Genomic DNA, 144,179 nt, shown 5'->3' with positions numbered 1-144,179 from the left:
GAAATGAGCTTTTCTGTGTAACACACACACACAGCGATGTTCGTCCTATAACTATGCAGTGTAATGAATGATATGACGAGCCGCAAAATGGCTGCCGAATATAGAGTGGTCCCTACATACGATGGTAATCCGTTCCAAATGGACCATCGTTTGTTGAAACCATCGTATGTTGAGGGATCCGTGCAATGGAAAGAATAGGAAGTTATACTCACCTGTCCCCGCCTCTCCGGACCGTCACTGCTCATCACCGCTGCCCTGGATGTTGCCCTCCATTGCTGTCGCCACGTCCCCGTGGTGTCCCCAACGCTCCGGACATCTCTTCTTTCCTGGAATCCTGGCTCACTGTCGCCGCCATCACGTCACTACGCACACCGCTCCTATTGGATGACGGGACGGCATGCGCGGCGACGGAATGACGACAAAGGAGAGCGCCGGCGATGCAGGGGATCCCAAACAGGATGCTCCGGAGCCCTGAGGACAGGTAAGAGACCATCTCTGGAGCACATGGGGCATCGTAAACGGCTATCCGGTGGCAGCTGAAGCAGTCTGTGCTGCCGAATAGCCATTTATGCGATGGCCCCGACATACAAAAGGATCGTATGTTGATGCGGCCTTCAACATGCGATGGCCATCGCATGTTGAAATTATCGTATATTGGGGCCATCGTAGGTTGGGGGGTCACTGTATAGGGCTGTGACATCACAGGGGTGACTGGCTGCTGATAGGCTGCATCCTGCATGTGATTCAGGGTCATCCCACTTACTTCCCTTCCTGCCTTGCCTTCCCGCCTTCCCAGCGTTCCTTGCCCCATGTACTGACATGTGGATCCGCCATTTTAGATGTCCCGGAGCCTGGACCGCAGTAAATGGAGTTTAGTGAAGCGATTTGCGCAATAGAATCACAGTGATATTCGCATTCCTTGCAAATCGAATATTACATGAAATTCGTAACAAATTTGGGTTGTCAGCTTCGATTCGCTCATCTTTACAAGTGACAACCACAGTGATACCATGTCACATAACCACAAGGGAGAACTAGTGCGTTGACAGGTGTATATTGATATCATGTTATAAAACCATAATGGTGCAATAAAACACAAGCTAATCATTTCATAAAATTACATTATGGGGAAATGTATCAAAACCTGTGCAAAGGAAAAGTGTTGCATTTGCCCATAGTAACTAGGGATGAGCGTCAGGGGCCATATTCGAATCTGCGATATTTTGCAAATGTATGGACGAATATTCATCCTATGTTCGGAAAATTCGCATATTCGCTATGTTCGTTCTCTTTTTTTTACATGCAAAAATTCGTAATGAAATTCGCATAGTGTGCATGGGCGATTATATCTTTCACCTAAAAGAAGGCAGGGATCAGTGCCCTCTGGCTGGAAGTGCCGACATTATCAAATATTTGTATATTCGTAAAAAACAAACCAAAAAAAAAACGAATATTCATCATTACGTTTATATATATCACTATATTCTAAATATTCGCTAAATCGCAAAGTGACGATATTCACGGTAAAAATTTGTATTTTGAATATTGGCGCTCAACACATAGTAACCAATCAGATTCATTCTTCAATTTTTTTTAAAAGGCCTCTGAAAAATTTAAGAATGAACTTGATTGGTTGCTATAGGCAATTGGTCTGCTTTTCCTCTGCACAGGCTTTGAGAAATCTCCCCCTATGTGTATTTTAAACATGAATTTTCTTCATTGAGATAAACAGCAAAAGTAGAAAAAAGCAACAAAAACAGCAAAACACTGTTCAAACATGATTGGTGTTTTATATAGTAATTTTATAGTATATTGGAGGAACCTCTGCATGAAATTTACTATGATCACGGTTACACCAAAGAGTTTGTACTACATGTAACTGTTATGGAAGGTCATCCTGTTCAGCATTTTTTCTTTTTTCTTGGTTTAATGATCTACTAGTGAAATTAGGCTTACTTAAAGGAGTACTCTAGTGCAGAGTATTCCTGCTCCGTCCTGCCCGGGCTGCAAAATAAATGAAAATGAACCATCACTCACCTCCCTGGGTTCCCGCGGAGCGCCACTACAGCTGATCGGTCCTCCGGTGCATCTCCTTCATACTTCCGGGTGTAACGAAGCGTCACATGGCGCTCAGCCTATCGCCGGCCACTGCAATGTTCAGCCTCGGCCGGCGATAGGCTGAGCGCCATGTGACGCTTCGTTACACGCGGAAGTATGAAGGAGATGCACCGGAGGACCGATCAGCTGTAGTGGCGCTCCGCGGGAACCCAGGGAGGTGAGTGATGGTTCATTTTCATTTATTTTGCAGCCCGGGCAGGACAGAGCAGGAGTACTCTGCACTAGAGTACTCCTTTAATGTAACTTATGTCCATCTATAATGGATTACTCTGTGTCAATAAACTTGTCTATGGGGGAGATTTATCAAAGGGGATAGGGCATAGGGGAAGATTTATCAAAACCTGTGCAAAAGAAAAAAAAAATTGTCCAGTTGCCCGAGGCAGCCAATCAGATCGCTTCTTTTATTTTTCAGAGAACTTTTTTAAACATTAAAGACACAAGCTGATCGGTTGATATGGGCAACTGGACCTCCTTTCCTCTGCACAGGTTTTGATAAATCTTCCCCATAGATGGAGATTTATCAAAACCTGTTCAGCGGAAAAGCATTATAGCTTAGCCCATGTATATAGAAATTAATTACAGTATATAGGAATTCATCACAGGTATGAACAAATATAATTGGTTTATTCAGCTGTAATAACATGGATGAGATGATAAATTCCAGTAAAATGTCCTATTAGATTTGCCAGATAGACACCTGGAAAGCAGAATACTGTCTGCCTTTTTTCTTTGTTCTGTCAGACTGTATTATCTATACTAAAGAAACAAACTTGAGGCAAAAGTTAAAGCTGTTAGTTTGTTTACATGCTGCAGATTTGATGCTGATCTACTGCAGATAAGTTGCAGAAATTGTGCAGTGTTACCACACCAAAATAATTAAATATATTAAAAATCAGTTGCAGATCTAATGCAGATCAGTTGGAGAAAATCTCCAGCAGATCCGTGCTGTGGTCAACTATTTATGTGTATTGATTAGGATGTGTTCACATGGTGTGAATTTGCTGCATATCTTCTGAAAATGAGTTGCTGAAAATCTGCAGCAGATTATCAGTGTGTGAACGTACACTTAGGGCTCACACGGGCGGATGCGAATCCTCAGATTGTCCACAGGTTTTGTGTGGTATTACAACTTGGCTCTATTCACTTCAATGTAACAGAGATGTAATATCACACAAAAGCTAAAGACAGAGGTGGAGCTGTTTTTGGAAGAACATTGCTCTGTTTTTCTGTATAACTCCCTTAGTCTAAGTTTGGACTTTTTTTTTTTTTTTTGCAAAAACACAAACAAAAATTAATCTGGAGTTGAGTTATTCATCACATCTGTGATGTGAAGACAACTTAACATCACAGAAGGCAGGGGACCGAAGAAGTGTGGCCGCCCGCCTGCTTCAATAGCTTATATAGGAGGATCGCAGCGAGTGTCAGGAGTGACACCCACTGTGATCTGACCTTAACTGCAGGTACTACTGCTCCCAACATGGAGCACACTCTGCTCCATGCTGAGAGCTGTAGTACCTGCATTAATAGACAGATCGCAGCGAGTGTAACTTCTGACACCTGTTGCGATCTGTCTATTAATGCAGGTACTACAGCTCCCATCATGGAGCAGAGTGTGCTCCAGTAGTACCTGCAGTTAAGGTCAGATCACAGCGGGTGTCACTCCTGACACCCGCTGCGATCGTCCTTCATGTTTCTGAGATGCGGAGCGGCTTTCTCCTGCTCTCTGCATCTCTGCACTATACGGCCGGCCAGTGATGTGAATAGTAACATGAATTTCTATTCACATCACTGCCCAGCCCAGAGTACAGAGCAGCGATGCGAGCGTTGTAGAAAGCCGCTCCGTATCTCTGCAATATAAAGGACGATCGCATCAGGTGTCACCCGGAGTGACATCCAGGGTGATCTGTCTATAAGTACAGGTACTACTACTCCCAGCATGGGACAGTCTGTTGCATACTGGGAGTAGAAGTACTACCTAAAAAATGTAAAATGTATGTGTTTAACTTTATTAAACAAGTAATTAAAATACATTACTAATAAAAAGTTTCACAAAGTTTCATTTTTAGGTCCCTGCCCACTTACATAAATTGGTCCCTGTTTAAAAAGTAATAAAAATGTAATTATAAAAAATGAAAAATGTCATTAAATACAATTTTTTCCATCCTATTGCATCTTTTTATATATTTTTTTTGTTACCCAACAAAATACTTAAAAAAAAACCAAAGGGGCCAAAAATGCAATTTCCACACAAAGCCAAAAACGCCAGTAAAAAAATGCAAGAAAAAAATGCCAAACGCATTTTTCTTACTTTTTTTGGGCCAGAAAAAATAAAAACAAGTGAAAACTTAGCCTTAATGTTTTGCCAAGATGTACAATATGTAAAATATGTTCTCAGGTACTATATGCATTGCAGACTTTATGCTGCAAATGTTCTGCTGTTTTAATTTTTTTTAATATTTGTACTAGCTGAATACCCGACGTTGCCCAGTTTTTCCTTCCTAATCCTTATTGGGGAGGAAAATCAACAAAGGAAGCTTTTGACTTCATATCCCGTCCTCATAAATTGTTGTCACATCCCAACCCCATATCCCGTCCTCCTATCCCAACCACCTATCCTGTCCTCCTATCCCGTCCTCCTATCCCGTCCCCCTATCCCGTCCCCCTATCCCGACCTCCTATCCCGTCCTCCTATCCCGTCACCCTATCCCGTCCCCCTATCCCGACCTCCTATCCCGACCTCCTATCCCGACCTCCTATCCGTCCTCCTATCCCATCCTCCTATCCTGACCTCCTATCCCGACCTCCTATCCCATCCTCCTATCCCATCCTCCTAACCCATCCTCCTTTCTCATCCTCATATCCCGACCTCCTATCCCGTCCTCCTATCTTGTCCTCCTATCCCGACCTCCTATCCCGTCCTCCTATCATGTCCTCATATCCCGTCCCCCTATCTCGACCTCCTATCTCGACCTCCTGTCCCAACCCCCTATCCCGACCATCCCGACCTCCTATCTCGACCTCCTATCCTGACCATCCCGTCCTTCTATCTCGATCTCCTATCTTGACCTCCTATCCTGTCCTCATATCCCGACCTGTAATATGTGTACCAGGTATGTGAGAACATACATTTCCCATTGATTTGCATGGGACATTAAACAAAAACCCAGACCCTCACAAATGGGGGTAGTTAAGGGTTAAATTAACTATCCTATATTTTAAGTGGACATATAAGTAACATGTGACCAAGCATTCTCGAAATATCTCCAGCCGTTTGGAAGTTATGCAGTAACATGTATTTCGCATAGACTTGTATGGGTCTTTAAACAAAAACCCTGTCCCTGGCAAATGGGGGTGAGTAAGGGTTAAATCACCTATCCTATGTTTGTTGTTGACATATAAGTAACATGTGTGCCAAGTTTCATGTTAATATCTTTAGCCATTTGGAAGTTTTTGTGGAACACACACACATACATACACACACACACACACTCACACACGTTGAGTTTTATATATATATAGATTGATTTATATTGATTAACACTGCATTAAATCTGAAGCGCATACAGTACATGTAAACATTCCCTTACACAGCATAAAGTACATTACATGTGATCATACCCTTACACAGCATAAAATCTGCAGCATAAAATAAGCAGCATATACAGTTCATGCAAATTTCCTTAAAGTGGATATTTTTAAATTGCATTACAGATGTCCTAGGTATTGGAAAAAAAACACACTTGAGGTACCTAAAAAACTATTCTTGCAGAGTATAATATATGTGCAAAGATGTGTCAATTTCTAGGATATAAAAACAAAGTATATTCAGGAAGTTAGGGTAGTTAGAATAAAGCTTACATTTTTGTACCTTACAACTTTATAAAACAACAAAAAAAAAAAAAGAATCCACTGTGAATTAGTTTTTTCCCTCATTCCGAACGCCCCTCCTTGAACATTAAAAGTAACACCAATGAGTTATAGGTACGCATGGTACCACTGAAAATGTTCTTAAAAAACACAAATTATGTTAGAACATCAATTCTACTTACCTGACAGTTATGTATACTGTATTGTAATACTATTGTAATACTCAAAAGAAATTATTATACTTACACTCAGTCAGCAGGGCTGCCATCAGAAACTTTGGGGCACCTTACACACCTTGTAGCCTGACCCCCCCCCTTCCCTCACTGTTGCACACGCTGGATTTTATCTTAGCATCGGGCTTAGAAACATAAAATAATATCACCACTCCATATTAATTCTGCAGTGACTAAATAATACTACCATACTGTAAGGAAATAAAGGCCACTATACACAGACCAGTATCACTAATAACACCACAATACAAGGGACATATCATTCTGACACACCAAGACCACTACCATTACCACTGACTAACACTGCTATGTTATTATTGAATAAAAACCACTATACAAAAGATCAATAACCCCTATATAGAGGTAGATTTGAGCTGTACATAGGTGCTGCAGACCATATAAGTCATTATAGTTACATACTCACGGGGGCATCTTCTCTGATCAGAGTTGTTCACTTTTCCTTTTCTTCTACATCTGTCCTGGGTCATCATGAAGATTTCCCCCGATCACAACTCATCTTCATCGAATCTGCCAGACAAACATTTTAGGATTCTCGCTACAGCAAAGTCCTCACCTCTATACAAACCCCTATATGTATTACACTAACCCCATATAGTAGTCCCTTCTGTGCCCCTGTATAGTATTAGGCCCCAAGTATAGTATTAGTCAGGGGCCCAGGCACCCAGGGAGCTCGGGGCCCTAGGGCTGCACCATTCTGGGACCGGTGCTGCATAACCGGACCCTTCACCTGCGACCGCGACCGCAGCTTTTAGCACTGAGTGCACCTTTAAGACGCACACAGCGCTGGGAGCCGGCAGCTCCGTCCTGTCACTCCAGCCCGGGCTTCCTGTGCAGCAGCGGCTCTGCGGAGGCTGTCAGGGGGAACGAGGCAGAGGTGAGAGTGTTTTTTTTTTTTTTGTTAAAGGCATTATTAAATGGGGGCCATGTGAGGGGACATTACTTATATGTGGGCAAAGTGAGGAGAGCATTACTTATATAGGGGCAATGTGAGGGGGGCATTACTTATATGTGGGCAAAGTGAGGGGAGCATTACTTATATGTGGGCAATGTGAGGGGGGCATTACTTATATGGGGGCAATGTGAGGGGGCATTACTTACATGGGGCAAAGTGAGGGGGGCATTACTAATATGGGGGCAATGTGAGGGGGCATTACTTATATGTGGGCAAAGTGAGGGGGGCATTACTTATATGGTTTAAAGTGAGGGGGCATTACTTATATGGGGGCAATGTGAAAGGGCATTACTATATATGGGGGCAATGTGAGGAGGCATTACTATATATGGGGGCAATGTAAGGAGGCATTACTATATATGGGGGCAATGTGAGGGGGCATTACTTATATGGGGCAAAGTGAGGGGGGCATAACTTATAAGTAATGTACCCTCACATGGCCCCCATATTAGTAATGCCCCCCTCACTTTCCCCCCATATAAGTAATGCCCCCTCACATGGCTCCCATACATAATAATGCCCCCTCACATGGCCCCCATATTTAGTAATGCACCCATATAAGTAATGCCCCTCTCACATGGCCCCCATGTATGGGGGCATTGCGAGGGGGCATTATTATGTATGGGGGTCATGTGAGGGGGCATTATTATGTATGGGGGCCATGTGAGGATGCATTATTATGTATGGGGGCCATGTGAGGGGGCATTAATATGTATGGGGGTCATGTGAGGAGGCATTACTATATATGGGGTCATGTGAGGGGCATTACTATATATGGGGGTCATGTGAGGGGGTATTACTATATATGGGGCAATGTAAGGGGGCATTACTTATATGGGGCAATGTGAGAGGGCATGATTATATATGGGGGCCATGTGAGGGGGCATTATTATGTGTGGGGCCATGTGAGTGGACATTATAATCTATGGAGGTAATGTAAGGAGGCATTATTATATATGGGGTCAATGTGAGGGGGCATTATTATTTATGGGGATGTGTACAGGGACATTATTATATGTGGGGACAATGTGAGGGGTCATTACTATATATGCGTGCAATGTACACGGGCATATATTGTATGGGGCAATTTACAGGGGCATTAAATTATATGGGGGCAATGTGAGGGGGCATTATAATGTATCAGAGCAATGTAAGGGGGCATTTTAATGTACAGGGGCGTTATAATGTATGAGGACAATCTTGGGGCCTAATACTCTACAGGGCACAGAAGGGACTACTATATGGGGAAGTGTAATACATATAGGGGGTTTGTATAGAGGTGAGGACTTTGCTGTAGCGAGAATCCTAAAATGTTTGTCCGGCAGATTTGATGAAGACGAGTTGTGATCAGGAGAAATCTTCATGAGGACCCAGGACAGATGGAGAAGAAAGAGAAAAGTGAGCGACTCTGATCAAAGAAGACGCCCCCATGAGTATGTAACTATAATAACTTATATGGTCTGCAGCACCTGTGTACAGCTCAAATCTACCTCTATATAGGGGTTATTGATCTTTTGTATAGTGGTTTTTATTCAATAATAACATAGCAGTGTTAGTCAGTGGTAATGGTAGTGGTCTTGGTGTGTCAGAATTATATGTCCCTTGTATTGTGGTGTTATTAGTGATACTGGTCTGTGTATAGGGGCCTTTATTTCCTTACAGTATGGTAGTATTATTTAGTCACTGCAGAATTAATATGGAGTGGGGATATTATTTTATGTTACAAATGATACTAAGATAAAATCTAGTGTGTGCCACAGTGAGGGGAGGGGGGGGGTCCCAGACTACAAGCTGTGTTAGGGAACCCAACATTTCTGATGGCAGCCCTGCTGACAGCCTCCGCAGAGCCACTGGCGCACAGGAAGCCCGGGCTGGAGTGACAGGACGGAGCCGACGGCTCCTTCCTGTTATGTCAGCTGCCATAGCCGAGCGCACGCTCAGCGCTGTGTGCGTCTTAAAGGCGCACCCAGTGTTAAAAGCTGCTGTCGCTCTGGGATTCGGGACAGGTGTCCTGGATCCGCGGGTGCAGCGCCCCCCTTCACTGCTGGCCCAGTCGCAGGGGGCACAATGAGGCCCGCAGGTGAAGGGTCCGGTTATGCACATGCAGGGACCATGCCAGCACCGGTCCCAGCATGTTGCAGCCCTAGGGCCCCCCTGGGTGCCCAGGCCCCTGACTGGGGTACTGGCTGTACCCCACCTTATGGCAGCCCTGCATTCAGTATATAAATGTCATTTAGTAAGCTTACATCAGTAATAAAGTTATTCTGCATTTTCCAAGTCATAAAATATTACGACTGTATCTTATAATGGGCTAATGTTAGATTAAAATCAGCACAGGGAGTTTTACATCAGCACATCACATCAAGAAAAAAAAATACAATGGAAACATATTACATTGTACCAGTTAACAGCTACAGTTTCTGCTGTATCAGGACTTTAAATGTGCCGTAGGCTTCTCTTTGTATTAAGCACTACATGTTGTCAGCAGATATTAAATGAACAGCTCATTACCAGTCCGGAGACTCTAATTTCAGTGTATAAGCAACTATACAAAAAAAATTATTTTTCACTGTTAACCCTTATCTTATGCTCAAATGAGCATATGTTCAACACATTCAACATTTAATCTTTCAGCAATCTTCAAAATAATAGTTATTTTGTGGGTTAAAGGGGTACTCCGTGGCAAAAATTTTTTTTTTAGGTCTTTATAAGTCAACTGCTGCCAGAAAGTTAAACAGATTTGTAAATTACTGAAAAATAATTGAATAGTAAGCGCTGTATTATACACACAAGTTACAAACTGACCTGTAAATAGTATGGCTGCTGATAAAAATCGGTGGTTGCGGTGTAAGTGTAATGATCCCACAGCAATGCTGTTACAGCGCGATCGTGGTGTATTGCAGTGAAGGAGGTGCTGCTCTGCAGATAAGTGGAGGTGTCGCTCTGCAGATACGTGGGCTCCCTAAAGTGGTGTTCCAGAGGTTCCAAGTGGTTCTTACTGAATTGACTCCCGGATGTAGCGGGTTACTTCTTTTAATGTTGTTTCCCAGAGTGTTACTTCATGAAGGGTCCGGTCTCTAGGAAGGAGCGTGGATTGCAGTGGGAGCGTACCCCGGCCGGTGGCACCTCTACCAACTTGCACGCACGCTACAGTCAGGTTAAGGTTCCGACTGAGTGTGTTGTGAGTGATGTCACTATGGTATCCTCAGCAGTCCACAAGGCTATCGACGTACGTTTCGGAAGTCTCGGCTTCCTTCGTCTGGTTCTGTTTGTAGTTCCAATCCCTTCGATCTTCAGCTGCAACATCACTTATTGCCATGACAACACCCGGTCAATCAGAAGGCATTGACTACTAGCCAATGGTATATTACCTTGATGTCCTCCTGAGATAAAGATATTATTATTTCTAACATTCTAGAATAGCTCCATACCTGCATTTATTATTCTGTTCTCTTCCTCTCCTGACCACTGATCTGAAGAAGGGGGCGCTGTCCCCCAAAATGCGTTATCCTGTTTGATACCATTTCTTCTCCAATAAATTGGTCCAGCTTTGGTTGAAACCTCCTCCTCTGGCTTGATCATTTCCATCGACACTGGACATCAGCAGCGCAGTCTCCAAAGGTTTTTTTTTTGCTTCTATCTTCCACGTCTCCTGACCTTTGGTTTGTTCTTCACCTGCCCCCTTGCTTAGTGTGTATGTTCTGTAATTTTCTCACCAGTATTGTCTTGACCTGCTTGATCTTGATTTTACATCTGTATGTGCATTCCCTGTGTGCTGTGATGTTGTTAGCCCTTTTGTGCCCTGGCTTTTTTTTCCTGACTTTTGTACTGTTTGTGTAATTGTTTCACCATTTCTATGCCTTGCACTTATGCTGGATGTGGTGAAGAAAAATGACCTTAAGGTAGGCGCTCAGGAGTCCGCAGAATTTCAGAGCCAAGTCATGGAAGTGAGTTAAATTCAGGCTTTATTAGTTCATAGCATCAATAACGCGTTTCGGGGTCAGCATACCCCTTCTTCAGATTGACAGATTTATACAGTGCATTGACACATGGGGCTTTTTATACACACATAGATTAAAAAACAAGATGGTGGCAGAGTCAGGGGTCACAGTGGCAACATGCATAAATAAAGAGTTTAATGCAAAAAAAAGAGTGATGTATTGATATTGAATACATTTGGGGTACCAAAACAGACATATAGGTTGGCAAACCAAAAAAACTATTCATTTATTGTATGTATCTTGAGGAGGGTTGTTTCTTTATTATCCGGTTCAGGGATGAGGGAGAGGCTTGATGCGCATTTACAAACGCGCTCGCCGTGCGCTCCACGACATGTAAATAGAAGCCGCGTGTCCCCGTTCTGTTTATAAACAGAGCGGAGAAGAACGGCGTGTAGGTTACCAGGGACGCGTAGCTAGGGAGCGGGTCCCTGGCTGTGTAGAAGTGAGTCTGCAGCTCTGCTCGCAAACAGAGTGGAGACAGCAGTGTGCTGCAGACTCGCTTCTACACAGCCAGGGACCCGCTCCCTAGCGAATCGTCCCTGGTGACCTACACGCCGTTCTTCTCCGCTCTGTTTATAAACAGAGCGGGGACACGCGGCTTCTATTTACACGGCGAGCACGTTTGTAAATGCGCATCAAGCCTCTCCCTCATCCCTGAACCGGATAATAAAGAAACAACCCTCCTCAAGATACATACAATAAATGAATAGTTTTTTTGGTTTGCCAACCTATATGTCTGTTTTGGTACCCCAAATGTATTCAATATCAATTCATCACTCTTTTTTTGCATTAAACTCTTTATTTATACATGTTGCCACTGTGACCCCTGACCCTGCCACCATCTTGTTTTTTAATCTATGTGTGTATAAAAAGCCCCATGTGTCAATGCACTGTATAAATCTGTCAATCTGAAGAAGAGGTATGCTGACTCCGAAACGCGTTATTGATGCTATGAACTAATAAAGCCTGAATTTAACTCACTTCCATGACTTGGCTGTGAAATTCTGCGGACTCCTGAGCGCCTACCTTAAGGTCAGTTTTCCTCACCACATCCAGTTCACCAACAGGATTTCCCTTCGGATCCATCCTGAGACCTGTGGGCTTGCACAGAATCCTTCTTTTACCTCTGTTAGAGATTACATGCATATATGATATACGCTCCAGGTGAGCGGCCATCTATTAGACCCCCTTTTACCCCACATTTTGTGGCGACCTCACCATCTCCTAGGGTAATGCACTAGGCGCCTTTTTGGGCCTTTCCCCTTTTTTTCTCTTTTCTACTTGCACTTATGCTGTCAGGGACTGACCAGGGGACAGGGAGAGTGAGCCCTAAACTGACCCTAAAACCTCTCTCCCTGCCTACTTGCCCATCCACCCTAAACGGTGGATCAACAACTGGGTGCCAGTCCCTCCCTGAACTAAAGTGCAGTGGCCTTAAAAATAGATACAAATAAATAGTAGGTCACAAGCCAGAAACATAACAGGAGCATAGAACTCTAAAGTATTAAGTTCAGAGGACACAGATCAGTGAGCAGCACAGGGACACTATAGACCAATGGTAAAAAACAGAGGAAAACACTAGCTAAGTAATCATATACTCTATGATCAGTGCATGTACAAAAACTCCAAAGATCTGAATAAAGAACAAATAAAAATTTAGAGTTCAAACACCTGACAGGAAAATGGATGAATCTAAACAGACTCCAGGAACAGACAGGAATATAGCATAATCCCCCAGAACCTCCAGTAGACACAAAGTTCTCATGGACCGGTAACAGAGATCTATCGCTAAACAGGAATAATTGCAATCCCTCAGAAAACCTCCAGTAGACACGGAGTCCCCATGGATAGGTAACAGGGATGCCTAGTTACAACTCAGAAAACAGATACAACAGGATATAATTATAGAACACTGTTCCCACTGAACACAAGACAGGAATAATCACAATCCCTCAGAACACCCCAGTAGGCATAGGAATATCAATACCCTCTGAGTCCCCATGGACAAGTAACAGGGATTACTACAACAAAAAACGTGGTCTCAAATGGCTGGAAGTGCTCAACCCCAAATGCGGTTGTGCATTTATACTGGGGGAGCAGATCCTGCCCTTGTAGTCCGTTGCTAGGGGCGATCCCCAGCATAAAAATGCATACAATGGAGGATGCCTGCAGCGGACTACAAGTGCCACAATAGAATCCTTCACCAATATAGACGGTGTGGATGTGTAACAATTAGAACAATACAATACAGGAATTTAGGTGCACTACTTTGGTAGATGTATACAGTGACATTGGCTATCCCTCAACACTGATGTTAAAATTGAGACATTCACCAGAATATCCTTATATAAAGGACATACCAGAGCCCACACACCAATGCTAAGATTTTTCTCAAATGGCACGGGACCTAGCGCTAAGTCTACCTGTGCGTGATAAGCAAAACAGGGGCCAGTGTGCAATTACGGCAGCATTATGTCGACTCACAGAGTCCTCCCAGGTACCCTCCAGCGTGGCCAAGCACACATACAATGGGAGGAGGGAGGCAAACTGCAAGCCCCACCTAAGTTGGCTAATATAGGTGCATGGCCTCACAGGTGCTACCTTAATGCTGCCTGGAAAATTTTCAAGGCGCATTACATATGGAGTTTACACACCTCCAAGTACGAAATTCAAACAACAACAAAAAAAAAAAAACAACAAAAAAATCTCTGTGAGTCGACATAATGCTGCCGTAATTGCCCACTGGCCCCTGTTTTGCTTATCACGCACAGGTAGGTTTAGCGCTAGGTCCCGTGCGATTTGAGAAACCTTGTCATTGGTGTGCAGGCTCTGGTATGTCCTTTCTATAAGGATATACTGGCGAATGTCTCAATTTTAACATCAGTGTTGAGGGATAGCCAATGTCACTGTATACATCTACCACAGTAGTGCACCTAAATTCCTGTATTGAACAGGGATAACTAGTTACAGAAACACAGAAACAGGTACAAGAGAAAACACAGTGTGAACAGATACATAGCAGAAAGGACATACAAATCCTAAAACCGACTATACAAACACAGATTTAAATATACTTAAAGCATGCTATCTAACCATGGGTAAAAGCCCAGACAATATCAAAGATAAATGCAAGGTGCATGCTAAAACAGAGATAGTAGATTAACCCCTTAAGGACCCAGCCATTTTACACCTCAGGACCCGGCCATTTTTTGCACATCTGACCACTTTCACTTTAAACATTAATAACTCTGGAATGCTTTTAGTTATCATTCTGATTCCGAGATTGTTTTTTCGTGACATATTCTACTTTAACATAGTGATAAAATTTTGTGGTATCTTGCATCCTTTCTTGGTGAAAAATCCCAAAATTTGATGAAAAATTTGAAAATTTTGCATTTTTCTAACTTTGAAGCTCTCTGCTTGTAAGGAAAATGGATATTCCAAATAATTTTTTTTATTCACATATAAAATATGTCTACTTTATGATTGCATCATAAAATTTACGTGTTTTTACTTTTGGAAGACACCAGAGGGCTTCAAAGTTCAGCAGCAATTTTTCAATTTTTCACAAAATTTCCAAACTCACAATTTTTCATGGACCAGTTCAGGTTTGAAGTGGATTTGAAGGGTCTTTATATTAGAAATACCCCACAAATGACCCCATTATAAAAACTGCACCCCCCAAAGTATTCAAAATGACATTCAGTCCGCGTTTTAACCCTTTAGGTGTTTCACAGGAATAACAGCAAAGTGAAGTAGAAAATTCACAATCTCCATTTTTTACACTCGCATGTTCTTGTAGACCCAATTTTTGAATTTTACAAGGGGAAAAAGGAGAAAATGTATACTTATATTTGTAGCCCAATTTCTCTCGAGTAAGCACATACCTCATATGTCTATGTAAAGTGTTCGGCGGGCCCAGTAGAGGGCTCAGAAGCGAAGGAGCGACAAGGGGATTTTGGAGAGTACGTTTTTTTTAAATGGTTTTTGGGGGGCATGTTGCATTTAGGAAGCCCCTATGGTGCCAGAACAGCAAAAATCTCCCACATGGCATACCATTTTGGAAACTAGACCCCTTGAGGTACGTAACAAGGAATAAAGTGAGCCTTAATACCCCACAGGGGTTTCACGACTTTTGCATATGTAAAAAAATAAAAATAAAATTTCACTAAAATGTGTGTTTCCCCCCCAAATTTCACATTTTTGCAAGGGTTAATAGCAGAAAATACCCCCCAAACATTTAACTCCATCTCTTCTGAGTATGGAGGTACCCCATAAGTTGACCTGAGGTGTACTATGGGTGAACTACAATGCTCAGAAGAGAAGGAGTCATATTTGGCTTTTTGAGAGCAAATTTTGCTCGGGGGCATGTCGCATTTAGGAAGCCCCTATGGTGCCAGGACAGCAAAAAAAAAAAACACATGGCATACCATTTTGGAAACTAGACCCCTTGTGGAACGTAACAAGAAATAAAGTGAGCCTTAATACCCCACATGGGTTTCACGACTTTTGCATACGTAAAAAAAAAAAAAAAAAATCACTAAAAGGTGTGTTTCCCACCCAAATTTCACATTTTTGCAAGGGTTAATAGCAGAAAATACCCCCCAAAATTTGTAACCACATCTCTTCTGAGTATGGAGGTACCCCATAAGTTGACCTGAAGTGCACTACGGGCAAACTACAATGCTCAGAAAAGAAGGAGTCATATTTGGCTTTTTGAGAGCAAATTTTGCTCGGGGGCATGTCGCATTTAGGAAGCCCATATGGTGCCAGGACAGCAAAATAACCCCCACATGGCATACTATTTTGGAAACTAGACCCCTTGAGGAACGTAACAAGGCATAAAGTGAGCATTTACTCCCCACTGGTGTCTGTCATATCTTTGGAACAGTGGGCTGTACAACATTTTTAATTTGCACAGCCCACTCTTCCATAGATCTGTTAGACACCTGTGGGGTGTAAATTCTCACTGCACCCCTCATTACATTCCGTGAGGGGTGTAGTTTCCGAAATGTGGTCACATGTGGGGTTTAGTTTTTTTTGCGTTGGTCAAAACCGCTGTAACAATCAGCCACCCCTGTGCAAATCACCTCAAATGTACATGGCGCACTCTCCCTTCTGGGCCTTGTTGTGCGCCCCCAGAGCACTTTACACCCACTTATGGGGTATCTCCGTAGTTGGGAGAAATTGCATTACAAATTTTGGGGGGCTTTTTTACCCTTTACATCTTGTCAAAATTAAAAGTATAGGGCAACACCAGCATGTTAGTGTAAAAAGTTTATTTTTTTACACTAACATGCTGGTGTAGACCCCAACTTCACCTTTTCATAAGGGGTGAAAGGAGAAAAAGACCCCCAAGATTTGTTAGTCAATTTCTCCCGAGTACGGCGATACCCCATATGTGGCCCTAAACTGTTGCCTTGAAATACGACAGGGCTCCGAATTGAGAGCGCCATGTGCATTTGAGGCCTGAATTAGGGATTTGCATAGGGGTGGACATAGGGGTATTCTACGCCAGTGATTCCCAAACAGGGTGCCTTCAGCTGTTGCAAAACTCCCAGCATGCCTGGACAGTCAACGGTTGTCCGGCAATACTGGGAGTTGTGGTTTTGCAACAGCTGGAGGCTCCATTTTAGAAAAAGTGGCGTACCAGGCGTTTTTCATTTTTATTGGGGAGGGAGGGGGGCTGTGTAGGGGTATGTGTATATGTAGTGTTTTTTACTTTTTATTTTATTTTGTGTTAGTGTAGTGTAGTGTTTTTAGGGCACAGTCACATGGGCCGGGGATTACAGCGAGTTTCCCGCTGCGAGTTTGAGCTGCCGCGCAAAATTTGCTGCATTGCAAACTTGCAGCCCGATACTCACTGTAAGCCCCTGCCCATGTGAATGTACCCTGTACATTCACAGGGGGGGGGGACCTCCAGCTGTTGCAAAACTACTACTCCCAGCATGCCTGAGAATGTTTGGGAGTTGTGGTTTTGCAACAGCTGGAGGCACACGGGTTGGGAAACACTGAGTTAGGAAACAATGTTTCCCAACCAGTGTGCCTCCAGCTGTTGCAAAACCACAACTCCCAAACATTCTCATTCTTTAGAGCCAGATGTTGCTGAACTACAACTCCCAGCATGCTTGGAGTTGTAGTTTTGCAACATCTGGAGGACTACAGTTTGCAGACCACTAATACAGTGGTTCCCAATCTGTGCCCTTCCTAGATGTTGCAAAACTACAAACTCCCAGTATGCCAAAACTGTCCAGGCATGCTGGGAGTTGTAGTTCTGAAACATCTGAAGGGCCAGATGTTACAGAACTACAACTCCCAGCATGCCTGGACAGTAAGAGCATGCTGAGGATGTGTAGGTTTACAACATCTGGAAGGGCACAGTGGTCCAAAAACTGTGGACCTCCAGAAGTTGCAAAACTGCAACTCCCAGCATGCCCAGAAGCCAAGGGCTGTCTGGGCATGCTGGGAGTTGTAGTTTACAGGGTCCTATTACAGCAATGCATGTCGCTTTACGGCGACGTGCATTGCTGTAAAGCACCCGAACGCGGCTGAAGATATACTCACCTGTCGCCGCCGCCGCCATCTTCCTCGCCGGGATCCGGGTCTTCAGGGATGAGGTAAGTACCGGGGCCGGGCCCCAGCACTCCCCCGTCCCCCGCCGCGTCCTCCGGTCTTCCTCCCGTCTTCTCCGGACTTCAAGGGGCCGGGCGGGGCGGGAGGAAGTAACCGCCCCCCCTCCTGCGATTGGTCGGTTAACTAACCGACGGATCGCAGGGAATAGGAGGAGGTGGCAGGCTTGCCACCTCGCTCCTATTCTTCAGCATGGTCCTGGCTGTCTGTGACAGCCGGGATCATGCGAAATTACCGGGTGGTCGGGTCCCAGAGACCCGATCAGCCCGGTATCGCCGCAGATCGCAAGGGCGATTTCCTTTGCGATTTGCGGTGATCGCCGACATGGGGGGCCTACATGGCCCCCCTCGGCGTTTGCCCTGGATGCCTGCTGAAGGATTTCAGCAGGCATCCGGTTCCGATCTCTGCCCGGCGAACGGCAGAGACCGGAAAACGCCAAGACGTACGGGGACATCCTGGGTCCTTAAGAGGTTAAAAGCTCAAACAAGGAATGTTTCAACAAAGGCTCCACAGCAGCATGTTAGCAGCAAGACATCAGGAAGTCCATATGTAATCACCAGCCCTGAAGCTGGAGCTGAGCTCACCTTCTGTAATCACACCCTAAGAGCTATTGGATAGAAAGCCAAGTGCTTTAACTATTCCCTGACCGGGGAATATATCACTGTTAAAACACAACCAAATCCAATGGCTGTGTGTGAACACATACCAAGACAGATATGACATATGCATTATAGGGACTTTTTTACAGTTGGGGTCTGTTGCTTAAGGCAGATTATCAAGTAGGCAGGGTGAGAGGCTGTGGGGGAGCTCAGGGCTGCCCCTAACATGCCCATTGTGACATATGGCATGAACAACCAACATTATTTGTATAATTGCATCTTTAATGCCCAAATAGTAGTAAAACATAAAAATGTAATAAGTATGGGTGCATTCACACCACATTATTGCGGTCATTTTAACATATGCCTTTTATAGTAAAAAAAAATAGATGCTAAAATGAATGCTGCTGTATGCCACTCAGCATAATCTGTTTTTCATTGACTTACATTATTTTAAAAAATGGATCGTTGAGTCATAGAAAATCAAGATCAGCTCTGCAGACAATGTCAGGGGGTTGTATTGCCTCTATAACTGGGGCTACTATGTCCCAGGTTACATAATATATCAGCAACAATGACAATGTATTTGTTTGTATTTTATGACCTTTATTGGAAGCAAAAACTGTTAAAAACAAAAAAAATGTGTGTGTATCTATACATATATATAAACAAGAAAGTTGCAACAGCACTCTAGGTCAAAAAATGGAGGCTCTCAGCGCACTTTTTGATCAAAATGTGGATGGGGGGACACATTTTGATCAAAAAGTGCGCTGAGAGCCTCCATTTTTTGACCTAGAGTGCTGTTGCAACTTTCTTGTTTGTACATTTTGTATTTGCCACAGCAGCGGGCACCTGTGTATTAGGTTGTTGTGCTGGCTATTTTTCCTTTTGTTTTTACTTTGTAAATTGGGGGGTGTGGCACCCTCTTTAGCCGTGCACCCCACCCCTCTCAGACTGGAGGTGGTTTAGTCAATGGCTGATCCAACATGTCACACAGTCAGAGGCTATATGCACAGCAGAGGTGAGTTATCATGTTAGGGTCCCATCCGATATGAGGCCACCTCCGCGTGGTGGATGGGGGGACACATTTTGATCAAAAAGTGCGCTGAGAGCCTCCATTTTTTGACCTAGAGTGCTGTTGCAACTTTCTTGTTTGTACATTTTGTATTTGCCACAGCAGCGGGCACCTGTGTATTAGGTTGTTGTGCTGGCTATTTTTCCTTTTGTTTTTACTTTGTAAATTGGGGGGTGTGGCACCCTCTTTAGCCGTGCACCCCACCCCTCTCAGACTGGAGGTGGTTTAGTCAATGGCTGATCCAACATGTCACACAGTCAGAGGCTATATGCACAGCAGAGGTGAGTTATCATGTTAGGGTCCCATCCGATATGAGGCCACCTCCGCGTGGTGGATGGGGGGACACATTTTGATCAAAAAGTGCGCTGAGAGCCTCCATTTTTTGACCTAGAGTGCTGTTGCAACTTTCTTGTTTGTACATTTTGTATTTGCCACAGCAGCGGGCACCTGTGTATTAGGTTGTTGTGCTGGCTATTTTTCCTTTTGTTTTTATTTTGTAAATTGGGGGGTGTGGCACCCTCTTTAGCCGTGCACCCCACCCCTCTCAGACTGGAGGTGGTTTAGTCAATGGCTGATCCAACATGTCACACAGTCAGAGGCTATATGCACAGCAGAGGTGAGTTATCATGTTAGGGTCCCATCCGATATGAGGCCACCTCCGCGTGGTGGATGGGGGGACACATTTTGATCAAAAAGTGCGCTGAGAGCCTCCATTTTTTGACCTAGAGTGCTGTTGCAACTTTCTTGTTTGTACATTTTGTATTTGCCACAGCAGCGGGCACCTGAGAACATATATCATATGATCCATTGTGCACGTCATATAATGTTTCAATTTATATATCCTTCCCGTCTTGGGATGCACAAACTCATTGCCTTTCTGCATATATGAGCAGTTGATGCAAGATCGACACGGGAAAGAGCCTTTACTAGCCCCAGAAAAATAGGTTTGTTGAGATTTCGCTAGAGCTATGTCACTCTTGACAAGCTTGTCCTTAAGATTATACCCCCTTCTATATGACATCAGGGGTGGGTTCTCAAACTCAGAGATGCAGTCATGCCCATCCCTTAAGATATGCCAATGTTTCCTCAATATATTCGTTATTCTTTGTAATGCTTCCGAGTATGTGGAGACAAAAGCCACTCTATCTCCGGACCTGGGTTTTCGGTCCTTGAGTAGCTCATGTCTCCTCATGCTCGTTACCTTAGTCCTGCAGTCCCTAACCAAGTATTCTGGGTAACCTCTCCTAATGAAGTTTTGTGTCATCGTGTCAAGTGCCCAATTTATGTGTTGATCGTCACTAATGATGCGTTTGGCTCTCGTCATCTGACTAGTTGGGAGGGAGCGGATCATGCTTCTAGGGTGATTGCTGTCAAACCTTAATGTCGAGTTGCAGTCAGTTGGTTTTACAAAGATATCGGTATGTAATTCCTGTCCTGTGATAGTCACAATAGTGTCCAAAAAATTAACCGTCGTAGAGGGAAAAGTCAGGGTAAATTTTATGCTCTCAATCATATTATTCAAGAAGTCATGAAATGCATGCAATTCTGTAGCTGTCCCGGTCCATATTAAGAAAACATCGTCTATGTAGCGCCACCACCTCAGCACATGGCTGAAGTGGTGGCATCCATAGACGATGCTTTCCTCAATGTGTGCCATATAGATGTTGGCGTAGGTTGGCGCCACATTGGTCCCCATAGCCGTGCCCATGCGTTGTACGTAGTGTACATCATTAAACATAAAATGATTCTTTGTTAACACTATCTCTAGAAGTTTTGTGAGAAAGGTCCTTTTCTCTAGTGAGAAATCACAAGAGATAATGGCCGCGACAGCCTGTACACCCCCATCGTGAGGTATGGAGGTGTACAGGCTGACAACATCGAATGAGGCCAGAATGGCCCCCTCCGGGACCTGTACCTCATTCAGTTTATTCAGAAAATCAACCCAGCAACCCCGTTTTGACCTATGGGCTAGAAGAACAGGTGGAGACTGCTGTGATCTGTTTCCCTATACAAAGATGGCTGCAGTGAAACCAATAGCTTCAAAGCGCCTGCGCAGGCAGAAGCTTACACGCAACCTAGCAACAACCAGCGGATGTTTTAGCAGTGACGTCATCTCCGCCTCCAGAGTGAACGCCGACAGGATCGGCGTCCCGTTGCCATAACACATGGCCTTTGTTTACATGCTGTCTCCTGGATCGTTCCGGTGAGTGCCCGTGCCCCCGACCAGACAATCAAGAATGCGCACCTGCACATGGACACATGCACATGTTTTATAACGTACAGTGTTTTTTATATAGTTTTTAACTATTGGACACTTTAGCGTCCCAACATGGGAGGCCCTATTGATACACTTACTGCACTTTGATCATTATTTATTATGTTTGATGTATTGAGTTGAATGCATTTTGTAATATGACGTCATTAATTGACTGGCCCTGCGCGGCCATATATACTCACCAGTTTGCGCATTGTATTGCTTGATAATGGCTAGGTGAGCTAGCCGAAACGTCGCCATCTTCACGTTTGTGTGAATAAAGACCACTTTTTTTGCAACATATGGGAGTGCGGTTGCCGTTCATTTTCTATATATATATATATATATATATATATATATATATATATATATATATATATATGGGGAAAAAAGCCCTAGCCCCACTCACACATTCAGGATCAGCTGCATATTTTGTGCAGAAAAACCAGGGTAAACTGTAAATATTTTGTGCAGCTGATTTTGCTACTCATTAAATTTAATCGGTAGCAAAATCAGCTGCACGAAGTAAGCAGCAGAAATATGTAGCAGATCCTGTACTTGTGAATGTACCCTAAAGCATTATTTTAGTGCTATTAATGGAAAACATATAAATCAAAAATTTAAAACAGTTTAATTTTTTACAGTTTATCCTGGTTTAAAAGTGGTTAAGGAACTAGCTTTATTTTGCCCATTTACAAACTCAAGACTCCCTATCTTCTGCCATCAGCACAATGATGGGGTAATTTCGTCCCTGTGAGCTTGCAGGACCTTAGGATAATTTTAATAAAAACAACCTGAGTAACTAGGTCCTCTCCTCCCCACAAGGGGATATAAGACTCCCTGTAACCATTCTCCCTGAGTTTTTTCTGTCCTGTGAGCAGGACTACAGGACTTGCACAGCACTGCTTTGTGCATTATTTTGGCACGCTCCTTGCTGTTAGAGTCGGGGGCAGATGCTGGAGGCAGCACGGCTTAATATGGCTGCGCTGCGCTGTGCATGGTGTCTGTCTCCTGCTCGGGCGGGGATGTGCGTCACCTCTGTACAGGGGATTCTCCTGTATTACCGCTCGTTGCGGTCTTGATGTTTTTTTTTAGTGTTATCTGGGAGTGACTTAATTTCCAAGCATTACAGACTTGCAGATTTACCTTCTGAAAATCTCACTTTCCAAAGATTGCAATAGATGCTGTTATAATATATATATATATATATATATATATATATATATATATATATATATATATATATTTTATTCCCAACCCTGGGGTTACTACTATTTAAATCTCCATCATTGTGCTGCTGGCAGACAATAGGGAAGCTTAAAGGAGTACTCCGGCGCTCACTTTTTTCCTTTTATCCCGTCCGGGCTGCAAAATAAAAGAAAACACACTTTCTCTTACCTGCCAACGAGCCCCCGGAGCTTCGGTACACTCCGGTACAGGTGTTTGGTCCCCGGGCTGTATTCTTCTTACTTACTGTTAGCCCTGCACGTCACATGGAGCTTCAGCCTATCACCGGCCGCAGCGATGTCCCGCCTCGACCGGTGATAGGCTGAAGCGCCGTGTGACTTGCCGGGCTAACAGGAAGTAAGAAGAATACAGCCCGGGGACCGAACACCTGTACCGAGGCTCTGGGGGCTCGTTGGCAGGTAAGAGAAAGTGTGTTTTCTTTTATTTTGCAGCCCGGATGGGATAAAAGGAAAAAAGTGCGCGCCGGAGTACTCCTTTAAGATTGAAGTAGTTAATCTTGTTTCCCTTAGTCTGACAGCAGCACAAGCTTCCGTCCCTCTTAAGGTTATTTTTGTGTTATATGTTATAATTACTCAGGGGAAGTGGTTACAGGGAGCCTTATATCCCCTTGTGGGGAGGAGAGGCTCTAGTTATTCAGGATGTTTTTATTAAAGCTCACAGGGGGTTGTTTTTATGCAAGCTCACGGGGGCGGAGTTACCCCATCATTGTGCTGCTGTTAGACTAAAGGAAACAAGATTAACTACTTAAATCTTAAGCTTATTCCATTTACCTATCATCTTCAGACATACAATGTAGACTACAATTAATGTCAATAAAGACAGAGAAGCAGAAGAAAAACTTGATATAGGCTAAGTCTAGACGGTGATGCTTCCCTGAAGCCATGTTGTCAGTATGGCCGCTGCAGTGCTAACTAACAACAGTCTGCTTGTTTATATGTTGGATATGATATGGAATTATGGCCATACTATACCACTGTGTCATAGACAAACTGCATTTGAACGGTTTGCATATAAATATAATAGAATGCTTTGGCCACAAAAGTATTAAAATCTTGCTACATGACAACATTGCATTTTAAAGGATTAACCCATGGCTAAATCGGCTGTAATATCTGCAGCAAAATCTAATGTATATGTATCTCAGATTTCACTGTGGTAATTTCACGTATATTGTTTTCAGTCTTTGAATATTTATAACAGCAGGTAGAAATCTTAGACCTGCGAGAAATAAATTCACAAAATACAATACAAAACTGCAGGCCTGATAAGTAAACAATAGTTTTATTTATTCATTTTATTTGTATTCATTCATTTTTACCTAAAACAAAAAACAAAAAACTTTTTACAATATGTCAGTGTGATGATGTCTACTTATTCTTGATGCACAGGCGCAGATGCCATCGTCCAAATGTTTGCTGCTTCTTACAGTCTAAAACATATCTAACCAGAAGAGCAGTAAAAAGAGAAACTTCAGTGAAAATAAGAGACATTGTTAACTCAGGCGATATGTCCAGTGATGCCTTGTAAATATCAATTGCAGAAAATGAGCATACTACCATCTGGGTTGCTTTTCCGTGCAAGCGCTGCTATATAAATAGCTCAGAGTTTTATATCTAAAGTGATAGTTAACCATTTAAGAGATATTCCCATCTGGACATTTATGGCATATCCACAGGACATGCCATAAATGTCTGATATATGCGGGACCCACTATAGAGATTTACAGCCCCTTACTCCCTAAAGTCTGAGCTGTTTTACGCAAGTTAAAGGGAATGTATTCTCTGGATTTTTTTCACTGATTAGAATCAGATATTAAAACATGTTTTTTTTTTTTTTATCTATTATTTTTAATATTTTTTTTTTTCATTTTTTTTATTCATGGAACATTGTTATAGGGGGCAGCCATCTTGCCTGAGCAATTTTTAACAGCTTTTAGAGATATGCTTTGCAGCAAGCCTGTTACGCCGAGCGCTCCGGGTCCCCGCTCCTCCCCGGAGCGCTCGCTACACTTCCCTCACTGCAGCGCCCCGGTCGGTTCCACGGACCCGGGGCGCTGCGTTACCACCTCCGGCCGGGATGCGATTCGCGATGCGGGTAGCGCCCGCTCGCGATGCGCACCCCGGCTCCCGTACCTTACTCGCTCCCCGTCAGTTCTGTCCCGGCGCGCGCGGCCCCGCTCCCTAGGGCGCGCGCGCGCCGGGTCTTTGCGATTTAAAGGGCCACTGCACCGCTGATTGGTGCAGTGGTTCCAATTAGTGTTTACACCTGTGCACTTCCCTATATCACCTCACTTCCCCTTCACTCCCTCGCCGGATCTTGTTGCCCTAGTGCCAGTGAAAGCGTTCCTTGTGTGTTCCTTGCCTGTGATTCCAGACCTTCTGCCGTTGCCCCTGACTACGATCCTTGCTGCCTGCCCCGACCTTCTGCTACGTCCGACCTTGCTTCTGTCTACTCCCTTGTACCGCGCCTATCTTCAGCAGCCAGAGAGGTTGAGCCGTTGCTAGGGGATACGACCTGGTCACTACCGCCGCAGCAAGACCATCCCGCTTTGCGGCGGGCTCTGGTGAAAACCAGTAGTGACTTAGAACCGATCCTCTAGCACGGTCCACGCCAATCCCTCTCTGGCACAGAGGATCCACCACCTGCCAGCCGGCATCGTGACAGTAGATCCGGCCATGGATCCCGCTGAAGTTCCTCTGCCAGTTGTCGCTGACCTCACCACGGTGGTCGCCCAGCAGTCACAACAGATTGTGCAACAAGGCCAACAGCTGTCTCAACTGACTGTTATGCTACAACAGTTACTACCACAGCTCCAGCAATCATCTCCTCCGCCAGCTCCTGTACCTCCTCCGCAGCGAGTGGCCGCTTCTGGAATACGACTATCCTTGCCGGATAAATTTGATGGGGACTCTAAGTTTTGCCGTGGCTTTCTTTCCCAATGTTCATTACACTTGGAGATGATGTCGGACCAGTTCCCCACTGAAAGGTCTAAGGTGGCTTTCGTAGTCAGCCTGCTGTCTGGAAAAGCCCTGGCTTGGGCCACACCGCTCTGGGACCGCAATGACCCCGTCACTGCCTCTGTACACTCCTTCTTCTCGGAAATTCGAAGTGTCTTTGGGGAACCTGCCCGAGCCTCTTCTGCTGAGACTGCCTTGTTGAACCTGGTCCAGGGTAATTCTTCCGTTGGCGAGTATGCCGTACAGTTCCGTACCCTTGCTTCAGAATTATCCTGGAATAATGAGGCACTCTGCGCGACCTTTAAAAAAGGCCTATCCAGCAACATTAAAGATGTTCTGGCCGCACGAGAAATCCCTGCTAACCTACATGAACTCATCCATCTTGCCACTCGCATTGACATGCGTTTTTCCGAACGGCGTCAGGAGCTCCGCCAGGATATGGACTCTGTTCGCACGAGGCGTTTCTTCTCCCCGGCTCCTCTCTCCTCTGGTCCCCTGCAATCTGTTCCTGTGCCTCCCGCCGTGGAGGCTATGCAGGTCGACCGGTCTCGCCTGACACCCCAAGAGAGGACACGACGCCGCATGGAGAATCTCTGCCTGTACTGTGCTAGTACCGAACACTTCCTGAAGGATTGTCCTATCCGTCCTCCCCGCCTGGAAAGACGTCCGCTGACTCCGCACAAAAGTGAGACAGTCCTTGATGTCTACTCTGCTTCTCCACGTCTTACTGTACCTGTGCGGATGTCTGCCTCTGCCTTCTCCTTCTCTGCTGTGGCCTTCTTGGACTCTGGATCTGCAGGAAATTTTATCTTAGCCTCTCTCGTCAACAGGTTCAACATCCCGGTGACCAGTCTCGCCAGACCCCTCTACATCAATTGTGTAAACAATGAAAGATTGGACTGTACTATACGTTTCCGCACGGAGCCCCTTCTAATGTGCATCGGATCTCATCACGAGAGGATTGAACTGTTGGTCCTCCCCAATTGCACTTCTGAAATCCTTCTTGGACTTCCCTGGCTTCAACTCCATTCCCCAATCCTGGATTGGTCCACTGGGGAGATCAAGAGTTGGGGGCCCTCTTGTTCCAAGGACTGCTTAAAACCGGTTCCCAGTAAACCTTGCCGTGTCCCTGTGCTTCCTCATGTAACCGGTCTCCCTAAGGCCTATATGGACTTTGCGGACGTTTTTTGCAAAAAACAAGCTGAGACTCTACCTCCTCACAGGCCTTATGATTGTCCCATTGACCTCCTCCCGGGCACTACTCCACCCCGGGGCAGAATCTATCCTCTGTCCGTCCCAGAGACTCTTGCCATGTCTGAATACGTCCAAGAAAATTTAAAAAAGGGCTTTATCCGTAAATCCTCCTCTCCTGCCGGAGCCGGATTTTTCTTTGTGTCCAAAAAAGATGGCTCTCTACGTCCTTGCATTGACTACCGCGGTCTTAATAAAATCACGGTTAAGAACCGCTACCCCCTACCCCTCATCTCTGAACTCTTTGATCGTCTCCAAGGTGCCCATATTTTTACCAAACTGGATTTAAGAGGTGCTTATAATCTCATCCGCATCAGAGAGGGGGATGAATGGAAAACGGCATTTAACACCAGAGATGGACACTTTGAGTATCTGGTCATGCCCTTTGGTCTATGCAACGCCCCTGCCGTCTTCCAAGACTTTGTTAATGAAATTTTTCGTGATCTCCTATACTCCTGTGTTGTTGTATATCTGGACGATATCCTGATTTTTTCTGCCAATCTTGAAGAACACCGCCAGCATGTCCGTATGGTTCTTCAGAGACTTCGTGATAATCAACTCTATGCCAAAATAGAGAAATGTCTGTTTGAATGCCAATCTCTTCCTTTTCTAGGATACTTGGTCTCTGGCCAGGGACTACAAATGGACCCAGATAAACTCTCTGCCGTCTTAGATTGGCCACGCCCCTCCGGACTCCGTGCCATCCAACGTTTTTTGGGGTTCGCCAATTATTACAGGCAATTTATTCCACATTTTTCTACCATTGTGGCTCCTATTGTGGCTTTAACAAAAAAAAATGCCGATCCCAAGTCTTGGCCTCCTCAAGCGGAAGACGCCTTTAAACGACTCAAGTCTGCCTTTTCTTCGGCTCCCGTGCTCTCCAGACCTGACCCATCTAAACCCTTCCTATTGGAGGTTGATGCCTCCTCAGTGGGAGCTGGAGCTGTCCTTCTACAAAAAAACTCTTCCGGGCATGCTGTTACTTGTGGTTTTTTTTCCAGGACCTTCTCTCCGGCGGAGAGGAACTACTCCATCGGGGATCGAGAGCTTCTAGCCATTAAATTAGCACTTGAGGAATGGAGGCATCTGCTGGAGGGATCAAGATTTCCAGTTATTATTTACACCGATCACAAGAACCTCTCCTACCTCCAGTCTGCCCAACGGCTGAATCCTCGTCAGGCCAGGTGGTCTCTGTTCTTTGCCCGATTTAATTTTGAAATTCACTTTCGGCCTGCTGATAAGAACATTAGGGCCGATGCTCTCTCTCGTTCCTCAGATGCCTCTGAAATTGAACTCTCTCCTCAACACATCATTCCTCCTGACTGCCTGATTTCCACTTCTCCAGCCTCCATCAGGCAAACTCCTCCAGGAAAGACCTTTGTTTCTCCACGCCAACGCCTTGGGATCCTCAAATGGGGTCACTCCTCCCATCTCGCAGGTCATGCGGGCATCAAGAAATCTGTGCAACTCATCTCTCGCTTCTATTGGTGGCCGACTCTAGAGACTGATGTGGTGGACTTTGTGCGAGCCTGCACTATCTGTGCCCGGGATAAGACTCCTCGCCAGAAGCCCGCTGGTTTTCTTCATCCTCTACCTGTCCCCGAACAACCTTGGTCTCTGATTGGTATGGATTTTATTACTGACTTACCCCCATCCCATGGCAACACTGTTATTTGGGTGGTCGTTGATCGATTCTCCAAAATGGCACATTTCATCCCTCTTCCTGGTCTTCCTTCAGCGCCTCAGTTGGCTAAACAATTTTTTGTACACATTTTTCGTCTTCACGGGTTGCCTACACAGATCGTCTCGGATAGAGGCGTCCAATTTGTGTCTAAATTCTGGAGGGCTCTCTGTAAACAACTCAAGATTAAATTAAATTTTTCTTCTGCATACCATCCTCAATCCAATGGACAAGTAGAGAGAATTAACCAGATCTTGGGTGACTATTTACGACATTTTGTTTCCTCCCGCCAGGATGACTGGGCAGATCTTCTACCTTGGGCCGAATTCTCGTATAATTTCAGAATCTCTGAATCTTCCTCCAAATCTCCGTTTTTCGTGGTGTACGGCCGTCACCCTCTTCCCCCCCTCCCTACCCCCTTGCCCTCTGGTCTGCCCGCTGTGGATGAAATTTCTCGTGATCTTTCCACCATATGGAAAGAGACCCAAAATTCTCTCTTACAGGCTTCTTCTCGCATGAAGAGATTCGCAGATAAGAAAAGAAGAGCTCCTCCCATTTTTTCCCCTGGAGACAAGGTATGGCTCTCCGCTAAATATGTCCGTTTCCGTGTCCCGAGCTATAAGTTGGGACCACGCTATCTTGGTCCTTTTAAAGTTTTGTGTCAAATTAATCCTGTCTCTTACAAACTTCTTCTTCCTCCTTCTCTTCGTATCCCTAATGCCTTTCACGTCTCTCTTCTTAAACCTCTCATCCTCAACCGTTTTTCTCCTAAATCTGTTCCTCCCACTCCTGTTTCCGGCTCCTCGGACATCTTCTCTGTCAAAGAGATTTTGGCCTCTAAAAAGGTCAGGGGAAGAACTTTTTTTTTAGTGGATTGGGAGGGTTGTGGTCCAGAAGAGAGGTCCTGGGAACCTGAGGACAATATCCTGGACAAAAGTCTGATCCTCAGGTTCTCAGGCCCCAAGAAGAGGGGGAGACCCAAGGGGGGGGGTACTGTTACGCCGAGCGCTCCGGGTCCCCGCTCCTCCCCGGAGCGCTCGCTACACTTCCCTCACTGCAGCGCCCCGGTCGGTTCCACGGACCCGGGGCGCTGCGTTACCACCTCCGGCCGGGATGCGATTCGCGATGCGGGTAGCGCCCGCTCGCGATGCGCACCCCGGCTCCCGTACCTTACTCGCTCCCCGTCAGTTCTGTCCCGGCGCGCGCGGCCCCGCTCCCTAGGGCGCGCGCGCGCCGGGTCTTTGCGATTTAAAGGGCCACTGCACCGCTGATTGGTGCAGTGGTTCCAATTAGTGTTTACACCTGTGCACTTCCCTATATCACCTCACTTCCCCTTCACTCCCTCGCCGGATCTTGTTGCCCTAGTGCCAGTGAAAGCGTTCCTTGTGTGTTCCTTGCCTGTGATTCCAGACCTTCTGCCGTTGCCCCTGACTACGATCCTTGCTGCCTGCCCCGACCTTCTGCTACGTCCGACCTTGCTTCTGTCTACTCCCTTGTACCGCGCCTATCTTCAGCAGCCAGAGAGGTTGAGCCGTTGCTAGGGGATACGACCTGGTCACTACCGCCGCAGCAAGACCATCCCGCTTTGCGGCGGGCTCTGGTGAAAACCAGTAGTGACTTAGAACCGATCCTCTAGCACGGTCCACGCCAATCCCTCTCTGGCACAGAGGATCCACCACCTGCCAGCCGGCATCGTGACAAAGCCCCATGAATCCAGGCAACAATAGACAGGAGTTTGCGACTTTTGCAAAGGTCATTCCACAGGGAGGGGGAGGCTGAGCTGTGAGTTTCATCTGTTATATTCCTTATTTAGTGATGACATCTTTTACTGTAATCCTGTACTAATCCCTTTCCATCAGCCTCCTCCTTATCATTATAGACAAAACAGGATGTCTCAGATTACGGTAGTTTTAGGCCTTGAAGCCAGACTGAAAACTGCAAGATTCCAGGGTTATTTTATAATATCAATAGTAAAATGGAAAGTTAGAAAAAAGGTCACACATAATTCATAGAAAATATGTTTAACATAAAAACTTGATTCAAACAATAGGTTATTTTTTTTGATGACATATTCACTTTAAGTGAAAACCCGCAGTACTACTCTGCTTACACAACTCATTAATATCAATAGAAGTTACACAAACTGTGTAAAAAAAAACTTGCTAGGCTGTTTTTTTTTTTTTTTTTTTTTTTTATTAGCTTCCCAACCAGCAGCTGCAACCAGGCTAAAGCAGACTGTGGGGTTGTCACATAGGTGTGCGTCCTAGAGGTGGGATCTGCATCTATCTGACATAAATAAATGTCAACTTAACAAATGTGCCATTTTTTAAACACAGGAAGGGTCAGTTGAAGCCCTTCATAGAAACACATTTTTATTCCTAAACAACAATTTATTATTAAAACAAAATAATTATATTTTAAAAGGAAGGCATTCATAAGTAATGTTACATTCCACAAAATACCTTGATACATTTTTGATAGAGGTTTGCCTTTTAATCCCTCCAGGACAATGGGACTAAATGTCCGTCCTGGTGCCCTGGTACATAAAGCTTCAGGAAGTCCATTTACCTACCAAGCGACGGTCCAACTATGACTGTAAGTGATGGATGCTATCAGCTGCGATTTTACTGGTTTCCCCCATTAACCACTTAAGCGCCATGACCAATAGCGTTCACGGTGCTTAAGCGCTGCAATGACACTGTCCCTATCTAATCGACACCCCCGCAACATGTAAGTGGGGGTCTGATCAGTTTATTTGTCCACTGGAGGTCCTCTTACCTGCTTTGTGCAGACCCCAGCTCCGATGTGCTGCTAGAGCCTGCTGAGCCAGTCTCTATCAGCAGATCGCTGATAATGCTCAGCTTACCTCATAGCATTATTCTGTGTCAGGAATCTGAACAGTGAATGTAAAAGTCCCCTATGTGTGTTTTTTGAAACACACATATGCCCCTCCCGTAATAAAAAAAAAAAATAGCCCTTTTCCCATTTTTCAAATAAAAACCCCCAAAAATGACATGTCCGATATATTAAAACATAACGTTTATGATCCTGTAGGGTGAATGGTGTAAACGTAAAAAAAAATATCAAAATTGCTAATTACAGCACAAAAATGCACCCTCATACAGTACTTATTTTGTTTAAAATTTGTACTTTCTTTTACGTAGAAAAATAATAGCTATATAAAAATGGGAAGGCAAACAAGGTGAAAGCCAGCTCACCCCGCCCCAGACAGCAGAGCGCGGATCCAGGTGCTGGACGGCACCAGCTAGTATCAGGAAAATGAAGGAGATCGGATCCAGCTTAATGCAGGTAAAATCAGGTTTAATCCATAGGACAAGGAAGGAACAAGTAACGCGTTTCAAGCGCTATAGGCGCTCTTAGTCATACGACTATGTCGTATGACTAAGAGCGCCTATAGCGCTTGAAACGCGTTACTTGTTCCTTCCTTGTCCTATGGATTAAACCTGATTTTACCTGCTTTGAGCTGGATCCGATCTCCTTCATTTCCCTATATAAAAATGGGCATCATTTTAATCATATTGGCCCACAGAATAGCGCTAGAATGTCATTTTTACCATAATGGGAACCCCCCTAAAAGTGTCAAAAATCCGTTTTTTTTTAACCTCCCCCACTAATAATATTATTTTAGTTTGCGCTGTACATTTTATGGTAAAATAAAAGGAGTCATTACAAAGTACAATTGGTCTGGCAAAAAAACAAAGAGCCCTCATATGGGTCTGGGAATGGAAACATAAGAGAGTTATGGCTCTTGAAAGATGAGGAGGAAAAAACTAACGCCAAAAAAGATATTTGCTGTCCTAAAGGCAAAATGGGCTGTGTCCTTTAAGGGTTAAAAACAATTCAGCAGTTATATAACTTATAGCTTTTCTTTTATATTGAGAGTGACTAAAGACTGATAAACATTGCCGTTATTTTAGAATACCAAGCCCCTTCTAGACTAGTCTATAGGTAATGATGGATTGTACTACAGTAATCTTAAAGAGCTACCATTTACCATGTGAGATTTCTACTCTATTTGTAACAATATTTATAAATTAAAGGCCCAAGTTACAGACAAATGGTAGCTCTACTGAGGGTAGAAAGATGACACAGTGTATGCAGTACAGCCAATATTCCAAGGAGGTGACCAGTGACACAGGGGGATCTCGCAGGCTTGTTGGGACTTGCAGTAGTTAGACAGATTTTGGTGCAGGCCACGGTGACTAAACAGTAGACTTGACTTTACTGACTTGATGACTGACAATTAGATGACTTTGGCTTACTTGCAATTGACAAGTGGCTGCAGACTTTAGGCTTGAGGACACCAAAGCTCCGGACAAACACACTGAGACGACTTGACTGCACTGGACCTCAGGAACTAAGAGAGAGATTTCAGCCCCTCCCCTGGTTATATAGGGGGGTTGTGCAAGGAGCCCATAGGTCACTTGAGGGGGGTCACCTGGTCACTAGTTCCTCCTGGGTAACAATCACATGGTATAACAATTAAAGAAACAGTACAGTATTAATATAACAACGTATATACACAGGGGATAATACATAAAGGAGGCCCTGGGGACATGGAGAGACTCTGCCTGACAGGGCAGGAGAAGTATGGGGAAACACCATCCCGTACTAGACCACCACACTATGTTATGAGCCTCCATAGCAGAAAAAAAAGCAGCATGCCAAATTTTTTTTTTGTATTGTCCACTGGGCACCATTAGTGTCCACCATGTTACATCATTTAAAAGCATTACAAAAAATTTATTAAAACACAAAGAAAACTCACACTGGGGAGACAAGAAAGGATGCCACAACCCTCTCACACATATAGCTTATTTAAGACTGATGTACAGGGAATAGCCAATACCTACGTCCTCAATTTGTAGTGTGGGCAGAGTGATAACACTTCAGATGAATGTAAATAAAGGGCTAGGTATACAGTCATGCACGTGAATGTTGGCACCCCTGAAATTTTTCAAGAAAATGAAGTATTTCTCACAGGAAGGGATTGCAGCAACACTTTTTGCTATACACATGTTTATTCCCTTTGTGTGTATTGGAACTAAACCAAAAAAGGGAGGAAAAAAGCAAACTGGACATAATGTCACACCAAACTCCAAAAATGGTCTGGACAAAATTATTGGCACCCTTAACTTAATATTTGGTTGCACACCCTTTAGAAAAAAATAACTGAAATCAAACGCTTCCTATAATCATCAATACGCTTCTTACACCTCTCAGCCGGAATGTTGGACCACTCTTACTTTGCAAACTGCTCCAGGTCTCTCTTATTGGAAGGGTGCCAATTTTAAGTTCTCTCCACAGGTGGTAAATGGGATTTAGATCTGGACTCATTGCTGGCCACTTCAGAACTCTCCAGCACTTTGTTGCCATTCATTTCTGTGTGCCAGGGGCAGCAAAACAACCCCAAAACATCATTGAACCTCCACCATATTTCACTGTAGGTACTATGTTCTTTTCTTTGTAGGCCTCATTCCATTTTCAGTAAACAGTAGAATGATGTGCTTTACCAAAAAGCTCTATCTTGGTCTCATCTGTCCACAAGACGTTTCGCAGAAGGATTTTGGCTTACTCAAGTTCATTTTGGCAAAATGTAGTAATGTAATGTCTCCTGCCATAGCATTTCATTTCATTTAAATGTTGACAGATAGTTTGTGCTGACACTGATGCTCACTGAGCCTGCAGGACAGCTTGAATATCTTTGGAACTTGTTTGGGGCTGCTTATCCACCATCCAGACTATCCTACGTTTACATCTTTCATCAATTTTTCTTTTCCGTCCACACGCAGTGAGATTAGCTACAGTGCCATGGGTTGCAAACTTCTTGATAATGTTGCGCACTGTGGATCAAAATTATTTCTAAATGACAGAATACTGCACTGTACTCACTTCAGAGTGTAACTACCTATAAAACATGACAAAAAGCAATATTACAGTAGAATCTCCCAGTGTCGTTTAATCTCTCCTCATCCCCCCCTGTATAATTTCAACCCCCCCCTTTTATACCCTGCGCTATCTTATTCCCCTGTGCATTGTGCCAAATTATTCCCTCCCCTTAACCCCTGTGCCACATCATTTCCCCTTGACCCTCCTCCCTGTGCCATTTCATTCACCCATTCCACCCATAAAGGGGGGATGATTTGGAACAGGGGAATAAAGTGGCACGGGGGGGGGGGGGAATCAGGGAAGGAGGGGGATGAATGATGTGGCCGGAAAATGTGCAACTATATGCTGTTATGGCGAGAGCTCCGGCCGGTCACACTGGCCGTGAGTGCTCTCTTCCTCTGTCCTCCGGCGGGCCCTGGATTCGAATCGCGGGACTCGCCCGCATGCAAATCTAGGTCCTTCACTCATCTCCTCCTTCTTCTGTTTCCTCTGTGTTCTCACACCCCCAGAGCACATGTCCCCGCCTCCTAGGGTGCGCACGTGCACCCTTAATTTGTGTTTGCACCCGTCCCTTCTCTATTAGTATGTGCACCTCCCTCTACATCTTGCCAGATCTTTGTGTGCCCAGTGCCCTAGTGAAAGTGTTTATTGTGTCTTGCCTTACTGTGTCCCTGACTTTTCTGCTCCGTGACCTGACCTTGCTTCTGTGCTGTCTGCCTACTGTCCACTTGCTATGTCCCTCTTTTTGCTACCATGCTGCCAGCCCTGACCTTCTGCTACGTGACTACGAGTTGCCATATCCCTCCTGTACCATGTTTTCTCCTCAGCAGCCTGTGTGGACGAGTCGTGTCGGGGTAGCGACCTGGGTGCCGCCTCCCGCAGCAAGTCCGACCCGCTTTGAGACGTGCTCTGGTGAAAACCAGCAGCACCTTAGACTTCACTCCCTGACACAGCCCAAGCCATCATTCACACAGGCTCAGCGGATCTACCTCCTCGCCGCTAACAATAAGATCCGGCCATGGATCCCGTTGGGGTGCCTCTGTCTGATGTTACGGATCTCTCCACCGTCGTGGCTCAACAGTTGCAGCAGTTAGCCCGTCAGGCACAACAACTCAATCAACTATCTGTCATGATGCAACAGCTTCTAACCGCCCAGTAGCAGCAACAGCAGCTGCAACCTGCTCCTGTGTCTTCTACTGTGCCTGCAGCTCCTTCTGGATCCAAGCTTCGTTTACCCTTGCCTTCGAAGTATGAAGGAGAGCCTAAGTTGTGTAGAGGCTTCGTGACTCAATGCTCTATGCATTTGGAGCTCATGGCTGATCAGTTTTCGACGGAGCGAGCTTAAGTGGCGTTTGTGGTCAGTCTATTGTATGGTAAAGCCCTGACCTGGGCTACTCCTCTCTGGGATCGTAATGATCCAGTGTCTTCTAACCTGCAGGTTTTTCTCTCTGAATGTCTCGCAATGTCTTTGAAGAACCTGCATGGGCCTCCTCGGCCGAGACTGCACTTCTGAATCTCAGTCAAGGGAACTCCTCAGTAGGCCACTATGCGGTTCAATTCCGCACTCCTGCTTCTGAACTGGCTTGGAACGACGAGGCCTTGTGTGCTCCTTTCAAAGATTGTCTAGTGGAATCAAGGATGCTCTTGCAGCACGAGATCCTCCATTTACCCTGAGGAATCTTATCCATTTGGCCACACGAATTGATGTGCGTTTTGCCGAAAGGCAGGAAGAACTTCGTCTGGAAAGAGAAACTGTCCGTATTCGCCGATTTCCTCATCTGGCACCCATGTTCCAGCGTCCACCTCTACCCTCTCCTGTGTCTCCTGCCGAAGAGGCAATGCGGGTGGATCTCCGCTGGAGATTTTATTGATGCCTCTCTGGTCCATAAACATGGTCTTCCAGTGACTCGACTTGCTAAACCTATGTACATTTCCTCTGTCAATGCAGAAAACTTGAACTGTACTGTGCTTTTCCGCACTGAACCTCTCGTTATGCAAGTGGGTGTGTTACATAAGGAAAACATTTAGTTCTACGTGCACCACATTTATCCTTTGTCTGTTCCAGAGACGCAAGCCATAGCTAAATATATCCAAGTGAACCTCCAAAAAGGGTTTCATCCGTAAATCCTCCTCCCCAGCCGGAGCTGGTTTCTTCTTTGTTGGGAAGAAGGATGGTCCTCTTCGTCCTTGTATTGACTACCGGGGACTTAATAAAATTATGATCAAAAATCCCTATCCTTTGCCTTTAATTTCTGAACTTTTTGATTGTCTTTGGGGAGCCAAGATTTTCTCCAAATTGGATCTTCGGGAAACATACAATCTCATTTAGATTTGTGAAGGAGACGAATAGAAGACAACCTTTAACCCCTTAGCGACCACTGACGTAAATGCACATCCTGGTTTGGCGGTATTTCGCGCACCAGGACATACATTTACGTCTTGTGTATGACCGCGAGCATCAGAACCATGCTCGCGTCATACATGGCAGGTTCAGGCTGCTAGCAGCAGCCGGGGACCCGCCAGTAATAGCAGACATCCGCGATCGCGCGGATGTCCGCCATTAAGCCCTCAGATGCCGTGATCAATACAGATCACGGCATCTGCGGCAGTGCGGTACTTTAAATGGATGATCGGATTGCCTGCAGCACTGCGGCGGCGATCCGATCATCCAGCATGGCGGCCGGAGGTCCCCTCACCTGGCTCCGGCCGTCTTCCGGGGTCTTCGGCTCTGGTCTGAGATCAAGCAGACCAGAGCAGAAGATCATCGATAATACTGATCAGTGCTATGTCCTATCCATAGCACTGAACAGTATTAGCAATCAAAGCATTGCTATAGATAGTCCCCTATGGGGACATGAAAAGTGTAAAATAATTTTGTTATAATCACAAGGATTCTGAGTCCACGAGGACTTCACCATTCTTTGTTGTCTATGGTCATCATCTTCATCATCCTCTTCCAGCTTCTTTTGGAGTACCTGCAGTAGATGAACAAGTACAGGACTTTAAGATCATCTGGCAGGAGACTCATCGTTCTTTGCTTCATTCTTCCTCTGGTATGAAATCTCAAGCTGATAAGAAGAGGTCTCCTCCAATTTTCCGTCTTGCTCTCTTCCAAATACATCAGTTTCAGGATTCCCAGCTACAAATTAGGTCCTCACTTCCTGGGACCGTTCAAGGTCTTGCAAAAAATGAATCCTGTTTCTTACAAGCTTCGTCTGCCATCCTATCTCCGTATTTCAAATTCTTTTCACGTCTCCCTCCTCAAACCAGTCGTTTTCAACCTTTTTTCACAAAAAGTAATTGTTCCCTGTCCTTTTCCCTCTCCATGCTTCAACGTTAACGGTTCCCTACAGTGTGACATACATACGACTCCCTGCAGTGCAATATACATACGATACATACGGTTACCTACAGTGCGACATGCTTACTGTTCTCTACAGGGTACTATGCATACAGTTCCTTACAGTGTGACATACATATGATACAAACAGTTCCATACAGTGGGACATACGTACGATTACCTATAGTGTGATATACATACTTTTCCCTACAGTTCCTTACAGTGTACAGTACGTTTCATAGTTTATTGTCCCGTTTTTTTTGTTTTCAGCTCTGTCTCGTTATACTTACGTTATGTACGCTAGTCAAGTATTTTAGGCTGTGGTCATAGTATTACACTCATGTTTTCATGTGCTTAGGTCAGGTATATTAGGCTGTTATAGCGTCATGTTGTTCTTGTAGGCAGGTCCGGTATGGTAAACGGATTATAGTTGGCAACATTCTTAGGATACCCAAGCAGGTATTATTCTATGACCAGGTTTTTTTTTTTTACCTTTTTACCTTAGCTTTATAAGTTCGGTGTGGTTGGAGGCTGATTTCTGTCTTCAATCTGTAAAGCCTCATCTTTATAGTTTCCTTTCTGGTCATTACACATGCCTTGTTACAGCCAGTTTGACCTCACCATTCCAGGTAAGCTTTAAGTCATCACTAAACATGCCTTTCGTACGTCACACGATCCCGGCAATCCTCGAGCCTCACATCGTTGTCATTCCTTTGTACATTACAAACATTCTTGTTTGGGGCAGATTGTGTCATCAATCCACCAGCCTCTTGTTGTCATTTATTTTGTACATTACATATGCCCCTGTTAGAGGCAGATTGCTTGAAAATCCATGAGCCTCATGTTGTTTCCATTCTGTGTTACATACGATTCTGTCTGAGGCAGATTGCACTGTCAGTTCACGAGACTCATGTTGTTGTCCTCTCTAGCTTCCTCTTACATTTGTTAGGATGCATGTGATTGTGGTCTTAGTTGTACACGTCTTATTGTTAAGTTCTGGTACTACCAGGGTTCAGTAGTGCCAAGTGTTACATCCAGAATTCCATCTTGGCTTCGGCTCCCTAACGGCTAAGCCAGCTTCTGGGTAGGGGCTTTGTCAGTTATCACTTATACTGTATGTTAAGTAAGTTAGGACACTGTTATCACTCTGTTCCACTGACACGTTCCAACCTCCGGCTGTTAACTGGAGCATTTTGTCTGTTATCTTGGGTTCATATGACGTAGGTTATGCTTAACCATTAATTCATGCATTACCTATCTGATGTATTTTGCCCCCTTTCTTTATGATACCCTTAATGGCCAGCGAGGCACACCCCAGACCTAATTATTCATGCAAGTGGTACACTCTACTCACGTTACATGTAACCCAACCACAAGTATTGGTTAACTTAATTAAGTCAACCTGATTTCTGGGAGGAGTCTGGTCTTTATATACCCACCTGATCCACACAGATGCTGTCGGCAGCATGCAAGACGTCCCCACCCTCCCTTCCCTTTTTTCTACGGTCACTCTCAGGGTATCCCCCTTCCTTTAGGATACCCTTAATGGCTGGCCAGACACACCTAATTTTTCATACAAGTGGTACACTCTACTCACGGTACATGTAACCCAACCACAGTTATAAGCGTGATTGCATATATTTTCAAAAATATGGGAAAAGAAACAGTAGTATACTGGGCTGTGCTATTGTGAAAGTGCGTGTAAAAACTATGCAAGCAGCACTGGTAGGACACAGGAATGTCTTAAGCTACTAAGTGTACAGCTGCTTGATATGGAGGCAGGTATTCACACCATAGATAAATGAGATAGAGAGTAATGCTTATAAATTGTATTAGCCATGCCAAGTAACGAACACAAATGCCCAGAAGGAGAAAAATACAAACCAAGCTGTTGGAATACAATATTTCCCAGGATGCCACCATCCCAACACGTGTTTCGGTCAGGAGACCTTCGTCCGGGGGTTGTCTTCTGTTGCTGTATTTCTCCATGATTTTAACATGCTTTTTTTTTTACTATATGTCACACTTTTGTATCAATAAAGCATATATATATATATATATATATATATATATATATATATATATACACACACACACACACACACACACACACACACACACACACATATATTCACTATGGGGTAGATTTATCAAAACCTGCCCAGAGGAAAAGAGGAAAAGTTTCTGAGTTGCCCCAGGCAACAAATCATATTGCTTCTTTCATTTTTCAGAGGTCTTTTCAATAATGAAAGAAGCGATCTGATTGGTTGCTATAGGCAACTCGGCAACTTTTCCTCTGAACAGGTTTTGATAAATCTCTCCCTATATTCTTATGTGGTGAAAATGTACAGTAACCTAAAGACATAAATACATCTTAATATGAGAAATGCAATGTATATACCACAGTGTTTTAGATATATTTGGTGTTCAGAGATGAAAACACCATTTAAAAGCTGCAGAGACATGGCCTGCAAAGAGCAAAACATTTCAAATGTTCTCCTATATGATCATTCATATGATAGGAAGAAAATAATGCCACCATATGTTCCTCTATCAAGAGCCAAATGTCCTCCAGCAGATTTATCTGTTCCCAAGACCATAAATATTGACAGCCCTGGACTGGAAACTAATCCAACATATGCCTGCACAGAATGCTGGAGTTTGGTAAGGACAAAGCATTTTAGGTCACACAGAATATGAGGATAGTAATTTTTAACTAGTCTCATTTATTTTAATATTAGTGGCTAATTAGTTAAATGGATTTCCCCAAAAAACAAATATTTTTATATGTGCCTCTCTGTGCTGTAAAACAATCAAAGAATATATACTTACCTCCCACACTCTTGTGTTTTTCTTCCTTCTTCCAAAATAGGGACCAGGAGATACGACAGCTGCAGCCCTAGGAAAGAGGGAAAGGAAAGTATGTTTGTAGGTAAGTATGTTTTGTTATGTTATGTAAAGAGGCAAAATGTAAACTATTAGTTTTCCTGGATTACAGTTTGGGGTTTTCCATTATATTCTAAGTTGGTGTTCTATTGAGGACTAAACCCTTTATCAAACTCTACAAAGAAGTTACAGCAAAAACGTCAGGGGAATAAAGTGGCAGAAAAATGTGCCACCTAAACTATTCTTTGAGAATAAAACAACATGCAGTGTGTTATAAAATAGGGTAAGTAACAAAATGTATTTGAAATTTGTAAAAAAAAAAAAAAAAGTAGAGCAAACTATTTTTCTTTCACTAAAAATTTGAATTGATCTCATCTCTGCTTTTACTAAATGGTTTCTAATTTGTTGCTTACATACAGTATAGCACAAACTTCCTCTGTAAGTCAATACAAGGTGTCAAAGTGTCACTACAGTAGTTTTCCCCTTTCTATCTATTATGAAGGAAAACATTTTAAAACCGAAAGTTGTGTCACATATTAGTGAATATCTTATTGTAGCTGTACCCTGTTACCCATTTTTTTTAAATCCCTTGTTGCCCTGCCTTTTTGCCAATACAGGAGTTTTTGACTATACATGTAAGGCTGGGTTCACCTATGGCCAGCATCCGTCATAGGTGAACTCAGCCAAGATCTGGACGTAACTCATGCCACAACTAATGACAAGTTGTAATCAGATGTATGGCATCCAGTGTCCATTGTTTCTGGATGGCAGACAGTGGAACACAGCAAGCGCCTGGTGCTCTCCGGTGGGTCCAACCATCCAGCGTCAAAATTGAGACGCTGGATGATTGTGAACTGTCCCATTGAAATAAATGTGCTCAGTTCTAGCATCAGTTTCCCTCCAGTTCTCACCGGAAGGAAACTGTGCTGATGCCTGACATATGTAAACCCAGATATACATGTCCTGTGTGGTCTTACGATTCTCCATGTAAAGCCATCTTATGAACGGGAGCACTGTCTGGACTGTACAAAAGGATAGGGCTATATCTGCAGCAAAATCTGTGTCAAAATCCACTACTGCAATGTGCAGTAATGCAGGTCATGCAGGTGAAGCAAATTGTTTCAGTATGCTACGTCTGTAAGTCTCTTAGAAAAAACTTTTTTGCTGAAGTGCTTTTGACTAAAATAACATCTGTACGAAACTTTTGGTTTTTCACTTTGCAGTGGTTGCTGATTTACGAAGTTTGTTGCAAAGACCTCATATTGTTACAAATCTACACCAGACTAGATCTGGCTTACAGAACTGACTGTGGAGAACATTTAACAAAAAAATAAAAAAAAACTGCACACTTTTTGCACAAAAGTTGCTGAATTGTAGCAGAAGAGGAATCATGCAGTGGTGTTCTGACATGATTTAATGTTTCTATGCATAAACCCCCTGTGATGTGATAAGAAATATGTCACACTTAAAGAGTACCTGTCACCAAACTAAACTTTAATTCCTTAAGAACACAGGGCGTACCTGTATGCCTTGAGTCCGCTCCCTTTCTATAACGCTGGGCCACGGGTCGAGCCCAGCCTCTAACAACGGCCGGGACCCGTGGCTAATAGCACGCGGCACTGATCTTAAGTGAAACTATACTGCTGCCGGTTAGCTCAGGGGGCTGTTCAGGATCGCCGCGGCAAAATCGTGGTGTCCCGAACAGCTGTGTAACACAATGAGGGTCCTCTTACCTGCCTCCTGGTGTCTGATCGCTGAATAACTACTCAGTGCCTCAGATCCAGGCATGAGCAGTCAAGCGGCAGAATCATTGATCCATGTTATCCTATGGGATAACAAAGATCAATGTAAAAGATCAGTGTGTGCAGTGTTATAGCCCCCTATGGGGCCTATAACATTGCAACAACAAAAAAAAGGGGGAAAAAAAAGATAATTTTACCCCTAATAAAAGTTTGAATCACCCCCCCCCCCCTTTTCCCATAAAATAGAAAAAAGCTGTGTAAATAAAGACAAACATATGTGGCATCACCACATGTGGAAATGTCCGAAATTTTAAAATATATAGTTAATTAAACCACATGGTCAATGGCGTACGCACAAAAAAATTCAAAAATAGAGTATTTTTGGTCACTTTTTATATCATTTAAAAATGAATAAGAAGCGATCAAAAAGTCCAATCAATACAAAAATGGAACCACTAAAAACTTCACTGAGCAAAAAATGAGCCCTCATACCGCCCCGTACGTGGAAAAGTTCAAAAGTTATAGTGGTCACAAGATGACAATTTTAAACGTATAAATTTTCCTGCATGCAGTTATGATTTTTTCCAGAAGTACGACTAAATCAAACCTATATAAATTCGGTATCATTTTAACTGTATGGACCTACAGAATAAAGATAAGGTGTCATTTTTACAGAAAATTGCACTGCGTAGAAACGGAAGCCCCCAAAAATGACAACATGGGTTTTTACAATTTTGTCGCACTATGATTTTTTTTCCCATTTCGCCGTAGACTGATGTCATTACAAAGTAGAATTGATGGTGCAAAAAATAAGCCATCATATGGATTTTTAGGTGCAAAAATGGAAAAATGCTTAGTCCTTAAAGGGGTTAAGTATATTGTACCTTATGTAATTATAAGACACTTTTCTTTTTTACTTGCTGTTAAAATTCTCAAACTTTATATGTTTTTAATGTGATTGAAAAAAACGGCCACTTGATGGCTCTGTTCTGTTCCCTGCAGCAAGTCAAATGGTTAGTTTGGTCTCCTTTCGGCCTGGCAGGAGACCAAACTCAGAAAGTGCTTGCATAGCATGGTGATTCACAGCTCTCGCAGGCTTCAGTGACGTTGCGCCTGCTGAGGAACACCCACTTTCTCCTGTTGGGAGCTCACACAATGTGAGCAAGGGGAAAGGTCTGATACAGAGTTGTTAGGAGTAGTTAGGGAATATAATCTGAGTTAGTTTAGAAAATGTGGTTTGCTGACAGGTACTCTTTAAATAAAACCAAAGCTAAAATAAATGACTTCAAAACATACTTTGTAAAGTAACACAACGATAAGTGTCCCTCACAGTTTTTTTCCCCCCACACTGCTATCAATCAAGTGGGACAAATTGCATGTACGGCATTCTAAAGCTCCTAATTTATTGAGAATGAATTGAGATTCATTGCATTCATTGCATTGTTTTTAATATTTATAAAATTCAGGTGTGTTTTATTGGATTTATTTCAGAAATGTTATATGCAAATTTTAATACAGAATTTTTATTTAACGTTTGCACAGAACCGTGAAAGAAATATCCTGGTATACAGATATTCTTACATACAACTTAGCTGACTGATATCTGTTTGGTTAAGACATTCAATGCGTCTAGGGCTGCAGAAATCCTAAACCATCTTGAGTCTTAAAAGTGGAACACCTGTTAATGTCAGCAGTTTCTTGGCAGAAGAGCGCACCAGGGAATGCTGCAGTTGTTCCGCTTACAGCTCATCAGTACACACAAGCAATTTTAAATGGCGCAGTCTGAAAAATACGGGATAAGTGAAACACAAACTCTGAAACTGAATAGGAATATCAATTTCCAGAAGGCAAATAAAAAGTCAAATTTGTGATGTGGCTGTTTGCAGGCATATTTAACATTTCATGGAGAATAACCTTTGAAGTGTGCAAAATTGTTTGTATCTCCACTGAATTTAAAAGGCTGGCTTCACACGCAGTATTATGGTCATTTTTTGTTTCAGCCAAATCACTGGCCTGGTTTTGTTTTCATGCTGTACACTTTACGGTAAGAATGACATGTTTTCTTTATTCTGGGTCAATACGATTTAAATGATACCCATGGTATATGCCTTTTTATAATTGTACCGCTTTAACAAAATCTCAAACTATTTTAACAAAATTAGTATGTTTGAAATTGCCCTATTTTGACCACCTATAACATTATTATTTTTCCGTATACGGGGCGGTATTAGGGCTCATTTATTGCGCCGTGATCTGTAGTTTGCTTACATTTTACTTTTGATTAATTTTTAATTAATGTTTTGGGAAATAAAATGTCAAAATAACGGACAGGGTTAATGGCGGACATCCATGCGATCATGGATGTCTCGAGTTACCGCGGGTCCATGGGTGCTGATAGCAGCCGGGACCTGCCACGCATGATGCAAGCACGGGTCCGGTGGTCACGGTCATGGCAGAGCGTAAATGTACATCATGGTGTATCGGCTTTAGTGATGAGATCATGTGCCAGAAAAACATGTGCACCAACATCTGCACCACGTAAGTAAATAACTACGGAAAACTAGGAGGGGAAAAAAAACAACAAACCACAATACACACCGACATTAGTAAATGAGGCCCATTATCTTTATTCTGTAGGCCCATTACGATTGCAACTGTACCCAAATTATATGTTTTATTTTGTTTGACGCCTTTTAAAATTATAACTTTTTATAAAAATTTTGTATGCTTTAAAGGGGTGCTCCGGTGGAGATGTCAGCAGAGAACACTGTGCTTGTGATGTCAGCAGAGAGCTCTGTGTTCCTAAAAGAAAATAATTTCCTCTGTAGTATTCAGCAGCTGATAAGTACTGGCAGGATTAAGATTTTTTAATAGAAGTAATTTACAAATCTGTAAATTTTTTTGGCACTAGTTGATTAAGAAAAAAAAATTCCACCAGAGTACCCCTTTAAATCGTCCTCTTCTGACCCTTAGAACTTTTTTTATTTTTCTGTATACGGGGATGTGTGAGGGTACATTTTATGTGCCCTAATCTCTAGTATTTACCAGTTTATCAGTACCATTTTTGCTTTGATGGAACTTTTAATAAAAATTTTTTAGGTTATACGAAGTGAGCAAAAATACGCAATTCTGGACTTTGGTATTTTTTAATTAATATATATATATATATATATATATATATATATATATATGCCATTGACCATGCTGTTTAATTAGCATTCGGACATTTAGGCACGCGCCAATACCACATTTGTTTATGTTTATTTTGTTTTACATATTTTTTTTATGATAAAAGGGGGGTGAGTGAAACTTTTATTAGGGAAGGTGATCATTCACATTTATTAACCTTTTTCTTTTTTATACTTTTTTTTTTTAACCATTTTTAAGTCCACACAGGGGACTGCTACTTGCAATCTTCTGTTTACATTTACTTTTCAATTCTGCTCCATAGAACAGCATTGATCAGTGTTATCGGCGCTCCATTGCTCCAGCCTTCCATTGCTGACTTGAGCATTGGAGCGCCTATCGGATGGCAAGCAGGCAGGTAAGGGTCCTGCTATCCTCTCAGCTGATCAGGACAATTGTACAATTGGTCTCACAAAAACAAGCCCTCATATGACGCTGTGAATTAAAAAAAAATAAGAGTTATTGCTCTTAACCTGTTAAGGACCCATGACGTAACGTTACGTCATGAGTCTGCTCCCGATCTATAACGCGGGGCCGTGGCTAATAGCGCACGGCATTGATCGCGGTGCCGCGCTGTTAACCCTTTAGACGCAGCGTTCAAAGTTGAACGCCGTGTCTAAAGTGAAAGGGAAAGCATGCTGGTTAGTTCAGGGAGCTGTTCGGGATAGCCGCGGCAAATCGCGGCATCCCGAACAGCTTACAGGACAGATGAAGGATCCCTACCTGTCTCCTCGCTGTCCGATCGCCGAGTGACTGCTCAGTGCCTGAGATCCAGGCATGAGCAGTCAAGCGGCAGAATCATCGATCACTGGTTTCCTATGAGAAACCAGTGATCAATGCAATAGATGTAATAGATCAGTGTGTGCAGTGTTATAGGTCCCTATGGGAGCTAAAACACTGCAAAAAAAAAAAAGTGAATAAAGATCGTTTAACCCCTTCCCTATTAAAAGTTTGATTCACCCCCCTTTTCCCATAAAAAAAAAAAAAACACAGTGTAAATAAAAACATATATGGTATTGCCTCATGCGTAAATGTCCAAATTATAAAAATATATCATTAATTAAACCGCATGGTCAATGGCGTACGTGCCAAAAAATTCCAAAGTCCAAAATAGTGCATTTTTGGTCACTTTTTATATCATCAAAAAATGAATAAAAAGTGATCAATAAGTCCTATCAATGCAAAAATGGTACCGCTAAAAACTTCAGATCACGGTGCAAAAAATTAGCCCTCATACCGCCCCATACACGGAAAAATGTAAAAGTTATAGGGGTCAGAAGATGACAATTTTAAACGTATTAATTTTACTGCATGTAGTTAGGATTTTTTCCAGAAGTACGACAAAATCAAACCTATATAAGTAGGTTATCATTTTAATCGTATGGACCTACAGAATAAAGATAAGGTGTCATTTTTACCGAAAAATGTACTACGTAGAAACGGAAGCCCCCAAAATTTACAAAACAGCATTTTTTTTTTCAATTTTGTCTCACAATTATTTTTTTCCATTTCGCCGAAGATTTTTGGGCAAAATGACTGATGTAATTACAAAGTAGAATTGGTGTCGCAAAAAATTTGCCATCATATGGATTTTTCGGTGCAAAATTGAAAGAGTTATGATTTTTTAAATGCAAGGAGGAAAAAACGAAAATGCAAAAACGGAAAAAAAACAGTCCTTAAAGGGGTACTCTGGTGCTTAGACATCTTATCCCCTATCCAAAGGATAGGGGATAAGATGCCTGATCACGGGAGTCCCGCCGCTGGGAACCCCCGTGATCTTGCACGCGGCACCCCGTTTGTAATCAGTCCCCGGAGCGTGTTTGCTCCGGGTCTGATTACTGGCGACTAAAGGGCAGGCGGCGTGTTACGTCATGCCTCCGCCCCTTGTGTTCACTGGGTAACTGATAAGACAGTGCTGAGAAGTCACATCATTAGTAAAATTAACCTTTTAAATGTGCATCAAATTAAAAAACTTTGTATATGTTATACATAATCCTGTTTGGGTGCAGCAAAGTCTATTAAGTGAGAGTGGAACTAGCACTTATCTGTGCTCATTCCTGTCCTATCAGACTTCAGCATGAAAACAGAGAGAAGGGGGGCTTCCAGAGCAGTCTGTAGTGATAGGATAAAGAGACCCAGTACAGCACAGCAGACTCAGGAAGGAAGCTGGGTCATGCAGAGTGAGAACATGTCCCCTCCAGAGCACAGAATGCCAAACCGAGTGAGCAACAGAAGGTGTTTATGAGAGCAATATAGGTGCTAGACAAAGTGTCTAAAGAACCAGCCCTTAAGCTATGATTGGCATCCACTCTTTCTTAGACACCTGTCAACATCGTCAACAATAAAGCACCAGACCTTGAAGATTTCTGGAAATACGTTTTATAAATCTCTCTCCTTAGTGGTAGTGTCTTCAGAATAAAGTATACAAACATTGCTTCCCTGTAAATATTATTTTTACATTCTAGGAGTCTATTAATTTCCAGACCTGATAAGAATCACATGTTCTCACAGTCACGTTGTCTAATTTAATGATCTAACAACGATTAGAAATTCATCTTGAGTCCCCGGCCAGTCACCTATATATATTTTTACCCTACATAGTCCACAACTGACAATAGTATTTCACCCATCATAGACAGTCTTTTAAAAAACTAAGGACAGAAATGAATTTCACTCTCTAAGACAAAAACCTTAACAACATTATCTCTATACTGCTAAGGTGTTTGGAACCGTATCATAGCCCTCTCTCTAGGCTGCTCTGGAATGCAGTCCTTTGGCTTTCTTTTTCATCAATTATTTCATTATATCTAGACAGATGTAAAGACTAAACTTATGGTTTCTGGTCTGAAATTTTTTAGAGGTACCTACCAGGGATCCCCCTCTTCTCATTATTATTTAACCTTTCTTAGACCCTTTCTTGTACTATATACAACACTGATGGCCTCTTAGGGTTCAAGATAAGACAGAAGCTATGTTACTTACTGGCAAACAAAACCTAGATTTACCTCCTCATTTCCATTTTAGTGGGGATCTACTTCTATGAAATACCTAGACATCCAAGTCACAGGTTAATTTATACTATACAAATACTGTGCTCTATATTTCAGCTCCTTCCTTGTTTGTCTATAAAAATGTCTCACCTTCTAAAAATGGTTGAATTTCCCTGTCTCCTATACAGCTTACATTTCTGAAAATAAGAAGAATATCAATTCTCTTAATCATTGCTTTATATAGAAAGGACATCCTTGGATATCATTTTAAGTCAATGGGAAACGGATGAGCCTTTCATGTCATCCATTTGCATGTGCTTTTTCCAATCCGTTTTTAATACTTCTGAGCATGCTCAGAAGATGTGTGAGCAACCAGGAAGTAGCCAGACAAAAATAAAGCAGATAATAAAAGATACAAACAGATTAAAAACTGATGCAAAAGGATGCCGCTTAAATGGCATCCCTTTGCATCAATCAGTTTGCATCCATTTGTTAGTATGGTCCGTTTAGCAGCAATGACGGGAGAGTAGCGAACGAGAAAGAACGGCCATGTGAACCTAGACTAACACAACTTTACCTGTTGTTGGCCCATCAGACAGCAATGGGCATGTCTGTGTATAGTGTAGTCTGAGAGACAGACATTTTACCCAGAGTTGGGGAGGAACCACTGCAGAAAGAGTAATAAAGGAGGACCAGGTATTTTAACTTTACATTCAGCATGTAATGTCTTATTTTTTATGGCTCACTTTAATTTGCATATTTCATAGACTTCACCTTTACATGTTTCAGACATCTACACTTATATCAGCAATGTCTACAGGCATTCACCAAAAAGATCATGAGTTCACCACAGAATTGTTGAGATTATCAATTATCATATCAAAGATAGATGTTGCAATAACTTCTTACTTTACTTGTAATGACTCATCCTTTTATAACATATGTCTTCATATTCCATCTGATCATTTACAGCCATGGAACATGTGCGTTCCTTTGCAGTGTGATTTCCCATCATGAACCTGCTATTGCCATCCCAGACAATGACAGATTTACCTTCCATTTACAGTATAATATTTTTCGCTGGAATACATCAGTTTTACTGAAATATATTGGGAGTGGCACTTTAGAATCCATGCCACAATGTGCAATCAGAATGTAGTTCCATCCAGATTATATGTTCTTGCTGGTTGTTAATCAGGTATTAAATAAAAGACAAATGATTTATTTTACCTTCTAAATTATAGCGGTCACATAAGGGTAAAGGACTCCTTTAAAGACAATAGATAAAGAAGAGGCTACAGTCTGCCAGTTTTAACATAAATGCACATATAAATTTTTGGCATTTCTTCTAGTGTCTTCTGATATGTTATACCTTTGTCTTCTTGCTTTTAAATGTGCAAGAAAGCAAAATCCAAATAAAATACTTTTATATGGTATAGAAAATACTTTTATATAGTACTATGCCTATTAATACTGGTAATCTGGCGAGCTGCTTGGCTTTATCACCCCAGTTTTGGCTTCCACAAATACTGTAGATGCGGGTTACAGACACTTCTCCATCTGCACTTAATTGTAGAAATGCTCTGGATTGGCAATGCTTCCAGAATAAATCTTTTTTCTTGCATTTATGAGGACCACAATTTCAATGCATGCTCTTTCATGTTAATTGTGTTACATGTAATTGCCCCATCAAAGCATTCTTAGAAGAGAGGTGGAAACATAGGGCCCTTTATATTACAATACATTAGGTCATAATACAGATCAATTTAGAGTTAAAACAGATCTGTCTGAAGACTATGCTACCCTGTATAAGGAGAGTACCATATGTGAACTGGGTTACTCCCCTTTCCTCTCCTTGCTTTCATTTGCCCCTGTTAGTAGTGATGGGTGGCTGGATGCTGTGTTTTTGCCATTGGGGCTAATAGCAGGTATATGTAGAAAAACATTTGATGCTTTATTTGTATAATAGACCCCTTACATGGGTGTTCAGCCAGGTTTAACAAAGGACCCACTAACCTTTTGTAGTTGCACTGGCAGCAGCTACCATATAAGCCTTTTTATTATCAATAGATGACCAACTTTAGCAAATAGAATTCCAGTCTGTTCATACAGCCTAGAAAGAAGATTGGGTCATTAAAGTGGTATTCCAGGATTTTTATTTTATTTGACTATGCTACAGGGGCTGTAAAGTTAGTGTAGTTCATAATATAGTGTCTGTACCTGTGTGTGACAGTTTTCTCACAATTCTTCTGTGATTTTCACCCCAATATTTATTTTTACCAGCATACAAAATGACTGTTGTCTCAGATTTTTCCCAGGTTGCAATGCGGCCGAGACCTGACTCACTAGTCAGCTGATGACAGGGAGCTTGTCTGCTTCAATGGGTGGAGGGATCGCTTGGTGGGAGAGAGATCAATCTGGAACAGCTGTGGGCACCCTGATTGAAAACCACACTGATTTGAATGGATGCAGCTCATTTATGTTTCAATGGGTGGGGTGGCTGATGTGTGGGAGGGAGGAAGATGGAATTGTGGGATTTGTAGTCAAAAAAAGAAAAGTCAAACAGGAAATACAAGTTCACAAAAAGATAGCCACAATGTTATGGTAATCTCACAACATAGCCATTTAGCCCCAAGACAAGCGCAGATACTTTCTAAGCATGTCCATTACTGTCTGCCAGGTACATACTAAAATCACCTTATGGTGGAGAACCCCTTTAAAGGTTGGCATTGGTATTGATATTCTGACTCCAATGCATCAAATGCCTATATATTTTCTTTAGGTTGAAAAAAGGTTTCAGCCCAAACAAATTTATCAGTAGCTCGAAGTTATTTAAAACAATAAAGAAGAATTTCCAATGAACAATGTTTCATACACCATATTGCATTTCCATAGGGATGCAATAAGCTGCACTAAATGTGTTGTTTTATTGTAGTTTCCTATAATGTGCAAATGGTGATGATGCTAAACCAAAAGGGCTACAATAGTCAGAAGTATTAAATATGTGCGTTATAGTCCTCATGTCAGTTAAATATCTTTAGCAGATGATGGACATGGTGGAAACTTGATTAAATTCCTTATTGCTATGACAGGAATTGTTCTCAGAAAATGATAATTGTATTTAAAGCCTCGTACAAAAAAAAATCACTGAAAATTCATATATTGCTATAGTGTTATCAAAACCTTGAATCACCGAAGGACACTAAAATTAAACTTTTATTAATTATACACTAAAAACCTAAGCAAAAAACAAGGCCAACCAAATCACCAAGTCTCTCCCAATCAAAGGAAGAATAAAGATATCAATCCCAGCACTGCTCAAAAGGATACATATATAGATACGGCGTGCATGGAATATTATATCAGCACTGTGGGGGAGATTTATCATTGCTTTTAGAGCATTTTTTGTCTATGTTTAGGCGCAGTTCAGACGCAGGCAGCATATTTTGAGACTTTTTTTGCGCCTTTTCATATAGACAGTTTTAATGTCTCTCTTCCACAATTCAACCTTTAACCTCTTGTGGATGACAGCATCCCACTCCCCTTCTATGACATGTGCTCAAGAGCTGAGCGCAGGTCATAGCTGGGCAGTCCTGGCAGCTATCTACCACCAGGACCCATCTCTAATGCCAGACATCACCGATCATGGTGATGCCCGGCTTTAATCCCTATGACACCGCAATCACATTTTATTGTAGCATCTAAAATGCAAGTAAAAATGTCCAGGCAGCTTTGTGAAATAAAGTAAAAACACCTATCCTTCCAAATTCAGGAACCGGGAAATTGTCTACTTCGCTCTCTCAGAAGTGTCTAGAAAAAGAGCTACGCAAAATTCATCACCCTGCTGCACCTTCTTGATAAATAAGATGCACGCTAGTCAAACTTACCACTCAAATAAACATGGGAAAATAGCTCTACCGTAGACATTCTTTGATAAATCTGGGCCTGTGTGCTTATTAAAATTGCTCCACCAATCTATAGACTTATCATGCGGTCAGGTCCAGTATTTGTGTTAACTAAAGGAAAGGTAGGGGGATAGGTGTGGGGGAGGCAGGGCCTAGGGGAGCACTGGTTTGGCCTAGGTGTTTGTGGCCACTACCTACTGGCCCTATAAAAGGGTCCCTTTTCATAATGGGAGAAGGAAAGAAAGCAATATGGTCTAGTATTGTTTTCTGGTAAAACCCCCTACAATGATAACTTGAGAGGAGTCTTCTGGGGATGATGGGTGACGTTCATCAGGTGACGATGAGGGCAAAAGATGGTAACAGGGCATTGCTTGTAACAAGGATGGCTGGTGAAGGTAGATGATACTGCCAGATGATCCCGCCGCCATGTCTCAGACATGATCAACCTCCCTTAAATACACATCCTGGGTCAGCATTAGCCTATCCCCCAAAGAGATTACTTAGGAGCGACACCAGATCCAACCAATCATGGTATAGGGTGTATTCCAGCACCGATGCAGCTCACCTGATGTATAGCGTGAGTTTTCCGGTCAAGGATCCCTGTGAGCAACTGTGTATTAGATTGTCGCTCACATAACACCCCGGAGGAATTCCGCATTAGTCATGTATTGATATCACATGATTCATGCCAGGGAACAGAAGATGAGAGTCTGCGCACTCGCTGGAAGGTAAACCGGTACGACACGACTATGCAGTACATTAATTGTTAGACTTAGAGATACAAATCTCACTTTCGTACTGGAGCAGTGCTCTTGCGCTGTATGTGCCGAACATCCTTATGCAGGAATAGATATCCCTAACGTTATGTAGATGTGGATATGCATGTAACCGGCAAGCATGAACCATGCATAAGTCAAATGACAGATATAGTAACCAATTAGAGCACTGTACCCAGCATCCATAAGTTAAAGTGCCCTACAGTGACCACATATGAATGCAATACTCCAAGTTATGGAAAATATTCATCCAGTACTGATTTGGCATTGTGTTGCTATTTAAGGGGACAGTGTCCTATATAGAAGGGCTAGCTATTCATTAAAAAATAGTCTGAAAGATGCCAGCTAGTAATGATATATTCAACCAGGGGGTTGTTTTTTGGCCAAAAGATAATACTAGCGATAAATATAGAGAAAGGAGGAAAAGGACCTCTTTCCTGCCCAGACAGTGTTCACAGGCATAATAAAGGGAGGTCCCATCGGGTGATATACTTACTGGACAAGCAGACCTATGCCCATATTCAAAATTGTCATAGATGTTGTTAAAAAGAGAATGGGCAATAAGGAAAAAGTGCCAGATAATGGGATGCTAGTGCAGTTAGTGCAGACATCTAATATCAAGATTATAGAAAAGACGGACCCATGAGGGAAATTATATAGATTAATGCCCTCATTAATTATGTGGTCTCTGGCTCCAATCAACCAGAGAGATTATAAGAAATACACTATTCCATGCTGAGGGGCAAGGGCTGGACCAAGAATACAATCAGTACCAAGGTATACCTGTCGGGCAAAAAGATAATGTCCCAATGTTAAGTCCCTACTAGGTGCCTTGGATCCTAATGTTGAGTGCCTAAATAAAGCAGGCGAATGAGATTTGAACTGATAGATCCCCTGATAGTCGCCCCCACGTAATGAAGGGTGTAAAACTTCCAAAATGGAGAATCTGAGTTATCTGTTATCAAGAGGGCAGCTACATTGGCATAGGTATACCAAGCCCTTTGTGTGGCAGTTACCAAAGTCTCTAATGTCGTACCTAACACCTGTCGCTGAACTGGTGAAGGTCTTGGTTTCCATCATAAAGGGACAGGCCCGGCAGCCACTACATTTAAAAATTCTGCAGATGTGTTGCTGTAACCAGGACCCAGATGGAGTGGGGCGGGTGTAGTGGCTGTGTACCAAACGGTCCTGAAGGCTGCGACCTTCCGGTATGTAATTAAAGGCCGAGAGGCTATAACTCTTTCCAAAAGAGGATCAGCTTGAAGAATTGACCTGCCTCTGTAAAATGTCATAAATAGAGGCTGGATGGTCATCATAAGTAGCAATGATCCGAGAAAAAATATCACTCTGTTCGTGGTGTCAACATGTCATCATGGGGCTGACTCTGTGCGTAGTCAAAAGCTGATGTTAAGACCGCATCAGGGTACCCACGTTGATTAAATCGATCAAGGAGTTTCCTGGCTTCCTGGTAGAATTCAGGGTCCGTGGAGCAATTCCTCCGAACCCTGAGATATTCATCCTTAGGAATGCCTTTTCTCAATGCTAAGGAATGAAAGGAGGACCAATGTAATAAGCTGTTGGTGGCAGTGGACTTGCAATATAAGGATGTGGACAAAAAAGACTGTCTTCTTTGCGTACAAAGACATCCAAAAACTGCAGAGTGTGAAGAGCAATGGGTAAATTTTAGACCCAAGTTATTGAAGTTCAAAAACCCCATAAATGACAGAAAATCATCTTTCGACCCTGACCACAATACAAAAATGTCGTCAATGTACCTTGCCCACATAAAAATGTGGGATGCCCAGAAGTTGTCTTCTGGTGGGAAGACCGCAGTGTCTTCCCACCAGCCCAGGAGGAGATTTGCATACGTGGGAGCACAAGGGTTCCCCAATGCGGTCCCCCTGAGCTGGTGAGAGATCTTTTCATCAAAGGTAAAGATGTTGTGGGTCAAGATGTTTTTAACTTGATTGACGACAAACTCATTATGGGGCCATGAAGAAGTTGCCCCTGGATGATAGAAAAAGCTCAACAGCAGCGAGGTCCTTGTCATGCAGAATGGAGCTGTATAAAGCTTCCACATCAATACTGAATAATAGAACTGATTCATGCACCTGACTATTTTTGATGTATTTTAAGAAGTCCACGGTGTCCCTGACTTAAGAGGGGAGAGCTGTTACGAATCCCCTAAGGATCTTATCTACATATATACCTATAGCTTTCATCAGGGACCCATTCCCAGAGACTATTGGGTGCCCCTTTAGGAGCTTGACCTCTTTATGTATTTTGGGGAGGCAACAGAAAGTTGGTAACTGGGGATGCTTGGTATATAAATAACCAAACTCGTTGTCATCAATTAGCTGGTTGGAGTTAGTATCTTCCAATAAAATCCTCAATTTTGCCAGATAGAGAGAGGATGGATCAGATGAAAGGACAGTGTAATTGTCCCTAGAGGATAAGATATCAAGGCACATTTTCCTGTATTTACTGATCTAATATGACAAGGTTACCCCCTTTATCTGCTGCTTTTATAATTATTTCCTGATTGTTTTCAAGTTCCAATAAAGCCTTCATTTCCGCAGATGTCATGTTGGATCTATGTGTTATGTTGTTAATTGGTAAATTCTCTATTTCTCTGATCACTATTTTTAAAAATAATTGTGTAGAAAATGTTTGTGAAATCTGACATAGGTGAAAAAGAGTACTTTTAGAACACAACATCGTGAAAGGGCCAGAGCCTGGGTGTCGAGTGCCAGATTCATACTTTTCCCCCAACTAATTCTTGACATTGTCTCCTGTCATGTAATCTGAAGAAACTGCCATTTTAGTTTTCTACAAAACAAATTGAGGTCTTTTACCCAGTTGAATAGGTCAAGTTTAGTAGTAGGGACAAAGGAAAGACCTTTTTGTAGTATGTGTATTTAAGGGAGGTTGATCTGGTCTGAGACATGGCGGCGGGATCATCTGGCAGTAAAATCTACCTTCACCAGCCATCCTTGTTACAAGCAATGCCTTGTTACCATTGTTTTGCCCCCTGATGACTGGGGCAGGAAACGCATAGGGATGTTTTTTACTTATCTGTTAATTGTGCCTTGGGTTCAGATAGGTTTTGATGGTTTATACATGAGGATATTTGTCCTATTGACAGTATGTCTTTTTTTATCAGATAAATATTCATGTTTTACGTGTATATACACCTGTTCTACTGCTTGCACTTATGGTCACTATGGCAATATATGTATCTATATATCTCTGGCTACACTGATTTATATGAACGTGTGCTCAGTATGTGAACATATTCAGACATACATCTTTTTGTTGATGTGATTAGAACACTCCTCTCAAATTATCATTGTAGGAGGTTTTACCAGAAAACAATATTAGACCATAGGTCTTTCTTCCCTTCTCCCATCAAAACTTAGGTAGACAGTAGCCTCTAGTGAGACAGAGAGTCTCCTCTATGTGATCTAGCAAGGGAGATTGTAGTTAAGTGAGGGGTATTTTCCGGAGCGGGGTCATCCTTTTAAGGACATTCAATTTCGCCTAGGCACAGGGGTAGAGATAGGGACCATTTTATAGGGCTAAAGGTAGTGGCTACTCACACCTAGGCCAAACCAGTGCTACCCTAGGCCCTCCATCCCCCCCACACCTATCCCCCTACCTTACCTTTAGTTGACATAAATACTGGACCCGACCACACGATAAGTCTCCAGATTGGTGGAGCAATTTTAATAAGCACACAGTGCTGATATAATATTCCATGCAGGCCATGTCTATATATATATCCTTTTGAGCAGTGCTGGGATTGATATCTTTATTCCTCCATTGATTGGGTGAGGCTGTGATTTGGTTGGCCTTGTTTTTTTCTTATGCTCTCATACAAAAAAAATACAAAAAACTATAAGTGTTCTCTAATCCCTTTTAAGATGTGTGTGAGTTAGAGAGTTAGGTGCAATGCTGGATCAAGGCATATGGTTAAATCGAGGCTTACAGAAATGATAGGGGATGGAGATTAAAGGGATTAGGTGGATAGAGGACGATGAAAGCATAATCCTTAAAGTGCATTGAAAGGAACACTGCTCAACTTTACCCCAGGACAAGTCTAGGTGACCTATAATAGGGGTTAATGGAGCAGTTTGGATAAATCTTAGCATCACACAATTACATGAAGAAGTTGGTCTTGTAGTAGTAACCATTAACCATTTTTGTAATGTAAGCCTTTTCTACTAATCTGTCTATGTAATTGGTCCCCGATCTTGAAATGGTTTCAGCTATTTTTACTACACAATTTACTTTTTTCCTAAAACATTTTTGTATTAACTTTTAACACTCTTTGTTTGGCATTCAGTAAATGACAAGGGCTATGGTTAAGGATGAGCAAATCGAATCTGAAGAATCCAAATTCTTTACACATTTCAGGAAAAATTCGATTTGCAATGAATGTGAATATTGCCGTAATTATATTGTGCAAATTGCTTCATTAAACTCCATTTAGTGTGGTCCAGGCTCCAGGGCATCTAAAATGGCAGATCCACATGTGAGGACATGGGGCAAGGAATCCTGGGTAGGCGGGATGACCCTGAATCGCATGCACCCTATCAGCAGCCAGTCACCCCTGTGATGTCACAGTCCTATATAATCGTCAGCCATATTGCAGCCAGTCACGTCAGCCTTTCACTGCAAAGAGATAGGGACAGATAGTGCTGTGTGTTGCACAGAAAAGCTTTTTTCCGGAAGCGATTCACCTCCCAGTCACTACAGCATTCTATTACAGAGAGGGACAGAGAGCAGTGTGTTGCACAGTGTGTTGCACAGAACAGCAGCGATTCACCTCATGCACAAATCCTGCCTAGAAGCACTGATAGGGAAGGGAGTGAGATTGAGAGAGAAAGTGCACTTTTGGGTGTAGTACACAGCGACTGTGTGCTGCAGTACTGGTGTGTACTGCTGGTGTTGTGCACAAATACTTTTTTAAGCGTACTGTAGCGCATTTTTCTCCCCTCATAAGTGCATACCACATACTTACATCTAAGTGGTGTACTGTTTTGTTCCTGTTAAAGTCTCATGGGCCTAGTTACTGTGAAAGGCCAGGCAAAAATACTCATGGGCTGATGTACACAAATACTTTATTTTAAGTGTGCTGTAGCGTATTGTACTCCTCTCATATACGCACTAAGTATGTCAGGCAGAGAAGTGTCAGGATGTGCACAGAGGAGTGGCAGAGGCCTACATTTATCAGGCAGAGATTGCAGCAGACTAGGGGCGAGTGGCATTGAGAGGCCTGAGCTCCCGGAATCAACTAGCGGTCGTGTCTCGGCCAGCAACCCGTCTGCCATCATCGATTGGTTAACACAGTCATCCCCTTCATCACAAGTGACATCTGACACCCCCAGTAAACAGTTGGTGGGTTCCTCAGACACAACCCTCAGTTGGCATGGCCCAAGAACAATCCCTGTCCTCCCATTGCCTCTGTCCTATGCTGTTCCTTCCCCTACAGAAGTATCTTATTCTGTGGGTTCAGCTCCACTATTTAGTGAGGAAGATCTAGAGGACAGTCAGCAGCTACTGCCCAGCCAAGAGGTGGAGGAGACATCCGCTGCTTCCTACACTAGGAGGGTAAGTAGTGATGAGGAGAATGGTGTGGGAGGTAGTGTTACAAGCATTCAGGCTCCAAAAGCAAACACTGTTGAGGAACCTGTGGAGGATATCAGTGATGTGCAGACACAACTTGATGATGATGATAATGATGATGAAGCCGATCGCACTTCGGAGCCGGGTGCAGAAGGGGCTTCATCATCATCATCAGAAGAAGAGGTTTGCAGGTTGTCTGTGAGTCAGCAGCTGAGCCAGTAATGTGGTAGCATGGTTGGCAGTCAGCATGGTGGCAGAAGTGGAAAGTCTAGAGCCAAACAAGCCCGGGGTAGATCACCTGCTTTGCGGTAGCCTACCTTCCCGGGAGGTAGTGAAACAGGGGTTCCTGGAGTTGGTGGCAGTAGAGGTCAATCAGTGCGGACTGTTGGTGGGATAATCAGCTACTAGGCGGTGTGGCAGTTTTTCAGCAAGCATCCAGAGGAGGTCAACCTGGCCACATGCAAGATGTGTCGGTAGAAGGTGAAGCGTCAACATGTGCAGCATCACCATAAAGCGGCCCGGGAGAACCGTGGCTCAAAAGTGGTGGTCCAGCCTGCTGCATCACCCAGTGGCATGCCGCTCCCTCTTTCAGCCAGCCAACCTTCCACCACCTCAGCCGAAGGGAGCTGTGTGTCATTCCCATCTTATGTCGCTCCAGATGCTCCTGCTCCTACTTCAAGTCAGTCATTCGACCAGCAATCCATGTCCAAGAGACAACAGTATGCGCCCACTCACCAACGGTGCAGAAGCTGAATGTGCTCCTGTCCAAGTTGCTGGTGCTGCAGTCCCTCCCTTTTCAAGTGGTGTACTCTGCACCTTTCAGAGAACTGATTGCTTGTGCCGAGCCAAGGTGGAGAGTGCCAAGCCGTCATTTCTTTGCGAAGAAGGCAGTACCAGCCCTGCACAATTTTGTGGAACAGAAGGTGGGCCAGTCCTTGAGCCTGTCGGTGTGTACCAAAGTGCATGGCAGCACCAACGTGTGGAGCTGTAACTATGGTCCAGGACAATACATGTCCTTTACGGCCCACTGAGTGAATGTGGCTCCTGCACAGCCACAACAACAGCAACTTGGACAGTTCACGCCGCTTCTCCCTCTACACTCTCAGGCCGTTGGTCTTGTGACAGTGTGCAACTTCGCCACTTCATCCTCCACAATGTCCTCAGCCTCCACTGCACGGTAAGTCTCAGTGCCCCGCCAGCATACCATGTGTGCAGGGCACGGCGGTGTAACGCTGTTGTACACATGGTTTGCCTTGGCGAACTGAGTCACACCAGGGAGGAACTGCTAAAAGTCATTCACCAAGAAATTGAATCATGGCTTACGCCATGAAAACTGGAAATGGGAACCATGGTGACCGACAAGGGGAAGAACATCTTGTCTGCGCTGCGACAAGGAAGCCTGAGACATGCACCCCGCATGGCACACATGTTCAATCTGATTGTCGAGCGGTTCCTGAAGTGTTCCCCCCATCTACAAGACATAACAATGGGAAGGAAACTTTGCATGCACTTCAGCCACTCATACACCGCAAAGCACACCCTCCTTGAGCTGTAGCATCAGAATGACATCCCCCAACATAGTTTGATTTGCAATGTTTCCAGTACAGTAGAATACTGGTTATGCCTGCCACGTCTGCAGGGAGATGCACTCTATATTTTGCTACTAACATGTTATCAAAGCAATAATAAGGCTTTTAGGTGGCAGTATTCCAGATGTGCCTGCCACATCTGCAGGGGGATACACTGCGTATCTATTGTTACTGACTCCTCTTCAGAGCAATAATATCAAGATTTACAGGCGGTAGTATACCTGTCATGCCTGCCACGTCTGCAGGGATTGTTATCTATATTATTGTAATTTCTATTATCGTGATTTCTATTATAGTTGTTAGCATTACTATGTATTGTTGTTGTTTATTCGTCAGGCAGTCTGTCCACGCTTGGAGCCCCGACCACAAGTTGGAATTCCACCCTACATATGTTGGACCAACTATACGAACAGAGAAAAGCCATCACTGATTTCTTGATGATCCAAGCGGATAGGGGGATGCCCCTGTGTAACTTCAATGTTGACCAGTGGCAGCTCATACGTGACAACTGCCGTTTGCTCAGGCCCTTTGAGGAAGCCACATTATTAGTCAGTCGCCAGGATTACGGGATGAACAACGTCATTCCACTGCTACGTTTACTACAACACATGTTGGAATCAATGGCTGGTCAGGGCACTGGAGACGTGGCGTCTACATCTCTTGGCCACATGAGTCCTGTGGGGGCTGAACTGGACGAGGGGGAGGGGGGGGCACAGTGGAGCACAGTTTAGGTTTTGAGAGATGGGCGGTCTTTCTTTTCATCTAAAAACAGCAAAGGAATAGAGAGGGCGCTACCTAGCGCATTACCACTAAAAACCAGGGTGAACAGAGGTAATTACAATGCTCACCCAGATTGTTACACTTGCCAAGTGTAACAATGGAAAAAAACTTGTGTGTAAGTATGCCGGCAGCCGGTCCACCTTCAGATAGATGCACAAAGAACACAAGGAGCCTCCAAGGAGGTGGCGGACATCAGGAGGCGCTGGACACACTCAGAGGGTAGAAACAACTTTAATCACCCATCATGCAACGCGTTTCACAGATTATCTGCTTCATCAGGCATCATTTCTTTTCATCTGGCAGGAGAGGATGATCAGGAGCAGCTAGAGGAACTAGAGGGTTGTGAAGAAGGCGAGACATAGGACCCAGACACACTGTAACAGTATGCAGTGGAGATGGAGGCAGAGAGTCCCTCAGAGTCACTTGCACAAATGGCACGATGCATGCCCACTTGCTTGCATAGTGACCGCAGAATTGCCACCATTCCGCAGCAGGATGACTTCTGTCTCTCCAACTTATTGGACCCTGGCTTTTGGTACAAAATGGGGGCCTTTTTTACACCCACTGAGAGGGAGGACAAATTGACCTACTACAGAGACATCCTACATAGTCAGTTGGCCGATGCCTATCTGCTCCATCGTCCATCCACTCGCAGGTCTGACTCGAGGGGCACTCTATGTTCACCTTCCACTGCCATGGCTGGTGGGGAGGGGTGGGGTGGCAGCAACAGCCTGAGTCTACAGTCGCTGATGAGTAGCTTTCTTCACCTGCATAGTGAAGCAACTCATCAGCAGCAGGTAGACCTAGAGCAGGAGCTGAACCAGCAGGTTATGGTATACCTTGACATGACCATGCCAACACACCTTGAAGATCCGCTGGACTGGGCAGCCAAACTTGATTTTTGGCCGCAACTATCAGAGTCTGCCCTGGAAAAGCTGTCCTGCCCGGCCAGTAGTGTGCCATCAGAGCAGGCGTTTAGTGCAGCGGGGGCCATAGTAACCTCAAGGAGAACTCGTCTGTCCGCGAAAAATGTGGAGAGACTGACCTTTGTGAAGATGAAACAGGCATGGATCAGCCAGAATTTCCACCCACCAATGCCTGATGCATCAGAATAGATTGACCATGGTGCCACACCAACACTTCACAAATATGGATAGTGCAAAACATGTTTAAGGTGCTGCTCCCAGTTACAGACATTCCTCGCCATCAGACCACAAGTAAGTATTGAGGATATGCATTAGCTAAAACTTCACTTTTCTTAGGATAAAATATACGTGTACATTTTTTTTTTTATTAAACAAAAGGAAAGGTGTGTTAATAACACCATTTGCCACCTACACCACCAAGTATTGATGTGATGCAAAGAACTCCTAAAAGGTGGAAGGGAACAACGTATGGTCCATTGTAACCAGTGGGGGTAAAAACTTCACATGTAAGGCCCTACTCTCGCATTATTAATTCCCTTCTTTGCAAGTGTTACTTGCCCTAAAAAGGGCGGCCCCACACAGGAACCTCTCCCTATTTCCACCTACAAACACTGCCATTTCCCAGGGCTTTTAGGGGGAAATAGAGGGAGTTTCCTGTGTAGGGCCGCCCTTTTCAGGTTGAGTAAAACTTGCCAAGAAGGGAATTAATAGGGAGATAGTAGGGCCTTACAGAGGAAGTTTTTACCCCACCTGCCACAATGGACAATACATTGTTCCATTACACCTTTTCAAGGAAAGTGTTACTCGTTTAAAAAAGGGCAGCCCCACACAGGAGCCAATCCCTATTTTCACCTAAAAACCCTGGGAAATGGCAGTATTTGTTGGTGGAAATAGGTAGAGGTTCCTGTGTGGGGCCGCCCTTTTTAGGGCGAGTAACATTTGCCAAGAAGGGAATTAATAATGCAAGAGTAGGGCCTTACAGCGGACCATACAATGTTCCCCTCCACCTTTTAGAGGTCTTTGAATCACATCAATACTTATTGGTGTACGTTACACATGGTGTTTTTTGCACACCTTTCTTTTGGTTTGATTTTTAAAAAAAAGTTGGGGGCCATTTATTTTATCCTAAGCATATTATTAAAAGTTAAAGGGGTACTCCGGTGAAAACCTTTTTTCTTTTAAATCAACTGGTGGCAGAAAGTTAAACATATTTGTAAATTACTTCTATTAAAAAATCTTAATCCTTCCTGTACTTATTAGTTGCTGAATACTACAGAGGAAATTCTTTTCTTTTTGGAATGCTCTCTGATGACATCACGAGCACAGTTCTCTCTGCTGACGTTATTATAATAATAATAACACTTTATTTATTGTTGTCCTTAGTTAGATTTGAACCCAAGTAACCACTGAGCCACCATGCTGCCCTTAGCATACATCTGCTATACATGGTTGCTAAAATGGACAGAGATGTCAGCAGAGAGCACTGTGCTCGTGATGTCATCAGTGTTCCAAAAAGAAAGGAATTTCCTCTGTAGCATTCAGCAGCTAATAAGTACTGGAAGGATTAAGATTTTTTAATAGAAGTCATTTACAAATATGTTTGACTTTCTGCCACCAGTTGATTTAAAAGAAAAAAGGTTTTCACCGGAATACCCCTTTAAGTTTTACATAATGCATATCCTCAATACTTACTTGTGCACACTAACACTTTTACAAAAGAGACAGTTGTCTTCTGCCTACATGCCTCAGCTACTATTCTGATCCTGACACACATCTGATGCCAAGTTTTCCTTTTTTCAACCACCTTCATCGCCGGGTACTGTAACTACTACCCACCGCACCCCTTTGTCACCGGGTCACTTTCAGGACCCCTGATGCTGCTGATGCCACCTCCAGGCTGTCTCATTCTGTCAACATATGTTCTCCTCATGCTGATGCCAGCTCCAAGCTGTCTCATACTGCCACCATATGTTCTCCTCATGCTGCCGCCACCTCCATGCTGTGTCATTTAGCCACTACATGGTCTCTTCATGCTGCCGCAAACTCCAGGCTGTGTCATTCAGCCACTATATGGTCTCCTCATGCTACCACAAACTCCAGGCTGTGTCATTCAGCCACTATATGCTGCCGCTAACTCCAGGCTGTGTCATTCAGCCACTATATGGTCTACTCATGCTTCCGCCACTCTGTGTCATTCAGCCACTATCAAAGAATCAACTCGAAATACCTAATTCTCGATGTTGAGAGGGGGAAAAACCTTATAAAACATAGCTTTTAATATAATACTCTAAAATGCACCACACCTTGTGATAAAGAATAAGTGCCCAAATAGTAAAGCAACACAGATAGCAGTTACCACACGTAATGTGGATTTACGATAAAGGAGAAGCATAACTATTGCCAAAGACCACCCAACGCGTTTCTGCCACTACGTGGCTTCCTCAGGGGAAATGTATACAGTATGCAATAGATAGTAATACTGCTATATGACAGAATATCAATAGAGTATAAAACAAGATAGTTTAATTCATAGGGAAACACCCGATACACAGTGTATATCCCTTAATTATTTTAGCTCATCCAATAGGGAAACACCCGATATATAGTGTAAATCCCTATTGCCATTGTGTGGCTTATCATAACAGGAGGTCAGTCATCCTTCAGGGCAACCTGTAAGTAAAGCATAAACATAGAAAAAGATTTCAATGTGCCATCCGTATTCCATAGTTACTGGCCATTCATAGTATCAATATAAATACCTAGAGAAAAGACACATATTCACAGTTTCCAAGAATTTGCCCGGATACCTATAATGAAGATACAAGGTCCCAATCAATATGGGAGATGCTAGTACCTGCAATACAAGCAGTGCGCATCGCACCAGCTATCATACTCACACTCCTGTAGCCACACGTCCGGTTAGTGGTTCTCAGATGAGCGCACTGAACCCGCGTTGGCGGGGAGCCGTCTGTCTCTGACGGCTGCTTAGCGCTCACTGAGACCATGCCGGCGTCTGTCGTCATATCCTGTTTCCGGCCGGCGCCGCGTCATTACGCAACGCCCTCTCTGACGACTACAGAGGGCGTTGCTAAATCTGACAGCGGCGTCCGTAGTAACGGAAGCAGTGTATATTTAAGGGGCAATTCGCTTGTTTATAAGTGAAGATATACTTAAAAGAACCTGACTAAATGTTAGGATGCACAACAGAGGATATAAATATGATACTGTAAGTAGAGCAATAAATAGGTAATGATTATTTTGCATATGATAATAAGGTTTATGAGGAGAGGGGGGGGGTTGCAACAAAAATCCCCAAAGACGGGGGTGCAGCATGAGGTACCCATTACTTAGTGAGACAGATACTAGGTCCCTAAAGGTAAGTTACGCTACCACCACTCGTTCTCATTAAGGATAAATGTTTTCCCCACACCTCACATATATGCAACCATACATATAATATCATATATATAGTGTATGAATATATGAAGGAAATGCTCAGGTAGGAGGGGATATGCTATCAGAGGGTCAGGACCCAAGGAGGACGACCAATTGCACTATGTTAATCTGAATAGACCAGGTTATCTAAAGAAACTAATGGTTTCCTTAAACAGACGGCTCTCCCACCCCCTATTTCCTAGGGGGGATGCCCTAATAAATCGTGTTGGGGTGGTTAATGTGGCCCTAAGGAACCTGAACTGACCCTGTTCTAGCTGTAGCCCCTAACCCTAGGCAGAATTGTCGCCCTTAGAAGGGCGGTCCCGCTCTCGTACCTCCTACTTGGCCTAGTCAATATCCCTAGATAATTCGATTTTGGTGATGCTAACTCAAGAGGCTCACTAAGGCCTCCTCTAACTACCTAGCCAAAATCACCAATAGAGGGGGAGGGGGGTGAGAGAGCAGTATTCATAGGAAGCATGCATAACTGAGTTGGTCGTTCAGGCCTTCTGGGGCCATAGTTCCTAATTCATAAATCCACCTACATTCTTTACGTAACAACATCTGATCAAAATTTCAGAGGGACCGCTATGGGGAGGGACCGCTGAGGGGAGCCCTTGTGCCCCCAGCTATGCGAATCTCACTCTGGGCTGGTGGGAGGCCACCCAAGTTTTTGTTGAGTCTCGGGAACAATTCAGTGAGCGAGCCCTTTTATGGGCTCGCTTCATTGATGATATATTCATACTGTGGCAGGGGACTATGGAACAGTTTGAGGAGTTTTTAAAATCTCTCAATATCAACACTATAGGCTTACTCTTTACATATGAGTGTAATTCATCGTTTTTACCGTTTCTTGACATTTTGATTCAAAAAAACAGTGACGGGAGTCTTCGGACGACTGTATACAGAAAATCGACTGCTACAAATTCACTCCTGAGGTGGGAGAGCTGCCACCCGGGACCCCTAAAAAGGGGTATCCCGAGGGGGCAGTATCTCCGCCTCAGGAGGAACTGTTCAGAAAGGGGAGACTTTGTTCGGGAGGCACAGGACCTGAGGAGGCGATTTATAAATAGAGGCTACCCACAGTATGCCTTACGATCAGCTTATCAATATGCTTTAAAAACTCCCAGAGATTCACTTTTTATACCAAAAAATCGTGACACCATGACACCCACTATGCGAATAATAGCAACATTTGATAATGGAGCATCACAAATGCGCGAGATCTTGAAAAAATATTGGGGGATTCTTCAGATGGACCCGGACTTGAGAGATGTCATCCCAGAATCCCCCCAAATCACCTTTAGAAGGGGTCGAAATATAGGAGATATGGTGACTCACAGCCATCTCACTCCTGTGGCATCGGGTCATGTGACTTGGCTTGATAGAATCCCCAAACCTACAGGAAATTATCCGTGTGGACATTGTAAAGCCTGCCCTTATATATGTAAAACTAAAAATTTTAGATGTGAAGCCACAAGAAAACAATACATCATTAGAGACTTCATAAATTGCAGTACCAAAGGCATTATTTACATGGCAGTGTGTCCCTGTTCTAAAAAATACATAGGCAAGACCTTCCGTGAATTCAAGAAACGCATCCTTGAGCATATGGGGGATGTTAGACATGATCGCGATACTTCTCTGGCCCGTCACATGAACCAATGCCACAGGGATTGTCAATATAACATCCAATTTTTGGGACTTGAAAAAGTAAAACCACCTATAAGAGGAGGAAATTTTGATCAGATGTTGTTACGTAAAGAATGTAGGTGGATTTATGAATTAGGAACTATGGCCCCAGAAGGCCTGAACGACCAACTCAGTTATGCATGCTTCCTATGAATACTGCTCTCTCACCCCCCTCCCCCTCTATTGGTGATTTTGGCTAGGTAGTTAGAGGAGGCCTTAGTGAGCCTCTTGAGTTAGCATCACCAAAATCGAATTATCTAGGGATATTGACTAGGCCAAGTAGGAGGTACGAGAGCGGGACCGCCCTTCTAAGGGCGACAATTCTGCCTAGGGTTAGGGGCTACAGCTAGAACAGGGTCAGTTCAGGTTCCTTAGGGCCACATTAACCACCCCAACACGATTTATTAGGGCATCCCCCCTAGGAAATAGGGGGTGGGAGAGCCGTCTGTTTAAGGAAACCATTAGTTTCTTTAGATAACCTGGTCTATTCAGATTAACATAGTGCAATTGGTCGTCCTCCTTGGGTCCTGACCCTCTGATAGCATATCCCCTCCTACCTGAGCATTTCCTTCATATATTCATACACTATATATATGATATTATATGTATGGTTGCATATATGTGAGGTGTGGGGAAAACATTTATCCTTAATGAGAACGAGTGGTGGTAGCGTAACTTACCTTTAGGGACCTAGTATCTGTCTCACTAAGTAATGGGTACCTCATGCTGCACCCCCGTCTTTGGGGATTTTTGTTGCAACCCCCCCCCTCTCCTCATAAACCTTATTATCATATGCAAAATAATCATTACCTATTTATTGCTCTACTTACAGTATCATATTTATATCCTCTGTTGTGCATCCTAACATTTAGTCAGGTTCTTTTAAGTATATCTTCACTTATAAACAAGCGAATTGCCCCTTAAATATACACTGCTTCCGTTACTACGGACGCCGCTGTCAGATTTAGCAACGCCCTCTGTAGTCGTCAGAGAGGGCGTTGCGTAATGACGCGGCGCCGGCCGGAAACAGGATATGACGACAGACGCCGGCATGGTCTCAGTGAGCGCTAAGCAGCCGTCAGAGACAGACGGCTCCCCGCCAACGCGGGTTCAGTGCGCTCATCTGAGAACCACTAACCGGACGTGTGGCTACAGGAGTGTGAGTATGATAGCTGGTGCGATGCGCACTGCTTGTATTGCAGGTACTAGCATCTCCCATATTGATTGGGACCTTGTATCTTCATTATAGGTATCCGGGCAAATTCTTGGAAACTGTGAATATGTGTCTTTTCTCTAGGTATTTATATTGATACTATGAATGGCCAGTAACTATGGAATACGGATGGCACATTGAAATCTTTTTCTATGTTTATGCTTTACTTACAGGTTGCCCTGAAGGATGACTGACCTCCTGTTATGATAAGCCACACAATGGCAATAGGGATTTACACTATATATCGGGTGTTTCCCTATTGGATGAGCTAAAATAATTAAGGGATATACACTGTGTATCGGGTGTTTCCCTATGAATTAAACTATCTTGTTTTATACTCTATTGATATTCTGTCATATAGCAGTATTACTATCTATTGCATACTGTATACATTTCCCCTGAGGAAGCCACGTAGTGGCAGAAACGCGTTGGGTGGTCTTTGGCAATAGTTATGCTTCTCCTTTATCGTAAATCCACATTACGTGTGGTAACTGCTATCTGTGTTGCTTTACTATTTGGGCACTTATTCTTTATCACAAGGTGTGGTGCATTTTAGAGTATTATATTAAAAGCTATGTTTTATAAGGTTTTTCCCCCTCTCAACATCGAGAATTAGGTATTTCGAGTTGATTCTTTGATACATTTTTACCGGGAATTTGGGCCCTTGCAGGCTCATTTATATGCAACTGTTGCAAATCTTTTCTATCCGTCATTCAGCCACTATATGGTCTCCTCCTGCTGCCGCCACCTTCAGGCTGTGTCATTCAGCCACTATATGTTCTCCTCATGCTAACGCCACCTCCACGCTGTGTCATTCAGCCCCTATATGGTCTCCTCATGCTACCACAAACTCGAGGCTGTGTCATTCAGCCAATATATGCTGCCGCCAACTCCAAGCTGTGTCATTCAACCACTATATGGTCTCCTCATGCTGTCCCCACCTCTAGGCTGTGTCATTCAGCCACTATATATTCTCCTCATGCTGCTGCCACCTCCAGGCTGTGTCATTCTGCCACTATATGGTCTCCTCATTCTGCCGCCACCTCCTGGCTGTGTCATTAAGCCACTATATGTTCTGCTCATGCGGCAGCCACCTCCACGCTGTGTCATTCAGCCACTATTTGGTCTCCTCATGCTGCCGCCACCTCCAGACTGTGTCATTCAGCCACTATATGGTCTCCTCATGCTGCTGCCACCTCCAGGCTGTGTCATTCTGCCACTATATGGTCTCCTCCGGCTGCCACCACCTCCAGGCTGTGTCATTCAGCCACTATATGTCCTCCTCATGCTAACGCCACCTCCACGCTGTGTCATTCAGCCCCTATATGGTCTCCTCATGCTACCACAAACTTGAGGCTGTGTCATTCAGCCACTATATGGTATCCTCATGCTTCCACCACCTCCACGCTGTGTCATTCAGCCACTATATGTTCTCCTCATGCTGTCGCCACCTCCAGGCTGTGCCATTCAGCCACTATATATTCTCCTCATGCTGCCGCCACCTCCTGGCTGTGTCATTCAGCCACTATATGTTCTCCTCATGCTGCCGCCACCTCCATGCTGTTTCATTCAGAAAATATATGTTCTACTCATGCTGCCGCTACCTCCATGCTGTGTCATTCAGCCACTATATGGTCTCCTCATGCTGCTGCCACCTCCAGGCTGTGTCATTCAGCCACTATATGGTCTCCTCATGCTTCTGCAAATTCCGGGCTGTGTCATTCAGCCACTGTATGGGGCCACCACCTCCAGGCTGTGTAATTCAGCCACTTTATGATGCCGCCAACTCCAGGCTGCGTCATTCAGCAACTATGTGGTCTCCTCATGCTGCCGCCAACTACAGGCTGTGTCTTTCAGCCGCTATGTGGTCTCCTCATGCTGCCGCCAACTCCAGGCTGTGTCATTCAGCCTCTATATGCTGCAGCCAACTCCACGCTGTGTCTGGTCTCCTCATGCTGCCGCCACCTCCACACTGTGTCATTCAGCCACTATATGGTCTCATGATGCTGCTGGGACATTACCTAAAAAATTTATGGTAGCACTAGCTACCAAGGATCATTTGAAAATGTATATTTTAATTTTTGAAATTGTGAGGCTCTATGGTTTCCTCATGCTGCTCCCACCTCCAGGCTGTGTCATTGTGCCACCATATGGTCTCCTTCTGCTGATGGCACCTTAGATTTAACTTGAAAAATGTTCATGTATCTAAAATCTTCAATTAAAATTTTACATAATATATTTAATCTTTTCTATTGTGAGGCCCTATGGTTCTCGTCAGGCTTCTGACACCTCTAGGCTTTGTCGTTGTGCCGCCATGTGACTCCTTGTTAGATTGGGTTTTGTGGTCAAACAGTATTAGTTCAAAGTAAATGCCAGGACATTAAACTTGGGAATCTAATATAAATCTTAAATTTAAAAAAATCTATGTAATCTTTTCAAGACTGAGGCCCTATGGTCCTCGACGTCATACATTACCTGTGGAATTATCACAAGAATCCATTGAAACAGCTTGGAGTGATAACAATGAACCACAGTAAGGGGGACACTGAGAGGCAGGGTCTGGAACAGATGGTATCTCGCCTGGCAGAGGACCGCCAGCTTGATGCTTACCAGAATAGGTACTCAAAAAAATTTAAATAAATTAAATAAAAATTGCATAAAAATTCTCTTTATTCTCTTCAATTTTGATGCTATATTGTCTCCCTGCTGCCACATCCAAATGCTCTGCGGCAGTGATTCTAATAGTGATGCCTGCAATCTGCATGTCATACTGAATAACCGTATTATTTCACTAACACAGCACACTCCCTATGCGTGTTAGTACAAGGCAAAGTGTTCTACACCCTTATTGAGGCTATATGGTCTCCTCATGCTTCCGCCACCTCCACACTGTGTCATTCAGCCACTAAATGTTCTCCTCATGCTTCCGCCACATCCACGCTGTATCATTCAACCACTTTATGTTCTCCTCATGCTGCCGCAAACTCCAGGCTGTGTCATTCAGCCACTATATGCTGCCGCCAACTCCAGGCTGTGTCATTCAGCAACTATGGGGTCTCCTCATGCTTCCGCCACTTCCAGGCTGTGTCATTCAGGCACTATATGGTCTCCTCATACTGATGTCACCTCCAGGCTCTGAGACAGTGCCGCTCTGAGACAGTGATTCTAATAGCAATGCTTGTAATCTGCATGTCATACTGGATAACAGTATTATTTCACTAACACAGCACACACCCTATGCATGTTACAGCAAGGCCAAGTGTTCTACACCCCTATTGAGGCTCTCTGCAGGCCAGAAATAGCTAGAAATAGCTTTTTTTAACCCCTTAAGTACTCAGCATTTACATTTTTTCCTCCTTACCTTTTAAAAATCATAACCCTTTCAATTTTCCACCTAAAAATCCATATTATGGCTTATTTTTTGCACCACCAATTCTACTTTGCAGTGACATTAGTCATTTTACCCAAAAATCCACAGCAAAATGGGAAAAAAAAATCATTGTGTGACAAAATTGAAGAAAAAACACCATTTTATAAATGTGCACTGTGACAGCAAGGCCAAGTGTTCTACACCCCTATTGAGGCTCTCTGCAGGCCAGAAATAGCTAGAAATAGCTTTTTTTAACCCCTTAAGTACTCAGCATTTACATTTTTTCCTCCTTACCTTTTAAAAATCATAACCCTTTCAATTTTCCATCTAAAAATCCATATTATGGCTTATTTTTTGCACCACCAATTCTACTTTGCAGTGACATTAGTCATTTTACCCAAAAATCCACAGCAAAATGGGAAAAAAATCATTGTGTGACAAAATTGAAGAAAAAACACCATTTTATAAATTTGCACTGTGATCTGAAGTTTTTATCGGTGCCATTTTTGTTTTGATCAGACTTTTTGATCGCTTTTTATTAATTTTTATTTGTATAAAAAGTGACCAAAAATACGCTATTTTTTTTTTACCTGTATGCCTTTGACCGTGAGGTTTAATTAACTTTATATTTTTATAGTTTGGACAGTTACACATGCAGCGATACCACATATGTTTATTTTTATTTACACAGTTTTTTTTTAATGGGGAAAGGGTGGTAATTCAAACTTTTATTAGGGAAGGGGTTAAATCAAATATAATAATTCTTTTTTTCACTATTTTTTGCAGTGTTTTAGCTCCCATAGGGGGCTATAACACTGGACAGACTGATCTTTTACACTGATCACTGGCATGTATTAACATGCCATTGATCAGTGTTATCGGTGCTTAACTGCTCCTGCCTGGATCTCAGGCACGGAGCAGTCATTCGCCGATCGGACACCAAGGAGGCAAGTAGTGATCCTCCCAGTGTCCTGTAAGCTGTTCGGGATGCCATGATTTCATCACGGCAGTCCCGAACAGCCTGACTGAGCTGCAGGGATACTTTCAGTTTCACTTCAGACGCGGTGGTCAACTTTGATCGCTGCATCTGAAGGGTTAATACAGGGCATCACCGCGATCAGTGCCTCCTCCCGCGCTATATTGCGGGAGCCGGTGCAGGACGTAAATATACTTCCTGCGTCGTTAAGGAGTTAATAGCCTCAACTAAATTCAGACTGAACCCAATTTTTTCGGAAATGTCGACCAATCCGCCGAATCAAATTTTTAAAAAATATGCTCATCTCTAGCTATGGTGTCCTCTACAGTAGTCTTTATGAAGCTTTAAAGGGGTTCTTATACCTAGGGTTTAAATAGAAAGCTTAAAAGGGTCATAGTCATTCGCAGTCCTATGCAAAAGGAAAGCTAGGTAAGTGGACATTGAGATAGTGAGAGAATGTCTTTGAATTGTGATGTAAAAACCTAGACATAGAAAGTACATAGAACATAATAGTGAAGGGATTAAGACAATACCCCACACTGGTTCTAGGAAAGAGAAGTGGTTAATGCTTACATTCATGGAGGTATAGTAGCATGTGAGATGATGCAGCTAAAATCTAGTGTGTCTCCTGGCAAAATCAGATGAATCGATGCCTTTGTAGAGCAACACCCTATTCATGCCTCGAGTGACAATGACATCTCCCGCTACATCATCCCTTGTTTTTTATGTCCCTGTTGATATCAACTTTCCTCACTAAATAACTTTCTCTAAAAAATGCAGCAGAGCTTCCCAAAATAATATGGTTTCCTTTCTTCTTGGTAAGACAGGATGATTTCTGTCCAAAGATCAACTCTACTTTTGAAATTGCAGGCACGATAACATACATTTAATTATTAATATTTTTTGGCTATGGCTTTAACTTTTGATTTACTAATACTGTATATTGCCATTTTAATATTTTGGACTGATATGGTCTTTAACATATGGCAAACATATTTCCTGGAAAAATATGTTTAAAAATAGATAATATAATGTTAGAGGATTTACAGAGGACAAAGCAGTTCTCAATGCATATGGTTAATCATAAACGCTGTATCCCAATTAATCTTATTCACTGGGAACATACCATTTAATATCTAAGGATCCCGAGAATAGGCAAGGACCAGTTCATTTCCTTTAGCTGAGAAATATTTATATATATTTCACCATTGAAATTAATAGAAATCATAATATTTTGACTTTCTTTTCAGTAGAATGTGGCTGACCATGAGCAGTGTTTTCTTCAATGATGGTGACCACCAATATTAACCCATTATTAAAAAGGTTAGGTTAAAGTGGATAAAGATTTCAATATGCTGAGACAGAAATCAACTAAAATCTGCACAGAATTCTAACAGTGAGCATTTAATTTATTCGCAACGCCATTCCTCTGTTACTGGGCAATTGGCATCAGTCTCATGTTTTTTTTTTTGTATTCCTTCCTCTGGATCTACACAGTAGGGATTTAGATTGAACTTAATGGACTCTATTTTTTTGAACTTATACACTATGTAACTATTAATGTGGAAAAAAACATAAAAGTAGGCACTGACAGTTTCAATTCTTTACCTTTTTTTAGGTGTTTCCTTCACTACTTTCTGCATCAAAGGACCATTTTGTTTTAGGAAAATAGAATTTTAGTATGTTTTCATCAGACTGTGCTATCCTGTGACCTGGTACAATTATTCTGGTTCCATAAGTGGCTACTATGATCCTGGCTACCTACACACTGACAAAGAAACAAATGTATATTTTTTATTTATTTCCTAACCGATGTATCTCCAGCTGTTGCAAAACTACAATTCCATGCAACTACAATGCATGCCTGGACAGCCTTTAGCCTCCTACCTGGGTTTAACATAAATATGCATTGAAAGCATTTATACAGTAGTGAACATGCAATACGAATTATGGACAAGTTGCCCGTATTTTCTGGGTTAAATCAGACATGAAATATTTCTACCTGTGTTTACCAATATTAAAAATTAAAAGCGTTGAGGCTGTAACTGCCATTTTCTTTTCCACTTGACTACTTGTGAGTACCAAATCACCCCAAAAATATAAAAATACAATTTAAATGCTAAATTTTAATTAAAAAAAGTCTCTTAAAGGAATTCTTATCAGAGGAAGGGGTAGATAAATACACTTCTGCCATGCCTCTGCATTAAAGCATGTTGGTGGCAATAGCAACACTGTGGCCACTACCCATTTGTCCAGATGCAGTACAGGTAGCAGGGGCAGCCTGTTGCCTGGTGGTAGTAGGAGCAGCAGAATCAGCAAGGAAAAATTGTCACTTTCTTCCAGGGGTTGTGTGGTTATGGAGAATAATAAAGCATAATGATGAGAAAAATGACTTTGTGTTCAAGTACTCAGAAACTCCAAAGTTATTAAACCATGAGCATAGAGATATAAAGATGAATATGCTTTATTCAGTCCAATTTGAGGCACTATGCCAATCTGAGGAAAGGATGTCAACAGAAAAGCATCAGTTCTGTATGCTTTTCGCTGAATAACTGAGAACTGAGCTCCTGAACACAAGGTAATTTTTCTCGCAATTATCCAGTATCTACACAGGACATCCAGTGGTTGCCTTTCTGGTACCTTTAGGCTTGCACTGAACTATCCTTCAGCCCTGTAACCTTTAACAGGGTGTTGTGCATACTTTCTTTATGCTCGAGATGAGTGGAAAATTTATAGAGCCCGCATAACTCAGGAATTGGAGTTCACTATCATATTAGGGTAACACACGAGGCACCATGTTCTTGTCTTTCATGTTTTTTCCTCAATAAATACATTTATTGGAGAATAATAAGGTCCTTTTGGACTTGTTGACTTGTTCTCGTCATCTCAGGCGGAGGAAGAGCCTGAAAATATGATATTGAGCCAGGTTTCAGTGGATTCCTCATCATCTACAGTTACATGACAGGGTGGAAATTTCTGTCCTAGACAGTAGTTTCCGTCATGTCTGTCTGCTTTCCCCCACTAGTGCTAAGCAGAAGGATAGCATTAGGCATGAGGAGATGTTGTGTGGGGACGGTCAGCCTTTTGGAGTGTGTTGCAGAGTTGGTGGAAGGAGTGGCCAATCACAACACTAATGGGACTGGTGGTAGCAGGCATGGTGGATTTGCTGAGGGGGAGCAAGGAGCCCATGATCAAACATCAGAAGTTCATACTAAAAGGAGTGGTGGGGATGATGAGGAGGAGTTTGATGATGATGTCAGCAATGAATAGCGGAGTTGAGGTAGGGCCAGAACATCTGTCAAATGTACAAGATGTAGTCTAGTTGGTCTGATCAACTGAGGATCAGGTGATGGCTATGTTCCCTCTTCCATTGGCTTGAGAAAAAAGCCTTCCAGAGGAGGTGTACAGTTGGGTAGGAGTGTACCTATCTCTGTACGGTATCCTACCTTGTAGAAATCTATCTTACAGATGCATAAAACCAGGCACAGTGCCGTCTCTGCAAAAAGAAAGTACGGTATAGCCAGGGTCTTATTTTAAGAATTAGGGCTGTCCATGGGCTGCATCACAAGACCTGGCTAGAAGTATGACTGGTCCATCACTGCCTGCTGTCCACTAGCTACTACTAGCACTAGGCCACCACTGCCTATTTTCCACTATCTACTACAACTAACACCAGTTCATCACTGCCTGCTGTACATTGGCAACTACTAGCACTGGCTACTACTAGCTACCAGACCATCCCCCTTACTGCTGTTACTACCAGCCAGGCCTAAACATACACAACCCATGATCCCAAAATTTTTTTTTTTCCTTTTCATGCAAAAGCTTTTTCTTATTGAATATTTTGGGACACCAATCCCCTTTCAATTCCTATGAAGGGGGCATTTTTGGGCAACCCTTTACCCCAAAAACGGGAATACATTTTTTCAGCTTTTCATACAAAATCTATTTCTTCTTCACAATTTTGGAACACCAATCATGTTGCAACTCCCAAAAGTGAGAATTTTTGAAACACTTTGAAAATGCCATTGCGTCTTCACTTGCCAGCCACTTTTTGACTATTTTTTTTTAAACTTTTTAATATTCACAAAAGCTGGTTTGTGACACCTTCACTAATCCTGTTGGAGATCACAAGGGGGTTGAGTCGTGATGTTTCGATACCCCCGGCCCTGTATTGCCCGTCATCAGCCACAGAGCGATCTTCCTTCCGTGCAGCTCATGAACAGGGTTGCTGCAGGAGAGATCGCAGGGGTCCCCAGTAGCGGGACCTCCGGGGAAGAGTACCCCTTTAAGTAATATAACATGTTGCAGTGTAAAGATGATATTGCTTCCTTAAATGAATAAATTGACTTGCACAATACTCCATTTTATTTCTTTATGTAAACAGTGCTGTCCCTGGAGATAACTTTTTTTCTATTTTTTTCCCCTGAAACATACCCTAAAATGGTGTATCAACAGCTGTTGTCTCCCCAAATTTTGTAATTTTAAAATACCCTTTCCCTTATATACAGTAACTATGAAGTATATTTTTAAGTCTACCCTGTAAAACTTATACTTGGTTAATGTCTGGAGAAAACCACCCTACTTCCAATTATAATAATGATTTATCAGCTTTCTGCATTTCCTTACTGCATTAAATTATGGTATGGTATAATTTGGCTAAAATAGGAATTTTTAGTTGTAAAATAGCTTAGGAGTGAAGTCATTGGTGATCTTGGAATTGGAGACTGATCATAACAACTATTGTAGTGCTGATATAAATATCAGAATATCCTTACCTTTAGACTTCATGGTTGGCAGTAAGTCAAAATAGTTCTGTATCAAAAGTGAATGTATTTTTTTTAAATAAAATCCTAATTTGATCCAAACTTTACTAACTTTCTTGACAGTTATCTCCCTGATAAAAATCTAAATATAATTTGACTTGTGTGTATCCCCAAGTGCAATATGTCATCATGTTTCAACGTGATAAAAACTTAATTCAAAAGATATCTTTCAACAATTAGTGAATTATTTCCAGATTGCAATGTTATATTGTGAAAACTGCCGTCTCCCTCAACATTTTATAGATGTATCTTGACATACTTGTACCTTAAAGTGAGTAGCCAAATGGTAAATAAATCAGGAAAGAATTACCACTGGGCCAAATTTTTAGGATCCATACTAGTTGCACATGACCATCTATATAGTGACTGTAGGTGTCCTCCATATGCATAGATTACAAAGCACAATATAGACTTTCAGTGCAAAAATGCTTGTGTGTAAAACATAAGCTTTCCATACAATGTTAAAGGGGTACTCCGGTGGAAAACTTCTTTTTTTTTTTTTTTTTATCAACTGGTGCCAGAAACTTAAACAGATTTGTAAATTAAAAGAAAAGAAAAAAGTGTAAGTGCAGCTCACAATTAATTTATATATCACCGAGGTCAACAGGGCATGCAACTATACCACAGTTGCAAATACTAGAAAATATGTGTAGAAAAAATATTGCCCGGACCTTCCAAGATAGTGTAATCAATTAGATATAGAGTATGGATAACTGGGTCGTACTCTGATAATAATTCAAAATAATTATTTATTTAAAATGTATTCTAATACAGTACAGGGCCCATGTGAGAAGAACACATATAGTAAATATACAGTCAGACAATCTTAAAATATAAAAATATGCAAATATTAAAATATAGCACTGGCATATGGAATAGCTCTATATAGACATATCTTATATCCTCGCAGTATTAGAATGATGCGATATGATTCTTAAGTGTCCTTTTATATGACAGTTACATATCAAGTTAGATACTGTGTTACCGGTCCTGTGATGGAATGGATGGTGTGGCTCTAACAGCTCTCGCTGAGGCAATTAAAGTTGTTCCTGTGCCTAGGTACAGCAGTCGGCAGTCTCAGATGGTGCTGTGGCTTTAGCTCTCAGGGTCCAGGTGTTTCGCGGTGGTGGTCGTCACAGGCTGGTGGCGCTGGCAGGTGCCGATGGTATATTTGCCGGGAAACCGTGCGCTGGCAGGCGCCGATGGTATACTTGCCGGGAGACCAAGCGCTGGCAGGCGCTTATGATGTCGGTTTCCTCACCGCTGGACTTGGAAGAAGCCGGAGACCGCACGCTGAGTAGATGGAACTTGCCTCGTATAGATGGCGTGTGACGTCAGCTGAGCCGGAGCTGTACAGGTAAAATCAGAATCGGACACTATTCTGTATCGACTAATGCGTAGAGAGTCCACAGTAAGTGATCAGCTTACTCCGTGGATATTGGACACAGTTCATAAAGAGCATAGGTGCCAGTGAGAAAGACTAGACGCGTTTCAGGGTTCTCGAATACGACCCTTTCCTCAGTAGTCATGATGGTTACTAACAATGGTTGTCTATTTATAGGAGTACAAATCCCATGAATCAACAAAATTCCAAGTAATAACAAAAACACGACATGGATGTATCAAAAGAATTACCTAGAGAGCAAAAATATATAAAGATATGTGTATATGTGTGAATACCGTCTAAAACGGAAAATGTTCGTTTTAGATTACTTATCACAAGATTGTGAATATAGGTAAAACTAACTGAACTACTAGTGATATATGGATGTCATAGTTGTAAAACATATATAATTCAGTAACTTTCACACAGTTGAAAGGAATTTATACAATGTAAAAGTGAACATTACTACAAAAAAGATTTAGAAGTCTTTGAGAGAAGTACAATCACATAAATGAAATTGAAATGTATCACAGAATATTGAAGAGAAATAGAAAAATAAAAATAAGTAAAATAAAAATACATGCTATAAAAGCATTAAAATAATGAACAGAAAATAAACATAGATAAAAAATGGATAAAAATAAATAGAAATAGAAATAAAAATAAAATACAAATGGAAATAGATAGAAGTAATAATAATAAAAATAAATATAAATAAAAATACAAAAATGAAATAAAAATAAATATAAATAAAAATAAAAATGAAAATAAAAATAGAAATAAAAATAAAAATGCAATAAAAATAAAGTTAGGAATGAATATAAATAATAAAAATGAAAATAATAATAAATATATATAAATATATATAAAAATTAAAATAATAAACATAGAATTAAAAATAAAAATAAAATAAATAAAATGCAAATTCGTAGCAAGGTGTAGATATAGAGGATGGAGTCGGTCCATGGGGCACCCCCCCAACTAGTACAAGGGTGATCCCATGGGCCAAGTACATCCCCTACAGAAATCCAAATTGTTCAAAACTGGAGTTGAGTCCCCCTGGTTCTAGAGTTGCAAATTCAAAAATCTTCTTACTTTCAGCCTTGGACATTTTGAGCAGATAAGTGCCACCACGCCAATCTTGTTTAACTAGTTGGAAACCAGTGAAGGAAAGAGAGGACATATCGCTATTGTGAATGGTAGAAAAATGAGCTGATAACAGGTGTTTTAAGTTTTTGTTTTTGATGTTGTTGAGATGTTCTGCTATCCTCATTTTGAGGGCCCTCTTAGTACGGCCCACATACTGTTTTTTACAGCCACATTCGATTATATATAGCACACCTTTTGAGTTGCAAGTAATTAGCTCTTCTATTTTCCATTTAAACGAGTTGGTTTTAGAACAGATCTCTAGAACTTTTTTAGGACCCTTAATTTTCATGCAGTTCGCACATGTCCCACACCTCACAAATCCCTTTGTATTTAACCAAGTGGCGTTTTGTTTCCTTATGAGGGCTTTTATGGATGGTGCAACAGTAAGGCCCAAATTTGGGGCCCGAGTATATACTATCGGGGGACGTGATGTTAAAAGTGCCCCCACCTCGCGATCTTGTTGCAAGTGCCAGTGTTTTCGTATTATTTTTTCTACTTTTTTGATGAATTATTAAAGGGAATTACTAACTTATCTCCAAAGTCGGTTTCCCTTTTTTCCTTAATATTTTCAAAAAATGTGGTCCTATCTAATGATTTAATATTTTCAAGAGATTGTTCCAGAAGTTGATCAGGATAGTGTTTCTCCTTAAATTGATTTGTAAGGAGACTGGCCTCGACCAAAAATTGGTCATCTGAAGTACAGTTTCTTTTTAACCTTCGATATTGCCCCTTTGGGACATTCATTAGCCACCTAGGAAGGTGGCAGCTTGAGAACCCTATATAGATATTTTTTGCCGTTGGTTTATAATAGGTTTTGCAAGTGAGACCATCCTGATCAACACTAATAACAATGTCCAAAACTGCAAACTGCATGAAAATTAAGGGTCCTAAAAAAGTTCTAGAGATCTGTTCTAAAACCAACTCGTTTAAATGGAAAATAGAAGAGCTAATTACTTGCAACTCTAAAGGTGTTCTATATATAATCGAATGTGGCTGTAAAAAACAGTATGTGGGCCGTACTAAGAGGGCCCTCAAAATGAGGATAGCAGAACATCTCAACAACATCAAAAACAAAAACTTAAAACACCCGTTATCAGCTCATTTTTCTACCATTCACAATAGCGATATGTCCTCTCTTTCCTTCACTGGTTTCCAACTAGTTAAACAAGATTGGCGTGGTGGCAGTTATCTGCTCAAATGTCCAAGGCTGAAAGTAAGAAGATTTTTGAATTTGCAACTCTAGAACCAGGGGGACTCAACTGAACTATTTGGATTTCTGTAGGGGATGTACTTGGCCCATGGGATCACCCTTGTATTAGTTGGGGGGGTGCCCCAATGACTGACTCCATCCTCTATATCTACACCTTGTTACGAATTTGCATTTTATTTATTTTATTTTTATTTTTAATTCTATGTTTATTATTTTTATTTTTATATATATTTATATATATTTATTATTATTTTCATTTTTATTATTTACATTCATTCCTACCTTTATTTTTATTGCATTTTTATTTTTATTTCTATTTATTTTTATTTCATTTTTTATTTTTATTTTTTATTATTATTATTATTATTATTATTATTATTATTACTTCTATCTATTTCCATTTGTATTTTATTTTTATTTCTATTTCTATTTATTTTTTATCTATGTTTATTTTCTGTTCATTATTTTAATGCTTTTATAGCATGTATTTTTATTTTACTTATTTTTATTTTTCTATTTCTTTTCAATATTCTGTGATACATTTCAATTTCATTTATGTGATTGTACTTCTCTCAAAGACTCCTAAATCTTTTTTGTAGTAATGTTCACTTTTACATTGTATAAATTCCTTTCAACTGTGTGAAAGTTACTGAATTATATATGTTTTACAACTATGACATCCATATATCACTAGTAGTTCAGTTAGTTTTACCTATATTCACAATCTTGTGATAAGTAATCTTAAACGCACATTTTCCGTTTTAGACGGTATTCACACATATATACACATATCTTTATATATATTTTTGCTCTCTAGGTAATTCTTTTGATACATCCATGTCGTGTTTTTGTTATTACTTGGAATTTTGTTGATTCATGGGATTCGTGCTCCTATAAATAGACAACCATTGTTAGTAACCATCATGACTACTGAGGAAAGGGTCGTATTTGAGAACCCTGAAACGCATCTAGTCTTTCTCACTGGCCCAAATGCTCTTTATGAACTGTGTCCAATATCCACAGAGTAAGCTGATGACTTACTGTGGACTCTCTACGCATTAGTCGATTCAGACTAGTGTCCGGTCCTGATTTTACCTGTCCAGCTCCGGCTCAGCTGACGTCACACGCCATCTACACGAGGCAAGTTCCATCTACTCAGCGTGCGGTCTCCGGCTTCTTCCAAGTCCAGCGGTGAGGAAACCGACATCATAAGCGCCTGCCAGCGCTTGGTCTCCCGGCAAGTATACCATCAGCGCCTGCCAGCGCATGGTCTCCCGGCAAATATACCATCGGTGCCTGCCAGCGCCACCAGCCTGTGACGACCACCACCGTGAAACACCTGGACCCTGAGAGCTAAAGCCACAGCACCATCTGAGACTGCCGACTGCTGTACCTAGGCACAGGAACATCTTTAATTGCCTCAGCGAGAGCTGTTAGAGCCACACCATCCATTCCATCACAGGACCGGTAACACAGTATCTAACTTGATATATAACTGTCATATAAAAGGACACTTAAGAATCATATCGCCTCATTCTAATACTGCGAGGATATAAGATCAATGGGGGAGATTTATCAAAGGATTTAGACTGGTTTTTCTTGTCTAAATTTGTCGCACAGAAAGTCGCAGTCTAAATCTGTGCGACTTTTCTGCGACTTTTGCTCTAGAGGATTTTTAGAACATGATGCATGCAAGTCTATTTTAGACTGAAATGCATTGAAAAATGCATTGGTGCTGAATTTATCAAGTCGCATAGGCTGAAAGTACGCCGAAATGTCAGACCATGTTGGAGCAGGTTTAAATATAGACTAAAGCATAGATTATGCAGTCTGTGCACAGAATTTATCAAGAGCTGTGCGCCATTTGATAAATTCGGTGCACAATAGACCAGACTAACCCTCTGTAGTTTGGTCTATATTGATGCGGGACATAGACAACTTTGATAAATCTCCCCCAATATGTCTATAAAGAGCTATTCCATATGCCAGTGCTATATTTTAATATTTGCATATTTTTATATTTTAAGATTGTCTGACTTTGTATATTTACTATGTGTGTTCTTCTCACATGGGCCCTGTGAGGAGTAATGCACTGTATTAGAATACATTTTAAATAAATAATTATTTTGAATTATTATTGGAGTACGACCCAGTTATCCGTACTCTATATCTAATTGATTACACTACCTTGGAAGGTCCGGGCAATATTTTTTCTACACAGATTTGTAAATTACTTCTATTAAAACATCTTATTCCTTCCAGTTCTTATTAGCTGCTGAATACTACAGAGGAAATTATTTTCCTTTTGGGACACAGTGCTCTCTGCTGATATCATGAGCACAGTGCTCTCTGCTGACATCTCTGTCCATTTTAGGAATTGTCCAGAGCAGCATATGTCTGTCCATTTTAGCAACTGTCCAGAGCAAATCTGTTTAACTTTCCAGCAAAAGTTGATTTAAATAAAAAAAAGTTTTCCACCAGAGTACCCCTTTAACCTCTTAAGGACGCAGGGCGTATGGATACGCCCTGCATTCCGAGTCCTTCCCTGTGGGAATTCCGGTCCCCACCGCTAGCCGGTTGGGGCCCGGAGCCGGATGCCTGCTGAAATCGTTCAGCAGGCATCCGGGCATATCGCCCAGGGGGGTCATTATGCCCCCCCATGTCGGTGATCGCCACAGATCGCTGGACAATTCAGTCCAGCGATCTGCGGCGATTCCGGGTCAATCGGGTCTCCAGTGACCCAGTGACCCGGAATTACTGGCTGTTCGGGGCCGTTTCTGACGGCCCCGAACAGCCAGAGCCTGCAGGGGTGAGGTGGCACTGGTGCCACCTCCCGATCGCCCTGATTCGTCGGCTGGATTACCAGCCGACCAATCAGGGCGCCTGCTGCGGGTGTCACTCCCGCACCCGCTCCGCCCCTCTTCCGGAGGACGTGAGCGGGTGCGGGAAGACGACCCCGGGTGCTGGGGACCCCGATCCCCGGCGTCCATGTTGGGATCGGGGCCCCAGGAGCGACGGCAGCGGCAAGGGACAGTCCTGCGATGGAGCAGCAGCAGGAGGTGAGTTACAGCCTCCTGCTGTTGCTTAGCAACAGCTCCCAGCATGCAAAAAGGGCATGCTGGGAGCTGTAGTTATGCAACAGCAGGAGGCAGACCACCACAACTCCCAGCATTCCCTTATGGGCATGCTGGGACTTATGGTTTTGCAACAGCTGGAGGCACATTTTTTTCTATGGAAAAGTGTGCCATCAGCTGTTGTATAACTACAACTCCCAGCTTGCACAAACAGCTAAAGTGCATGCTTGGAGTTGTAGTGGTGCATCTGCTGGTTGCATAACTACAACTCCCAGCATGCCCATTGGCTGTCGGTGACTGCTGAGAGTTGTAGTTTTGCAACAGCTGAAGGCACACTGGTTGTGAAACCCATTTTTTTTTACCTAACTCAGTGTTTCACGACCGGTGTGCCTCCAGCTGTTGCAAACTACAACTCCCAGCAGTCACCTTACACCATGCACCGTACGTGCTGGGAGTTGTAGTTTTGCAACAGCTGGAGGCACACTGGTTTTGAAACACTGAGTAAGGTCACAAACTCAGTGATACATAACCAGTCTGCCTACATCTGTTGCAAAACTAAAACTCTCAGCATGTACAGTCTGTCAGCGCATGCTGGGAGTTGTAGTTTTGCAACAGCTGGATGTCCCCCCCAATGTGAATGTACAGGGTACACTCACATGGGCGGAGGATTACAGTAAGTATCTGGCTGCAAGTTTGAGCTGCAGCAAATTTTCTGCAACAGCTCTAACTGCCAGCGAGAAACTACTGTGAACCCCCGCCCGTGCGACTGTACCCTAAAAACACTACACTACACTACCACAAAAAATTAAATAAAAAGTAAAAAACACTACATATACACATACACCTACACAGTCCCCCTCCCCTCCCCAATAAAAATGAAAACGTCTGGTACTCCACGGTTTCCAAAACGGAGCCTCCAGCTGTTGCAAAACAATAGCTCCCAGTATTGTCGGACAGCCGTTGACTGTCCAGGCATGCTGGGAGTTTTACAACAGCTGGAGGCACCCTGTTTGGGAATCACTGGCGTAGAATTCCCCTATGTCCACCCCTATGCAATCCCTAATTTAGGCCTCAAATGCGCATGGCGCTCTCACTTTGGAGCCCTGTCGTATTTCAAGGCAACAGTTAAGGGTCACATATGGGGTATCGCCGTACTCGGGAGAAATTGTGTTACAAATTTTGGGGGGTATTTTCTGCTTTTACCCTTTTTAAAAATGTAAAATTTTGGGGAAAAGAAGCATTTTAGGTAAAATTATTATTATTTTTTTTTACATATGCAATAGTCGTGAATTGCCTGTGGGGTTTTAAGGTTCACTTAACCCCTTGTTACATTCCCCGAGGGCTCTAGTTTCCAAAATGGTATGCCATGTGGTTTTTTTTTTGCTGTCCTGGCATCATAGGGGCTTCATAAATGCGGCATGCCCCCAGATCAAAATTTACTTTCAAAAAGCCAAATGTGACTCCTTCTCTTCTGAGACCTGTAGTGCGCCAGCCGAGCACTTTTTACCTCCATATGGGGTGTTTTCTGAATTGGGAGAAATTGGGCTTCAAATTTTGGGGGGTATTTTCTGCTATTACCCTTTTTAAAAATGTAAAACTTTAGGGAAACCAAGCATATTAGGTAAAAATTATTATTATTTTTTTTACATATGCAAAAGCCGTGAATCACCTGTGGGGTATTAAGGTTCACATTACCCCTTTTTACGTTCCCCGAGGGGTCTAGTTTCCAAAATGGTATGCCATGTGTTTTTTTTTGCTGTTCTGGCACCATAGGGGCTTCCTAAAGGTGACATGCCCCCCAAAAACCATTTGACGCTCCTTCCCTTCTGAGCCCTCTACTGCGCCCGCCGAACAATTAACATAGACATATGAGGTATGTGCTTACTCAAGAGAAATTGGGTTTCAAATACAAGTAAAAATTTTCTCCTTTTTACCCCTCGCAAAAATTCAAAAATTGGGTCTACAAGAACACGCGAGTGTAAAAAATGAAGATTGTGAATTTTCTCCTTCACTTTGCTGCTATTCCTGTGAAACCCCTAAAGGGTTAAAACGCTTACTGAATGTCATTTTGAATACTTTGGGGGGTGCAGTTTTTATAATGGGGTCATTTATGGGGTATTTCTAATATGAAGACCCTTCAAATCCACTTCAAACCTGAACTGGTCCCTGAAAAAAAGCGAGTTTCAAAATTTTGTGAAAAATTGGAAAATTGATGCGGAACTTTGAAGCCCTCTGGTGTCTTCCAAAAGTAAAAACTCATCAATTTTATGATGCAAACATAAAGTAGACATATTGTATATGTGAATAAAAAAAATATATTTGGAATATCCATTTTCCTTACAAGCAGAGAGCTTCAAAGTTAGAAAAATGCAAAATTTTCTAATTTTTCATCAAATTTTGGGATTTTTCACCAAGAAAGGATGCAAGTTACCAAAAAATGTTACCACTAAGTTAAAGTAGAATATGTCACGAAAAAACAGTCTCGGAATCAGAATGATAACTAAAAGTATTCCAGAGTTATAAATGTTTAAAGTGACAGTGGTCAGATTTGAAAAAAATGGCCGAGTCCTTAAGGTGAAAAAGGGCTCAGTCCTTAAGGGGTTAAGTCTAAATTGTGATGCAGTAATAGAGTATAAATACAATAGCATAGTAAGTTCTACTTAACAAATGCAAATCTAAAGTGATGTTTTTGTAAGGGTTTTACCCCTTAAGGACCGAGCGTTTTTCCATTTTTGCATTTTCGTTTTTTCCTCCTTACCTTTTAAAAGTCATAATGCTTTCAATTTTGCACCTAAAAATTCATATGATGGCTTATTTTTTGCACCACAAATTCTACATTGTAATGACATCAGTCATTTTACCCAAAAATCTACGGAAAAACCAAGAAGAAGAAAAAACATTGTGCGACAAAATTGAAGAAAAAACTCAGTTTTGTAAATTTTGGGGGCTTTCGTTTCTATGCAGTACATTTTTCGGTAACAATGGCACCTTCTCTTTATTCTGTAGGTCCTTACGATTAAAATGATACCCTACTATATAGGGTTGATTTTGTCGTACTTATGGAAAAAATCATAACTACATGCACCAAAATTCATACGTTTCAAACTGTCATCTTCTGACCCCTATAACTTTTTTACTTTTACATGTACGGGGCTGTGTAGTTCTCATTTTTTGCGCTGTGATTTTAAGTTTTTAGTGGTACCATTTTTGTATTGATCGGACTTTTTGATCTCTTTTGATTAACGTTCGCTATTGACCATGCGGTTTAATTAACGTTATATTTTTATAGTTCGGACATTTATGCATGCAGCGATACCACATATGTTTATTTTTATTATGGTTAAATATTTTTTTTATATGGAATTTTGGAAAAGGGGGGTAATTTTAACTTTTAAAAAGGAAGGGGTTAATGGGTGTTTCTTTTTACTTTTTATTCAACTTTTTTTTACACTTTTAGTCCCCTTAGGGGACTTTTAGGAGGAATCATTAGATTTCTCATACAGATCAATGTGGTTTCATAGAACCACATTGATCTGTGTGCTCTGCACTCTATTGATAAAGCATGGTCCAGCCAGGCTTTATCATTCACAGCGCAGCAGCCGGCATAGGACATGAGGTAAGCCCTCTAACTAACTCAGCAGTGGATCGCCCCCCACGATCATGCTGCGGGGGGTCATCCACTCCACTGGACCACCAGGGATGGTTTAAATGTCCCTTTAGACGCCGTTGTCATCTTTGACAGCAGCAATCTAAAGGGTTAATAGCCAACCACCGCGATCGCCACATGTGGGCTATTAACGCCGGCCCCCAACTACAGGAATCAGCTGGGGGCTGGCCGGTATGGAGCGGGAGTCCGTGCCATACAGCGGTTGCTGTCTCAGAACGAGCCAGCTGGTCCTTAGACGTCAACCAGTTAAAGATCAATAGCGAGAGAGAGAGAGAGAGAGAGAGAGAGAGAGAGAGTGAGAGAGAGAGAGAGAGAGAGAGAGAGTCCGTAAATTGTGAGCCCCTAAGGGTACTATTACTGATGTGAGGGATTACAATATCTGGGCAACAAAATATATAAATATTATAAGTATTTGTAAATACCTATGCCAATGCTATAAAATAATTCTTATATATACAGAAAAGTCATTTCAACTTGTTGTAGATGAGGCTACATGGATGAGTCCCTACTAATTCTTGGTCAAAAGATAAATATAATTTAACTATATTTTATCAAAATATTGGTATATCTTCATTTGTCATTTTGACTATTACCAATAAAATTTTTTTGCTTGTGTGGGCATTTTAATTTCTTACATAATGTTCTTTTAATTATACTAGACTTGTAGTGAAAACATAAACACCATGTAGGGTGTAACGTAACAAATACCGTATATTATTCCGATAAATGACAGCAGAACTGTCACACGGACTTTGCCCTCTCACCACATAGTCTTTTAATCTCAACCAGATATCCTGTCAGTAGTCACCAGGGTCTTTCCATTGTGTATAATATCTTCCTGATTATATCCTGAATATCTCAGTGAGATGAGGAATAATTACACACTTCCTGCACTTCTAATGAATGTGTTCTTGGCTCAGCCTCTCAGCTAACTCTTAAACAGTCATCTTATAACAGGATCAATATTAGTTGAATTTATCATGGCATGTAATGAAATATTAGCTTTACTAGAGACATTCATGAGCCTTAGGATAACCACTCATGTCTTTATACAAAAAAAAACATATATTAAAACACAGGGAATGTATTCATGGTATTACTTACTATAACTAAGGAATCAGACTGTACCAGTTCTGCAGGTAATACTATTGTAATGGTGCCACTGAAAATCCTTATTAAACAATAGGATTCATTTATGAAAATCTTGGATACCAAATATAAAGCAAGCAAGCCTGCAATTCCACTAATGTGTCTTTTATTTCTCAGTGTAGATAGTTGTAAGTTAACACTTAAAATATGCCAAGAATATGTAATTGCTGTCTCTCCTAGAATCATGATAACAAAGGGGCTATTATGCTTGGTACAGCATTGGCACGTTTGGCTTTTACCTGATGACGCAACACTTTTATGTGCACAGTCTCAGTGGCTGCAACCAGTGTAGTGCTGCAGTTTAGTGCTGCAGCTCCTTTAAGGTGTTTCCCTGAATAGAAACACTCAGCAAGGCTAGAATAATGGGTAGGCAAATGTAAGCACCTGCCTAGGGTTCCACCACTTACCTGGTCCAGGGGGCGCAACTGCTGGCACTCAGGGCATTTGCCCTGGATTACCAGAATAACAAGGGTCTCTTTCAACTGCAAACACATACTTGAGAAGATTTCTGCACCCTGTTCCTGGGGAAAGTGCACAGACAATGGCTCCAACTTTACTAGGAGAAATCCGTGAGGGTGGGGGATTAGGGTGGAGGTAAGTATAAATTATAATTTTTTTTGTGAGGGGGCACCTATGTACACTGAGGGCAACTATCTACCTTCTGGGAGCACCAATCTACTCTGGGGACAAGTATCTTCATACTGGGAGGCACCTGTCTACACTAGAGGCAACCACCCATTGGGGGCAGCTATTTACTTTCTGGGGAACACCTATCTTCACTGGGACACCTACTTATTGGGGAGCACATACCTACACTGGAGGCAACCATTCCTACTGGAGGGCTAATTATCTATCTAATATCTAAATGTTTATCTACTGACACCTACTTACTAGGGCAATTATCTACCTACTGGGTGACACTAGTCTATTTCCTGGGGGCACCCAGCTTCTTGTTGTACCCACCTACTAATAGGGGCATTTTTACCATTTGGAGCACTATGTGTGAGGAAAAAGATGAGGATGGTGTTAGAAAATGTGCAGCCCAAGATGTTTGTCAGCTTCTGCAAAGATGAGTTGTGGATGGTAGAAGTTTTCATGGCGGTCTAGGCTGGATAAAAAAAAAAGAATGATTCTGATCAGAGAAAACACCCACTGTGAGTGCCTGGATATAACAGGGCCGTAAACACTTATACAGTCTGCAAAACCTTTGTAGGACTTCTATCTACCACTATATAGTCATTGTCTTGGTGAAATATTGTTCATCATAAAGAGTATTTTCATTAATAATAATATGGTGGTATTATACAGTATATTCACTATGTAATGGTAATGTGCAGCCATGGAGAGGTATGACTTGCTCTTGTATAATGGTATTATTGGTCTCAGTATACTAGATTTAGTCAGTAATAATTTGATAATAATATTTTGGTAACAATATTTGTTCTTTTAATACTGGTAATATTTAGCAGCTGACTATTATTCAAAGTTGTACAGTATTATCATGCATAGAAAACTGTATTATAGCTATGTTGTCTTGGAGATACATATAATATATATATATATGCCATTCCTGTCAAAGGGATCTTGGTTGTGTCATTTGCAGAGGCAGCATGGATCCTACAGGTTGGATGCCCATAGGTAAAAATATTATGCCATATTGTTATAGGATGGGAAAACACACTTAGAAGTGCTTGTTCTCTAATTGCTACAAAGGAATTCCCTAAAATCCCTTGTATTACAATTATTCTGTGTATTAGTTGGAGGAATCCGACAACAGTGTTAACAAGCTACAGAAAATCCCAATGCTTTCCTAACAACAGCTTGTCTCTGCTGCCCTACAGGCAGTTTCTATGTTCCTTGCTGTTATACAGGACAGAAACTGAGAGGGTGTTTTCCTCACTGCAACATCCTCTGTTATCTTAAGGGAATAATGAAGATAATTACATATTATGGAACTGTTGTAAAAGCCATCTGTAGCCATTCAATAGAAGATGTTGAAACTTTTTAAAGGGGGTTTCCACCATAAGGAGATTTTAGTATGTACCTGCTAGACAGTAATGGACATGCTTAGGAAGGATCTGCGCTTGTCTTGGGGTTAAATGGGTATGTTGTGAGATTACCATAAAACTGTGCCTAGCTTATTGTGAACTGGTATTTCCTGTTTGACTTTTCTTTCTTTGACTACAAATCCCACAATTCCATTTTCCTCCCTCCCACACATCAGCCACCCCACCCATTGAAACATAAATGATCTGCATCCATTCAAAAGACCTTTGGTTTTCAATCAGGGTGCCTATACCTATTGCATTATTTGTAGATTGATCTCTCTCCCTTCAAGCGATCCCTCCACCCATTGAAGCAGACAGGCTCCCTGTCATCAGCTGACTAGTGAGTCAGGTCTCGGCCGCATTGCAAGCTGGGAAAAATCTGAGACAACAGTCATTTTTTATGCTGTTAAAAATAAATATTGGGATGAAAATCACATAAGAATTGTGAGAAAAACATCACATACAGGTACAGACACTATATTGTGAACTACACAATTTTACAGCCCCTGTAGCATAGTCAAATAAAAAAAAATCCTGGTATACCCCTTTAATAATTTAAAATACTAGAAATTCTTTCAGGATGCAAGTTTTGGACATAACTACATTTGGTGAGAATGGGCTAAAATCATTGACTTACTATATTACTTAGTCATTTTACTTCTAATATAGAATTATATTAATAATTATTACAGATATTGCTCATTCTACAATCTGGCCATATTTGGAAGAGCTTGATATAAAAGAGAATTGATGCAGAATATCATTGGCCTTGTATCTTACTGTCATTCAGTAATAAATATACGTTCAGATGTCACCTAAGCAAATGTCTATTATAGCATATGTGTATTACTATATTATGCCAGTCTCAGCACTATGTGCCCGCGGGAACATTTGAATTATTTAGCATATCCTCACTTTTATGTCTGGTGGTGTAAGTGAATATTACAAATACTGCTTTAATTATTGTTCTTCCAGTCCGTTCAAATAGCAAAACATTTTTAGTTTATAATGATTGCAAACATGTTTGTATCTGGATTTGTGGAACACATATTAAATACTGGTCTGGAATCTTCCTCCCACCTGATGCGTAAATGGAAAATAATCATAAAAGCTTATCAGGTTGTCATAGGGTTTACAAAACACAGATTTCCACAAGAACAAAGAGCCTGTGGGTCATGAGAAAATTCAATCTGACAACACTTTCTTGTTGTCTATTTTTGTTCTCACAGGTAACACGATAGAGGCTGACATTCTTAAGTGTAAAATAAGTGTCATATTTTCTTCCTTCTGTCTGGAATGCCTGAGGGAAAGGCAAGGTTGAGGGTTATTAACCATTAATTGATAACCACATGCTTGGATATACAATTTCTTTGGTGAAACATCTAAAATAGGAACTTTAGAATTGTTTGGAGTTCAGTGTTATCATAGGACATCCTAAGGCTATTTCCCTTTCCCGGGCTTATAGTCACGATATCTGATATTAATTTGTTTTACATACATAACAGGAATGTGAAAGATAACACTTGTATTTTTGTATTGTATAGTATAAAATTCACCTGACAAATGTGTTGCACAGAGAGCTTTGGCCAAACATTATATTTATTAGTAGGAAAATTATTGTTAATAAATCATGTGTTATTTATTTTTAAGATATTTATTCTCCTGTAGGGGTACACAAATAATGCTGTTCTTTGCAGGCCTCAAATATTAGGAATGCTTTGTTTGGAAGACATGAAGCAAACAACCAACCTGTGTCCCAATCATACAGAAAAATAAGGCTGTCGAAAGAAAATGTCAACTTTTCAAAGGTAGAAAATCAATTTACAGCAGCCTTGTTCTCTTTGTTCTCTCACTATATCTTTCTTCATATCAGTGAAAATGAAGGGCATTGGGGAACTTTGTGTCTGGACTCCATGTAGGACTTTTTGGCTGGCAGCCTTTGTGGTGCTATGGCTGGACTTCATGGACTATGGGCCACTGGGACTATAACTGTTTTCAGAACACTGTGGCCAAAACCCTATTGCAACATCCATGTGTCTCTGTGGCACTGGGCTTTAATTGTAAGCTAATCAACATTATTATTGCAGCCCTTTGAAGATGTATAGTCTGACAAGTCTAAACAAGATAACAGTGTAGCCCCTTGCTCCAAAGAGATCTGAATAACAACATGGCCAAATGTCTAACTGAAATTCAATGAAAATGTTTAAAAAAAACAAAACAAATACAAAATACTTATCAGTTCACCCACCAGTTTCATCGGTAATAACATAACGGGGTATTGTGATGCCTCGCTCTTGCAGATAGGTGCGGTTGCAGTATAGAGGCAAGGAAACAGTACTTTTCAAATCAAAGTTCAGTGTTTTATTCACACTTGGCATACAGCAGTCTTTAAAGGGGTACTCCGGTGAAAACCTTTTTTCTTTTAAATCAACTGGTGGCAGAAAGTTAAACATATTTGTAAATTACTTCTATTAAAAAATCTTAATCCTTCCTGTACTTATTAGCTGCTGAATACTACAGAGGAAATTCTTTTCTTTTTGGAATGCTCTCTGATGACATCACGAGCACAGTTCTCTCTGCTGACGTTATAATAATAATAATAAGTTGTTATTTATTGTTGTGCTTAGTGGGATTTGAACCCAAGTCCCCAGCACTGAAAGGCAGCAGTGCTAACCACTGAGCCACTATGCTGCCCTTAGCATACATCTGCTATGCATGGTTGCTAAAATGGACAGAGATGTTAGCAGCGCGCACTGTGCTCGTGATGTCCCAAAAAGAAAGGAATTTCCTCTATTTTTAATAGAAGTAATTTACAAATATATTTAACTTTCTGCCACCAGTTGATTTAAAAGAAAAAAGGTTTTCACCGGAGTACCCCTTTAAATGCAGAACCAAGAAAAACATAACAAAAGTCCACCTGTATTCCTTAGGTGTTTGTTCACACTTGGGCCATGCGGCATGAAGCAAGTCTTTTCCAGGCCTCCAGGCAGGCTGTTCACCAGCTTCCAAGCTTTGGAGCAAACGTAGGGAAGAACTCCACATACAGCTCTCTCTGGCAGTGTGAGCTGCAACTAGCAAAATCCCCCTCAGCTGGTGAAACAGGCTGCCTTAAAGGCCAACAAAAATGTTGCATGGATTGTGGGGAATGACCCCCACCCTGCACTTGGTCATTCCCAGTAAAGCCGTCCCGGATTGGCCTTCCAGCCATACTACAACCACAGTGTCAGACTGCATCGCAACACAGACACTGAATAAATACTGGCTCTTACTTCATACAAGCCAGGAGCCTTCTTGACACATATCGCCCATCCACCACAATACCTTTCACCTTCTCACAGTATCTAGAGGTGGACTGTGGCTTCAGACCATGCTTTCAATTCCTTCTTAAAATTATGCAGTGCCTGAATAGAGACATAATAGAGTAACTGACATCTCCTTTCTTTCATAGAGACTGCTCCCCATGCCTCCATCTCTTTGATTGCTTCCTATCCCCCCATCTATCACATAGATTGTACCAAATGTCCCCCTATGGTAGACCGACTGCTTTCCATGAACCTACTTACACAAACTACTCCCCATGCTCCATCTCTCTCAATGACTGCCCCTTGTTTCTACATTTCTCTCAAAGACTGCCACTTGTACCACTTCTCAAGGACTCTTTAGTCCAGACAGTTCCTCATGTCCCACATTTTCCTCACACATACTGTCCCATGCCCATATCTCTCCCACAGCCTGCTCTTCATGCTTTCCATCTCGAAGACTGTTCCTCATGCTCATGTTTCCTTATGCACCCTCTTACCCAGTCCATACTGCTTCCAATGCCCCCTACCTTCCCTGTTCTGAAGCAGAAAAGAGAACCATGATGGTTCAGCTTCTTGTTTCCTGTACTGATCACAGAAACAAGTGCAGGGAAGAGATAGAAAGGAGTATGTCACTACTGTAGAGGCCATGTATGCCGGACGTCCCAAAATATTGGCCTGGATGGCAAATTTTCCCTGATCCAGAATGCCTCTTATTGGCTCTCTGAAGTTTTACTCTACACTTATCAAAACTCCCCTCCAATCCACAGCTCTGTGGCCTCCTTTACCTGTGACTGATCTTGGAAAGACCCTAAGGGGTGGTACTTCCTCTTGACTGCTTCTCTTCTCACTCACTGATGATGATCCAGGTCAAGTATGCGCAGTTGCACAGTGCCCCTTTCTAGGCTGGCCTCACTGGGGCACAATGGCTGCTGCATCTCCAGTTATCCAGGTGCCAAACGTGGAAGAAGGCACCCCCAGATCTTTCAGCATGCATGGGAGAAGCAAAGTAGACATAGTGCTTGATCTGGCCATAAAAAAGTACATGTAGTATAAAAAAAAATATTTTTGACATCAGTGTGGGAAAAGGGAAATACCTATCAAACCCCCTCCTATTAATGTCCCTTGTGTAAAAAAAGCTTCTGCTGCTAAATATATGAAGTAAACAATTATTTATTTGTCTATACAACACTGTCTTTTGCAGTTTTTACTATGTTATATTGTGCTATGTAACCTGCTATAAAAATTGATGTAGTGTAAATAATAATTTGTAGAATAACAAAATAAAATAGAAAAATAAAAAACAGTGAATGAGAGTCTCCCCGTCTGCTTCAGATAAGGTGTCTCTGTATTAAAACATTGGGGTAAAAGCTGCAAAAAACAGTGTTGTCCAAAATGAGAGCTTTGTGAGGAAATGAAAATTGTTTAATTTAGTAAAATTGGAACACAACAAGCCACTTTAATATTTGTTGACTTTGACTCAATATTAAATCATTTTCTGTGATTATTATCATACAAGATGCTCTCTACAGGCTTATACTTGCAAAACTAGTGATAGTGAAGCAAAACTGTCCTCGTATTGCAGCTGTTGTATTCAAGGAGGAAAATGAATAATACAGTCTGGATACAAGGTGTGTGACTCATGAGTCAGTTATGCTATAAACTATTTCAAACTTTAGCAAGAATACTTCTTTTAGTTTCAAATAAATGACTTGTTGCATGCAGCACTTCCAAAAAGTATTACTTCAGCAGGGATGTTTCCCTATATTTCACATATTTGGCTGTCTGAAGGACTTTGTATGCGTATGGCCAAAGTTATTTCAATGTCCTTAGGGATATGTAGAAAGGCTTCTGTGCTACAAAACTGGTGTCAAATATTGGAGACTATAAAGCAGATATATCAGAAGTTAGATTGTCCCGAAAGCTTCACTTTTAGTCTATAAAAATGGTTTAGGCTTATATAAAGACCATAAGATAGACGATCTATAAAAAGCTGTGCATTTTGAGTAGCTATCTTAAATTACAAGTGAGAAGATATGTTAATTAATAGAAGCAGGCTTAAAGGGGTACTCCGGTGAATTTTTTTTTTTTTTTAATCAACTGGTGCCAGAAAGTTAAACAGATTTGTAAATTACTTCTATTAAAAATTCTTAATCCTTCCTGTACTTATTAACTGCTGAATACTACAGCGGAAATTCTTTTCTTTTTGAAACTCAGAGCTGTCTGCTGACATCATGAGCACAGTGCTCTCTGCTGAAATCTCTGTTCATTTTAGTAACTGCTCAGAACAGCATATGTTTGCTATGGGGATTTCCTTTTACTCTGGCAGTTCCTAAAATGGACAGAGATGTCAGCAGAGAGCACTGTGCTCGTGATGTCAGCAGACAGCTCTGTGTTTCAAACGGAAAAGAATTTCCACTGTAGTATTCAGCAGCTAAAAAGTATAGGAAGGATAAAGATTTTTTAATAGAAGTAATTTTCAAATCTAAGTCAAATATATAGCTATTACCTCAAGTACCTCACCAGCTAGGGTGCATTATGATATGTGTGGATTAATGGAAAAAAAACAGCATCACTAGTACAAAAATTTAATTAAATATAATTCAATAAAATATAATAAAATAAAATATACTACACATGTACAGGCACTAGTACATACCCCACTGGTCCCTAGTGGGGTAATAATACTGGATGGATGACAAAAATATAATGAGTGTGTACAGTCCTATATTCCTGCACCTGGTTTGTTAGTCCCGTAACAGAGCAGATGGTTAAAATGCACTTGATAAATATTGGAAGATCAGACTCCAGATAGTCAATAGATTGAATGATAAAGGTAATGGAGGAACATTAATAGTTGTATTTCTCACCGCCTGTAGCCGACTGGTTCTCACTGGCGTGGACCTGTGGAGTTTGGCTGTAGAAAGCTCCGCCGTGGAGCAGCAAGATGGTAAGTGGCAATCTCTCGCTGGAATTAGCAACCCCGATGGCAGTGGGGTGCGACGTGATGGTCAAAGCCGTTCCTTGCAGCCACTCTTCCGTGGATAGTTAGGTGGTGACAACCCTGACACGTGGGCGTCCCACGTGGGGAACTGGAGGTGAGATGCCGACACACAAAGCGGGAGGCTGGAGCTTGGATTGACTCCTCAGGTGAAGCGGGAGGCTGGAGACTAAGTTAACTCCTCAGGTGCCGGGATTAAGTGTGGACGCTGGTAATGGGATGCGTACCAGTAGATGGTGTGAATAGTGCCAAGTAGATGCTGTGAATAGTGCCAAGTCCTAGACGTAGGTAAATGTGCACATTTACATGCACATTTATCTACTGAAGAAGGGGTCGGAGGACTATAGTTCCCAGTACCTTGAAACGCGTCTAGGACTTGCCACTATTCACACCATCTACTGGTACGCATCCCATTACCAGCCTCCACACTTAATCCCGGCACCTGAGGAGTTAACCTAGTCTCCAGCCTCCCGCTTCACCTGAGGAGTCGATCCAAGCTCCAGCCTCCCGCTTTGTGTGTCGGCATCTCACCTCCAGTTCCCCACGTGGGACACCGTTACCATGTGCACTGACACTCCTGCCAGAGTGTCGGCGTTGTCACCATCTAACTATCCACGGAAGAGCGGCTGCAAGGACCATCGCTTCGCACCCCACTGCCATCGGGGTTGCTAATTCCAGCGTGAGATTGCCACTTACCATCTTGCTGCTCCACGGTGGAGCTTTCTACAGCCGCACTCCACAGGTCCACGCCAGTGAGATCCAGGCGGCTACAGGCGGTGAGAAATACAACTATTAATGTTCCTCCATTACCTTTATCATTCAATCTATTTACTATTTGGAGTCTGATCTTGCAATATTTATCAAGTGCATTTTAACCATCTGCTCTGTTACGGGACTAACAAACCAGGTGGCGGAATATCGGACTGTACACGCTCATTATATATTAGTCATCCATCCAGTATTATTACCCCACTAGGGCCAGTGGGGTATGTACTAATGCCTGTACATGTGTAGTATATTTTATTTTATTATATTTTATTGAATTATATTTAATTTAATTTTTATACTAATGATGCTGTTTTTTATTCATTAATCCACACATATCATAATGCACCCTAGCTGGTGAGGTGCTTGAGGTAATAGCTATATATTTGACTTCTATTTTCTCTCTGACACCGGTGGGGACCGGTCATAGCTTTAACTACCTTGCACCTTTTGTCGTGAGCTGCACCATATTTGAAATTAATTTACAAATCTGTTTAACTTTCTGGCACCAGTTGATTTAAAAAAAAAAAAAAAAGTTTTTCACCGGAGTACCCCTTTAACAAATACTACTAACAAAGATGTCCAAATAATCAATGATGTCCTTTAACCAAGGGGAAGGATTTGCTGTGACACAGGATGCAGAATAGGGCTCCAATCCACAATGTCTATCCTCAATAACAAGAGAGTTCACAATGTTAAAACCTTATAATTACTTTGCCACATCCTGGCCTATGCATCTTGAACACCCTCTCTTGGTGTCCCACTGGTCCGTATAAAATTTTTCATGCACCTTTCATTCTCTTGACCATCTACAATTATCTACTGTAAAACTGCACCTTGCATTCTTGGCCTCCTACTCTATTGGCTTAGCCCATTTTTTATGACAACACAATCCTAATTCCCTTCTTGTTTATGATTTTAAATTTGCTATATATTGTACTATATATTTCTAGTAATTCCACTGTGAATAGACCAGATTTGTGAAGAATTAGATTAAAAGCTTTAGAAGAAACCATTAGCACTTTGAGGGCAAGGCTCTTGCGGGCATTAAGAGTCCAGAATTGTGTTTTCTTTTTATTTCCTCTCAACATTCTGAGAAGGGGAAAACACAGTATTTATTTTTTAAGAGCAATTTTCATGTATTTCATTACCGTTACAGCAATACAAATTATATATGCTTATTTACTATTTTATATTTCTTGACAGGGTTCACTAGGAGTACATTAAACCCTTAAGGACCAGGCCAATTACATTTTTGCATTTTCGTTTTTTCCTCCTTGCCTTCTAAAAATCATAACTCTTTTATATTTCCATCCATAGACCCATATGAGGGCTTGTTTTTTGCACGACCAATTGTACTTTGTAATGACATCACTCATTTTACCGTAAAATGTATGGTGCAACCAAAAAAATATTATTTATGTGGGGAAATTGAAAAGAAAACCGCAATTTAGCAAATTTTGGAAAGTTTTGTTTTCACGCTGTACACTTTTTGTTAAAATTGACAATTTTTTTTTATTCTGTGGGTCAATACAATTAAAATGATACCGATGATTATATGCTTTTCTATTATTGATACCAAATATGCTTAATTATTTTTTTAACGCTTTTTTGGGATAAAATAGGGAAAATGGACCATTGAAGTTTTTTGGGGGGAAAGGCTTTTTTAAATTTTTAAAAACTTTTTTTTTTTTACACTTTTATGGTCCCTATAGGGGACCATTCATAATAATCATTAGATTGCATATACTGAACAGTGCTATGCATAGGCATAGCATTGATCAGTATTATCGATGATCTTCTTCTCTGGTCTGCTCTATCTCAGACTAGAGCAGGAGACCCCAGGATGATGGCTGACCACCATGTTGGATGATCGGATCCCCGCGACAGCACCATGGGAGATCAATTCATCCATTTAATTACCTGCATTGCCTCAGAAGCCGTGATCTGTATTGATCACAGCATCTGAGGGGTTAATGGCCGAAATCAGCACGATCACTAATGTCCACCATCACAGGTGATAGCAGCAGGGACTTGCCATGCATGATGCGAGCACCGGTCCGGTGCTCGGTGCTCGCATCATATATAGGACGTAAATGTACATCCTGGTGCATTTAGTACCACTGCATCAGGACATACATTTACGTCTGTTGTTCTTAAAGGGGTACTCCGCCCCTAGCAAAGGATAGGGGATAAGAAGTCAGATTGCGGGGGTCCCGCCGCTGGGGACCCCCTGGATCTCTGCTACAGCACCCCGCTATCATTACTGCACAGAGCAAACTCACTCTGTGCGTAATGACCGGCGATACAGGGGCCGGAGCATCATGACATCACAGCTCCGCTCCTTTGTGATGTCACGGCTCTGCCCCCTCAATACAAGTCTATGGCAGGGGGTGTGGTGGCCATAAGGCCCCCTCCCATAGACTTGCATTAGGGAGGCTGGGCACATTAGGGGGGTGGGGACACCATGAGGGGGCAGGGCCGTGAAGTCATGATTCTCCGGCCCCTGTATCGCCAGTCATTATGCACAGAGCGAGTTTGCTCTGTGCAGTAATGATAGCGGGGTGCTGCAGCAGAGATCCCGGGGGTCCCCAGCGGTGGGACCCCCGCGATCTGACATCTTATCCCCTATCCTTTGGATAGGGGATAAGATGCTAGGGGCGGAGTACCCCTTTAAGGGTTTAAAGAGATTCTAAGAGCCTTCATTATTCTTCCTATTGCCACGTCATACCATCAGCACTTGTGAACATGTTGTGGTAGTGCTGATGGAGTGACAGAAGGAGTTGCCACGATCTGTCAAGCTGCTCAAATGCCAGCATGACTGAGACCGTAGAATCAAAGGGGTTAAACAATTGAGATCAGAATTATAGAAGGTTTTAAAGGGCCACCTGAGGCAACATTTTGTAAATATCAGTAGTTTGTAAGCTTTATCTTTACTTAACTAGATACAGGAATTGATGTGTAAGCTATAATCCTCCGACATCAAATAATACCGTAATTTTAAAAGAAGGGATTGCCTTGTACACATGGTCATCCTTCAGATTTATTAGAAGTCATGAAATATTTCATTTCTTAGGCAGCCACATTAGTGCTTCCTCTTGATCAACATTGTGAGAAAACAATATGTTCAAATTGGCAGAAAATAATTGAGCTGAAAAAGAGTTCTTTGCCCCTGTCCATTGTCTAAAACTGTCATTCCTGTTTCTCTTCCAGTCTGTGTTTTTATCTTCCAGTCCTGTTTCTATCTGTGCCAGTCCTGTGGCCACATTCCTGTCCTGCTGCTGTGTCTGTTTTCCTGACTACTGTCCCTGGTCCATGCAGTCCTAATCTATTCTGTTCCATGTCTGGTCTTCTGTCTGTCCTGTAATCATTGCTGTGCTATTCCAGGGACATCATCTATGTAGTAAAGGCCAAATGTACAAGAGGAAATCATGCTGATGCATCGTGATGCTTATGAAGTCAGTTAAAAAAAACCCTCACAGTTTTCAGTACTAAAGTGGTGACATAAATTTGTACAATAGGCCTCTTGACGTATTGATGAGGTTCATATTAGTTTATTTTTTTTATTTTTATATCTTTATTATAAATTTTATAATTTTACAAAACATAGCAGACAGGGACTAGACACCCCTGGATAGTGGCGAGACCTAAAGACAAGCATAAACAAGAGACAATGCAGCAAATAAAATAGGCACACCAATAACGTGGGTATAGACCGCAAGAATTTAAACCCAAACAAAAAAAAAAAACACCCTCCAACCTCATTGCTCGGTTTACATAAGGAAAAGAAAAAAAAGTAGTCCGAATACTCTCCACACAAGCGCAGTGCAAGCAGGCAGCCTCAAATGACCTAAAGTACCCGCTTTGCGTAGGTACCACTCCGTATTCCTGAATGGAGTTACTACAGAAATAATTTCAGTGTCAGACAACAACGCAACTATAAACGTTTTCCAATTTTTTTTAAAGGATTTAATCAATTTGGACATTCCAAATCGTCCAAATGAAGATAACATTTCATCTGTAAAAGAACCTCAGCCACCGTAGGCGTGGTAGAAAACAGCCAATGAGCCAACTAACAACATTTGTCCACCAGTAAAAACAGGTGAGTCAGTAAGGTCAGGGTAACCCCCTTGTCAGCCACATGCAATAAAATCAAAAGAAGGTTGACCATTAACCCCTTGCCGCTAATGGATGTTCATTAACATCCATCTGAGGCTCCTGAGGTATGGCGCGCGCTCAACAGGTTAGCTCGCATCATACCCGGTGGGGTCAGCACCCACGGCTAATGTTGGATATTGCCAATCGGGCTGATGTCCAGAATTAACCCTTTAGACGCGACGATCAAACTTGAATGCCTTGTCTAAAACAATAAGTAAGCATTGCCGGTTAGCTCAGTGGTGCTGGGGCATCCTGAACAGCTTACAGGATGTGAGGCGGATCCCTATCTGCCTCTTTGCTGTCTGATTGTCGAATGACTGCTCCATGCCTGAGATTCAGGCAGGAGCAGTCAATCGGCAGAAACACTGATCAATGCTATGCTATGGCATAGCTTTGAACAGTATGAGAGATCAATAAGATGCATGTTATAGTCCCCTATGGGGGCTATAACATTGCAAAAAAAAAAAGAAAAAAAAAGTTAATAAAGATCATTTAACCCCTCCCCTAATAAAAGTTTGAATCCCCCCCTTTTCCCATAAAAAAAAAAAAAAAACTGTTTAAATAAAAATAAAAGTAAACATATGTGGTATTGGCTCATATTTAAATGTCCGAACTATAAAAACATATAGTTAATTAAACCACATGGTCAATGGCGTGAGCACCAAAAAATTCCAAAGTCCAAAATTGCATATTTTTGGTCACTTTTTATATCATAAAAAAATTTATAAAACGCGATCAAAAAGTCCGATCAATACAAAAATGTAACAGCTAAAAACTTCAGATCACGGCGTAAAAAATGAGCCCTCATACCATCCCGTACGTGGAAAAATAAAAACATTATAGGGGTCAGAAGATGACCACTTTAAACATATTAATTTTGTGCATGTAGTTATGATTTTTTCCAGAAGTAAGACAAAATCAAACCTATATAAGTAGAGAATCATTTTAATCGTATGGACCTACAGAATAAAGATAAGGTGTCATTTTTACAGAAAAATATACTGCGTAGAAACAGAAGCCCTCAAAACTTACAAAATGGTGTTTTTCTTCAATTTTGTCGCACAATTATTATTTTTTCTTGGTTTTGCCATAGATTTTTGGGTAAAATTACTGATGTCATTACAAAGTAGAATTCAAGGCACAAAAATAAGCCATAGTATGGATTTTTAGGTGCAAAATTGAAAGTGTTATGATTTTTAAAAGGTAAGGAGGAAAAAATGAAAGTGCAAAAACACTAAAAATAATCGGTCCTTAAAGATGTTCATAAGGTATCCCTTAATACAGAGTATAAGGAGGTCCAATAACTATGGGTCTTAGGGCACATAATTAATCCCTGAATAAGGTCAGACCATCACTCACCACAGTTAGGGCATGCCTCCAACCTGTCTGGTCAATCAACCGTCCTAGGGAGAGTAAAACCATATACTGCGTGATGCATAATCTTGAACTACGCCTACCTCCACACTTCGCTAACTGCTGCTTTCCTAACTTTTGCCCAACCCTCCAAGATACCCTTACCTAAGTCCGGCTTCCCCAGTTTCCGTTCCCAGTAATGAAACAAGGAGGCACACAATGCTTCACTACTCCACCGCCGTATTTTCCAAAAGATATAAGAAAGGGAGTGAATGGTAGAAGTATTAGTCAAAAATGCATAAAATGAGGTAGAGCCCCTTTCTACAATCAGATCTACCAGCCGTGGGCGAAAAAACCCCCATCAATTGTGAGTATTGCAGAAAATGAGAGGATCCTAACCCATATTGGGCCTTTAATTCAGGTAGGGTACAATAGCAAGGTACAGAGGGATGCAAGAGGTGTCTCACCGGAAGCACCCCCACTGCTTTCCAATCCCGATAGAAAGGATTTTGATGTCCCAAGGGAAACTCCAAACTCCGGGTGAGACCACAATGGCATGTCCTTGCTAATGAGGAACGGCAAGTTCATGGCCTCCCTACAGGCCTTCCATGAAGCAATAGTATCTTTTAAAAGTAGACTACTCTTAACGAGTTTTGGTAAGGCCAAGCATCTAGTATGCAGTAAGGCCGGCAAAGACCACAGTTTCACCATTCCAGCTTCCAGTTCCAGATCAGAGTAGACACTAGAACCCTTCACCCAGTCCACCCCGTGACATAGCAAGCAGGCTAGGTTATAATGTCTGAAATCTGGGAAGTTGATACACCTCCCGATCCCTAGGTAGCATCAACTTTTTTAAAGCTATGTGTGGTCTCTTATTGGCCCATATAAACTTAGAGAATGTGTAACATAACAGTGTTATATCCTTATGCTTAAGTAGTAAAGGGATTTGCTAAATAATTTGGAAAACCCCATCATTTTCAAGAGATGGCACCGGGCCAGAAAGTGGAGGGGAAGGGACTGCCATCGTCTTAAGTCAGAGATAATTTTCTGAAACAGGGGGGCCTAATTTAACATATAGACAGATGCAGGAGAGGAACCCATGTGAATATCCAAATACTTCAGGGAGGAGTAGAATACCTTGACAGGGACCCGTAACCCACGGTCAGGAGAAAGACATAAAAAGCCCTTAATGTCTAGGAGTGTACTCTTAGAGGGGTTCACTTTAAAAGTCCAAACTCCCAAAATCCATAAGGATCTCAAACACCCCCCCCCCCCAGGATGGGCAAAAAACAATTAAATGTAAACTACAAATAGTGCAGACTTCAGTTCATGCCCCCCCCCCTCCTTTACACCGATAAATGAGGAAGTTTTCGTCAGGATCCTCGACAAAGGTTCTAACGCCAAATTAAAAAGTAAAGGGGATTAAAGGACACCGCTGACATGTGCCTCGCAGTGGCGAAATCGGGTCAGAAAGAAACCCCAGAAGGTGCACCCTAGCTAAAGGGGTCAAATACAACGAGCGCATATATGTTAAAAAGGCTCCTTCAAAGCCCATATGATCTAGGACACTCCATAACCAATTCCAACTCACACTATCAAAAGCCTTTTTCGGTGTCAATGGATAAGATAGCAGGAGAGGGATGGGCCTCAGGATGGAGGTGGACAGTATCTAATACAACTAGAACTTTATGTAGATTGGCTACCGCAGCCCTACCCTTAACAAATCCTACCTGGGAAGGCGATATGAGTCGGGGCAATATGATAGCCAGTCGGTTAGCCATAATTTTAGATAGTAGTTTTAAATCTACATTGATAAGGGAGATAGGTCTATACCCCCCAGGATTTAGGGGATCCCCATCTGGCTTCGGCAAGACCGGGCCGAATATGGGCAGTATTCATGACCGTAGAAGGAACAAGTCCCGCCAAGTATGTGTTAAACATTGTCAGTATAGTGGAGGAAATTTACGGCAGCAGCAATTTATAAAATTCCCCCAGAAACCCGTCCGGACCCGGTGCCTTTCTTGGAGAGAGGCACCTAACTGCGTTCTGCAGTTCTTCTAAAGAAATAGGAGCATTTAGAGACCCCCTCTCCTCTATAGTCAGTGGTGGTAGTGGCATCTCCCTTAACCAGTCCCTAGCAGCGGGAATAGAAGGAATAGGTGGAGTATCCAGGTGGTGAAAATAATTCTTAAATAGGGAAGCAATATCGCGTGGATGAGTGACCGTAATGCCTTGGTTGTCCTTCAGCGCCAAGACATGGGCAGAAAGATTCACCCCTTTAGCAAAGCATGCCAACAGCTTGCCAGGCTTTAACTTGCCATAACGGAATATAGCAGCATCCAGATAAGATCTATGCAAATTTTCCTTCCACTCTACCCCTGATTCCTAGTCAGTCCGAGCAAGCCACCAGGTCTCTCTATTTACCTCCGATGGGTCAGAAAGGAAGGAAGTATAGGCCCTTCTAAGGGTCTCCACGTTATCCCGCAACTGCTGTGACATATGTGCCTTAGTGGATGTTGTATAGGCCATAATACGGCCTCTCAAGACGGCTTTAGCTGCTTCCCAATAGGTCTGGGACAATACCTCAGATGATGCATTACAAGAAACATAGTCAGCCCACCACCCCTAGAGAAGTTGTTTAAAGGATTCATCTCTAGCCAACCCCTGCGGAAACCTCCAAATATAGTCATCCCCTCTAGGGACTAAATCAGTCACCACCAAGGGCATGAGAGCGTGGTCAGAGATGACAAGGTCCTCAATGGCAAGGGAGTCTATCCTAGCTACAAGGGCCATATCTACAAATACATAGTCTATTCTAGACCAGGAATCTTGTGAATGATAATAGTGAGTGAATTCACACGCCCAAAAAACCCACCTGTGTCACCCATCTAGGTAAAAGTACTCCATCCCTCTCCCTACAGACATACACCCAGTCTGTTACGTCTTCTATCTTCCTCCACAAACATGGTTATCTTCATTTGGACCATATACATTAAATAGATCAAAATCACCCAAAGGGGTGCATATATGTGCTCTACACAAGTGCCCCTGAGTGTCAGCCATGAAAGAAATTAGCTGATGGACAAAGGACTTATGAAACAATATAAGTACACCTGCCTTTCTAGCAAAAGCAGCAGAGTCCACAACCGAGCCCACCCACCACTTTTTTAACCTAGCAAAATCACCTTCCTCCAAATGGGTCTCTTGCAAAAAGACAATATCTGGAGCCAATTTTTTGAGATGACGAAGGAACATGTTGTGCTTGTGTGGAGATCTGAGCCCTTTAACATTCCACCAGATCAATTTCATAACAGTATAGCACTAAAGAGAGATGACAATATGAGTAAGGAAGCATAAACATAGCAAACAAATGAGCAGTGAACCCCCCCCAAAAAAATCCCCCAAAACAGCATAACCCTCCCACACCCCCAAAGAAAATCCCCATCATAACCACCACATGAAAGGGACAAAACATTCTCAGGACTTCACTTCTTCCCATGCCGAAATAAACAAACCCCACTAAAACACACCAGCTCCCCCCCCCCAAGCCCCTTTCTAAGAGGAGACTAGAACTGGACTGTTCCACCAAAAATAGTACATAGGAGATTCTACTCCCTAGAGTCCACACCCCAGGAAAGGGAAGTGGGAGACAAAGCAGTAGAACAAGGCATACAAAAAATCATGAGGACCCTGTAAGAATGAATGCTCTGCCCCCAAGTAGCAATACACCATCCTAACTTAGATAATAGTATAGAAAACAGTAACACCACCACCCCCCACTACCCTGTAAGAAATCAAACCCTAGTACCTCTACCGAAACCACTATCTAAGCCGTTTACTGTTCAATATGAGGCTAACAGAACAATGAATGAACATAGTCTATTAATCTCTAGTTTGTATTTAAAGTAATTGCTCCAACAATTTACTCAAGACTACTCCATAATCAGGTATCCATGGTATGTAGATTACAAAGCTCATTATTCTAACATTGCTGTCAGAATTTGACCCAGTGCCACAAACTGCTGCCAGTTTTGGATGAAATCATTTATATTCCAACATTTTCTAAAACATGTTTCAACCAATCTTGTCCTTTACATGTAATGTATTTTATTTAAGCTCATGATGACAGTTATCAAATCAACTTGAAACTAATCTAACCTATCAACCCTATAACTTTTCTTCACCTTACATTTTTTCTCCTCACTTTCCAAAGGTCACAACACTTTTACATTTCTTTAATAGAGCCATATACATGACATGACACCTTTTTTTCAACCATAAAATGTATAGCAAAACAAAAAATATATATTATTTGTGGGTTAAAATAGAAAAAAAAACTAAGCATGTTACACACTAAAAATAAATCATATAATGATAATAAAGTAAAAATTATGTTATCTTTATTCTGTGGGTCAGTACAGTCACAATAATATCCAATTTACATACTTTTTTTTATATAAATATGCTTTTTGATTATTAACTTTTTTTTATTTACAAAAATGTGTGAGGTCTCATGTTGTGCGCTATGATCTCTATTTTTTATCAGAACCATTTTGTAGGTAGATGGGACTTTTTCATCCGACTTTATCCTGGATGTAATGTGACCAAAAATCAGCAATTCTGGCATTTTTTTTTCATATATGCCATTCCACTTTCAGGATAAATAACATTTTAGTTTCCAACGTGGAAATACCAAATATAATTTTTCTTTTTATTTAGCCTTTTTGATTTGCAAAAATGTGTAATTTGATTGCTCATACAGCTCAATGTTGTGCTGTTGCATTGCAATAAACTGTGAGATCGGCACTCCACTAGTACAGCCTGCCTGAGGCAGGCTGTATAAATGGAGGTAAATTGGCAGGCATGGAGGCTAGAAATGAGCAAATTTTTGAAAAATTCAATTCGGCCATTTTGCAGAATTTTCCCCCAAAATGAGTTTCAGTCTGAATTTATTCACGGTGAATAGCTATCACACCCCCTCCCGTCGGCTTGCATTGAGGGGCGGAGCGTGACGTCACACAGGGGTGGAGGCGTGACGTCACACGCCGCCGGCCCTGCGGTCGCCGGTAATCAGTCCCGGAGCGAACATGCTCCGGGCACTGATTACAAACGGGGTGCCGCTTGCATGATCCCGGGGGTCCCCAGCTGCGGGACTCCCGTGATCAGGCATCTTATCCCCTTTCCTTTGGATAGGGGATAAGATGTTTAAGCACCGGAGTACCTCTTTAAGGACATAGCGTTTTTCCATTTTTGCACTTACCTTTTTTTCCTCCTTACCTTTTAAAAATCATAACGCTTTCAATGTTGCACCAAACAATCCATAAGATGGCTTATTTTTTGACCCACCAATTTACTTTGTAATGACATCAGTTATTTTACCCAAAGATGCGAAACAGGGGAAACAAATTGCGCACCAAAATGGAAGAATTTTTTTGGGGGGGGCCTTCCATTTATAGGCAGAAAATTTTTTGGTAAAAATTATATCTTATCTTTATTCTGTAGGTCCATTTGATTAAAATGATACCCTACTTATATAGGTTTGATTTTGTATTACTGCCGAAAAAAATCATAACTACATGCAGGAAAATTTATACGTTTAAATTGTCCTCTATAACCCCTATAACTTTTTTATTTTTCCAAGTACGGGGCTGTATAGAGCTCATTTTCTGCGCCGTGACCTGATGTTTTTATTGGTACCATTTTTGATTTGATTGGTCTTTTTGATCGCTTTTTATGAATTTTTTTAAAATATAAAAAGTGACCAAAAATATGCTATTTTGGATTTGGATTTTTTTTGTGCATACGCCAGTGACTGTACGGTTTCATTAATGATATATTTTTATAGTTCAGACATTTACGCACACAGCGATACCCCATATGTTTATTTTTATTTACACAGTTTTTTTATGGGAAAGGGGGGGGGGGTAATTTCTGGCCTACAGAGAGCCTCAATAGAGTGTAGAACATTGGCCTTGCTGTAATACGAATAGGGTGTGTGCTGGGTTAGTGAAATAATACTGTTATTCAGTATGACATGCAGATCAGAGGTGCCACTATTAGAATCATTGTCGCAGAGCAGCACAATGACAGAGCCTGGAGGTGGCATCAGTATGAGGAGACATATAGTGGCTGAATGACACAGCCTGGAGTTGGCGGCAGCATGAGGAGATCACATAGTGGCTAAATGACACAGCCTGGAGTTGGCGAAAGCATGAGGAGACTATATAGTTGCTTAATGACACAGCCTGGAGTTGGCGGCAGCATGAAAAGACCATGTAGTGGTTTAATGACACAGCCTGGAGGTGACGGCAGCATAAGGAGACCATATAGTGGCTGCTGACACTGCCGGGAATTGGTGGCAGCATGAGGAGACCATATAGTGGCTGAATGACACAGCATGGAGGTGGCGGCATCATGAGGAGAACATATAGTGGTTGAATGACACAGCCTGGAGTTGATGGTAGCATGAGGAGACCATATAATGGCTTAATGACACAGCCTGGAGTGGGTGACAGCATGAGGAGACCACATAGTGGCTGAATTACACAGCCTGGAGCTGGTGGCAGCATGTGGAGAACATAAAGTGGCTGAATGACACAGCCTGGAGGTGGCAGAAGCATAAGAAGACCATATAGTGGCTGAATGACATAGCCTGGAGTTGGCGGCAGCATGGGGAGACCATATAGTCGCTGAATGACACAGCTTGGAGGTGGCAGAAGCATGAGCAGACCATATAGTGGCTGAATTACACATCCTGGAGTTGGCGGCAGCATGAGCTGACCATATAGTGGCTGAATGACACAGCCTGGAGGTGGTAGCAGCATGAGAAGAACATATGGTGGCAGTATGAGACAGCTTTGAGCTGGCATCAGCATGAGGAGAACATGTGGTGGCAGAATGAGACAGCCTGGAGCTGGAATCAGCATAAGGAGAACATATGGTGGCAGAATGAGACAGCCTGGAGGTGGAAGCAGCAGCATCAGGAGTCCTGAAAGTGACACAGTGACAAAGTGGTGCGGTGGGTGGCAATTACAGTAACCGGTGACAAAGGTCAGTTAAAAAAGGAGAACTTGGCATCGGATGTGTGGCATCAGGCGGGTGGAAGGATCAGAATAGTAGCTGAGACAGGTAGGCAGAAGAAAACGGTCTCTTTTGTAAAAGTGTTAGTGTGCACAAGTAAGTATTGAGGATAGGCATTATATAAAACTTAACTTTCAATAATATGCTTAGGATAAAGTATATGGACCCAACATTTATTTTTAAATTAAACAAAAGGAAAGGTGTGCAAAAACACCATTTGCCACCTACACCACCAAGAATTGATGTGATGCAAAGACCTCTAAAAGGTGGGAGAGAACGACATATGGTCCATTGTTACTGGTGGGGGCAAAAACTTCGCCTGTAAGGCCCTACTCTCGCATTATTAATTCCCTTCTTGGCAAGTGATACTTGCCCTAAAAAGTGCGGCCCCATACTGGATTGGTTCCTGTTTGGGGCCGCCCTTTTTAAGATGAGTAACACTTTCCTCAAAAAGGTGGAAGGGAACAATGTATTGTCCGTTGTAGCAGGTGGGGTTAACAACTTCCCCTGTAAGGCCCTACTCTTGCCCTATTAATTCCCTTCTTGGCATTTGTTATTCACCCTAAAAAGGGCGGCCAAACACAGGAAACTCTCTATTTCCCATTAAAAACCCTGGGAAATGTTTGTAGGGGGATATAGGGAGAGTTTCCTGTGTGGGGCCACCCTTTTTAGAGGCGGAGTCACACACTGTCACAGGACCAATGGCCTAAGAGTGTGGAGGCGGAAGTGGCGTTACCTTTCCAAGTTGCTGTTGTGGCTGTGTAGCAACCACATTCACCCAGTGTACCGTAAATGACAAGTTTTGTCCCTGACCATAGTTACAGCTCCACACGTCGGCGCTGCCGTGCATTTTGGTACACACCGACAGGCTCAAGGACTGTCCGACCTTCTGTTCCACAAAAATGTGCAGGGCTGGTACTGCCTTCTTCGCAAAGAAATGACGGCTTGGGACTCTCCACCTCGGCTCGGCACAAGCCATCAGTTCTCTGAAATGTGCAGAGTCCACCACTTGAAAAAGGAGGGACTGCAGCACTAGCAACTTGGACAGAAGCACATTCAGCTTTTGCGCTGTGGGATGAGTGGGCACATACTGTTTTCTCTTGGACATGGCTTCGCCAATGGATTACTGGCAGAATGATTGACTCGAAGTAGGAGAAGCAGGAGCATCTGGAGTGACAGAAGATGGGAATGACACACAGCTCCCTTCGGCTGAGGTGGTGGAGCCTTGGTTGGCTGAAACATGCCATTGGGTGATGCAGCATGGCGGGACCACCACATCGGAGCTACAGTTCTCCCAAGACGCTTTATGGTGATGCTGCATATGTTGATGCAGGGCCATGGTGCCAACATTGAGACCCTGCCTTCACCTTCTGCCGACACATCTTGTATGTAACCATGTTAACATTCCCCGGATGCTTGATGAAAATTTCCCACACTGCCAAGTAGCAGATTTTCCCACCAACAGTGACTGCTACTGCCGCCTACTCCAGAAACCCCTGTTTCACTACCTCCTTGGAAGGTAGGCTGCCACGAAACAGGTGGTCTACCCCGGGCACGTTTGGCTCCAGACTTTCCACTTCTGCCACCATGCTGACTGCCAACTATGCTACCACCTTGCTGGCTCAGCTGCTACCTCACGGGCAACCTGCAACCCTCTTCTGATGATGATGAAGCCCCTTCTGCACCCGGCTCCCAAGTGCGATTAGCTTCATCATCGTTGAGCTGTGTCTGCACGTCACTGATGTCCTCCTCAGGTTCCTCAAGAGTCTATGCTTAAGGAGCCTGAATGCTCACAACACCACCTCCCACACCACTCTCCTCATCACTACTTTACCGCCTAGTGGAGGAAGCAGTGGATGTCTCCTCCACTTCTTGTCTGGGCAGTAACTGCTGACTGTCCTCTAGATTGTCCTCACTAAATAGTGGAGTTGAACCCACAGCATAAGATACTTCTGTGGGGGAGGGAACAGCATAGGAAAGAGGCAATGGGAGGAAAGCAACTGCTCCTGGGCCATGCCAACTAAGGGTTGTGTCTGAGGAACACAACTACTGTTGACTGGGGGTGTCAGATGTCAGATTGTCAGATGTCAGATTGTGATGAAGTGGATGACTGTGTTTGTTAACCAATTGATGACGGCAAATGGGTTGCTGGTCGAGACACGACCACTAGCTCATACCGGGAGCTCAGGCCTCTAGTCTGCTGCGCCTCTGCCACTCCTCTGTGCATGTCCTGGTACTTCTCAGCCTGACATACTTATTGCGTATATGAGGGTAGTACAATACGCTCCACTACGCTTAAAACAGTATTTGTGCACAACACCAGTTGGTGTGTACTTTTGCTGGGCCTTTCACAGTATCTAGGCCTTTAAGAATTTAACAGGAACAAAATAGTACACCACTTAGATGTACGTATGTGGAATGCACTTATGAGGGTTTTCAAATGCGCTCCAGTATGCTTAAAACAGTATTTGGGTACAACACCAGCAGTACACACCAGTGCTGCAGCACACAGTTGCTGTGTACTACACTCAAAATTGCACTCAATCTCTCTCATCTCACTCCCTTCCCTATCAGTGCTTCTAGTGCAGGATTTGGGCTTGGGGTGAATCGTTGCTGTTCTGTGCAACACAATGCTCTCTGTCCCTCTCTTTAATAGAACGCTGTAGTGACTGGGAGGTGAATCGCTGCTGTAAAAATGCTTTCCTGTGCAACACACACTGCTCTCTGCCTCTCTTTCCGTGCAACAGAATGCTGATGTGACTGGTTGGTTAATCACTGCTGGAAAAATGCTTTTCTGTGCAACACACAGCGCTGTATGTCCCTCTCTATCTCTCTGCAATACAAAAAATACACAAAAAGAGCGCTCCGTAGTGCAGTGAAAATTGGTAAGGTTCCGCAATGTAGTTATTGGAAGCGCTTACCTAGATGGTTGTGCTGTCAAGCAGGCAAAACACTGGTGAGAGTATAAAGCTCCAGGAGGTGCAGCCAATCCCATCCACCAGAAAACTGGTGTCCGACAGTACACAAAGAAACCTCCAAATTCCTCAGGGACTCATCAGGCGCAGATCAGGAGATAGCGGTACCGCTAGTGAAGCAGTGTAGGACCCATAGGTACAATCAATAGCAATTTATTAAAGAACAACGCGTCTCAACATCAGAGCCGGCGTCTTCCTCAGGTTCATATGCACAATGAGAGGGTAAAAGGAATATATAGAACAACCATCGTATCACAATATTAAAACAATAAAAATAATTAGCTCACGTCACGCCATGAAGACCGCAAACTCCAAAGGAAGGGCGGAAGTAAGCCTCATGTCAGAGGGCGAGACGGAAGTCAAAGGTGATTAGAAACACAGGTGAGACATAAACGCAAACATATTATGAAAGCATAAAAAACAGAGCAACATGTATGCATATATATATATATATATATATATATATATATCAGCATGTAAAAAATTGTATTAATAACCCAATATATGAAGATATTATCTAAACCATATTTTCAATGGTTTCGTTCAAACCATCAGGATATAAACATTTTAGCTTGTAGATCCAATATGATTCTTTATTAATTAGTCTACGGAAACGATCCCTCATATCTATTGGTATGATGTGGATTACAATTAAAAACTCTGGATTGTTTGCATGATACTGTGCAAAATGTCGCGATACACTGTGCAATTGAAAACCCCTTCGGATATTAAACCGATGGGTGTTAATGCGGGACCACACAGTCTGAACGGTGCGGCCCACATACTGTAAACCACACGGGCATTCCAGTAAATACATCACGTATGTGGATTCACAGTTACAGTTTTCTTTAATCAAAAATTTTTCTTTTGTAATGTTGGACTGAAAAGAACTGCAATTGTCCTAAATGATATTACAGCATAAGCACCACGTTTTTTTTACATTTATTAAATTTTTTGTCCGATTTATTTAAAATCTTATTGTTAACAGTTTTGCCTTTTAATTTACTTGGGGCTAAAAAATTGTGTAGGGACATTGGTTTTTTAAAAGTGATATGGGGATGTGCGGGCACCAAATCTTTCAAGATGGGATCACATCTCACTATTGGCTATGTTTGGTTAAAATATTTCGAATAGCATTAGATGCGCAATTAAAAGTAGTGAGAAAATTATGTTTAATATTATTTTTTGAAAAATTATTTTTTGAAAAATGATCAGTAATTTTATTGTGCATCTGAGTGAGTTCTTTTTGTTTTAAATCTTTAGTTTTGTTACAGGCGTGTTTAAAAATTTCCTGAGGGTACCCCTTATCAACAAATCTTTTCCTTAGTATGCCCGATTGTGTTTTAAAATCGGCGTCATCCGTGCAATTCTTTCGAATTCTCAAGTATTGCCCATAGGGCACATTACGGAGCCCTTTCGGGTAATGACAGCTCCGAAAATCTAGAAAACTATTAACGTCAACAGTCTTAAAAAAGTTTTAGTCTTGAGAAAACCGCTATCAATCTTAAAAATCTCTGAGTCAAGAAACTGCATGGACGACTCCGAAAAATGAGGGGTAAAAGTGAGTCCATAGGTATTATTATTAATAAAAGCAACAAAATCCTGCACTTGTTGGTGTGCACCGGTCCAAAGAATAAATAAATCATCTATATAATGCCTATAAAAGAAAATATAATCATAAAATGGAGAATCAGGCTGTGCGATGTATTGGGACTCGAATCGCCCCATAAATAAATTGGCATAACTTGGGGCGAAACGAGTCCCCATCGCACAGCCTTTAATCTGTCTAAAAATTTGGGTGTTAAAATCAAAGCAATTATGCTCTAAAATAAACTTGATGCCTTCGATTAAAAAATTGCACTGATCCATATTCAGATTTTCATTAGGTTTTAAAAAGTATAGGATTGCCTGGGTGCCTAAAGTGCCATCTATATTAGAATAAAGCGCAAACATGTCCAAAGTGAGAAAGGAAAAACTGGACGGGAAATTTAGTGAATCCAGTTCCCTAATAAGCTGGGTAGAGTCTTCATGGCGTGACGTGAGCTAATTATTTTTATTGCTTTAATATTGTGATACAATGGTTGTTCTATATATTCCTGTTATCCTTTCATTGTGCATATGAACCTGAGGAAGACGCCGGCTCTGGCATTGAAACGCGTTGTTCTTTAATAAATTGCTATTGATTTTACCTATGGGTCCTACACTGCTTCACTAGCGGTACCGCTATCTCCTGATCTGCGACTGACGAGGCCCTTAGGAGTTTGTAGGTTTCTTTGTGTACTATCTCTCTGCAATTAAAGGCTGAAGTTACTGGCCGCAAGATGGCTGCCGATTACATAGGGCTGTGACATCACAGGGGTGGCTGGCTGTAAAAATAGGCTGTTGATAGGCTGCATGCTGCATGTGATTCAGGGTCATCTCGCATACCCTTGTTCCTGCCTTCCCAGGATTCCTTGCCCCATGTCCTCACACATGGATCCACAATTTTAGATGCCCTGGTGCCTGGACCACACTATATGGAGTTAAATTAAGTGACTACAATTTTTCCTGAAATTCGTAACAAATTCGGATTAGTCAGATTCGATTCACTCATCCCTAATGGAGGCCTTCAGATGGTCTTCAGCAGCCATGACAACTGATCGCCACCTTGGAGGTCTGACGGGACAGGACGGGCACCTGTCAGACAGCCCTCTAAATGCAGTAATTGATGGCTGCATTAAGGGGGTAAATGACCAGCATTAGCATGTTTACTGATGTTGGTCATTAGCTGTGGGTTTCAGCTGCACTTAGCAGCCTGTTCTCTTCTGAATTATTGGCTAATATATTTTACAAATGACAAAATATAAACATGCTATCCAGTAGCCACATTTGGTTTTCAGATACCCCACTAGATCCATTATAACTTTATCAATTGACACATTTGTGAAGAGCTTTGACTAGGAAAGGAAACCACGCTTAAATTGTACATCGTTAGTTCTATAAACACACGGCGATTTTTAAAAAGCAGATTGAATGAATTACCTTACATGTGTTCAATACTTACTTCAAGATGAATAATTTTATTGACAAAACCTCAGCCACACAAAATATTTAACTTGCAAAACCTTTTCAGATAAACAAAAAAACATACAATACAGTAGTATACCTTATACCCCGCTGTTCTGCATTTCTCTCCCAGATTTCCATACTGTTTTTTTCCCCACGCATGTGACAGACACATTAGTTGTGGTCACCAGCATTTACACTTTACAGTGCAGTAGATCACCCATGTTGTAGAGAGCAGTAACATGGTGCCTTGCTATTGCCTAAGCTTAGAACAGGTTATTAACTGTTACGCCGAGCGCTCCGGGTCCCCGCTCCTCCCCGGAGCGCTCGCTACACTTCCCTCACTGCAGCGCCCCGGTCGGTTCCACGGACCCGGGGCGCTGCGTTACCACCTCCGGCCGGGATGCGATTCGCGATGCGGGTAGCGCCCGCTCGCGATGCGCACCCCGGCTCCCGTACCTTACTCGCTCCCCGTCAGTTCTGTCCCGGCGCGCGCGGCCCCGCTCCCTAGGGCGCGCGCGCGCCGGGTCTTTGCGATTTAAAGGGCCACTGCACCGCTGATTGGTGCAGTGGTTCCAATTAGTGTTTACACCTGTGCACTTCCCTATATCACCTCACTTCCCCTTCACTCCCTCGCCGGATCTTGTTGCCCTAGTGCCAGTGAAAGCGTTCCTTGTGTGTTCCTTGCCTGTGATTCCAGACCTTCTGCCGTTGCCCCTGACTACGATCCTTGCTGCCTGCCCCGACCTTCTGCTACGTCCGACCTTGCTTCTGTCTACTCCCTTGTACCGCGCCTATCTTCAGCAGCCAGAGAGGTTGAGCCGTTGCTAGGGGATACGACCTGGTCACTACCGCCGCAGCAAGACCATCCCGCTTTGCGGCGGGCTCTGGTGAAAACCAGTAGTGACTTAGAACCGATCCTCTAGCACGGTCCACGCCAATCCCTCTCTGGCACAGAGGATCCACCACCTGCCAGCCGGCATCGTGACAGTAGATCCGGCCATGGATCCCGCTGAAGTTCCTCTGCCAGTTGTCGCTGACCTCACCACGGTGGTCGCCCAGCAGTCACAACAGATTGCGCAACAAGGCCAACAGCTGTCTCAACTGACTGTTATGCTACAACAGTTACTACCACAGCTCCAGCAATCATCTCCTCCGCCAGCTCCTGTACCTCCTCCGCAGCGAGTGGCCGCTTCTGGAATACGACTATCCTTGCCGGATAAATTTGATGGGGACTCTAAGTTTTGCCGTGGCTTTCTTTCCCAATGTTCATTACACTTGGAGATGATGTCGGACCAGTTCCCCACTGAAAGGTCTAAGGTGGCTTTCGTAGTCAGCCTGCTGTCTGGAAAAGCCCTGGCTTGGGCCACACCGCTCTGGGACCGCAATGACCCCGTCACTGCCTCTGTACACTCCTTCTTCTCGGAAATTCGAAGTGTCTTTGAGGAACCTGCCCGAGCCTCTTCTGCTGAGACTGCCCTGTTGAACCTGGTCCAGGGTAATTCTTCCGTTGGCGAGTATGCCGTACAGTTCCGTACCCTTGCTTCAGAATTATCCTGGAATAATGAGGCACTCTGCGCGACCTTTAAAAAAGGCCTATCCAGCAACATTAAAGATGTTCTGGCCGCACGAGAAATCCCTGCTAACCTACATGAACTCATCCATCTTGCCACTCGCATTGACATGCGTTTTTCCGAACGGCGTCAGGAGCTCCGCCAGGATATGGACTCTGTTCGCACGAGGCGTTTCTTCTCCCCGGCTCCTCTCTCCTCTGGTCCCCTGCAATCTGTTCCTGTGCCTCCCGCCGTGGAGGCTATGCAGGTCGACCGGTCTCGCCTGACACCCCAAGAGAGGACACGACGCCGCATGGAGAATCTCTGCCTGTACTGTGCTAGTACCGAACACTTCCTGAAGGATTGTCCTATCCGTCCTCCCCGCCTGGAAAGACGTCCGCTGACTCCGCACAAAAGTGAGACAGTCCTTGATGTCTACTCTGCTTCTCCACGTCTTACTGTACCTGTGCGGATGTCTGCCTCTGCCTTCTCCTTCTCTGCTGTGGCCTTCTTGGACTCTGGATCTGCAGGAAATTTTATCTTAGCCTCTCTCGTCAACAGGTTCAACATCCCGGTGACCAGTCTCGCCAGACCCCTCTACATCAATTGTGTAAACAATGAAAGATTGGACTGTACTATACGTTTCCGCACGGAGCCCCTTCTAATGTGCATCGGATCTCATCACGAGAGGATTGAACTGTTGGTCCTCCCCAATTGCACTTCTGAAATCCTTCTTGGACTTCCCTGGCTTCAACTCCATTCCCCAATCCTGGATTGGTCCACTGGGGAGATCAAGAGTTGGGGGCCCTCTTGTTCCAAGGACTGCTTAAAACCGGTTCCCAGTAAACCTTGCCGTGTCCCTGTGCTTCCTCATGTAACCGGTCTCCCTAAGGCCTATATGGACTTTGCGGACGTTTTTTGCAAAAAACAAGCTGAGACTCTACCTCCTCACAGGCCTTATGATTGTCCCATTGACCTCCTCCCGGGCACTACTCCACCCCGGGGCAGAATCTATCCTCTGTCCGTCCCAGAGACTCTTGCCATGTCTGAATACGTCCAAGAAAATTTAAAAAAGGGCTTTATCCGTAAATCCTCCTCTCCTGCCGGAGCCGGATTTTTCTTTGTGTCCAAAAAAGATGGCTCTCTACGTCCTTGCATTGACTACCGCGGTCTTAATAAAATCACGGTTAAGAACCGCTACCCCCTACCCCTCATCTCTGAACTCTTTGATCGTCTCCAAGGTGCCCATATTTTTACCAAACTGGACTTAAGAGGTGCTTATAATCTCATCCGCATCAGAGAGGGGGATGAATGGAAAACGGCATTTAACACCAGAGATGGACACTTTGAGTATCTGGTCATGCCCTTTGGTCTATGCAACGCCCCTGCCGTCTTCCAAGACTTTGTTAATGAAATTTTTCGTGATCTCCTATACTCCTGTGTTGTTGTATATCTGGACGATATCCTGATTTTTTCTGCCAATCTTGAAGAACACCGCCAGCATGTCCGTATGGTTCTTCAGAGACTTCGTGATAATCAACTCTATGCCAAAATAGAGAAATGTCTGTTTGAATGCCAATCTCTTCCTTTTCTAGGATACTTGGTCTCTGGCCAGGGACTACAAATGGACCCAGATAAACTCTCTGCCGTCTTAGATTGGCCACGCCCCTCCGGACTCCGTGCCATCCAACGTTTTTTGGGGTTCGCCAATTATTACAGGCAATTTATTCCACATTTTTCTACCATTGTGGCTCCTATTGTGGCTTTAACAAAAAAAATGCCGATCCCAAGTCTTGGCCTCCTCAAGCGGAAGACGCCTTTAAACGACTCAAGTCTGCCTTTTCTTCGGCTCCCGTGCTCTCCAGACCTGACCCATCTAAACCCTTCCTATTGGAGGTTGATGCCTCCTCAGTGGGAGCTGGAGCTGTCCTTCTACAAAAAAACTCTTCCGGGCATGCTGTTACTTGTGGTTTTTTTTCCAGGACCTTCTCTCCGGCGGAGAGGAACTACTCCATCGGGGATCGAGAGCTTCTAGCCATTAAATTAGCACTTGAGGAATGGAGGCATCTGCTGGAGGGATCAAGATTTCCAGTTATTATTTACACCGATCACAAGAACCTCTCCTACCTCCAGTCTGCCCAACGGCTGAATCCTCGTCAGGCCAGGTGGTCTCTGTTCTTTGCCCGATTTAACTTTGAAATTCACTTTCGGCCTGCTGATAAGAACATTAGGGCCGATGCTCTCTCTCGTTCCTCAGATGCCTCTGAAATTGAACTCTCTCCTCAACACATCATTCCTCCTGACTGCCTGATTTCCACTTCTCCAGCCTCCATCAGGCAAACTCCTCCAGGAAAGACCTTTGTTTCTCCACGCCAACGCCTTGGGATCCTCAAATGGGGTCACTCCTCCCATCTCGCAGGTCATGCGGGCATCAAGAAATCTGTGCAACTCATCTCTCGCTTCTATTGGTGGCCGACTCTAGAGACTGATGTGGTGGACTTTGTGCGAGCCTGCACTATCTGTGCCCGAGATAAGACTCCTCGCCAGAAGCCCGCTGGTTTTCTTCATCCTCTACCTGTCCCCGAACAACCTTGGTCTCTGATTGGTATGGATTTTATTACTGACTTACCCCCATCCCATGGCAACACTGTTATTTGGGTGGTCGTTGATCGATTCTCCAAAATGGCACATTTCATCCCTCTTCCTGGTCTTCCTTCAGCGCCTCAGTTGGCTAAACAATTTTTTGTACACATTTTTCGTCTTCACGGGTTGCCTACACAGATCGTCTCGGATAGAGGCGTCCAATTTGTGTCTAAATTCTGGAGGGCTCTCTGTAAACAACTCAAGATTAAATTAAATTTTTCTTCTGCATACCATCCTCAATCCAATGGACAAGTAGAGAGAATTAACCAGATCTTGGGTGACTATTTACGACATTTTGTTTCCTCCCGCCAGGATGACTGGGCAGATCTTCTACCTTGGGCCGAATTCTCGTATAATTTCAGAATCTCTGAATCTTCCTCCAAATCTCCGTTTTTCGTGGTGTACGGCCGTCACCCTCTTCCCCCCCTCCCTACCCCCTTGCCCTCTGGTCTGCCCGCTGTGGATGAAATTTCTCGTGATCTTTCCACCATATGGAAAGAGACCCAAAATTCTCTCTTACAGGCTTCTTCTCGCATGAAGAGATTCGCAGATAAGAAAAGAAGAGCTCCTCCCATTTTTTCCCCTGGAGACAAGGTATGGCTCTCCGCTAAATATGTCCGTTTCCGTGTCCCGAGCTATAAGTTGGGACCACGCTATCTTGGTCCTTTTAAAGTTTTGTGTCAAATTAATCCTGTCTCTTACAAACTTCTTCTTCCTCCTTCTCTTCGTATCCCTAATGCCTTTCACGTCTCTCTTCTTAAACCTCTCATCCTCAACCGTTTTTCTCCTAAATCTGTTCCTCCCACTCCTGTTTCCGGCTCCTCGGACATCTTCTCTGTCAAAGAGATTTTGGCCTCTAAAAAGGTCAGGGGAAGAACTTTTTTTTTAGTGGATTGGGAGGGTTGTGGTCCAGAAGAGAGGTCCTGGGAACCTGAGGACAATATCCTGGACAAAAGTCTGATCCTCAGGTTCTCAGGCCCCAAGAAGAGGGGGAGACCCAAGGGGGGGGGTACTGTTACGCCGAGCGCTCCGGGTCCCCGCTCCTCCCCGGAGCGCTCGCTACACTTCCCTCACTGCAGCGCCCCGGTCGGTTCCACGGACCCGGGGCGCTGCGTTACCACCTCCGGCCGGGATGCGATTCGCGATGCGGGTAGCGCCCGCTCGCGATGCGCACCCCGGCTCCCGTACCTTACTCGCTCCCCGTCAGTTCTGTCCCGGCGCGCGCGGCCCCGCTCCCTAGGGCGCGCGCGCGCCGGGTCTTTGCGATTTAAAGGGCCACTGCACCGCTGATTGGTGCAGTGGTTCCAATTAGTGTTTACACCTGTGCACTTCCCTATATCACCTCACTTCCCCTTCACTCCCTCGCCGGATCTTGTTGCCCTAGTGCCAGTGAAAGCGTTCCTTGTGTGTTCCTTGCCTGTGATTCCAGACCTTCTGCCGTTGCCCCTGACTACGATCCTTGCTGCCTGCCCCGACCTTCTGCTACGTCCGACCTTGCTTCTGTCTACTCCCTTGTACCGCGCCTATCTTCAGCAGCCAGAGAGGTTGAGCCGTTGCTAGGGGATACGACCTGGTCACTACCGCCGCAGCAAGACCATCCCGCTTTGCGGCGGGCTCTGGTGAAAACCAGTAGTGACTTAGAACCGATCCTCTAGCACGGTCCACGCCAATCCCTCTCTGGCACAGAGGATCCACCACCTGCCAGCCGGCATCGTGACATTAACATTGTGTCATATGATAAATTAATGTTTAATATTAGTAGTAATTAGTAATTTGTTAGGTACAAAATATCATTATAACAACATATTCTCTCCTTATCATTTAAGCTAGAGGTACAACTCTGTCTTGCCCAAGGTCTACATTGCAAAATAATACTACTGCCAATGTGCTTGTTCAGCTTATGGTACCCACACCTATCATGAGAACACATGTTCTATTCTTCATCAGAGTAAGAGGAAGTATAGTGCATAGTGCTTTGGGCATACAGAAATGCCCCTTTACCTTATTTAAAGGGATACTCCGCCCCTAGCATCTTATCCCCTATCCAAAGGATCTCCGCTGCAGCAACCCGCTATCATTACTGCACAGAACATGCTCGCTCTGTGCGTAATGACCAGCGATACAAAAGTCCCGGAGCATTGTGACGTCACGGCCCCGCCCCTCGTGACGTCATAACCTACCCCCTCAATACAAGTCTATGGGAGGGGTGTGGTGGCCATCATGCCCCCTCCCATAGACTTGCCTTAAGGGGACGGGCTGTGATATCATGAGGGGGTGGAGCCGTGACGTCACAATGCTCCGGGCCCTGTATCACCGGTCATTACGCACAGAGCGAGTTTGCTCTGTGCAGTAATGATAGCGGGGTGCTGCAGCAGAGATCCCGGGGGTCCCCAGAGGTGGGACCCCCGCGATCTGACATCTTATCCCCTATCCTTTGGATAGGGGAAATTATGCTAGGGGCGGAGTACCCCTTTAAGGAATGCTGACCCTCAGACTTTAGACAGCTGGTATTTGAGGTGTATTCTGTGGATGTCATAAGTGTGTTTTTTTGTGTGTGACGGCAGTGTGTGACATCAAGTAGACAATAATAGTTATCAATTGTATTAGACATAACACAGTAAAAACATTTTATTACTCCATTATGTTACTTAAAATAAAACGCCCACAGCCTCACAGTATTTTCCAGAATTGTATGGGCCACATAGTGCCTCCCTAACACATTGCCACCCTAACATGACCTACAGTGCCCTCTATTAAAATGAGAACTGCACTTGAACATTAAAGCTTTATTATTTCACTAATAAAAATAAGTGTGATATACTAAAGATTGTAAGATACCTCGTCCCCAAACAATTAATTCTATTTGATCCTACCTTTATTGTCCTGTGCCCTTCCCCCTGATTTGTAGGCCTGGCAAGCTCCTAGACAATCATTTTCTGGTATTGCACATTCTAAGTTACGCATTTTGTAATTTCTCGCCTTCACTATTCTTCAGATTCATTTAGTTCTTTGTTGCCAGAGTCTGCAATGCAAATTAGACGCATGCATTCCCTTATATAATGGAGTTACTTTTCTGTTGGCACACTAGGTCCAGTTACACAAACAAGAACATGTTAATTTTTATTTCCAATACGGAGTGGTTTCTTTAATATCCTGCCACTTTTATGTTGTTGTTAATGTTCTTAATAAATATATTTTTTTTAATTGAACACTGAATGTTCCACATCACTATGTGGGTTGGTATTTATCTCATTATTATGCGTCACTAATAGGTTGTAAGCCAGCATGGTGCACTACACGTTATCATGTTACTTGCACCTTGTGTATTGCCTTATCTGTGTGCAACTATAATACTTAGCAACTACCCCCATCATGAATTGGAGGTGTGTGAGTGGTTGTTTATCAGTATTTTACACCTACCCTTATCTAGCATTGTAGCTGATCTGCATCATTATGGGAATAGGTGCCTAGCCTGCCCTTGTATCAGTAACCAATGAGTGACGTTTTTTTTCCTGTGATTTTTTGAGTGTTTTATGTCGATTTTCTGTGTTTTCTTTGGGTATTTATTCCCTTGTGATGTTCACTAACAAGTAAGGTCTCATGAAGCACATGACTATAAAATAGCTGCAACTCTGGTTCTGTCCTTAGGCATCTGTCTTTTTTTTCCCGTCCTGCATTATGTTTGTCTTTTTGGATGATCAAATAAAGAATTTTATTTTTTGAATACACAGACGGTGAGTGCCACATAATTTTCTACTATTGTGAAAAAAAAATAGTTTGTGTAGAGCTGTTTACATGCTCATCAATGTGTACACGATGCTGGTCACTTACACAGTAGTTTCTGCAGTGCCCTAAAAAGAGCAGTACCTATCTCCTCACTTCCCTTGGTACCACAATTGGGGTTATATTTAGGCTCAGGGATTATGCACAGGTCTCCCAAGCAACTGCTTGCATCCCCAAAAAAGGTAGCAACCGATATTGCCCCAAGGAACCAAGTTGCTAACATTAAAAAGCAGAAGACCACAACACCACCACCCAGGCAGTCTGCAGTCCCTTTAGGGCAAAATTCACAACATATAGAGAAAAAAAAACAATTTAAGACACGTTTCCACGTGTATTTTAACAGGTGACAGTGTTACGCCGAGCGCTCCGGGTCCCCGCTCCTCCCCGGAGCGCTCGCTACACTTCCCTCACTGCAGCGCCCCGGTCGGTTCCACGGACCCGGGGCGCTGCGTTACCACCTCCGGCCGGGATGCGATTCGCGATGCGGGTAGCGCCCGCTCGCGATGCGCACCCCGGCTCCCGTACCTTACTCGCTCCCCGTCAGTTCTGTCCCGGCGCGCGCGGCCCCGCTCCCTAGGGCGCGCGCGCGCCGGGTCTTTGCGATTTAAAGGGCCACTGCACCGCTGATTGGTGCAGTGGTTCCAATTAGTGTTTACACCTGTGCACTTCCCTATATCACCTCACTTCCCCTTCACTCCCTCGCCGGATCTTGTTGCCCTAGTGCCAGTGAAAGCGTTCCTTGTGTGTTCCTTGCCTGTGATTCCAGACCTTCTGCCGTTGCCCCTGACTACGATCCTTGCTGCCTGCCCCGACCTTCTGCTACGTCCGACCTTGCTTCTGTCTACTCCCTTGTACCGCGCCTATCTTCAGCAGCCAGAGAGGTTGAGCCGTTGCTAGGGGATACGACCTGGTCACTACCGCCGCAGCAAGACCATCCCGCTTTGCGGCGGGCTCTGGTGAAAACCAGTAGTGACTTAGAACCGATCCTCTAGCACGGTCCACGCCAATCCCTCTCTGGCACAGAGGATCCACCACCTGCCAGCCGGCATCGTGACAGTAGATCCGGCCATGGATCCCGCTGAAGTTCCTCTGCCAGTTGTCGCTGACCTCACCACGGTGGTCGCCCAGCAGTCACAACAGATTGCGCAACAAGGCCAACAGCTGTCTCAACTGACTGTTATGCTACAACAGTTACTACCACAGCTCCAGCAATCATCTCCTCCGCCAGCTCCTGTACCTCCTCCGCAGCGAGTGGCCGCTTCTGGAATACGACTATCCTTGCCGGATAAATTTGATGGGGACTCTAAGTTTTGCCGTGGCTTTCTTTCCCAATGTTCATTACACTTGGAGATGATGTCGGACCAGTTCCCCACTGAAAGGTCTAAGGTGGCTTTCGTAGTCAGCCTGCTGTCTGGAAAAGCCCTGGCTTGGGCCACACCGCTCTGGGACCGCAATGACCCCGTCACTGCCTCTGTACACTCCTTCTTCTCGGAAATTCGAAGTGTCTTTGAGGAACCTGCCCGAGCCTCTTCTGCTGAGACTGCCCTGTTGAACCTGGTCCAGGGTAATTCTTCCGTTGGCGAGTATGCCGTACAGTTCCGTACCCTTGCTTCAGAATTATCCTGGAATAATGAGGCACTCTGCGCGACCTTTAAAAAAGGCCTATCCAGCAACATTAAAGATGTTCTGGCCGCACGAGAAATCCCTGCTAACCTACATGAACTCATCCATCTTGCCACTCGCATTGACATGCGTTTTTCCGAACGGCGTCAGGAGCTCCGCCAGGATATGGACTCTGTTCGCACGAGGCGTTTCTTCTCCCCGGCTCCTCTCTCCTCTGGTCCCCTGCAATCTGTTCCTGTGCCTCCCGCCGTGGAGGCTATGCAGGTCGACCGGTCTCGCCTGACACCCCAAGAGAGGACACGACGCCGCATGGAGAATCTCTGCCTGTACTGTGCTAGTACCGAACACTTCCTGAAGGATTGTCCTATCCGTCCTCCCCGCCTGGAAAGACGTCCGCTGACTCCGCACAAAAGTGAGACAGTCCTTGATGTCTACTCTGCTTCTCCACGTCTTACTGTACCTGTGCGGATGTCTGCCTCTGCCTTCTCCTTCTCTGCTGTGGCCTTCTTGGACTCTGGATCTGCAGGAAATTTTATCTTAGCCTCTCTCGTCAACAGGTTCAACATCCCGGTGACCAGTCTCGCCAGACCCCTCTACATCAATTGTGTAAACAATGAAAGATTGGACTGTACTATACGTTTCCGCACGGAGCCCCTTCTAATGTGCATCGGATCTCATCACGAGAGGATTGAACTGTTGGTCCTCCCCAATTGCACTTCTGAAATCCTTCTTGGACTTCCCTGGCTTCAACTCCATTCCCCAATCCTGGATTGGTCCACTGGGGAGATCAAGAGTTGGGGGCCCTCTTGTTCCAAGGACTGCTTAAAACCGGTTCCCAGTAAACCTTGCCGTGTCCCTGTGCTTCCTCATGTAACCGGTCTCCCTAAGGCCTATATGGACTTTGCGGACGTTTTTTGCAAAAAACAAGCTGAGACTCTACCTCCTCACAGGCCTTATGATTGTCCCATTGACCTCCTCCCGGGCACTACTCCACCCCGGGGCAGAATCTATCCTCTGTCCGTCCCAGAGACTCTTGCCATGTCTGAATACGTCCAAGAAAATTTAAAAAAGGGCTTTATCCGTAAATCCTCCTCTCCTGCCGGAGCCGGATTTTTCTTTGTGTCCAAAAAAGATGGCTCTCTACGTCCTTGCATTGACTACCGCGGTCTTAATAAAATCACGGTTAAGAACCGCTACCCCCTACCCCTCATCTCTGAACTCTTTGATCGTCTCCAAGGTGCCCATATTTTTACCAAACTGGACTTAAGAGGTGCTTATAATCTCATCCGCATCAGAGAGGGGGATGAATGGAAAACGGCATTTAACACCAGAGATGGACACTTTGAGTATCTGGTCATGCCCTTTGGTCTATGCAACGCCCCTGCCGTCTTCCAAGACTTTGTTAATGAAATTTTTCGTGATCTCCTATACTCCTGTGTTGTTGTATATCTGGACGATATCCTGATTTTTTCTGCCAATCTTGAAGAACACCGCCAGCATGTCCGTATGGTTCTTCAGAGACTTCGTGATAATCAACTCTATGCCAAAATAGAGAAATGTCTGTTTGAATGCCAATCTCTTCCTTTTCTAGGATACTTGGTCTCTGGCCAGGGACTACAAATGGACCCAGATAAACTCTCTGCCGTCTTAGATTGGCCACGCCCCTCCGGACTCCGTGCCATCCAACGTTTTTTGGGGTTCGCCAATTATTACAGGCAATTTATTCCACATTTTTCTACCATTGTGGCTCCTATTGTGGCTTTAACAAAAAAAAATGCCGATCCCAAGTCTTGGCCTCCTCAAGCGGAAGACGCCTTTAAACGACTCAAGTCTGCCTTTTCTTCGGCTCCCGTGCTCTCCAGACCTGACCCATCTAAACCCTTCCTATTGGAGGTTGATGCCTCCTCAGTGGGAGCTGGAGCTGTCCTTCTACAAAAAAACTCTTCCGGGCATGCTGTTACTTGTGGTTTTTTTTCCAGGACCTTCTCTCCGGCGGAGAGGAACTACTCCATCGGGGATCGAGAGCTTCTAGCCATTAAATTAGCACTTGAGGAATGGAGGCATCTGCTGGAGGGATCAAGATTTCCAGTTATTATTTACACCGATCACAAGAACCTCTCCTACCTCCAGTCTGCCCAACGGCTGAATCCTCGTCAGGCCAGGTGGTCTCTGTTCTTTGCCCGATTTAATTTTGAAATTCACTTTCGGCCTGCTGATAAGAACATTAGGGCCGATGCTCTCTCTCGTTCCTCAGATGCCTCTGAAATTGAACTCTCTCCTCAACACATCATTCCTCCTGACTGCCTGATTTCCACTTCTCCAGCCTCCATCAGGCAAACTCCTCCAGGAAAGACCTTTGTTTCTCCACGCCAACGCCTTGGGATCCTCAAATGGGGTCACTCCTCCCATCTCGCAGGTCATGCGGGCATCAAGAAATCTGTGCAACTCATCTCTCGCTTCTATTGGTGGCCGACTCTAGAGACTGATGTGGTGGACTTTGTGCGAGCCTGCACTATCTGTGCCCGGGATAAGACTCCTCGCCAGAAGCCCGCTGGTTTTCTTCATCCTCTACCTGTCCCCGAACAACCTTGGTCTCTGATTGGTATGGATTTTATTACTGACTTACCCCCATCCCATGGCAACACTGTTATTTGGGTGGTCGTTGATCGATTCTCCAAAATGGCACATTTCATCCCTCTTCCTGGTCTTCCTTCAGCGCCTCAGTTGGCTAAACAATTTTTTGTACACATTTTTCGTCTTCACGGGTTGCCTACACAGATCGTCTCGGATAGAGGCGTCCAATTTGTGTCTAAATTCTGGAGGGCTCTCTGTAAACAACTCAAGATTAAATTAAATTTTTCTTCTGCATACCATCCTCAATCCAATGGACAAGTAGAGAGAATTAACCAGATCTTGGGTGACTATTTACGACATTTTGTTTCCTCCCGCCAGGATGACTGGGCAGATCTTCTACCTTGGGCCGAATTCTCGTATAATTTCAGAATCTCTGAATCTTCCTCCAAATCTCCGTTTTTCGTGGTGTACGGCCGTCACCCTCTTCCCCCCCTCCCTACCCCCTTGCCCTCTGGTCTGCCCGCTGTGGATGAAATTTCTCGTGATCTTTCCACCATATGGAAAGAGACCCAAAATTCTCTCTTACAGGCTTCTTCTCGCATGAAGAGATTCGCAGATAAGAAAAGAAGAGCTCCTCCCATTTTTTCCCCTGGAGACAAGGTATGGCTCTCCGCTAAATATGTCCGTTTCCGTGTCCCGAGCTATAAGTTGGGACCACGCTATCTTGGTCCTTTTAAAGTTTTGTGTCAAATTAATCCTGTCTCTTACAAACTTCTTCTTCCTCCTTCTCTTCGTATCCCTAATGCCTTTCACGTCTCTCTTCTTAAACCTCTCATCCTCAACCGTTTTTCTCCTAAATCTGTTCCTCCCACTCCTGTTTCCGGCTCCTCGGACATCTTCTCTGTCAAAGAGATTTTGGCCTCTAAAAAGGTCAGGGGAAGAACTTTTTTTTTAGTGGATTGGGAGGGTTGTGGTCCAGAAGAGAGGTCCTGGGAACCTGAGGACAATATCCTGGACAAAAGTCTGATCCTCAGGTTCTCAGGCCCCAAGAAGAGGGGGAGACCCAAGGGGGGGGGTACTGTTACGCCGAGCGCTCCGGGTCCCCGCTCCTCCCCGGAGCGCTCGCTACACTTCCCTCACTGCAGCGCCCCGGTCGGTTCCACGGACCCGGGGCGCTGCGTTACCACCTCCGGCCGGGATGCGATTCGCGATGCGGGTAGCGCCCGCTCGCGATGCGCACCCCGGCTCCCGTACCTTACTCGCTCCCCGTCAGTTCTGTCCCGGCGCGCGCGGCCCCGCTCCCTAGGGCGCGCGCGCGCCGGGTCTTTGCGATTTAAAGGGCCACTGCACCGCTGATTGGTGCAGTGGTTCCAATTAGTGTTTACACCTGTGCACTTCCCTATATCACCTCACTTCCCCTTCACTCCCTCGCCGGATCTTGTTGCCCTAGTGCCAGTGAAAGCGTTCCTTGTGTGTTCCTTGCCTGTGATTCCAGACCTTCTGCCGTTGCCCCTGACTACGATCCTTGCTGCCTGCCCCGACCTTCTGCTACGTCCGACCTTGCTTCTGTCTACTCCCTTGTACCGCGCCTATCTTCAGCAGCCAGAGAGGTTGAGCCGTTGCTAGGGGATACGACCTGGTCACTACCGCCGCAGCAAGACCATCCCGCTTTGCGGCGGGCTCTGGTGAAAACCAGTAGTGACTTAGAACCGATCCTCTAGCACGGTCCACGCCAATCCCTCTCTGGCACAGAGGATCCACCACCTGCCAGCCGGCATCGTGACAGACAGTAGTTATAATAGGACAGTTTCATAACATTCATCTGACTTTCTGGTTTATTTTTCATCTAAAAATATTTTTTTATTTAATGTCTGTTTTACTAAAAAACTGTTAAATTATAACAAATATGATAACAGTTGTTATTTTACTTCAGACAGATTTCGGCATCTGCTCATTTTACAGCTCCTATTCTCTTATATAGCCTGGATTCCAGTTTCTTGTAAGGAAAACAGATGTAACAGCTGTAAAATTCTTTGCACAGAATTGTTCAAAATGATACAGCTGGTACTTTTGTTGGCTTAAAGTTCTTTGGCAAAGTTTGTCCATAAGCAACAGATGGACAGTTCACATAGTTCTGAAATACTAAGAAGTTAAGTTGGATTGAAATGCATTGGAGTTTAAAAGGCATATCTAACATGGGTGTTTATACAGCACTTAGATGTAAACAATAGTCAAAATATTTTAACAAGTAATGTGTCAAAACATGAGAAATCCATAAAAATTAAACCTAAGGTACAAAGAAATATGAATAAAATAATGAATTTACTACTGACATTATGATCCTCTACTTGAGCTATAATAAGCTTGCCAGTTAGGCATGCTGTTTCATTAAAGTGTATCTGTTATTTTATAAGATTTTTAACCCCTGGTTAAATGATTGTAGTACTAATTTGTTAGACAGTAATGGACATGCTTAGGATGTATCCGCGCATGTCTTGGGGCTAAATGGCTACGTTGTGAGATTACCATAATGTTGAGGTTTTTTGTGAACTGGCTATTTTCTGTAGGAGTTTGTTCCCATAAATTACAAATCCCATTGTTCCTTGTTTTGTAAGTGTGAGGTCACTTTTTGTCCTCCCACACATCAGCCACCCCACCCATTGAAACACACATGTGATCTCTTTGTGACGGCCACTGGGAGTTAGACAGATTGTGTTAAGTGACTCTGGGTGGTATCACTTTGAGACACCAGGGCACTGTTAACCTACACGGCCTGAGGATACGACAGCTTCTTGTGGGTCAGGCAGAGGATAATAAATACGACAATTCCAGGTTATGGATAACTGTCTCTTTACTTTGCTGGAGGTAGCAGATCTCAAACAATACAGACTTTGGTTGCAGAGGTATGGGCAGAGTGGTACACGAGGGAGCCTGGGAGTTGTAGTTGCTGTTGAATGCTGCTTTAAAATTAGTAGCAGTCCACACTGACTTGAAAAACTTGACTGACCGACTGAATTAGAAATTTTCCCCAAGGCTTTGACAATTCACCTGAGCATCAGGGTCTTTCCAGAGATTTGGCATGGCTGTGGAATTTAGTATACTTCTTTTCCCTAAGCTTCTCCTCAGCTTGCTAGCTGGAAAACACTCTCTTTCTCCTCCCTCACTGCCGCTCATACTCCAACTCCTTCCTCTCTACACTACATTAAGGGCTAGGTTTGGGGTCTCCAAATGGGAATCAGGGCCATAATCCCATGAAGATACAGAGCATAAATTAACACATAACATTATGCAGCAATAAATCATATTATAACAGGTTAGACAATAGAGCAGTGGGCCCAACATATAAATGGCAGGGGTTCCCGAGTCAATCTATAGCCCACAGGACAGCCTTGGGTTTTGGGACACCACATCTTCAATGCAATAGACCAGTTTTTTTAAGACCAGGGTGTCTCCAGCTGTTGCAAAAACAGAATGTTTTTCCTTCCACCCAGAGGTCGCTCGACCCATTGAAGCAAAAACAGGCTCCCTCTGCATCACCTGACTAGTGATGTAATGTCTCATGCTGTACTGCAACCTGGGAAAACCTGACATGGCACACATTTTGTATGCTGTTAAAAATAAACCTTTGGGAAAGATTCACAAAAGAATTGTAAGACCTCCATATTTATAAAAGTCAAGTTTTTTTTAACATATAAGCATGGCTATAATGTCCTATTCTGGCCCCTAAAATGTTTTCCATACAAGGAGCTATGAGGGCACATTTTGTGCTCCATTATATGCAGTCCTACTGTATATTTGTTTTGATCTTACTTATTAATCACCTTATTTTTCTTTTTTAGCAAATCTGGCATTTTTTTTTTTTACATTTACCCCGTTCACCATGCATGATCATAAACATTATTTTTAACCCCTTAAGGATCCAGCCCAAATATACCTTAAATGGGCACTGTCATGAAATAAAAAAAATGATATGTTGTAGTACTTAAGTACTACAACATATCTCTAATATAGTTTAATTTAAAAAAGTGATTTTAAACCAGTTTAAAATCACTTTTAAATTCGGCCACTAGGGGTCGCCCTCCTAGTGGCCGAATGCATTCGGCAGTGACGTCACTACAGAATTTTGTCTCATTTGAGCCTGGCAAATGAGTCGAAATTCCAGTCACTGCGGTGCTCGCTCCCGCCTGTCAATCAAACAGGCGAGAGCGAGCACAGTGAAATCCAGGGCTGCGCATTGGCTCCCTGGACACACACACTGGCCGCCTCCCTGCTGCATATTCTCCCTGCAGCAGGGAGGCACATGGTTCTTACCTCTCCTTGCAGCCGCGGCTCCAGTGGGGATACGCCGCCTCCTCACTGCTGTGTCCTGTCATTACGGGGGGGGGGGGGGGGGAGCGTGTTATACGGAGAGGGGGGCGCCATTTACAGGAGGGCCCATCATGCTCCTACACTCTGGTAACTCTCTCTATGGTTCTGGAGGACTTTCAATCCTCCAGAAACATAGAGACAGTTTCCAGAGTGTACGGGCATGACAGGAAGCCGGGCACACGCTTGTTGCTTGCTACTGACCCCCGCTCATGGTCCAGCACAGATGAGGGGGGCGATATTGGTCGGGGCTGGGTGTCTTCCAACACAGGGTGCCTCCAGTTATTTCACCACTACAACTCCCAGCATGCCCTGACAGCAAATAGATGTCAGGGCATGCTGGGAGTTGTAGTTGTGAAACAGCTGGAGGCACCCTGTCAGGAGAACTAAGGGCGGAAGTGTAAGCCCCCAGCAGGCATCAGTGACGTGGTGCCTGCTGGGGAAGTCTGCCTGGTAGTGAGCACACTACCAGGCAGACAAAATGCCATTTTTAAGATAATAAAAAAAAATAAAGGCAGGGAGGGGGTTAGGGATAGATGGGCAATAGGCAGGGACAGAAGAAAAAAAAGAGAGGATGGTGGGAGCTACCCTTTAAGGACCCGGCCATTTTTTGAACATCTGACCACTGTCACTTCAAGCATTAATAACTTTCACCTTTCATTCTGATTCCGAGATTGTTTTTTCGTGACATATTCTACTTTATGTTAGGGGTAAAATTTTGTCGATACTTGTATCATTTCTTGGTGAAAAATTCCAAAATTTGATGAAAAAATTAAAAATTTTGCATTTTTTTTAACTTTAAAGCTTTCTGCTTATAAGGAAAATGGATATTCCAAATAAATTATACATTGATTCACTTAGAAAATATGTCTACTTTATGTTTCCATCATAAAGTTTACATGTTTTTACTTTTGTAAGACATCAGAGGGCTTAAAAGTTCAGCAGCAATTTTCATATTTTTAACACAATTTTCAAAATCGGAATTTTTCAGGGACCAGTTCAGTTTTGAAGTTGATTTGACGGGACTTCATATTGGAAATACCCCACAAATGACCCAGTTATAAAAACTGCACCCCTCAAAGTATCCAAAATGACATTCAGTAAGTGTGTTAACCCTTTAGGTGTTTCACAGGAATAGCAGCAAAGTGAAGGAGAAAATTCTAAATCTTCATTTTTTATACTTGCATGTTCTTGTAGACCCAGTTTTTGAATTTTTACAAGTGGTAATAGGAGAAAAAGCCCCCAAAATTTGTTACCCAATTTCTCTCGAGTAAGGAAATACCTCATATGTGTATGTCAAGTGTTCAGCGGGCGCAGTAGAGGGCTCAGAAGGGAAGGAGCAACAATGGGATTTTGGAGAGTGAATTTTTCTGAAATGGTTTTTGGGGGGCATGTCACATTTAGAAAGCCCCTATGGTGCCAGAACAGCAGAAAACCCCACATGGCATACCATTTTGAAAACTACACCCCTCAAGGCACGTAACAAGGGGTCCAGTTAGCCTTAACACCCCACGGGTGTTTGACAACTTTTCGTTAAAATCGGATGTGTAAATGGAAAAAAAAAATTCACTAAAGTGCAGTTTTTCCCCAAATTTACCATTTTTACAAAGGGTAATGGGAGAAAATGCCCCCCAAATTTGTAACTCCATCTCTTCTGAGCATGGAAATACCCTATGTTAGGACGTAAAATGCTCTGCTGGCGAACTACAATGCTCAGAAGAGGAGTCACATTTGACTTTTTGAAAGTAACTTTTGCTGAAATGTTTTTTTGGGGGCATGTCACATTTAGGAAGCCCCTGTGGTTCCAGAACAGCAAAAAATACCCACATGGCATACTACCGTATTTATCGGGGTATACCACGCACCGGCCTATAACACGCACCCTCATTTTACCAAGGATATTTGGGTAAAAAAAGTTTTTTACCCAAATATCCATGGTAAAATGAGGGTGCGTGTGTGCGCGTGTATACCCCGATACATCCCCAGGAAAGGCAGGGGGAGAGAGGCCGTCGCTGCCCGCTTCTCTCCCCCTGCCTTTCCTGGGGTCTAGAGCCGTGCTGCCGGCCCTTCTCTCCCCCTGGCTATCGGCGCCGCTGCCCGTTCTGTCCCCCTGACTATCGGTACCGGCGCCCCATTGCCGTCGCCGATAGCCAGGGGGAGAGAAGCGGCGCCGACAGCCAGGGGGAGAGAAGGGGCAGCGGCACCCATTGCCGGGGCCGCTGCCCCGTTGCCTCCCCCCATCCCGGTGGCATAATTACCTGGGTCGGGTCCGCGCTGCTGCAGGCCTCCGGCGTGCGTCCCCTGCGTCGTTGCTATGCACGGCGCGGCACACTGACGTCATGCGCCGCGTTGTGCAGCGCATAGCAACGACGAAGGGGACGCACGCCGGAGGCCTGCAGCAGCGCGGACCCGACCGAGGTAATTATGCCACTGGGGATGGGGGAAGGCAACGGGGCAGCAGCGCCGGCAATGGGTGCCGCTGCCCCTTCTCTCCCCCTGGCTATCGGCGCCGGTACCGATAGTCAGGGGGACAGAACGGGCAGCGGCGCCGATAGCCAGGGTGTGAGAAGGGCCGGCAGCAGGGCTCTAGACCCCAGGGAAGGCAGGGGGAGAGAAGCGGGCAGCGACGGCCTCTCTCCCCCTGCCTTTCCTGGGGCGGTATCGGCGTATAACACGCACATAGACTTTAGGCAAAAAATTTTAGCCTAAAAAGTGCGTGTTATACGCCGATAAATACGGTATTTTGGAAACTACACCCCTCAAGGAACGTAACAAGGGGTCCGCTGAGCCTTAACACCCCACAGTTGTTTGACGACTTTTCGTTAAAGTTGGATGTGTAAATGAAAATTTTTTATATTTTTTTAACTAAAATGCAGTTTTTCCCCAAAATTTTACATTTTTACAAGGGGTTATAGGAGAAAATGACCCCCAAAATTTTTAACCCCATTTCTTCTGAGTATGGAAATACCCCCTGTATGGGCGTCAAGTGCTCTGCTGGCGAACTACAATGCTCAGAAGAGGAGGAGTGCCATTCAGCTTTTGGAAAGAGAATTTGTTTAGAATGGTAGTCAGGGGCCATGTGCGTTTACAAAGGCCCCCGTGGTGCCAGAACAGTGGACCCCCCCACATATGACCCCATTTTGGAAACTACACCCCTCACATAATTTAATAAGGGGTGCAGTGAGTATTTACACCCCACTGGCGTTTGACAGATCTTTGGAACAGTGGACTGTGCAAATGAAAAATAAAATTTTTCATTTTTACAGACCACTGTTCCAAAAATCTGTCAGTCACCTGTGGGGGCGTAAATTCTCACTGTACCCCTTATTACATTACATGAGGGGTGTTGTTTCCAAAATGTGGTCACATGTGTCGGGGGTCCATTGTTCTGGCACTATGGGGGCTTTGTAAACACACGTGGCCTTCAATTCCGGACAAATTTTCTCTTCAAAATCCCAATGGCGCTCCTTCTCTTCTGAGCATTGTAGTTCGCCCACAGAGCACTTTACATTCACATATGGGGTATGTTCTTACTTAGAAGAGATGGGGTTACAAATTTTGAGGGGCTTTTTTTCCCTATTTTCCCTTGTGAAAATGAACAATTTAGGGTAACACCAGCATTTTAGTGAAATTTTATTTATTTTTTCATTTTCCCATCCAACTTTAGTGAAAATTCATCAATCACCTGTGGGGTGTTAAGGCTCACTATAGCCCTTATTACGTTCCGTGATGGGTGTAGTTTCCAAAATGTGGTTACATGTGGGTATTTTTTGGGGGGGCGTTTATTTCAGAACTGCTGTAAAATCAGCCACCCCTGTGCAAATCACCAATTTAGGCCTCAAATGTACATGGCGCTCTCACTCCTGAGCCTTGTTGTGCGCCTGCAGAGCATTTTAAGTCCACATATGGGTATTTCCGTACTCAGAAGAAATTGTGTTTCAAATTTTGGGGGTCTATTTTTCCTTTTACTTCTTTTGAAAATGAAAAGTATGGGGCAACACCGAAATGTTATTGTAAAAATATTTTTTTTTACAATAACATGCTGGTGTAGACCCAAACGTTACCTTTTCGTACGGTGTAAAAGGAGAAAAAGCCCCTCAAAATTTGTTAGGCAATTTCTCCCGAGTACGGAGATACCTCATATGTGGCACTAAACTGTAGCCTTGAAATGCGACAGGGCTCCGAAGTGAGAGAGTGCCATGTGCATTTGAGGCCTAAATTAGGGATTTGCATAGGGACTGACCCGGATACACTTGCCTCCGAAACCAAAATTACCCTACGGCAGTGCTTCCCAAACAGGGTGCCTCCAGCTGTTGCAAAACTCCCAGAATGCCTTGGCAGTCAATGGTTGTCCGGCAACACTGGGAGTTGTTGTTTTGCAACAGCTGGAGGCCCCATTTTAGAAACCGTGCCATACCAGACGTTTCACAGGGGGAACTGTGTAGGGTTATATGTATATGTAGTGTTTTACCCTTTATTTTGTGTAGGTGTAGTGTAGTGTAGTGTTTTTAGGGTACAATCACATGGGCAGGTTCACAGCGAGTTTCCCGCTGGGAGTTTGAGCTGCAGCGGAAAATTTGCTGCATCTCAAACTTGCAGCGACAAATTCACTGTAAACCTGACCGTGTGATTGTACCCTGTACATTCACATTGGGGGGGGGGGGGGGGAACCTTCAACTGTTGCAAAACTACAACTCCCAGCATGCCCTTTGGCTGTCCGTGTGCATGCTAGGGGTTGCAGTTATGCAACAGCTGGAAACACACTGGTTGCAATACACTAACACACTGGTTGCAATACACTGGAAGCACACTGGTTGCAATACAACAGCCAGCATGCACAGAAAGCTGAAGGGCATGCTGGGACTTTGAGTCATGCAACAGCTGGAGGCATACTACTAAAACTTCCAGCATGCCCTTTGGCTGTCCATGCATGCTGGGGGTTGTAGTTATGCAACAGCTGGAGGCACACTGGTTGCAAAACACTGAGTTTGCTACTTAACTCAGTGTTTCCCAACCAGTGTGCCTCCAGCTGTTGCAAAACTACAACTCCCAGCATGCATGATCTGTCAGTGCATGCTGGGAGTTATAGTTTTGCAACAGCTGGAGGCACACAAGTTGCAAAACACTGAGTTAGGAGACAGACAATGTTTCCCAACCAGTGTGCCTCCAGTTGTTGCAAAACTACAACTCCCAGCATGCCCAGACAGCTAAAGGGCATGTAACGAGTTGTAGTTATGCAACAACTGGAAGAGAGCAATTACGAGACCACTGTGTAGTGGTGTCCAAACTGTAGCCCTCCAGATGTTGCAAAACTACAACTCCAAGCATGCTCAGACTGCCCAGGCATGCTGGAAGTTGTAGTTTGGCAACATCTGAAGAGCCACATGTTGCCAAACTACAACTCCCAGTATGCCTGGGCAGTCTGGGTATGCTTGTAGTTGTAGTTTTGCAACATCTGGAGTGTTACAGTTTGGACACCCCTGTATAGGGGTGTCCAAACTGTGCTCTTCCAGATGTTGAAAGACTACAACTCCCAGCATGCTAAGACTGTCCAGGCATGCTGGGAGTTGTAGTTCTGCAACATCTAAAGGGCCAGATGTTACAGAACTACAACTCACAACATACCTGGACAGTCTGGACAGGATAGTTTTGCAACATCTGGAGGGCTACAGCTTGGGCACCACTGTATAGTGGTCTCCAAACTGTGGCCCTCCAAATGCTAGAAGGCAACTCCTAGAAGGCAGCAGTAAAGGTCACTTACCACAGATCTTTACTGCTGCCTTCACCGCTGCTTCCTCCTCACTGCCGCAGATCCCACCGCCAATGCCACCGCTGCCTACGCTGATCCCACCGCGATTGCCGGTTCCGCCGCCATCCTGAACTGCTCCGGTACCCGCCGTCATCTTCCCCCCTTCCCCCCCCCCCCCCCCCCCGCTCTGCCCGACATCCAGGGGCGGGCAGAGCGTGGATTTCAACTGTAAACCCCACTCCCCCGCCCCCAACTGCCATTGGTTGGTTAGTCCTAACCAATCAATGGCAGGGGATAGGAGGAGGTGGCACATCGCTCCTATCCTTCAGGATGATCGGGGATGTCCGATAATCCCTATTTTCCAGGCTATTGGGTCATCAGAGACCCGATCAGCCCGGCCGGTCCGTATATGTGTATACATGTTAAGTTACATGTTCATTGCATATTGTTATATTTGGAACAGTTTGAGGGCCTTTCGAGGGTGGGAATGATTTCAGATGTTTGTATTTTTTTTTAACTCATGCCTTGAATATCTTTCAAATATCTTGAACATTCTTGTCATAATTGCATATTTTCTAAAGTAATTGATCTAATTATAAACTATTATGCTTTTTATTTTGGCAGTTGAATATCGTTAATCTACTGTTTATCTGGCTTTAAACAATATGCCACAAGGATGATTAATTTATGTGTAGGAGACTCTTCTTTTAAAATTGTTTTCTCAAGATATACAGTATCAGCAATTCTAATGGTTTTGAGACAGTAAGATCAGTTCACTGTAAAACTATACAGAACATTTCATAATAATGGTTATGGACAAACAGTAGGTACCAAAATACATTCACAATATCCCTATGCATTATAGAAAATACATGAAATTGGAGACAGGTTCTCTTTAAACACTTCCAAAAATGCATTCATGAATTGATGGTAGTAAAGATTGTGGTCCAGTGCTCTGACTTCAATGGGATTTCAAATTTTAAGTCATGTGCCATGACACCAAATCTTGTTTTGCCACCAAACTGTTGCCCTGCTCAAGAATACACAGTAATAAAGAAGTTGTAAAGTTTCCCACACAGTATATTATTCTCATTTAACTATATGACACTGTTTACAAAGTGAATGCTGGAGTTGTGTTTAAAAAAAAAAAAAAAAAAAAAATTTTTAATTACACACAAGCCACATCCTTAATAAAAAGTTTTAACAAAAAAATAAATAAGAAAAAAGTGGGTGGTGCAGCTCACAATTATATACTGAAGTAGGCTAAAAAACACCTATACCCTAGGTGTGAGAGCGAAATAAAATATTTGATACAAAATATTTCCCACACAGGGCCCCTGTGGGGAAAATAACAGTTGCAATAAGAATAAGTGTTGAGAGCATAAAACAAAAATTAATAGACAGTAATATTGTGTTGTGACCGATAGTCCGGCAATTTGGAAAATCTGATAGTCCGGAAAACCAGATGGAATAGTCCAGCAAATAAGAAGATGAAATAGTCCAGAGAATAAGAATAGTATTTCCAAATGGTGGATTAATGTGACATGAAATTAATATTACTGGATAATTGGAGGTCCCGCTCTGGTGGGCTGCTTTGTGAGCGCTTGCATGCACCGTCACGTCTGGTTCTGATGGCACCTGAAACCGGTGTATGACGTGCTCGTCTTCAGTAAATCGGAAGTAACCAAAGTAGATGGTTCCTGCTGGGTTATCTCGTGGTGATAGCGTGTGACGTCAGCAGTGGACGGAAACAGATCACAGTATCAGCAGTTCTCCCATAGCAGACGGACCTCAATAATGGTGAGAGATACCAGTGGCAGAGGTTTTTTTGATTAACAACAATCTTTATAAGCTGGTTGATATAAGAGTCCATAGAGCGATAGAGCGGTCACTCTACACAAAGGCTAGACGTGTTTCGGGGTGCTTAAGAGCAAAGTAAATGACCTGTTCCTCAAAAAACTACTGAGGAAAGGGTCATTTATTTTGCTCTTAAGCACCCCGAAACACGTCTAGCCTTTTTGCAGAGTGACCGCTCTATGGAACTGCATTATGATGTCCTAATAAAGTCCCTCCACGTTTGCTGATCCAAGGGTGAGTGCTTTTGTCTCATTACAAAGTATAATTGACGCCCTAAAAACTAGGTTTCATATGGGTCTGTAGGTGGGAAAATAAGAGTTATGGTTCTTAAAATGTAAAGAAGAATAAAGTAAAACACAAACATGAATATTGTTTTTATCTTCAAGGCCAAAATGGACTGTGTCCTTAAGAGGATAAATGTTGAAGTGCAGACTGTGTCAATATGCTATTGTGGCAACAAGCAAATGCCGAGTTTGCCACCCACTACTACAGTCATGGCCGTAAATGTTGGCACTCCTGAAATTTTTCTATAAAATTAAAAATTTCTCACAGAAAATGATTGTAGTAACACATATTTTGCTATAAACATGTTTATTACCTTTCTGTGTATTGGAACTAACCCAAAAAAGGAAGGAAAAAAGCAAATTGGACATAATGTCCCACCAAACTCAAAAAATGGGCTGGACAAAACGATTTGCAACCTTTCAAAATTGTGGAAAAAAAAGATTGTTTCAAGCATGTGATGCTCCTTTAAACTCACCTTAGGCAAGTAACAGGTGTGGGCAATATAAAAATCACACCTGAAAGCATATAAAAAGGAGAGAAGTTCACTTAGTCTTTCCATTGTGTGTCTGTGTGTGTCACACTAAGCATGGACAACAGAAAGATGAGAAGAGAACTGTCTAAGGACTTGAGAACCAAAATTGTGGAAAAATATCAACAGTCTCAAGGTTACAAGTCCATCTCCAGAGATCTAGATTTGCCTTTGTCCACAGTGCACAATATTACCAAGAAGTTTGGAACCCATGACACTGTAGCTAATCTCCCTGGGCGTGGACAGAAGAGAAAAATTTATGAAAGGTGTCAACGCAGGATAGTCCGGATGGTGGACAAGCAGCCCCAAACAAGTTCCAAAGATATTCAAACTGTGCTGCAGGCTCAGGGAGCATCAGTGTCAGCGCAAACTATCTGTCAACATTTAAATGGAATGAAATGCTATGGCAGGAGACCCGGGAGGACCCCACTGCTGGTACATGAAAAAGCAAGACTACATTTTTGCCAAAATGAACTTGAGTAAGCCAAAATCCTTCAGGGAAAATGTCTTGTGGACAGATGAGACCAAGATAGAGCTTTTTGGTAAAGCACATCATTCTACTGTTTACCAAAAATGGAATGAGGCCTACAAAGAAAAGAACACAGTACCTACAGTAAAATATGGTGGAGGTTCAATCATGTTTTGGGGTTGTTTTGCTGCCTCTGGCACTGGGTGCCTTGAATTTGTGCAAGGTATCATGAAATCTGAGGATTACCAACAGATTCCAGCAGGAGAATGACCCCAAACATATGTCAAAAAGCACCCAGAAATGGATGGCAACAAAGCGCTGGAGAGTTCTGAAGTGGCCAGCAATGAGTCCAGATCTAAATCCCATTGAACACCTGTGGAGAGACCCTACCTGTTCCCGTTCACACGTCACCTATATAGGAACACCTCCCCAGTGACGTGTGCGGAACAGGTGCATCATTAATCCAGGTAATACATACAAAATTTAAAATACAAAAACAACTGTAGCTGACCTTAAAAACTGTTAAGCCATTCACAGGAACACACTGTAGTCCACCCTTTTGTTCATTCCAAGGTTACCTGCTGCATTTAGTTTGATTATTCACTTTGCTTTGTTTTGGGAGTAGTGCTTTCCTTCTATCTATGTTATCTCTATGTTATCTCTATTAGCAACCACTTCCAAACCTTGGAATGTGAAACACTCATTGTGTTCTGCATGTAATCATCAGAACGACCATTAACAAAAACTGTCCATTAATCAAAAATGATACTGAAATAGGGAAACTAGTTAATAGTCAGCCGCCTGTAGCTTTTAGACGTTGTAAAAACTTAAAAGATGTGGTCACTAGTAGTAACTTTGTCTCTAAATCCAAAATGCAGATTGGCTATGTAAATTTGGCTCCACAGGAAACTATAAATGTGGGTCATGTGCATGGTGCCCTCCCTTTAAATCTAGGAAGACTACAAAAATTGGAGAAGAGGAGATCTGCATAAAGAATTAAATTACATGCAGAACACAATGGGTCATATATGCAATAAGTTGTACATGTGGCCGTTTTTATATCGGCAGCACAAAACGGTCTCTAAATACTCGGTTTAAGAACATGTTTATTCTGTTCGCTCTAAAAAAAGGTGCACCAAGGTTTCTAGAGCATATGAATGCCATCCACTGGGGCAACTGGGATTCACTCACATTCCAAGGTTTGGAAGTGGTTGCTAATAGAGATAACATAGATAGAAGGAAAGCACTATTCCAAAACGAAGCGAAGTGGATAATCAAACTAAATGCAGCAGGTAACCTTGGAATGAACGAAAGGGTGGACTATAGTGTGTTCCT

This window comes from Hyla sarda, chromosome 4 (genome assembly GCF_029499605.1).
Source record: "Hyla sarda isolate aHylSar1 chromosome 4, aHylSar1.hap1, whole genome shotgun sequence".
NCBI classification, from domain to species: Eukaryota; Metazoa; Chordata; class Amphibia; order Anura; family Hylidae; genus Hyla; species Hyla sarda.
This window is presented reverse-complemented; position numbering follows the sequence as displayed.